The sequence below is a fragment of the Pogona vitticeps genome, chromosome 5, assembly GCF_051106095.1.
Source record: "Pogona vitticeps strain Pit_001003342236 chromosome 5, PviZW2.1, whole genome shotgun sequence".
NCBI classification, from domain to species: domain Eukaryota; kingdom Metazoa; phylum Chordata; class Lepidosauria; order Squamata; family Agamidae; genus Pogona; species Pogona vitticeps.
The window spans coordinates 196,748,252-196,884,711 of record NC_135787.1 but is presented as its reverse complement, the minus strand read 5'-3'; the positions used below and the strand labels follow the sequence as shown (position 1 = coordinate 196,884,711).

Below are 136,460 nucleotides of genomic sequence, written 5' to 3'. Positions count from 1 at the left end.
TCTGCTTTGCATTGGTCTGTCTTTCAAGGCAGTTTGGCAAACACAGCCGCTTCCTTGAGGGTGGCTGGAAGGTCTGATCTGAGGAAACCCTCTGGTAGCTTTTCTGATTCAAGAGGCCTTTCTGGGCCCAGTTCAAATGGTTAGTTGTCACCTATAAAATCTTACAGGGGTTGGGACCCCAGGACACTTTAGGATACTTGTCCGGTCACCAAACTGCCCATACCTGAGGCCCTTTGTCTTTTTTTTTTAAACCAAAACGTTTTCTTGTATTTTGAAGCTTTTTTCTGCCAGTCCTAGGAGAAGCTCTGTAGCTCTGCGGTGGAGTCCCAAAGCCACGCTTGCCGAGGGTCTCAGGTGCCGCCCACAGCAGCCTTTCCAGAAAGGAGGCCCCTGGAAGAAAGACTTCCCTACCTGACACCACCGGGGTGTGTGTGTGTGTGTGTGTGTGCGTGCGTGCGTGCGTGCGTGCGTGCGGGGGGGGCGCCTGGTCCTGGTCAGGGCAGGGTCAAGTAGCAGAGGAATAAGAGGGGCCCTTGTTTTGTACTCCATGGTTTAGGTTTTTCTGTTTCAGTTTTTCTTGTCTGCTTAGCATATTGTGCAGAGAGAGCTTTGGGTACTGGATTGCATAAATATTTTTTAAATAAATAAATGAACAAACAAGCTTTTGGTGGACCTGTCTTCTGCTATGGATCTGTCTCATCTTTTTCAAAAGGCCAGCTACGTATATTTTTTTTACCATCATGGTGTCACGTAGTGAATCAGCCGTGCCTTGCTTAAAGTTACCATCCTTTGAACTTTCTGCCCCTCAGTGCCGTTTGGTGAACTAAATTAGGACAGAAGAAGAAAGAATTGTTCTTTTCATTTTCTTTACAGCGTTTGCTAAACAAGACCTCTGTCATGATGCATGTCATAATGCTCACCTACTTTGGTTTTTTTGTTTTTCTAAACCATGAAAGTTGCAGAGCTTTGAGCCGACTGGTGTGCCTTAATCCCCGGTTTGCTTTGTTTACCCTTTCTTGTACTTTTTTCATTGCTGTGATACTTTTTTTAGAGGTGGGGGTAATGCTCTATGGTCAGAACCAGGGTATATAACAGCATGGATCCTAATTGAGGCAGTGTTTGCTGTTTCACTACAAAGACTGAACTGATGATGTAAATGCACTTTCCATAGAGGCCATATAGCTGATTCTGACTCACTCTGTTTCTCTCTCCCTCTCCCTGTGGATAGATTGTCACATGGTTTGCGGGGCGGGGGGGGAAACACAAAAAACCTCACCCCTTCTCTTGGATGCCTCATTTCACATTGATTTGCACTAGAAGCCACCTCCAGTTTCTTACCCTTTTACCCAGCTTGGAACAATCTTTAGGGGCTTTTCCCTCTGACTTTCAAGATGTTACATGTCGAAGTGGCACTCACAGAAGTGTGGCTGCTTTGGCGACTGTGCTGGAGCAGGGGCTGCTCAGGTGCTCATGACCAGATGCTCTTGAGAAAGACTTCTGTGGCAAAGCCAGTCCAAGGTGGTTCCCAAGGTGGAAAGAACCCAGAGATGCTCTTTCAGGGGTGCGCTTGCAGGAAGGGCAGGCCCTGTCCTCAGAGGAGGGTGACGGATCCAGTCCCTCAGCTGCTTGGCACAAAGCCTCCTCGTTGTTCTCCCAAGGGCCGCCCATTCTTCTGAAGGTCCTCTCCAACCCCAGGCAGGCGAAAGAGAACAGGGCAGGCATTGTCTGTGTTGCTAACACGAGTGGCTCTAGAGGGAAGGTCCCCCAATGTGGTCTTTCTGCCCAGCCTCAAACATGACTTTGCACACCAGGAGCGTGGTGGTGGTGGTGGGGTCAGCTGCGGGAGTGGCGCTGCTTGCTGCACCCAAGGACTGCCTCTCTGTATGGCACTTGCAGGAATAAACCTGTTTGGAATGAACACTTGTAGGTGATTGGGGGTGGGTGGTTTTCAATTTACAGGCACTTTCCTGTCGCTGGATTTGGCCAAGTGGATGACACAGTGCTATCTTCTGTGGGACACACTCTGAGATGTCCGGTGTCAGGGTACAGATGAACCTGGGTGGCCCGTGGGGGGGGGATGGTGGAGAACAGGATGTGCTGTTGTATGCCACCTTCTCGGGAAGGATCCTTCCTTCTCTTTCCCAGGCCAGCAGCTGTGCACGAACAGAAAGTGATGGACATGGAAGGACAGCTGCAAAGAGCTTGTTTTGCTGTCCATTTGGGTGTGAAGGCATCATGTAGTAACTGGGGCTGCCAGAAATACTGTAATTAATTTCAATTAATTTAATGTTTTCTATCCTGCCCCCCCCCCCCCCCCGTTTCAGCTTCTGAAGCTCCCTGGGTCACCCTTTTTCCCTGGAAGTTTTTGGAAGCCTTAGGATGGGGGCGTGGGAGACCTTTTCATTGGTCAAAAATTGCCCCTGGTGAGACAGACATCTTTAACTATTGAGGAACTGGGAAAAGACCAACTGCTGATTGACTCAAGGCACGTAAGCTTTTGCTTCTAGCTTTATTTTGGCAGGTGCAGGGTGGATAAAAATAAATGATTTTTTAAAAATGCTTTAAATCATGATTTAAATAAAAACAATTTTTAGTTTAAATTGTCAAAAATCCAGTTTTTAAAAATGTAAATCATGATTTAAATTGTAATTTAAATGGATTTGATTTAAACAAAATCAGCCTGACAGGAGGAGATTCACAACTGAAATACAGTACTTTTCCCAGATCTGGAAGTTTCCATCTCTACCTTTCTTTCATTGAATGCATAAAGAACCCTGATGATGATGGCATTTCTAGAGAAGTTGTTGCTGTGTATTAGGCTGTTATCAATACAGCAGAAAAACGAACAGGGAATTTTTGGTGACTTAAAAACTGGTATGTTTTAATTTATTTGTCCCAAGTCTTCATACATTGCAGTCCTTCTTTCTCTTTATTACATAGCTTTGTTCACCCTTGGGGGGCAGAGGTGCACAAGCCCAAAAGATCATAGGCATGGACATTGTTGTTGTTTAGTCGTTCAGTCGTGTCCGACTCTTCGTGACCCCATGGACCAGAGCACGCCAGGCCCTCCTATCTTCCACTGCCTCCCGTAGTTGTGTCAAATTCATGTTGGTTGCTTCAATGACACTGTCCAACCATCTCATCCTCTGTCGTCCCCTTCTCTTGCCATCACACTTTCCTAACATCAAGATCTTTTCCAAGGAGTCTTCTCTTCTCATGAGATGGCCAAAGTACTGGAGCCTCAGCTTTAGGATCTGTCCTTCCAGTGAGCACTCAGGGTTGATTTCCTTCAAAATGGATTGGTTTGTTCTCCTTGCAGTCCAGGGGACTCTCAAGAGCCTCCTCCAGCACCACAATTCAAAGGCATCAATTCTTCGGTGGTCAGCTTTCTTTATGGTCCAGCTCTCACTTCCATACTTTGCTACTTAAAAAACCATAGCTTTGACTATGTGGACCTTTGTCAGCAAGATGATGTCTCTACTTTTTAAGATGCTGTCAAGGTTTGTCATCGCTTTCCTCCCAAGAAGCAGGCGTCTTTTAATTTCGTGGCTGCTGTCACCATCTGCAGTGATCATGGAGCCCAAGAAAGTAAAATCTGTTACTGCTTCCATATCTTCCCCTTCTATTTCCCAGGAGGTGATGGGACCAGTGGCCATGATCTTAGTTTTTTTGATTTTGAGCTTCAGACCGTTTTTTGCACTCTCCCCTTTCACCCTCATTACAAGGTTCCTTAATTCCCCCTCACTTTCTGCCATCAGAGTGGTAACTGTGATTAGAGAAGGGAGGAGGAAAGGGAACATTTAGGGCTGAGCAGTCCAAAGCAGTGCCGTGAGTTGCTCCAGTTAGATTTACTGTGAAAGATCCTTTTATAGGTCAGCACCAAATGACGTTTTGCCCATCTCTGTGGCCGGCATCTTCAGAGAACAGACTCTGTCCTCTGAAGATGCCGGCCACAGAGATGGGCAAAACGTTAGGAAGAACAACTTTCGGAACACGGCCAAAGAGCCCGAAAAACCCACAACCACCAAAAGGAGCCATACTTCAAAGACAGCACCCAGCTCTTGCGTGTTGAGCCGCCAGCCTTCTTGGCCCCCCCTTTACCGAGCTGCTGGAGTATGGCTCAATAAGAAGCTGACAGCATAGACCAAGATCCAGGTCTATAGAGCCTGTGTCCTAAGCACACTCCTGTCCTGCAGTGAGTCCTGGACCCTTCATGCACGGCAGGAGAAAAAGCTGAATACCTTCCATATGTGTTGCCTCCGACGCATTTTCGGCATCACCTGGCAGGACAAAGTTCCAAATAGAGTAGTCCTAGATGGAGTTGGAATTTTTAGCATGTATACATTACTGAAACAGCAATGTCTACATTGGCTCGGGCATGTTGTAAGAATGGCTGATGGTCTGATTCCAAAGGATCTCCTGTACGGAGAATGAGTGCAGGGAAATCACCCCAGAGGGAGACTACAGCTGCGATACAAGGATATCTGCAAGTAGGATCTGAAGGCCTTGGAAATGGATCTCAGCAGATGAGAAACCCTGACATCTGAATGCTCAGCCTGGAGGCAGGCGTTACATCCCAATTTGAAGAGACCCTCGCCCAGCATGCTTAGGCAAAGAGGCAGTCCCCAAAGCAGCAAAAATCAGGGAGCTAGATGGGGTACAGATTGTATTTGTCCTCAGTGTGAAAGGGATTGTCACTCTTGAATTGGCCTTCTCAGCCACACTAGACGCTGTTCCAAGTCCTCCATGCAGAGCACGATACCATAGTCTCTCAAGACTGAAGGATGCCTATGGAGCAGCCAAGGCTGCCAGATTGCGGTCCCCTTAAATGCTGCCAGGAGTCTCGCTGCCAAGCACAAGGATGCCAGCAGGTGGCCTTGGTGCAAATTGGCATCTGTACCAGGACAGCCCTTAGCAGGAGACAGTGTTCCTGGCTGGTGAGTTATCAATACCTAGTTGTAGGGTTGGCAGGTATTATTTCTAGATACCGATCTAGTTAAAGTGAATCTGCAGGCCAAACCACGGCATGTGGCTGGATGAGCCTCTGTGACTACAGTTCCTCCAGCAACGTGGAAGAACATTTTTGTCCTCATAACACAGTTTCAGAGGAGTGAAGGGGCAGCAGTGTGTAGTGTTCAAGCAGTGGTCTTGGCTGGCACAGATCACGGGGAGTTCTTCTTCCAGAGTTCCTATCATTTTCTGATCATCTGCTAGCCATGTAACTTGGTTGCTGACTCAATGTAGCAGTGAATAATTCTGTATCCTATTTTAAACAAGAGAAGACTCCTTGGAAAAGCCCCTGATGTTGGGAAAGTGTGAAGGCAAGAGGAGAAAGGGGACGACAGGGGATGAGATGGCTGGACAGGGTCATTGAAGCGACCAACATGACTTTGACCCAATTCCGGGAGGCAGTGGAAGGCAGGAGGGCCTGGCGTGCTCTGGTCCATGGGGTCACGAAGAGTCGGACACGAATAAACGACTAAACAACGATGATTTTAAACAAGTGATAGAGCTGTGTGAATTGGGCCTTTGCCTAGTTTATTAACTAAATGTGGGCTTTTTTCCATGAGCGAGGAATTAGATCCCTCCCCCATGCAATTGAACAAAGACTGCAAGAACGATAAAAGCTGCAACACCGCTATGCGTCAAGGAATGTGGTTTATGTATCTTGAGGTTGCATTTTGCCTCATGTAATTTGTTGCATGTAATTGACTTGGTCAGCATAGCTTGCATGATTATTGAATTTTTTTGAAATTAATTTGATTTAAGAAATCATCAGGATTCATTTCATTAGAAGAAGAGAAGGTTTATAAGGGTGTATAAAATTGGAGCAGCCACCTTATTAATTTTAGACATCATTCAACGTTTGTTGGCTGGCTAGGTAGCTCAGTGATTTAGGTATGGTTGGGCATTCGATTCCCCGTTGTGCCTTCCTGGTGAAGAGCAGCCTGTGTGGCCTGGGGCAAGCTGTGCAGTCTCAGGGGATGGGAAACCTCTTGTGTGTATTCTCTACCTGGAAAATCCTGGCAAGGGTCTCCATAGGTTGGTATTGATCTAGCAGCATACAATTAAAGACGTTTGTTTTTGAAAGCATAACTTTTGATTCTCTGAGTCTTTGTTTTCAAATGTACTTGACTAGAGGTTTGGTGTCTTTGCTGCTAATTTAAAATCAAATATTGCTGGTATATTAAAACTTTGGCAGGAGGGGGGATTTCATTTTGATAATCTAAGGTATCAAAAACCACTCTTCTTTTCCAGCTTCCATTGTATTCCTGGGTTACCAGCTGAGTTTTTCTAATGCTGCAAACCACTAATTTCTGTTTGACGCTCATGTGCAGACCTACCTCATCACAGTCTCAGGAACATCCCATAAAGTCATTCTAGGGGTGTCTGGGTATTTTTCTTACCAAAATTAGATATTGGTGTAATTAGCTTTTCCCTGGAGTTCTGCATACTATATGGAGAAGAATTTGGTCCAAAGTCCATAGGAAACATTTGGGGCCATTAGGCAGGAGTCAGATTTCTGATCTTACTGGTGTGTGGCCTGACACTAAGGCAGAACTGGCTGCAGCAGACTTTCATAGATTTACCCATTCCTAAGAGACTACAGTTGAATCAAAATGAGAATAAGAGTCAAACTCAGAACATGGCCAAAGAGCCCAAAAAACCCACAACAACCATTAGATCCCGGCTGTGAAAGCCTTCGCGAATACAAAGAGTCAAATGAGTTTGAATAAAACAAAATTCTGGTACTCATTTGCAAAGGTGGATTTGTTTTAAATAAAAATCGATTTTTAAAATTTATGTTGTGATTTAAATTGATCTTTTTTAAAAATGATTTTTGTCCACCCTGCTCATATGCCATAGAATCATAGAATCACAGAATTGTACAACTGGATAGATATTTGAGTCCATATCCTCCTCCAGTACCTCCAGAAATCCACAGGGGAAAACAATTCCTGATAGGAAGGATACCAGTCTCTGCTTGAAACCCTCTTAAGAAGGGAAAGTTCATTGCCTTTGCAAATGGTCCTTCATTGTTGTGGCATTCATACTGTCAAGAAATTCTAAAAGCAAACCCAACAAGAAATAAAGATGGGAGGCAGCAAAAAAAGGCCAATGTGGAGATCCCCAAAACAAAGCAAAACAAAAAGACATGTATAGCAAGTGGAAAGATTGCTAGGTCACCAAGGAAGAGTACAGACAAGTAGCAAGGAAATACAGTGGTGCCTCGCTTAACGGGTGCCCCGTTTAACGACGAATCCGCATAGCGACTATTTTTTTGCGATCGTTTTTACGATCACATTGTGATGGTTTTAATGCTAAAAAATCGCTTTGCGATGATTTATTTTATTTATTTATTTATTTATTTATTTATTTTATATCCCGCCTATCTAATCAACCAAGATTACTCTAGGCGGCTTACAACAATAAACAACAACAATACGGTTAAATAAATCATACAATGGAAAAATTACGACAAGATGAGAGAAAACTAAGAAGAAAAAGGAAGGGTGATATGATTTCCCAACAACTGATTGGTGGTTCCAAAATGGCTGCCGGGTTAAAAAAATGGCCACCCGCTGTGCTTTTGCCCGGATTCCTTGCTTACCGGGCAGCGAAAATGGCAGCCATATGGAGGATTTTCGCTTAAAGGTAAGTTTTAAGCCCATAAGAGCGCACTGAAGGGGTTTCAATGCATTCCTATGGGCTTTTTAAATCCACATAGCGACGAAATTGCTTTGCAGTGATTTTTGCTGCACGGACTATCTTCGCTATGCGGGGCACCACTGTACAGTAAGTGCAAAGCAAACGACAAAGAAAAGAAATAGTGGCACAGCTACTCAATGGAGATGAAAAATGATGCTTAATTCCTATTTTAGCTCAATCTTTTTCCATAGGACAGACAGTGAAGTTCCAGACAAGTGGGAAGTGCAAGTGGAGAGGACGGAATTGCAGCTGGAGATTGATAAACAAATATTGTAGTCAAGGAATGTCTTACCACCTTGAACAAGTTCAAATCTCCAGGGCTGGATGAACTGCATCTGAGAGTACTGAAAGAATTGGCTGAATTGGCAACAATAGATAGATTTAGATTTGGCATCCTTCAGTCTGAAGACACGATGGGAACGTGCTCTGAATGGAGGACTTGGAACAGCGTCTAGTGTGGCTGAGAAGGCCAGTTGGAGTGTGACAATCCTTTCCACACTGAAGACAAATCCAGTCTGTCCCCTGTCGAGCTCCCTGATTTTGCTGCTTTCATGACTGCCTCTTTGCCTTGGCCTGCTGGATGAGGGTCTCTTCAAATTGCGAGAGGCCATGATGCACCTCCTGCCTCCAGGCTGAACGCTCAGATGTCAGGGTTTCCCATCTGTTGAGGTCTATTCCTAAGGCCTTCAGATCCCGCTTGCAGATCTCCTTGTATCGCAGCCGTGGTCTCCCTCTGGGGCGCTTTCCCTTCACTAATTCTCCATACAGGAGATATTTTGGAATCCGACCATCAGCCATTCTCACGACGTGCCCAAGCCAATGTAGACGTTCCTGTTTCAGTAATTTGTACATGCTAAAAATTCCAGCTTGTTCTAGGACTACTCAATTTGGAACTTTGTCCTGCAAGGTGATACAAAAAATGTGTCGGAGACAATGCATATGGAATGTGTTCAGCTTCCTCTCCTGCTGTGCACAAAGGGTCCAGGACTCACTGCAGGACAGGAGTGTGGTCAGGACACAGGCTCTATAGACCTGGATCTTGGTATGTGTTGTCAGCTTCTTATTGAGCCATACTCTCTTGGTGAGTCTAGAGAACATGGTAGCCGCTTTGCCAATGCGTTTATCCAGCTCGACATCTAGAGAGAGAGTGTCAGTGATTGTTGAGCCAAGGTACACGAGATAATGAACAACCTCCAGTTCTTGCGTGGGGATGGTAATAGAGGGAGGTGAGTCCACGCCCTGGCCTGTGGCTCTGGCGTGACATGGCCACTGGCTGTGGGCTCTGAACTTCAAGCACCCGCTTCCCTGTGAACGTGGCCACTGCTTTGAAGTGGTTCTGCTGTTGGAGCGGAGGGAGTGGATTCTGTGCCAGTCCCAGACTTCGAACTGGGTTTACAGTTCTAGGGAATGTCATTTCCTCTCCCGGAAAGTGGGCATCCGAATCTGCGGCTGCTTTAGGGTTTCACTGGGAACACAGACTCCACCAGGTTGGGAGCCTTTGCGGCTCTGGACCTCCCCTGCCGGCGCTGCCGCCCTCAGCCAAACGGCCGGTGCTCCCAGCTCACAGGCCATAGTGGGCAAAAGAGAGTGACTGAGAGTCAGGAGGATTGGTCTGGGAAGCCTGTGGGCTTTAACCGGAAGCCTAGTGGGGCTGAGATGCAGTCGAATTTCCCACCCTGTGTTTCAGAAGTGGCCCTTGCAGGCGATCTAAAGCAGCAGTTAGAAGAGGGAGGTGAACTGAGACCACTCGATGATGGGTGCTTATGGCCCCTGGAGCGGTCGCTCCCTGGGTGTTTTTGTTAGGGTTTAAGGGTGGAGCACCTGCCAAAATCTTCCTTTCTTTGTAAATCAGCAATCGTAGGAGGACATGCTGCACCAGAGAAGTGCTGGAGTCATACTGAACATGCAGCAAGAGCAGCAGTTCGAAAAATCTGTCCGTAATCTACAGTTAATCTATAGTTGCATGCATATCGGCAGTCGCCATATGGGTATCACAGCCTCCATCCAGAATATCTTTCCACAGCTTTCTCCAAGTAAATCTGTGGCCCTTTGTGTAATCGATAGAGGGAAGACCAAACACCAGGAAAGCATCTCTGACACTTCCGTAACATAGAGCCCCCCGTAAGGGCAAAAGGATCATTAAAGCGATCATAGAGAACGAGGACTTAGAGGTTAAGGGACCTTCCCGTCCAAGCCACGAGCGTCGGGCGCCACCAGAGTCGACCGATTGTGGGCAGGGCCTCTTCAAGGCTGGGTGAGATGGGGCATCCAGAGTTCAGAACGACTCTGCCTGCTGGGGGCAGAGGACTGGACCGATCCCGGCACCCATTCCTTTTCTCAGCCTGTGCCTGGGAAGGCTGTCTTGTGTAGTGGTTGGGTCTGCCTTGGATGGAGGGATGGAGAGAAGCCTTGCTTTTGGTGGTGGTGGCGGCGGTGGTGGTGCCGCCACGTGCAAGAAGGTTTTTTTTAATTTTTATTTTTTTATATAAGGGATGACAGAAAGGAAAAGGGAATTGGAATTGATGAGGAAGAGGGGAGACAATAACATATTTCCATCCATTCTGTACCTATTGCCATATCAAGATTTTAAGTTATTCTATTTACTCTTTTCTGCCTTCTGGATTGAGTTCTCATTTCAATATATGCTATTCTTCAGTTGCCTGTTGATTCAGTCCACTTGTTAAATAGATCCCATCTTTCTGTTGCCTTTTGCAAACGTGCAAGAAGGTCTGATGGGGCTTGGACCCCCAGCTCCCTCCGAGGAAGAGGACGGCACCCAGGCTGTCCTTGGAGATCACCCTGCTCTGCCCCTCCTGCTTTTCTAAAATGAGGGGAGAGCCTGAGGTTGGGGAGTAGGAGAAGCCCAGCAGCCTCTTCCCCCCATGTTGTTTCCACTGGAGCCCTTGGCCGGCTGGGTGGGTTGGAGTTGGGGGATTGGGGGGGGGGGCTTGCACTGCCTAAGCCTGCTGAGGGTGGGAGGCCTTCCCGCTGCAGGCGTGTGCTGGACTGTGTGCGTCCTGCCTGGACCGGGAGCCTTTGGAGCTCGCTCTCCTCCTCCCGAGTCCATCTCCCCGCCGCTGCCTCCTCCTCTTCCTCCTCCTCCTCCTGCTGCTGCCTCTGCTGCCACGGACTGCTTCTGCTCCCCCCTGCCGTCGTCGGTGGCAGCGGGCAATCCTCCTCTCCTCTCCTTAACCCCTGCCCTCCCTGTGGGTTTGTTCTGGCCACTGGCTGTGGCCAGTGTGTTGCGATGCCGCTTGTGGGAAGGGAAGTCTCCAGGGCTTCTGATGCCAACATGGTGGCTTGTCTCTTCCTCTGCAGGCAGCGGAGATGGCCAGGGCCAAATACTCCAGCGCTTCCCAGAGAAGGACTGGGAGGATAACCCCTTCCCTCAGGGCATCGAACTGGTGAGTCGGCAGCTGGCCTTTTGCGTGTGTGTGTGTGTGTGTGTGTGTGTGTGTGTGTGTGTGCGCGCGCGCGTGCGTGCGTGCGTGCGTGCGTGCGTGCGTGCGTGCGTGTGCTCACGAGACAAGAGGTATGGCGTTTTCTGCTGCTTCTCTTCCTGTTCCCACAGAGAGAGAGCGAGAGAGTTTGGGCCTCCGGCTTGGCCCGTTACACCTGCAAATGTTCTGTTTTGCCTTTCCCTTTCCTCCTGAGATCCCTCCAGGGCCAGGAGAAGCAGGGGAGTCCCTTATCTGACCAGGCCCTCAGGAGGAGCCCCGTGTAGGAGCTCTGGGCTACTGGGATCTCCAGTGCTTTGGAAGTGCCTTGGTAGTTCTGCAGGGGTGGGGGCCCAAAGCCCCCAGAGGGCCCGACGCCAGGGAATGTCCCTGAAGGCCTGCTCAATTCCTCCCCTTTCCTCTCTGACCTCCAGTTCTTTGCACCATGCCCCCCCCCCCAGACCCTCTTGCCGATGGCAGCTCTGGGCTACCCTGCCTGCCTGCCTGCCTGCCTTGTGTTTGCCTGGCTCCCCCTTGGCATCGAGGAAAGGGACAGGCAGGGACTTGGGCAGGGAATCCGGAGTGGGGAGGGGGCTCCTCAGGGGCCTGCTGCAGGTGGGGATGCAGGCCTGCTTGGCTCAAGGGGGGGCCCTTCTCGCCGGTTGCCTTGCAGTTCTGCCAGCCCAGCGGGTGGGAGCTCTTCAGTGAGAGAAGCCCTCCCACCTTCTTCATCGCAGTCCTGACCGACATCAACTCAGAGCGTCATTACTGCGCCTGCTTCACCTTTTGGGAGGCCCTCGAGAGGACCCAGGTAACGGGAGTGGCCTTTCCTGGGACGTCCGCCCTTCCCGGGAGACTAGGTGCTGCATGGAACGAGGCCGGGGACCCCCCCCCCCCGTCCTAGGGGACATGGCTTTGCCCTTCCTCGCCCCCACGGGCCTGCCCCCTTCCTGTCACACGCTGGCTTCTCTCTCACGGATTTTTCTCTTGGCAGCTTCAGAACCGTTTGAAGAAGGAGGAGGAGGAAGGGCAGGAAGAGGAGGAGGAGGAGGATGTCTCGGCTGCCCTCCAGCCTACTCAGTTTTTTGCCCCCAAGAGTCTGGTGCTTGTGTCTCGACTGGACCATGCTGAGGTTTTCCGGGTAAGGGGTGTAGAAGAATTAGGGGAGGATCTCTAGAGAAGCCTCTGCCTGAGCGTCTGGTGTTTCGGTGAGAAGCAGGGAAGTGTCGGGTCCCCCCACTGCTCGGCCTCCTGGGCCCAGCTGCCAGATCTCTAGCATCTTTACAGCGGTGATGCCAAGGGCCTGAAAGGTGCAGGTTGTCCAGAACGGCCCCTTGAGGTTTATGGAACACGAAGGGCGGGGCTGCCCGGGACCCCCCTCCCCTCGGCTGTGCAACTCGGAACCCCTTGGAGGGCAAGCAAGCGCTGGGCAGGAGTGGAAGAAAAGGCAGAGGCTGGAAAAGCATTCTAGGTTTCCCTTTCCTTTCACACAGAAGCGATGGCCAAAGGAAGGGTAGAGCTAGCTTGCACTTGCCAGGGAGGCGGCTGGGGGTTTGGAGAGAAGGGAAGGGAGGTCCTTCTGCGCCCTCGCTTTGCTTTAACAGGGACCCAGAGTGGGTCAGAGTGTCTGGCAGTGAAGAGCGCTTTCCTTGAGAAAGCGAGGCGCCTGGTGATGGCTGGCTCCAAAGGCTCGGCGTTCTGCGGAAGCCGAATCCCTGCCGGACCTTCCTTTCTCTTTTGGAGGGGCAGGGGGGGCGGGGGGACAGCCACCTGCTGCTGCTGCTGCTGCTGCCGTTCCTGAGTGACGAGAGGGCTCCGTAGAATCACAGCCTGCCTTGTTCGTCCGGCAGAACTGCCTGGGACTGATCTACACCATCTACGTGGATGGACTGGGCACCTCCTTGGAGACCGTCATTGGAAACCTCCTGACCTGCACCATCCCCATCACAGGGGGGGCCCAGGTGGGTGCCTCCTTCTCTTCCCACCTCTGTCGTGGATGGGCACAAGCATGGCAGGGGCTCCAGGTGCCCTGTGGGTGCAGGCAGTGGCAAAGGGGCCTTAACCCCTCCCCGCCCTGCCCTGCCCTGCGCTTTGAGGTCTCTCAACTGGCATTGCTCTCAGATGGAGAGGCTGGAGGTGCTGACCAGGAATTGGGAGGCTGCAAAGATAGTTCACTCTTGCAGGCAGGAGAAGAGTGCTGCGGCCTTGCTCATGGGCCTGATCCACCCAGAAAGGGGCGCCACCCCCCTTTTTTCTCTGCTTCTCCTGCCTTTCCCCAAGGCCTTCACCAAAGGGCCGTGAAGTGGGGCGGGGAGGGGAAGGGTCGGCTCTTTCCAGCAGCAGCATGGAATCTCGTCCCAGAGAATGGCCGGGCTGGTGTTCCGCCACCTGGCCCATATCTTCAGCCCTGAGATGTTTGGGTAAGGCATCCTGAGTCCATTCTGAGTGCAGCTAGACAGGCGCCCTGTGGGTGGGGGGCGTTGGAGCATCTGCCCAGCCGCCGGGGAGGCCCTCAGAACACTTTTCCTGCTTTGTGGATCCTCTCGTCTGTCCGCCGGCCCGCCTGCAAGCAGGCAGGTAAGGCCCGCTCTCGCGCATGTTTTGTGGCGTCTCCAAGCCTCCCGATTGTCTTGTGCTCTTTGGCTGCCTGGTGAGCTTGTCGCTCCCCCCGCCCCCTTGCTTGGCCCTGTGCCTGTGCGGCTGCCCTGTGTGCCTCTCTTAATTGACTGTGCTGTTGTTTCTGTCTGTCTCTACCTCAGCCTGACCTGGAGGACGAAGGAGCGGTATGCACCACTTTTCTCTCCTCGGGGCTCCCTCCTTCCGTGGGATGAGGAGGAGGAAGAGGCTTTGTGTGGGGGGCTTGAGAGGCTTCTGTTTGTCCCTGCCCAGAGTGACCGGTGTGCAGCTCTCCATCCCCCTTGGTGGTGTATGTTTGTCTCTGTGTGTGTGTTTGTGTGTGTGCATGTGTGTAAGAGAGAGAGAGAGAGAGAGAGAGAGAATGGAAGGCAGGAAGAAAGGAAGGAAGAAAGGAAGAGAGAGGCAGGGGCATCTTGTGTTTGAGGCTAAAGAGAGGACCCATGGCCCTCCCAGCCCACAGGCAGCCCCAGTTTCTCATCCAGGCTCTCCTGGGGGTGCTGGGGGGGGTCCAGCCGTGTGCCTTGAGGAGGTCCGGGCCTTCCACCTCCTGCGGCCATGCTCAGAAGGACCCCAGTGCCTTGGGGATGCGTTTGTCTGCCTGAGTTGAGTCTTCTTCAAGCAGTGGCAGATTAGCGTGTTGCCAGACCTTGGGGATCAAGGGTCTGTTAGTCAGCCGTTGCCTCAGAAACTTCTCCCCTGGAGCCCTGCAGCTCTGTCCAGAGGAGGGACAAAGGGCGTGTGGCCAGGGCACCCCTCCCAGGGCCGGCCTCCCCTCCCCTTGATCCTCCTGGGCTGAATCCTGGCCGTGGGGCTTGTTGCTTCTCTCTTGCAGAGGACCATCTCCCTGGGGGCCGGGGACAGGCAGGTGATCCAGACACCCATCAACGATTCTCTGCCCATTAGCAACTGCAGTGTGGCACTTCTCTTCCGACAGCTTGGTGAGGCCCCAGCTTTTTGAAGGTCCCTTTCTGGCCTAGCCTCCCCCCCCACGCACGCGCGCGTGCGCGCGCGCGCACACACACACACACACACACACACACACACACACACACACACACACACACACACACACACACACACACACACACACACACACACACACACACACACACACACACACACACACACACACTTACTTCTCTGGCTCTCGAAGGCAAGCCCCAGGGGACGCCTGCCGGGCTGCTCTCAAGGAGTCCCTTGCCCGGTCGGGGGAGAGGGAGGCCCAAGGCTTCTTGCTCCCTGGGCAAAGAGAGGGGGAGGCGGGTGGTGGGTTGGGTGGTGCAGGTGGCCGTCGGCTCCCGGAGGCGGCCAGCCTGGGCCTTCTCATCGCCTCCCGTCTTTCCAGGCATCACCAACGTGCTGTGCCTCTTCTGTGCCGCCCTGACCGAGCACAAGATCCTGTTTCTGTCCAGCAGCTACCAGAGGCTGACGGACGCCTGCCGGGCTCTGCTTGCCCTCATGTTCCCACTGAAGTACAGGTGAGCGGTGTGTGTGTGTGTGTGTGTGGGGGGCTTACCCACTTCTGTCTGGGTGGCCTCTTCCCGAGCAGGAACTCTGCACCAGTCTCTGGCATTTGCTTGCACCAGGGAGAGAGTCCAGAGCAGTGAGATGGAGTACCTACCCGCCGGGGTGGGGGTGGGGGCGGTGGCACAGGGAAGGGATGGGCGGAGGGCCCCCTTCCTTCAGAGACTGTCTCTCTTGCTTCCAGCTTCACTTACGTGCCCATCCTCCCAGCTCAGCTGCTGGAGGTCCTTAGCACCCCTACCCCTTTCATCATTGGGGTCAGCTCTGCCTTCCAGTCGGAAACGCAAGAACTGGTAAGTCCAAGGGTCATTTGGGCATGGTGCATGTATGCGTGCCATGTTGAACCTCTGGGCTTGAAAGGAGGTGCAAGGGCAGGGTATGGGTCCGGGTTGGGAAGGAGCGGCGGGTGGACCTCTTGCTGCCCGATGCTGGTTTCTTCCCTCGCGGATGTTCAAGTAGCGGCCTTGCTCTTTCCAGCTGGATGTGATCATTGCAGACCTGGATGGCGGGACGGTCACCATCCCTGAGTGCATACATATCTCTCTGCTGCCTGAACCGCTCCTTCATCAGACGCGCCAAGCCCTCTCTATGGTAAGTGCTAAACCCCTCGACCCCACAAAACAAGCTTAAATGTCACGGCCGGCAAAGGGAAGCGAGAGCATCAGGAGAGAACCCGTGCAGGTGGCCTGGCGAAGATGGGGATTTGTGGCCACGCGTGCCTTGTGGCTTTGCCCACGTTCGTTGTCCGTGAATTGGGCTTCTTGAACGCCTCGGGTGTTTCTTAATGAGTAGCAGAGGGGCCGGCCAGGCCTGCGTGGCTGCTTCTGCCCCCTTCCAGAAATGTTCCAGTTCAGAGGATACACGAGATATACTGTATTTTTAAAAAATCCAATTTAAATGTTTAGACCCTGATGTTTTTATTTATATTACTATATTTTTAGAAATCATGAATTTTTATCCACCCTGATCAATATTCCGTGATGATTTATTTCTTCCAAGTGCTTTGAGAGCAGGTTTCACTTCACTGTTTATTCACCCTAGGCATACTTTTCAGAGGACTCTGTCATCTTTCTATCTTATCCATGTAGTTCTTTGGTGTATTGTTTCTACTTTCTCTTTATTTTATCATGGCTGGCTAATATGTTCCCCTGTTGTTTTTCCAGCATCTTTAGTCTAGCTTTGACTTCTCATTGATTTCTTGGATCTTCTGAAAGAGATCTCTTGTTTTTTCTCTCTCTTACATTGGCATCCTCTTTGTAGCCAAGTGTTTGAGGAAGTGTGAGAGCTAGCTTACAAATCTGTGATTTGCAGTTGGTGTGAAGAGCTGTTCCTCCTTGGAGGCACAAAAACCATTTATCCTCAGTGCCCTGTGCTGCTCCTTCAGCTGGGCCATTGGAGCTGGTCCTGAAAGGGCAGCGGACATGGCACCCAAGACCCTCTCTAGCTGGCTGAAGCCTTGCATCCTGGCAGACTCTCCCGGCTGCCAGAACGCAGTGGCTGTGGGGTGCCCGTGGGGCGCCTGCATCCCGGAGCTGTTCACGGTGCGTGGCTTTCAGGGTGATCCTCGTGGCCTGCCTCCCCAGCTTCGCGGGGATGGAGCAGGCAGCTAGGAAAGAGCTGTGGCATGGGGAAAAGATTGTCTGCCCCATGGCCATGTGCAGCAATGAACCGGGGGGGAGGGGTCCAGCTAAACAGATGGGGCATGAGAAGACTTCTGTGTGCCGCCATAAGGAGGGGGTTGGGCGTGGGGGGTTAGAAGCCCACTGAGCCTTTCTGGCTTCTCAGGCTGAGGGAGAACTAGACTGGGGATGATTCAAACCGTTCCCTGCTTATGGAAAACTAGATTCCTGGGGAGGAAACTCTGGCTGCTGGCTCATGGAGTGTTCGCTACATGAGAACCTGGCAAAGATGTTTGTGTGTGTGTGTGTGGGGGGGGGACAGGAGCCCCTTTCCAGCTGAGTGGCTTTTGGCCTTGTCTGCCTGCCCACCTGTGCAGGTCCTGGACCCCGAGCTGGAGATTGCAGACCTGGCCTTTCCCCCGTCCACGATCTCGGCTTCTTCCCTCAAGATGCAGGTAAAGGGGGCCAGTCGGAGAGAGAGAGAGACGGGGGGGGTAGGCAGGGCGTGGGGTGGGGGGCTGGTCGGGAGCAGCCTCTCTTGGCTCTTGGCCCTGAGCTGTTCCTGGGGGCTGAAGGGGAGAGAACGGGAGCTGGTAGGGGGCAAAGCTAGGCCATCCCTGGCAGCCCTTGTGGGAGAGGGTCCCAGCCAAGCATTGGGAAACGGGTGGGAAGAAGAGGTGGGGGAGGGAGGGGGGAGGGGTGGTGGTCTTTCTCTCTTGAAAGCTCTGTCCACCTGTCCAGACGCCTTCAGGGAGGGGTAGCAGGGGTAGTTTTGCGTTTGGCCAAGGAGCTCCAGTTTTGCCATGGCCCCCGGGGTCTGTCTGTCTCTCCCCGACTCCAGTTGGTCAGGCCTTCTGCAGCCCTGAGCTGCCGGCACAGCTTAAAAGAAGAGCGTGGGGTTCCTTGAGCAATGCAGCGGCCGCGGTTGGGACCCTTGGAGCCTGCCTGTCACTCGGGGGCCTGGCGTGGCGCGGTCCCCTTGCCTGACTTGCCCTCCCTTTCTCTGCCTCCCTTTGTCGACGGCAGGACAAGGAGATCCGGGCTGTCTTTCTCCGCTTGTTTGCCCAGCTGCTCCAGGGCTACCGCTGGTGCCTGCACACCATCCGCATCCACCCGGAGCCCGTCATTCGCTTCCACAAGGTGTGCCGTGGGAACCGGAGGGTGTGGGCAGGGGGGGGGAGCTGCTGGCCCAGGGGGCAGGCAGACTGGCAGACGCAGGAGGCAGGCAGGCTGGCAGGCAGCGCTTGTCCCTGCTGTGTGGCCAGGAGGCTGACCCTTTGCTTGGGGCTGCTGGCAGCGCTTCAGAGACTGGCACTGCAGCCCCAAAGGGTAAAAGGAAAAACGGTATCAGGAGAGGAATCTGCTGTCCCAGCCAGCAACCCATGTCTGGCCAGAGAGAAGCTGCCCGCCGGAGGCTGGATTTCACCATCCTCCAGTGAGTCAGGACCTCCGACTGGTGCTCTCTTCCCCTCTGCCCCTGCATGGAATCTGGAGTCTTCAGCGAAGTTCCCGTCTCCAGTCCCCAACCACCCACCTGGGGGGGAGGAGAGGAGGGATGGAAGGATGGAGGAGCTAGGCCGGTGAATGTGCGATATTAGGGTTAAAAAAAGGGGGAAGCTGGACTCCAGGAGGCGGCAAATGTAATCCTTTTTCCCCCCAGTATAAAATGCCTCGTGCTATCCGCCTTCTTCAAGGACGTGTTTATCAGTTAGGGTTCTTTTGCTGTGACCATCGCGCCACTGAATCCCTTCTGGTTCCCTGGGGCCCACGGGGGAAGGGGGGCGGGATGATGGCTGGGTGGCCTTGCTGAGGCGGGTCTCGTTGTCCTCCCTCCAGGCAGCCTTCCTTGGGCAGCGGGGGCTGGTCGACGACGACTTCCTCCCCAGGGTGCTGGAGGGGATGGCCTTCGCTGGCTTCGTGACAGAGCGGGGGCCGCCCTACCGGGACATGGACTTGTTTGATGAGGTGAGCGGGGGGGGTGTGACGGCGACGGCCCTGGCCACCGGAGGAGCCCTGGCTGCGTCCTTGCCTCCCTGTCTGCTTCATCCCTGCTTTCCTTCCTTCCTTCCCTCCTGCTTAGCTGGTGGCCAATGAGGCAAAGCGGATGCAAGCGGACGAGGGGAGCAAGGCCCGGGTCCTGCGCCACATCAAGGAGCTAGCGGAGCAGCTGTACAAAAACGTGTGTGTCAACGCGGGCGCTCCACCAAGAGTCTCGGGGGAATGATCCTCCGGGAGATGAAAATCTGGGCAAGATGCCTTTGGAGAGTCTCCTTCCGGTTCTGGCTCCCAAGGGGATTGGGCATAAGCATTGCCTCCCAGCTGGCCATGGGGGCTTAGTTGGGCTGCCCCCCCTGGGGAAAACAAGTCCCTCTCCTCCTCCTCCTCCTCCTCCTCCTCCTGTCCAGCCCCGCAGAGGAGAAGGCCAAGGGACTTTTCTGCCAGGGCTGCCCTGAGTAGGCTTTCAGCCGGCATGTGCCCACCGCAGGAGATCCCTGTCAGTGAGATGGTGCAATAGGGGAGGGAGGGAGGCTGCTATGGTTTGGTCACTCTTGTCACCACTGAGGAACTGCTTCCAGTGGGCAGCCATTCGTGGTCCTGCATCAGTATGGAAGGGGGAGGGATCCCTGTTGCAGGGATCTGCAGGGATCTCTCCCCCCCCCCAAAAAAGCTCTTCAGAAGTCTGGGATCTGCCCTGTGGGTGGAGGAGGGGTGTGTTCTCTGTCACTGCAGAGAACAAGGCTAGACCCGGAGGTTCGAAGGGCCGGAAGGTGGGCTGCTATGGGCTTTCTCGTGGCGGAGGGTTCGGTTGGCGGAGGAACCGGCGGCCTGGTAGGGAAGGCAGCCCCCTCGGCTGGCGAGAGTGAAGCGGAGGTGGAGGAGAGCCTTGCAGGTGGCTGGGGCCGCATCCTGTGCCTCAGAGCCTTTGTCGGGTCGGGGGTGGGGGGGACCCTTGGAGGGGGGGCCCCGTTCTGCTCTTTGATTCTGCCCGTGACTCTGCTGCTCCAGGAGAACCCCTACCCGGCCGTGACCATGCACAAGGTGCAGAAGCCCACGGAAGGCTGCCACCTGCGCCTGCACCAGCGGCCTTTCCCCCGCCTGGACGAGGGCACCGTCCAGTGGATTGTGGACCAGGCAACGGCCAAGCTGCAGACGGCGCCCCCTGCTGTCAAGGTGGAGAAGAAGTGCATGGTGCCCTCTGGGCCCCCCCTAGGTACGTGCCGTGTGCCGTGCACTTCGCCCCAGTGTGGCCCCCATTGTGAGTGACGTACATTGTAGTTTGGCTCCGGAAGGGGGGTCAGAATGGAGGCTGGTGGGCCGGCAACCGTGGTGGAGGAGGGGGCCTCCCAGGGCCCCCCAGAGGAGGTGGCCTGCTTGTGGGGAGGTTTGAGGGTCAGCGTGCCTGCTTTGGGCTCCATCCTTCTGGTCCTGGCCTTCTCTGGGACTTCTTGCCTTGGCCGCCTCTTCCAGAGGCCAAAGGAGCCCAAATCTCTCCTCCCACTCCCCTGCCCCCATAGAGTGAGTGAGTATGTGGGGGGGGGTGTGGGCAGCCTGGCATGGGGCGTCTCTGCAGCAGCTCCCCACAGGAGGAGGAGGAGGAGGAGGAGGAGGAGGAGGAGGGAGAGGGTCTTTCCTGGAGGACCAGTGAAGGCAAGACAGGGTGGGGGTGGGGGTGGGGGTGGGGGGCACCTGCTTTTCTGTCAGCAGTGGCCCGAGACTCTCCCCTTGCCCTACCTCCAGAGACCCTCCTGGAGCGCAGCGGCCTGGTGTTGGCCAACAGTGCCCGTCGGCTGGAGGTGGTCCGGAGCTGCATTGCGTACGTCTTCGAGAGCAAGATGCTGGAGGCCAAAAGGGTGAGAGACCTTGGGATCCTTTGGGCCAGGCGGTCGTGGAGGCCGGGGTTGGGCAGGGGCACATTGCCTCGTGCCTTTTGTGCGTGGAAACAGGCCGAGAAGCTCCGAGGGGTCCAGGCAGAGCGGGCCAGATCCTGGAGCAACCCCTGCCTCTTGGGTTCTGGGGACAGGGGTGCTTTGACCAGCTGTCTCTCCTCCCCCTGCCTCCTCCCCACTGGCATCAGGAGCCCCTCGAAGGTCCTGCATCTGAGGGGCCTCTCCCAGGCAGCCCGCCTCTCCTCTGGCCCTCACAACCTGCCCTGACAGGGTTGGAAAGAAGCCTGCTTCACCGGGATTCCAGCATCTGCATGCCTGAAAACACATACAAATATTTTTTATAAAATCAAAAAATGATCAAAATGACAACATCTCTATGTCTCTCTTTCTAAGAATTTGAATTACTTTTTTACTGTAAAAACCACAAGGCAGTTAAAATGGAAATTAATACAGTGGTGCCTTGCTTTACGATGTTAATTCATTCCAGTGAAATTGCTGTGGAGCGAAAATGTCCTCAAACGAAATTTTAAAAATCCATTGAAACGCATTGAAAACCGTTCAATGCGTTCCAATGGGCTGAATACCTGATCGTCCAGGGAAGAGCCTCCATACGGCGGCCATTTTCGGTGCCTGTAAAGCGAGGAATCCATCCTAGAAAACGGGGGGGGGGGATTTTCTTCAACTGGCGGCCATTTTGAAACCCAATGATCAGCTGTTTGCTGATTGTCGTAAAGCGAAAATCGGTTCCCGAAGTAGGGAACCGATCATCGCACAGCGAAAAAAACCCATTTAAAACATTGTTTTGCAATCGGAAAAGCGATCGCAAAAATGTCAACGTAAAGCGGATTCATCGTAGAGTGGGGTAATCGTCCAGCGGGGCATGACTGTATTAGCTGAAGGAAGTGCTATCCTGCTGCCATTTATGAGATGCTTTTCCAAGCCTTTCAGGCCATGTGAACCACAAAGTCCTCTGAAGGACGTAAAAGTAAAAGGGGGGGGGTGTCACCACCCTTTCTTCCTCCGATGGCCAGTGGAAAGTGGGGAACGTGATCCCTGGGGCCAGCGTGGGTGATGGATGCATCAATGTCAGGGGAGGGGATTGTCGGCACCCTGTGCAACGTGTGGGGTGCCCCCGGTATGCCCCGTGTATGGCCCACATGGGTTTCCCTTGCTTGTCTCTTGCAGCTCCTGCCGGCGGTGCTGCGTGCCATGAAGAGCCGGGCCGCTCGGCAGTGCCTGACCCAGGAGCTGAACCTCCACGTGCAGCAGAACAGAGCCATGCTGGACCACCAGCAGTTTGACTTTGTCGTCCGCATGATGAACTGCTGCTTACAGGTTGGAGGGCGAAGACAGGAGTCTGAGGTGGAGGGTGGGAACTGTCCTTGTACGGCCTCAACCCCCCACCCCTTGGTGGGGGGCTGCAGCCTCCTTTTCTTGTGGGAAACCCAGAGCACAGCTCCGTTCACCCCACCCACCTGCCCTCTTATCTGTCCCCAGGACTGTAGTGCTGCTGATGAGCATGGGGTCGCGGCTGCCCTTCTCCCGCTGGTCACTGCATTCTGCCGTGTAAGTCGTGGGTGGGCTCATGGCCTGAGGTGGAAGGTCAGAGGTAAAAGGTAGGGGATATGTGCACAGGCTGAGCCTCTGCCGTGTAGGTTCTGGTGCCCTTGGGCTTTTCAGGGCAGCCCCGGCTGCAGCCACAGCTTCCCCTCCTTACCACTTCCTCTTCTGCAGAAACTGAGCCCGGGGATCACACAATTTGCCTACAGCTGTGTGCAGGAGCACCTGGTGTGGACCAACCTCCAGTTCTGGGAAGCCATGTTCTATAGCGATGTGCAGAATCACATCCGGGCCCTCTACCTGGAAAGGAGTGAGGAGAGCCATGCAGAGAAGGTGAGGAAAGCGCCTGGTGCTCTGTCGTCGGTTCAGGGCTACCTGGAGCCAGCTGATGCCATCCCCCCCCCCGAGATCTTGGTGTGTGGGCCCCCCTCTCAGTCCACATGCTGCCCCTTCCCTGCCTCCTTGAAGGGAGAGCGCATGCTCGAGGGGATGCCCCAGAGCTCTTGACAGAAAGGCGATCCTTTTCTCTGGTCCAGCTGCCAGGAGGTGAGGGCCTTCCCGAGGAGGAGGAGGAGGGCTCTGCTCTGGAGATCGCTGCCAGGCAGTGTCGCCTCTGGCCCACGCTGAGCCGGGAGAAGCAGCAGGAGCTCATCCAGAAGGAGGAGAGCACGGTCTTCAGCCAGGCCATCCACTACGCCAACCGGATGAGCTACCTGCTCCTGCCCTTGGACACGAGCAAGAACCGGCTTCTGCGAGGCTCTGCCCTTGGCGATGCAGAGAGCGTCAGCAACAGCTTCATCACAAACAGGTAAGGGGCTGGGTCGGCGGGGGGGGGGCAAAGAGAGAAGCAGCCGTGCCAGTGCTGTGGCCCTGGCCAGGCCTGGCGCTCAGCCATGCAGCCGGGGCTGTTCCCAGCCCAAGCTCTTTCTTTGAGGCTCAGCGGTGGCCCAGAGTGAAGAGGCTGGCGCTCAAGGGGGTTGTCTTTCCCTGCTAGCATTGCTGGCAGCGTGGCCGACAGCTATGACACCGAGAGTGGCTTTGAGGATGCTGAAAATTCCGACGTGGCCAACTACGTGGTCCGGTTTGTCAACCGCTTTGTGGACAAAGTCTGCACAGAGAGTGGGGTCACCAACGAACACCTTAAGAGCCTCCACTTCATGATCCCAGGTGGGTGCTCTCCTGCTCTCCCTCCCTTCCCAGGGCATGGAGGGCTGATGTTGGGGGGTGGATATGGGGTGTGCCAGGAGGTTGACTCTCTCTGACCCCTCTTTTCCCGCCCAGACATTGTCCAGATGCATATTGAGACCCTGGACGCTGTGCACCGAGAGAGCAAGAGACTCCCTCCCATACAGAAGGTGAGAGAGAGAGAGAGAGAGAGAGAGAGAGAGAGAGAGAGAGAGAGAGAGAAGTCCTTGTAGTCAGGGTGGGGAGCCTGGAATGGGGTGGGGTGGGAGTGGGGGGCTGCACCTCTCCATGTCAGGTGGCTTCTCGAGAGCTGCCGCCGCCAGCGGGGGCTGAGGTGGCGAAGCATCCCCGGACTGGAGGAGCAAGACTGGCCACTTAACAGCAGGCTCCCTCCCTGATTCCCTCCCCTCCTGCTTCCTGCAGCCGAAGCTGCTCCGACCCAACCTGCTGATGGGCGAAGAGAGCGTGGTGGACGGCCTGCGTGTGTTCCTCATGCCAGACGGCAGGGAGGAAGGAGCAGGCGGGACTGTAGGGGGGCCCCCTCTGCTTCCTGCCGAAGGGGCTGTCTTCCTCACCACCTATCGCATCATCTTCAAGGGCACCCCGACAGACCCGTTAGGTAAGAGGGCAGGCTGGCAGGGACCTCCACCCCTCCCTGAGGAAAGGGGACAAGTGTCCAGAGTGCTCCAGCTGAAGGGTGTGTGTGTGTGTGTGTGTGTGTGTGTGTGTGTGTGTGTGTGTGTGTGTGTGTGTGTGTGTGTGTGTGTGTGTGTGTGTGTGTGTGTGTGTGTGTGTGTGTGTGTGTGTGTGTAAAAAAAAAAACACACCGGTTGAGACCTGAACCACTGCATGCCTGGTGTGAGGATACGGTGGGCAGAGAGGCAGGGTCTTCCCTTTGCACCCTGGCACCATCCACGGCCGTCCATGGAGCCAAATGGATAGGCAGAAGGGAGAAGAGAGAAACGGCGCCCTTTGCTGCCAGAAGCCATAGGGAGGGTCCCAGCCTGGGTGCCCGGAGAGGGGGGCCGGGCTTCCTTCTCCCACCAGGTTTGTACCAGCTGGCTACTGCAGGAGGCGAGAGGCTGGACCGGGGGCTGGCATGGTGCTCAGCGGCGCCCTGGCGTGTGTCCTCCTGCCCCTTTCTGGGCAGGAAGCAGGCTCCTCCCTCCTGCAGAGCCGGCTGGCCCTGCCGGCCCTTCCTTGGGGGCGATGCTTTGTGGCCTGCAAGGCATCGTCTTGGGTCTGCGTCTGTAGCTGAGCAGCCTAGGCCCTCGCTAGCCGGCCCTTTTTCTCCCTTCCTCCCTAGTTGGGGAGCAGGTGGTGGTCCGTTCCTTCCCGATCGCTTCCCTGACCAAAGAGGAGAAGATCACCGTCCAGGCTCAGGTGGATCAGTTCATCCAGGAGGGCTGTGCGACGCTTCAGCTGCGCTCCTGTACATTCCAGGTGAGGTGTTGCAGATGGCGGGGGGGTGGACCCGCCTCTGCCTGGGCGCAGTCGGATGCTCTTTTCTCGGAGAGCAGGAGGAGACCTCTCATGGAGCCAAGCTCTGTGGCTTGGGGAGCAGTGTGGCCGCCGGTGCCGCCAGGCGCTCCCGCGGGTGGCCAGCTGAGCCCGGCCCAACTTCTTTGCCCGGCAGCTGCTGCGCATTGCCTTCGATGAGGAGGTGGCCTCGGAGAGCGCGGAGACCTTCCGGAAGCATCTCAACAAGCTGCGCTACCCCCAGCATGTCGCTGACACGTTTGCCTTCACCATGGGCCAGTTGAACAAGCCTGCCCTGCAGCCCAAGGTCAAGGAGAAGAACCCCTCGCTCAGGTGCGGACCAAGCCCCAGCGACGACTGGACCCTCCTCAGAACTGCGGGCGGGGCAGCTCACGGCTTCCCAGGCGGGGGCGAGGCTGTCGCGGGAGGCCCTGGGGGGTGTGTGTGTGTGTGTGGCTCCAAGCAGCAGGATGGCTGGCTGCAAGGGGGCCAGGGTGGGCCCTTGATGCTCTGAGAGGTCAGTGCCTGAGGCTGGTGCCGGCTGGGGAGGGGCAGGTGGTCCACCTGGAAAGTCACACATACTCAGTAGTCCTCCTTGGCGGAGGAAGATTTCGTTCACTACAAGCAAGAGAAGTGCAAATGGACTTCCAAGAGTAAAAGAAAACGGCAAGACCAAGCATGGGGCTGTTGCTGTTAGCCGTCAAGTCTTGCAAATTCCAGCCTATGGCTTCCTTTAGGGATCCAGTCCGTCTCCTGTTTAGTCTTCCGATTGTCCTACTTCCTTCCACCTTTCCCAGCCTTATCATCTTTTGCAGACCATCCCGTCTTCTCATGATATGCCCAGAGTAGGACAGCCTGGGGGTCAGTTAGCATTTGGCTGTAGGTCTCTTTCCGTCTCGAGAGACTAGGGTCACGTGCTCTGTATGGAGGTCTTGGAACAGCGTCTAGTGTGGCTGAGGAGGCCGATTCGAGAGTGACCATCCCTTCCACCCTGGAGACAAATACAATCTGTCCCCTGTCCAGCTCCCTGATTTGGCTGGTTTTGGGATGGCCTCTGTACCTTGGCCTGCTGGAGGGGCCATGATGCACCGCCTGCCTCCAGGCTGAACGCTCAGAGGTCAGGGTTCCCCATCTGTTGGGGTCTGTTCCTAAGGCCTTCAGATCTCACTTGCAAATCTCCTTGTATCGCAGCTGTGGTCTCCCTCTGTGGCGTTTTCCCTGCACTAATTCTCCATACAGGAGATCTTTGGGAATCCGACTGTCAGGCATTCTCACGACATTCTAGCATGTGGCTCGTTCGATATAAATCCCCTGTTCTCGCACAAGGTTCCTCTCTGAGGGCCATTGCACCACGTGTCAGGTCAGAAGCCCTCTTTTGTGCACCCTGCTTTTTTGCCTCAGCTAAAAAAGACTGAGGGCTGGCCAAATTTGGGGGGGGGGGTATGTGTGTCTCTAGGGCATTAAGGTGGTCAGCTCTGAGAATGGCGGGTCCTCTGGCTAACCTTTCCCCTTAAGGACCCTCTCCAAGAACCTGGTGAAGAATGCCAAGAGGACCATCGGCCGGCAGTACGTGACCCGCAAGAAGTACACGCCACCTTCCTGGGAGCATCGTGGCAGCCAGCAGCATTTCCCGGAAGACAACGAGGATGAAATCTCAGGTACAGCCGCCCACCCGTCTGGTGGGCGTGGGCCCCATGGGGAGAGTCAGCGCCGCTGACTGATGGCGGAACTCCTAGCGGCAGGTGGCAGGACCCGCCAGGTGCTTTGCCCAGCTGTGTGCTTTGGCTTCCGCAGTGTCCGAAGACGTGGACAGAAGCACCTTAACCCCATCCACCCCTCTCCGGCCCTCGGACAAAATGACTATGAGCCACGTGGTGGAGCGGGCCTGCTGCCGGGACTACCAGCGCCTGGGGCTGGGCACGCTGAGCAACAGCCTCACGCGCTCCAAAAACGAGCCCTTCCGCATCTCCACTGTGAACCGGATGTATGCCATCTGCCGGAGGTGAGGGTGTGGCCCGGGGGGTGGCAGGGGCCCCACAAGGAGCAGCCGCTCAGCTGCCTCTTTGGCGGGTTCACATGTGGGGTTTGCAGCAGGAGGGCAGGACAGCTGCCACTCTCTCCCCCTCCCCCAGATGCTGAGGGTCCTAGCGCCCCCAAGTTGGACTTGGTCGCGAGGAGGGGGGCAGTTTTCTGTCCCTTGCCCCTCCCTCCAGAGACTCGTTCTGCCTTCTTTGCTGAAGGGGGGCACTCTCTGCAGGTCCCCCACGCCACCCACACAGAAGCTGAGGGGCTGTGGCCTTTGGTCTCTCTCTCTCTCTCTCTCTCTCCCCCCACCCCCCTCCGTAGTTACCCTGGGTTGCTGATTGTCCCACAGAGCATCCAGGACAACACCATCCAGCGGATCTCACGCTGCTACCGCCAGAACCGCTTCCCGGTGGTCTGCTGGCGGAACTCGCGCACCAAGGCAGTCCTGCTGCGCTCGGGAGGGCTGCACGGGAAGGGCGTGGCTGGCCTGTTCAAGTCCCCAAATGCTCCCGCCCCAGGTATGGTGACTGAGACCTGTGGCCGCCACTCCCCCTGCGGCCACCCCACCCCACAGCCCTCCTCCCATCTCCCTGGCCCACCACTGAGCTCTCCTTACCACCCTCCCCCCCCCACCTGCCACCCTGCTGCAGGTCCGTCCCAGGCAGATTCTGCCAGCCTGGAGCAGGAGAAGTACCTGCAGGCCATCATCAATTCCATGCCCCACTATGCGGACACGGGTGGCCGGAACACCCTCAGTGGCTTCACCTCAGCCCACATGAGCGCCTCAGGTAGGGCAGGGGGGAAAGGCTTCTGTCGTTTGGGGTGGGGCTGGGATGGGGGCGGTGGCCACTGTTTTGGCGGCCTAGCAGTCCTCAGAGCCCGGGTGGGCTTGGATGGGCACCAGGGCGTCTCGGTCAGAGTCGGAACATATGTGGATGTCCTGGAGGGCCAGCCGCCAGGTGAGTGAGTGTCATGGACTGGGGTCACGTCTCTCCATGCTCCCGACGCGCAGCGCAGCTCCCCCTCCTCCATCTCCATCTGCCTGCCCAACTCATCCGCCCTCGTTTGTTGTCTGTCGGAGTCATCTTGGGAAGAGCAGCCCGGCCCCGGGAACAGGACCTCTCCCCTCCACCTGGAACATGCCTGCCGGCCAGCCGGCCAACCCTCCCCTCTGCCTCCGGGGACATCCGGGAGTGCTCTCCTCGTAGCCTGCCCCCCCAGGAGAGAAGCTGCGGGAGGGGGGAGAGGCAGATGCACTGCTGCTCAGATCTCGGGCAGCGCTACTCCTGACGAGGTGTCATGGGGGGGGGAGAGGCCCCTTGGGGGCCTTGCAGGGCTGGGCCTGGAACGTCCCCCTTCTGTTGGTGTCCAGATTTCTCCGAGAAACGGCAGCCCAAACTGGGATCGCTCATGAAGCAGGTGATGGGAGGGAAGGACGAAGGGCCCGGGACGGTTAGCCGTGGAGGTGAGATGCTGGCAGCTGCTGCCCCCCACCCCCTGTAGAGTAGTTGCTTCACTTCTGCTTCCTGGAGGCAGGACTGGGGGTCTTGAGAACAGCACGGTGGGGGGAGGGAGGGAGGGTTGCCTTCCCAGGGCCTGGCTGCCCCACAGCGTTGCCCACAGCTCCCTGTCTGGTCTCCATCCACCCGGTCCCTCTTCCCTGCCGGAGCGCAGGCACCCCCTGCCCGGGGCCCATCCGATGTCTTCTCTCTCTCTCTCTCTCGTTGTGTCCCCGGGCACCCCGTCGGTGCTGCCTCTCCCTCCTCCTTTCTCTCTGCCCCAGGTCACCGAGCCAGGGTCATTACCCTTTCCAGCCCCAAGAGCCTGGCCGCAAAGGGACGCGAGTCCCCGCAAGGTACCCCCCCCTTGTAGGGCACTAACCCTGGGGGGCGTGACCTTTCCCCCTCCTAACTCTACCCCCCCCCACCCCAGATGCCCCAGGTGGGCAGTGTGGCTAACCCACGATTCTACCCCCCCCCGCCATCTCTGCCATCTTACAGCATGCTTCCTTGCTTGGCATCCCCTGGCCTGCTCTGGGAGAAGATGCTGCTGGCCGGTGGTTCCTGCATGTATGCTTGTGTGTGTGTGTGTGTGTGTGTGTGTGTGTGCTTTGCCATCCTTCCGCTGTGACCTCCCTCGCCTGAGGGTGCTGAGGTCCTGAATTGGTCTGCAGCCTGTCCAGAGGGAGAGCTGACCCCTGAAAGGAGTGCAGTGTGTGTGTGTGTGTGGGGGGGGGTGAGGCAGCTCTGGCCAGCACAGCCCCTGCCCCCCAGTCTCCTGACCTCTGCTCCCTCGCAGGCAAGTGGGGCAGCATCCGAGCCAGTGGCCGCTTGAGCAGCTATGCGCTCAACATGGAGATTGGCTCCCGCCTGGCTGGCAAGGAGCTGCTGAGCGCCCCACCAAACGGATCGCCCTCCGAGGCCAGCTTCCTGCGCCAGCACCGGGCCTCGCTCTACATCATCGGGGACAAGTCCCAGCTCAGGGTACGGGTCTGCAGGAGACCGAAGGGCGGCGGGGGCGGGGGCGGCGGGGGGTTGTGGCCCTGCTGGGCTTGGCCAAGGCCTGCGTGCCACGGGGCTCTATGGGAGGGAGACCCCGGGGTCCCCCTCACAAGGCCGAGGGCACTCAGCAAGGGGACCTTCTTCTTCCTTCTCCTGGCCAGGGTGTGAAGCCGGACCCGCTGCAGCACTGGGAGGTGGTGCCCATCGAGGTCTTTGAGGCCCGGCAGGTCAAGACCAGCTTCAAGAAGCTGATGAAGGCTTGTGTGCCCGGCAGCCCCTCCGTCGAGCCTGGCGGGACCTTCCTGCGCTCGCTGGAGGAGTCTGAGTGGCTCGTACAGGTCAGTGGCTTTCCGTGTGTGTGTGTGGGGGGGGGTGGCCAGCCAGGGGCTGTAGGCGAGGGAAGCGTGGTCTTCCTTGCTTGCCCCAGCTCCAAGGGGCCCCTGAGCTCTTTCTTGATCGCTGCAGGCAGCTGTTGGAGTGGGGCAGGATCCCTCCCCCCCGGCTTTTTGGCAGCACTGCAAGGGTGGTGGGCACTGATCTGTTGCCACCTTTGCCCTAAAGTGCCCTGGGCGTCAGTCTGCCTAACCTCTTCCTGCCAGGGAGCCCTAGAGCTGCCCCTGCTGAGGACCACAAAGGGACAAGGAGGGCATACGGAGTGCCAGCTGCTTGGTAGGGAGAGCAAGACGGCCTGTTTTTACCCAGTGGGCAAACAGGCTGAAAGAAAGCAGTGGGGAAATAGCAGGGCCGGGAGGGCGAGCAAAGCCAGGAGCCTGCTGCTGGCTGTCCCAGATGTTGAGCCTTGGGGGGGGGAGTGTTCTAGCCACTGCCAAAACGGTGTGGGAAAGAGCCATATCCAGGAGGCGCGTGGAGTCTCAGTGAGGAGGTGGCAGAGGGGGTCTTTTGTGGTGGGCGGGGGCAGTGACTGGACTTGGATCCTCCGAAGCAGAAGGAAAGCCAGGCTCGCCACGAGGCGGCGGCTTCAGCCACGATGCCCAAGGGAACCGTGTCCCTTTCCGAAGCCTTGGTGTCAGCAGGTGTGGTGGTGGGGAGGGGCCTGCTTCCCTTTGGAGCCAGAAGAGGGAGGGGGGAGGCCAGGCAAGGAGGCGGCTCTCCTGCAGCCGGACATCTGGACCAGGGGAAGGGTGGGTGCGGGGCACCGGAAGGTCCCTCTCCCGCCACCCCCTTGAGGGCTTCTGAGGACCGGCGAGCGACTCTCAAGGTGGCTCCTGGTGGGTCACCCGGCGGTTCTGGCGAGAAGGCTCAGGAGGCGTTTGGGTCGGATCTGGGAGCCCAGAGGGGCGCAGGCGAGAGATCCAAAAGAGGCCTGGTGCTGCTGGAGAGATAAGAGCGCGAGAGAGGGGAAGGAAGAGGATCGATCGGGGAGCCTGGGGGGGGGGGAGGCAAGAGCCCAGGCAAGGGGGGGGGGTGGCCTCGCAGGCCAGCGTTCTCCTCTGAGCTTGGAGGCAGAGGGAAAGGATCCTCCTGATCTCGCAGTTTAAGGGAGAAGGAACCGGGGGGGGGGGGGTCTGATTAAATGACATTAACTTGGTGACATAAGGAACTAGTGTGTGTGTGTGTGGGGGGGGGTTAGATTAGCAAGGTCCCAGCACGCTGCTCCACCCTCACTTCAGCTCAGCCTGCAAAAATGGGAAATCTGGTGCATCAGAGGAAAGCCTGTGGATTTCTTCCCATGGCAGAGATGCCTCTCCACGGGTGAAGAAGAGCTTTCTTGCTCGCGTGAAACTCGGATAGTTTGTAGCACTTTAAAAAAAGAAAAAAAACATGTCGGTATTTCTATGTACACACAGGCTTCATTCTTTTTCTGGGTAGACTGTGCTTTATACAGTTTCTGTTGTCATGTTTTCTGTAGGATTACCTGGGAAGTAATGGGTCTGTTTGGTGAGCAGGGGCCGGGGAAGCCCTCGGGTCCAGGGGGGTTTGCCCGAGACCGCAGGGGGAGCGGGAGCAAGAGCCCGGCCTCTCCTCTACCGACAGGGATGGGTGGAGAACGAAAGGGGGGGGCCTCTCCCTGTGGTGAGCAAAACGAAGGGAAGGGAGGGGCCCCCAGGGGAGGGTCACAGGATTCCCCCCCCCCATGAAGGAAAACACGGAAGGTAAAGAAATACAAAACTATAGGCCGATTTCATTGTTGAATGTGGACTACAAAATATATGCGACTATTTTGGCAACTAGATTGAAAAGAATTTTAATCCACTTGATACATCAAGATCAATCTGGGTTCCTACCAAAAAGGCAGATGAAGAATAATATAAGGATAGTTCTAAATTCCTTGGAATATTACGAAGCACACCCGGAGAAACAGATGGCCATGATATTCTTGGTTGCAGAGAAAGCCTTTGATAATCTTGATTGGAATTTTCTGATATATACGTTGGAAACACTGCAGGTTGGAGAAAGATTTATGAAATTAATTATAGCAATATATACTGAACAAAAGGCAAAAGTGAGAATTAACAGCGAGTTATCAAAAGAAATCCAAATGCAGAAAGGTACTAGACAGGGGTGTCCACTGTCCCCACTCCTATTTATTTTGACTCTAGAAATACTAAATGAACAAATTAGAGATAAAAAGGAATTGAAAGGATTAAAAGTAAAAGGCCAAGTCTATAAACTGCAGGCTTTTGTGGATGATTTAGTCATTATACTGGAAGAACCATTGTATTCAATAGAAGCCTTGATGGCAACGTTAAAAAAATGTGGTGACATGGCAGGTATGAGAATAAATCAAAAGAAGACCAAAATACTTACTAAAAACATGAGAGAACAAGAACGACAGGAGTTAATAGAGAAGACGAACTTCCAAGAGGAAAAGAAAATTCGATATCTAGGAATACAAATTACAAAGAAGACAAGCACATTGTTTAAAGATAACTACATGAAACTAATGAAGGAGATACAGAACAACTTGGAAAAATGAGACAAACAACAATTATCGCTGCTGGGGAGAATTGCGACGATCAAAATGAGCATCCTGCCAAAAATCTTATTTTTATTTCAGTCAATTCCTATTATACTAAAACAGTCCTTTTTTAAAGAATTTCATAGGATAATCCTGAGATTTATATGGCAAGGAAAAAAAACAAGAATTAAAATTAAGACAATGCAAGATGATAAGCAGAGGGGTAGCTTTGGTCTTCCAGATTGGGTTCTGTATTATAGATCTTGTATTTTAGATTGGATAAAAGAATGGATGACTCTAGAAAACGATAGATTACTTAGCTTGAAAGGACATGATTTGCAACTAGGCTAGCATGCTTATTTATGGTATAAAAAGGATAAAGAACAAACGAATTTCAATTCACATATGATAAGAAGAGCTTTACTGGGAATGTGGAGAAAAATTGCACAACAAATTTATTATAAAATACCGGTATGGGTGTCACCGATAGAGGCCTTTACTCAACCCAGTTTTATGACAAAAGCAAACTCTTTAAGATATCAAGATCTATTAAAAAAGGATGGTGAACTAAAATCTAAAGAAGAGCTAGAGTCACAGAACATATATATTGATTGGTGGCCTAGAGCACAGTTAGAATCTAGATACTGTACTGTATACAAAAGATAAAATAGAATGCTTCTACTCAGAGCAAATGATTTTTGATAAACTTTTATTAGGTTCAAAAGAACAAATTGTTAAGAAAATATATAATTATATGTTGGAAATTAAGATGCAAGATGAAATGGTTAAGGAATGTATGATTAAGTGGGCACAAAATATAGGGCATAATGATATTGATCAATGGCTGAAAATATGGCAAAATAACATAAAGCTTACAAGATCGGTGATCTTTAAAGAGAATATCTATAAGATGTTTTATAGGTGGCACATGACCCCAGAAAAATTGTCAAAGATGTACACAGATGTATCAAATAAGTGTTGGAAATGTGAAACACAAGTGGGAAGCTATTACCATATGTGGTGGTCATGTGGAGTAGCGAAACAATATTGGAAAAGAGTGCATGCTATGTAGGAACAAATATTGCTCTGTAAGGTGCCATTAACCCCAGAATTGTTCCTATTGAGTATGATACCTGAAAATATAGATAAGTCAAAGGATTATATAGTTATATACATAGTTACGGCAGCCAGAATTCTATAAGCTAAAAATTGGAAAAGACCAACGGTACCGAAACAAGAAGATCTTATTGAAAAGATACGGGAAATAGCCGAAATGGACATTTTATCAGAAGTCATGAAGGACTATCCCTTGCAAAAGGCAACAGAAAGATGGGATCTATTTAACAAGTGGACTGAATCAACAGGCAGCTTGTGAATCGCATATACTGAAATGAGAACTCAATCTAGAAGGCAGAAAAGATTAAAGAGAATAACTTAAAATCTTGATAAGGCAATAGGTACAGAATGGATGGAAGTATGTTATTGTCTCCCCTCTTCCTCATCAATTCCAATTCCCTTTTCCTTTCTGTCATCCCTTATATTAAAAAATATAAAAATATACATATATATATAAAAGATTGGCAGAGGCGGCATGCCCGGGATGTCTTGGTTCGGCCAACTGACAGGGGCTTCTGGAGCAGCCCCCCCCCCCGTTGAGCACAAGGTGCCCCCCCCAGCTGAGCTGCCAGGCAGTGGGCACAGGGCCATCCTTGGAGCAGCCAAGCCGGTGGGCCGAGAAGGACGGTGGCCAGGGGTTCAAGTAGCCACCGCCTCCCATTGGGGAAACGGGGTGGGCGAAAGCGAGGGTGCTGGAGGCCCCCTTCCGCTCCCCCCCCCCCCCGCTGACCCTGTACCGCCGCCTCTTTCCTCCCGGCAGATCCACAAGATTCTGCAGATTTCGGTGCTTGTGGTGGAGCTCCTCGACACGGGCTCTTCCGTCCTCGTGAGCCTGGAGGACGGCTGGGACATCACCACCCAGGTAGGCTGGCCCCCACTGCTGGTCTTTCGCTGCCCCGGGGGGGAGGCACCTTCAGCTGCCGGGCGCAGAGGGGAGGCTGTCCTTCTCCCTCCCCTTCCTCTTCCTTCTCTTCCTGCGCAGGTCGTCTCCCTGGTGCAGCTGCTCTCGGACCCCTACTACCGCACCCTGGAGGGCTTCCGGCTCCTGGTGGAGAAGGAGTGGCTGTCCTTTGGCCATCGATTTAGCCATCGCGGGGCCCAGACGCTGGCCAGCCAGAGCAGCGGCTTCACACCCATCTTCCTGCAGTTCTTGGACTGCGTCCATCAGGTGAGAGCCAAGCTGAGCCCTGGCCCAGAGAGGCGGGGTTGGGGGGGGCGCGTGGGGATCAGGGCCCCTCGCTTGGGCCATCCTTCACACCTGGCGGCCTCTCCCTCTTGATCGGCAGATCCACCTGCAGTTCCCGATGGAGTTTGAGTTCAGCCAGTACTACCTGAAGTTTCTCAGCTACCACTACGTCTCCAATCGCTTCCGCACTTTCCTGCTGGATTCGGACTATGAACGGCTCGAGCTGGGTAAGGCTGACCAAGGGAGAGGGGAGGGGAGGGGCCTGGGAGGGTGAGGGAGGCCCAGCCGCAGCATGTGCTTTTGTTCCCAGGTCTCCTGTATGAGGAGAAAGGGGAGCGGAAGGGGCCCCAGCCTTTCCGGTCCATTTGGGACTACATGGACCGTCTGAACAAGAAGACGCCAGCCTTCTTCAACTACATGTACGCCCCCGAGGATGGTGAGGTATGCGCTGGCTCAGGCGGTGGCGGGGTGCGGGCCCCCGCCCTGCGCTCTCCGGGCTCCTCCTGCCACAGTGGGGACCCGTGTCTGGCCTCGCCGTCGAGGGGCTCCCGCAGGTGCCTCTCCTGTGGAAGAACCGGGAGGGTGGCTGCCGCGCCCTCATTCCCGGCTTCTCTGGCCTTGCCTTCCTCAGGTGCTGCGCCCCTACAGCAACATCTCCAACCTAAAGGTGTGGGACTACTACACGGAGGAGACGCTGTCGGAGGGCCCCTCCTATGACTGGGAGCTGGTCCAGGGCCAGTCGGAGCCTCTGGAAGCTGCCGGCCAGCCGGACACCGGCACCCCTCAGAGCCGGCGCAGGATCGTCTGGCCCTGCTATGACAGCTGCAGCCGCACAGAGCCGGACGCCATCTCTCGGCTGCTAGAGGTCAGTGGGGGCTCCCCCCTGCCATCATCTCCTCTGCCGCCGCCTCCCCTCCCCCCGCCCCGAAGAGTCAGCAGCACGAGTGAGGTTTCTCTCAGCAGCTACAAGGGAAATGGAGCTTTTAAACATGCAGCAGGCTTTGGGAACGCGGGTTGGGCTTCTGTGGCCGGACTGATTAGGGCTTGTCTATGGGATAGATTTCAGACCCCCTCTTCTTTGAGTTGTGCTCAAAGTGTTTTGGAAGTGGTGTATGTGTGTGTGTCTCTGTGAGTGAGTGAGAGAGAGAGAGAGAGAGAACACCCTGTCAGGTGGGACAAAGGGAGAAGCCCCTGTTTGTCTTCAGAGATGTTGCCAGGCCCTTACACGGTGAGGAGTCTAGGTCTGTGGACCTCCTTCCCCCCCCCCCAAGTGACTCTCTCCCCACTAATCAGCCCCAGGCGCTGCCCCTCTTTTACACCCCCTCCCACAAACAGTTAACCTCTTAGAACACAAATCATTTTTCAAAAATCAAGGAAACACTGAAAAGAGGTGGTGGGGAGGCAGGAAGGAATCACAGGGGCCGTGACTTTTATTCCTTCAAAGGTCCACGGACTGTGGAGGTGAGCGTGGAAATGGGTCAGCCGTCTCCTTTCCCCCTCTCCCCACGGGCACAGGACCCAAGGAGATTTTTGCAGGCAGACTTTCTCTGCAGAAGGAGCAAAGTCTCTTCATTGACACCCAGCAGGATTTGAGCTTTGCCTGTGGCTGCCTGAACCACTGCTGGCTGGGGGTGGGGTGGGGGTGTGGGGTGCAAGAGTGGCAGTCTGGTCGGGCCTCTTGACCGTGGCTTTCCTCCGGCAGGAGCTGCAGAACTTGGAGATGGAGCTCGGGCAGGTTGCAGGGCGCTGGAAGGAGGCCTGGGACAAGCTCAAGGCCTTCCAGCGATCGGAGGCCCAGGCAGACCCCAGCAGCAGCAGCCAAGTAAGCAAGCAAGCCAAGGGCAGCCTCGGCGGCCAGAGGGTTGGGGGCTGCTTCGTGGGCAGTGCCAAGGGTTGCCAGATTGCCCACACGGGCGGTTTCTCCCTTGCAGGCGGTGGCCAGCTCCCTTCTGATGGCCTCCAACCTCGCCCACCAGCGGCGCTCGCTCGGGGTCTACCTGCAGGACAGCGGGGGTGGGGAGCTCCACCATCAACCTGAGCCTCGACAGCGACACCAGCAGCACCTCCACCCCTTCCAGCGGGAAGCAAGGTGGCCGCAAGAGCACCAGCACTCTCTACAGCCAGTTCCAGCCGGCAGAGAGCGAAAACCGGTGCGGGAGCCTCTCCTTGGGGCTGAGTGCGCTGGGCTGGGGGGGCGGGCAGAAGGGGAGGGGGCTTGGGAGGAAAGGGCCTCTCGTGCCTCCTGATGAGGTCCTTTCTGCCTCCTACAGATCTTACGAGGGATCCCTCTATAAGAAAGGAGCATTTATGAAGCCTTGGAAACAGCGTTGGTTTGTGCTGGATAAAACCAAGCATCAGGTAGCACCAGGCGGGCTAGGATGAAGGTGGCGGCGTCCCTGGTGGGATGAAGGGGGTGGTGGTGGTGGCTGGGGGGGGGGGGGAGAGGCTGGCTGGCTGGCAGGGTGTTGACTCGGGGCCCTTCTTCCAGCTGCGCTACTACGACAGCCGGCTGGACACGGAGTGCAAAGGCGTCATTGACCTGGCTGAGGTGGAAGCCATCACTCCGGGCACCCCGACCATGGGAGCCCCCAAGACCGTGGACGAGAAGGCCTTCTTTGACGTGAGTGGCCTCTCGGGGGGCTGCGAGGAAGGCGGCGGTCCCAAGAGGGCGGCCTCTGCCTGCCTGCCTGCCTGCCTGCCTGCGGAAACGGGGGCATGGGCTGCTGAGGAATGGCCCTGGGGCTTCCTGACTGAGAAGGCGTCGGCTCTCCTCCTTGTTCCCTCGCAGGTGAAGACCACCAAGCGTGTTTACAACTTCTGTGCCCTGGATGTGCCCCTGGCTCAGCAATGGATCGACCGCATTCAGAGCTGCCTGTCAGATGCCTAAGGGCGGCCCCCTCTGGACGGCAGCGGCCCTTCGGGGCGTCCGCGAGTGAAGCAAAGTTGTGCTTGGGCCAGGACAGAAGACAGAAGAAGGGCAGGCTGGAGGGGACATCTGTTTTGGGGGGAGTGGGGGAAAGAGGAGGAGGAGGAGGAGCCCCCTCTTCCTGACCCCTGCCTGCCTGGTTTCCCTGTGTGTGCCATGACCCTCGTGGGGCCAGAGGGTCCACGGCTCCTCGGTTACGATGTGCAGAGAAGAGTTGCCGTGGCCGCCGGTCAGGCTGGCTGGCGGGAGCCCCAGGCAGCGCTGGGTCTGGCACACACACACACACACACACACCAGCCCTGGCCAGGCCGTTCCGGTGGCTTGGGCCTCCCCCCCCTTCATCCTTCCCACCTCCGCAGGTGTTTGTGCTGGCCAGGGGAACTCTCTGCCTCGTCAGGGATGGCGGCAGCACTTTCTGGAGGGAGGGGCAGGCGGCAGCACCAGGAGCAGTATTAGAGCTCTCAGGTGCCCTTGAGGGGGGTTGTGGGCTCCTTGCTGCCATTCTTGGCCTCCATGTTCAGGACACGGGAGGGGGGTTCGGGGAGTTGGGTGCAGCACTCGTGGGCTCCTCTCTTTCTGCAGTCTGGTGGGCAGATGCTTCTGAGAGTAAGCGCAGTAGACTCTCTGGGTTCAGCAGCTGAGAGGGCAGCGCAAGGCTGGGTGGCGGCTTGGACAGTCGCCCTCCCCTGGTTCATCCTGTGGCCTCAAGGGTGGCGGTGGTGGAGGTGATGTGCTTGGGAGATTGTCTCCTGGATGCAGCTAATGACCTTGTGACTCTTTTTTCCTGACCCGCCCCCTCCTCTGCCATCAATAATGTGTTGTTCCCCCCCCCAAAGAAAATAATGTATTTTGGTTCCCTCACTGGTCATACCGTGGCCTCTTCCAGTGGAGCTCTGCCCTGCCCTGGAGCCTCCCAGTTTTTAAAGGTGTACGGAGCGTTATTTCATGCCCTTGGAGGTTGTACATAGTCTGGAGCCCCCAACAATTTAATGGCTCCCCCTCTCCCCCACACCCCCCCTTCCCTTCTCTTTTTTATTTGTAATATAAAGGCTGTGGCTGATGTGAATTGGAGGGTTTTGTAACTTCCTTGAGCAGTTGTAGATTATTGCTGTTTCTGTACATTGTGTTAAACCTACAGAATCCTTGTATTGTATTGTGACTAGAGGGAAAAATATATGAAGAAGAAAAAGACTAATGGAATTTAATTAAAAAAAGGAAAAGAAAATACAGTATGGATTAGCCTGGATGTCACTCACAGCCTCTTGGAGACGCAGAGCGCTCCCTGCTGGCCCACGTTCTGTTGTGCCAAAGACAGGCTTGCATCCCAGTCCCTATGGCCACATTATCCTTCCCTGGAGAGAGAGAGAAGGCAAGTGTCAGAGGAGCCCTCTTCCCACACCTAGGGCCAAGTAGAGGAGAACTAGCATACTTCACAGGATTTGGAGACTCTGCTTCTGTTAATGCAGCCTAAAATAACATTTGCCTTTTTTGCAGTGTCATCGCCCTGTTGGCTCATAGTCAGCTTGTGATCTACAACAACACCAAGATCCTTTTCATTTGTAATGCTGCTGAGCCAAGTATTCTCCTCTTGTAACTGTGCATTTGGTTTTTTTCCTCCAGGAAAGAACTTTGCACTTATCCCTCTTCAAATTTCATTCTCTTGTTTTCAGCCTAGTGCTAGAGCCCGTCAAGATATTTTTGAATTTTGTTTCTGTTTTTTAGGGTATTACCTGTTCCATCACATTTTGTTTCATCTACAAATCTGATCAACCTTCTCTGAATCATATTATCAAAATCATTAACATTTTTTAATTTCTTTATTGATAACATTTATGCCACATAATTTTCTTTGTCTTCTTAATACAAACTATAATCCTATTTTTGCACTTTCCTATTTTAACTGTTCTCAGTAGGGTTTTTTAAAAAAATTCTTTCAAATAATGGCTAATTTTTGCCAGATGATGTTATTCTTCCATCAATTCTCCTTCCTCTGTCATGTGAACTAGACCCACAGCAGTGTAAACTGTTTCTGCATTTATTTATTTATTTATTTATTTATTTATTTATTTATTTATTTATTTATTTATTTATTTATTTATTTATTTATTTATTTATTTATTTGACTTATATCCCGCCCATCTGATAAGTCTATATCACTCTGAGCGGCTCAGAGCTGCAGGCCAGGTGGCCAAACTAGAAACATCTTACGTAATGAAACAACAAATACGTTTCTGTTGTTTTGTTGTATTGAATGTTTTTGTATAATTTTGTAGCAGCAACTGTTGTAATAGTGGACAAGGAATATGAAAATTTAGATTTATATTTGGCAGTTGAGAAAGGGGCACCGCATTCTCAAAGTCACCTTTTGAGAGTGCGCTCTTTCCCATGTAGCTAAAAACATGATTTGAAGCGACCCAGACCCTGAAGTGGCCCATTTTCTGTGCCTTTCTTCATTTCCGGGCAGAATTGTGCTACTCTCGTGGCTGAGCAGCTCTTGCTTCATTTCATGGAGAAATTAGTCGTTGTCGTTTAGTCGTTTCCGACTCTTCATGACCCCTTGGACCAGAGCACACCAGGCCCTCCTATCTTCCGCTGCCTCCCGGAGTTGGGTCAAATTCATGTTGGTAGCTTCGATGACCCTGTCCAACCATCTCATCCTCTGTCATCCTCTTCACCTCCTGCCTTCACACTTTCCTAACATCAAGGTCTTTTCCAAGGAGTCTTCTCTTCTCATGAGATGGCCAAAGTATTGGAGCCTCAGCTTCAGGATCTGTCCTTCCAGTGAGCACTCAGGCTTGATTTCCTTTAGAATTGATAGGTTTGAGTAAATTAGAGGCTTTGTTAATGAGATTGGGCATAATGTATGGAAACGGGGCATCTGTTTCTAGGTAGGTTTATTGTCAAAAGTGGGTTAGGTAGCACAACAAATAGCACTTGTGAACACTGCTGCACAGGCTAGATCACCTGCAAGGAGTGGGAACATACACGCATGTGCAGTGCTGCCTCGCAAGCCGAGTGCTTCATTTAACAATGAAATCGCATAACGAAGTTTTTGCGATTGCAAAACGATGTTTCCTATGGGTTTTTTCGCTTTGCGATGATCAGTTACCTGCTTTGCTAACCGATTATCGCAGAAAAATTGGCCACCAGCTGTTTGCTGGGATGCATTCCTCGCTGCACGGGCAGCAAAAATGGCTGCGCTATGGAGGATCTTCGTTAGACTGTGAGTTTCAAGCCCGTAGGAACGCATTAATCGGATTTTAATGTGTTTCTATGGGCTTTTTAAAATCGCTTTACGATGTTTTCGTTCTACAGCGATTTTGCTGGAACAAATTAACATCGTAATGCAAGGCACCACTGTGTGTGTATGCACACAATTTTTCTGCAGAGAAGAAATGGGCTCAGTTGCATCTGTTGAATTTCAGAGAGGAAGCCCCAGGACTTTCCTCCAAGAAAACAGCTCCCTTGTGACATTTACATGACCCCACCCAAGGGACCATAGGAGAGGTGACTATAGCCCAGTGGCTGTGGTATCATGCTGCGAAGAACTACCTCCCTCCGTTGCTGGGCAGTGTAAAACCTGTGTGTCTTCTGAAAGGCCAAGGAACAAGTGACATATTTCAGGCAATCACCTGAAAGACTGTTTTCCCTCCACAGGTAGGGGTTGACCGAAGTGCTCTATCCCATGTACAGTGGGGTCCTGACTTAAGAACGGCTTGAGTTAAGAACATTTTGACTTAAGAACCACTCTCATAGGAAAATATTGACTTGACTTACATACTTAGATTTAAGAACTGAAAAAAACCACGTGGGAGGCAGGGAAAGTGCAAAATGTGAACTTTCAGTTAACTGTTGGCCAGTGAAAAGGGTGCCTGTCTGCTTCCTCACTCCTCCCAGCATTTAGAGAGTGGATTGGGAGACAGTCTTCAGACTGCCTGGACTGTATTTTCCCTGCCTTCCCTGAACCTTTCTTGACCTAAGAAAAAAAGAAGCAAAATATCCCCCTCTAGTGGTCGAAGGTGGAATAGCAGCCTCCCATTAGTTTCTATGGACGGAAAAGAGCAGATACGGATCAAATGGTTTTCAATGCATTCCTATGGGAAATGCAGATTTGATCTGAGAACTTTTTGACTTGAGAACTGCCTTCCAATATGGATTAAGTTCTCAAGTCAAGACCCCACTGTATTAGACCATTAAAGAATGGCCTAATGAAAGGCAAGCAGTTGTTTTTCATCTTTGTGTCAGTGGTGGCATTAAGCAAAGAAAGTCAGTAGGTCAGTAAATTCATAAGAGGAACCCATGTGGCAACAATAATAATACATAAATAATATCGCTTAATAAGAAGCTGGTGGCATAGACCAAGATCCAGCTCTATAGAGCCTGTGTCCTGAGCACACTTCTGTCCTGTATACATTATGGAAACAGATGTCTAAGTTGGCTTGGGCATGGTGTGAGAATGGCTGAAGGTTGGATTCTAGAAGATCTCCTGTATGGAGAATGAGTGCAGGGAAATCGCCCCAGAGGGAGACCACAGCTGCGATACAAGATCTGCAAGAGGGATCTGAAGGCCTTAGGAATGGACCTCAACAGATGGGAAACGACCTCTGAGCGTTCAGCCTGGAGGCAGGCAGTGCATCATGGCCTCTCCCAATTTGAAGAGACCCTCGTCAGCAGGCCAAGGTGAAGAGGCAGTCCCAAAACCAGCAAAATCGGGGAGCTGGACAGGGGAAGGATTGTCTTCGGTGTGGAAGGGATGGTCACTCTCGAATTGGCCTTCTCAGCCACACTAGACACTGTAGGGTTTAGTTGTCCTCAAACTGAAGGCCAAGCCAGGCACGAGCTTCCACGATTTGTGTCTTCTGCTACCCATTCTGAATCTCTTCCTGGCCCTGCACAGTACTCGCTGCTCCCCAGACTCCGGAAAGGTTGGGCTTCTCGTTGATCCCAACTCCCAGACATTCTGGGTGGTGGATAGTGACAAAGGGTGCTTGCCACTTTCTTGCTCAGTGATGTATGCAACATTCAGTCCTTTTGCTGGCTATTCATCCCGGGGGGGGGGGGGAACCAAACAGGAGGAGGAGTACACCCAGTCACCACCCAGGTCCCCCAGTCCTGCCAGTTAGCAATCTGTACCAGAACTGTTCCCACTGTAACCCAAGTGGCAACTGATGGGGTGGCTGGATAACAGCAGAGACACACTGAAAGGGGCAGATTCCTTCCTTTGTCCAGGCATGACTGCTGTTTGCAAGGGTGACACTTCAGCCATTTGAGATCTGCAATGACCCTCCTAGTCTCATTTCCTCAAAACAGGATCAAGAAAGTGGGCTCAGAAGACCAAGCAGTCATAAGATCGAATCCACGCGACGCAGTGAGCGCCCGTCACTTGTCCCAGCTCCCGCCAACCTAGTGGTTCAAAAGCATGCAAATGCAAGTAGATAAATAGGGTCCACCTCGGTGGGAAGGTAACGGCGTTCCGTGTCTAAGTCGCACTGGCCATGTGACCATGAAAGATTGTCATCGGACAAACACTGGCTCTATGGCTTGGAAACGGGGATGAGCACCGCCCCCTAGAGCTGAACACGACTAGACAAAAATTGTCAAGGGGAACCTTTACCTTTACCTGCAGAGGAAGCTCTGCTGGGCCTCTGGAAGAAGAAGCAATGGTTCCCCACCTGCTCTGGAGATAAAGGTGGCTTACAAAGGTAATAATCCAATCCTGTAAGAGGGGTGTGTGCACGTGCGTATGTGTGTGCAGAAGGCCCTCTTGCCAGCACCTCTCCCCATCAGCCACATTGTGGACACAAGGGGCAGGCAGCCCTCCTTCCCCAAACCTTCAGTTGTATTGCCCGGGGATCTGAAGGCCTTAGGAATGCATTTTCTCAACAGATGGGAAACCTTAACCTTCTGAGCGCTCAGCCTGGAGGCAGGCGTTGCATCACGGCCTCTCCCAATTTGAAGAGACCCTTGTCCAGCAGGCTGAGGCCAAGAGGCCGTGTGGAAACCAGCCAAATCAGGGAGCTGGACAGGGGACAGATTGTATTTGCCTTCCATGTGGAAGAAGGGATTGCCACTCTCGAATTGGCCTTCTCAGCCATACTATATGCTGTTCCAAGTCCTCTATTCAGAGCACATGACCAGAGTCTCTTGAGAGGGAAGGAGGCCTACAGTATTGTGGGGGGGGGCTTGACTCTGGAAAGGGGCTGCACAGAGGGGCCCAGGCTCCTGGTTGACTCCATTCAGAGAAGGAGATTGCCAGTCCCTGGGACTTCCACCTGGGCAAGTGACCACAGTCCAGCATTTGGAAGGGACCTGGGGCTTCCGCTGGGCCCCAAGGCACCATTGACTGCTTCCCAGGACCACCATCCCCCCCCCCCCCGCGTGCGCACACTGCAAAGACCAGACAGGTGTCTCACCTCCTGGACGGGGAGCCCCACAACCACTTCGCAAGGGAGGTGCCCACTTTGTTGCTAAGCGCCAGTCATTTCACCACTACTAACAGCAGGCAGGTTTGAACGCTTTTAGTAACTGTAAACACAGAACACAGCCTGCAGCCAGTGACACCCCCCCCCCACACACCTCCCCACCCTACCCCCACGGAAAGAGCCCCAGGCATTTCTCTGTGTTACCAGAGTCCCTCCTGAGGAGTGGTCGTCCCCCCACCCTCCTTCTGAAACAGGCTCCTACCCTCCTGCAGCCTTCAGGGTGCCCAGGGTGGGTGGGTGGGTGGATGGGAGTCCCCTCCCTGCCAGCCGTGGTGCCACAGAGAGGCTTCCACAGAGCAAGCAACCGCCCTGCTGCAATACAAGTGGCTACCTGGGCGCGGCAGAAGTACGTGGCCCAAGGTCCTCCCAGTGGCCCAGCGGTAGCCCTGTGTGGCCCCCATGTGAAGGAGGGCCCTCGCTGGCCATCTCCCCCCACCCCTCCCTTGGGGAAAAGGACCCTCCCTCTCCTGTTTGCTTCCTCTGAACCTCAAGGCCCTGAGACTCTCCGCTGGTCTCAGCTTTTTAAAAGCGGCCCATAGCTCCCGTCTTTTCTCCCGTCTCCGCTGCCGACAGACGTTTCGTGAAGGGAGTGAGAGGAACAAAACTCCTTCTTCCATAAAGGGAGGGCCCAGAGGATCTGATGGGAGAGGCCAGTTGGACAGATAGGCCAAGAAGGCGGCCTGGGGACGGCGCGGGGACCGCCTTGCCTTTCCAGCTCCCTATTCAGGCTGAATTTAATACACAGAACAAGAGACGGAACAGCCAGAAACGTCAAGGAAGGTATTTCAAAAAACAACAGAAGGGGTGCAAGTAGGTGTGCCGGGGAAACAGCCGGGCCAGGCACTGAAGGTCCCCGTTCTCCTGCCTCCTGCTTCCAACCCAGAAGACACTCCAGGAACGTCCTTCTTCCGAAGCACCGGGTTCGGCAGCCCAGCTTGGCGGCTGCATCCATCGCAGGCGGCTTCTGGCTCCTGCAGAATGGCAGCCGCGGCCCAAGGGAACCGCCGGCGTTCTCCTCCTCATCGCCGCTCCAGGCCAAAGGCTGAGATGCCAGCCCGGCTCCATCTCCAGCTGCCCTCCTTGGGCAAGGCTCCGTTCCGGGGCTCACGAAGGTGATGTCCAGCTGGCCAGGAGGGGAGGGGGCAGCAGGCGCTGCTTCCCCCTCACAAACCGCAGGAGTCCCAGCTGATGCCCTTGCCTCCACCACCTCCTAGGCCAGCATCAGATACAAAGTGCAAAGTGTTGCCATTCTGCATCCATTAAAAACTTTACAAAATAAAACACCTATCAAACAGAGAGTCCCTCTCAACTTGAAAAATATATGAGGCCTCCCAGAGACCATCTGACCAACCAGACCCACCCCCTTCCTCCCCCTTTTGTGATGGCGGCTCCCCCCCTCCCCCTAGGATGCCAGCTACTGGCCTGGCTCCAGAGGAGTGGCAGGCCATGGAGAGGCTCCTGGCGGCACCCTTTTCCCTGAAACAGCACCCGGGGGGGGGGGGCGCAGCATGGACACCGGCAGCAAGAAAGGCCTGCCGCTGACCCTGCAGGCCGCCTTGCTACGGCTCCTGCCCTTCCCACCTCACCAGCCAATGTCTGTGATAAGGCATTATTGCTATGCAAAGGGTGACGAGGTCCCCAGGCCGCTCGGCTTTGCTCAGTCGCCCCCGCGCAGGCAGGTACTGCCTAGTTCCTCAAAGAGCCACCGAGACCAGGAGGCCAGAGCACGTGGGGCCACAGGAGCGCCTCCAGACCGCAAGGGGACTCGGGAAGGGGCAGAGGTTGCAACCGAAGGCAGGCCGGAGGCTTCCACCAGAATGGGCGAAGGCAGAACAACGGTGACACCCCATGGGTGACAACGGACCGATGTGACACGATAACAGCGGAGGAACCTTCTGGTGGGGAATTGGGGGGGCAACCTTGGTGCTTGGCACCTTGCCAGCTGTCTCATCAATGCAGCATCGATTGGAAGTAAAAACAACACGGTCACGAGGGAAGCCTGCCTCCCAGGGTGGCAGTCCAGGCTGGGTCAGGGCACACCGGTGGTCCCCTCCCTCCTCAAGCAGGGCCGTTCAGAAGGGCTTCGGCCCCCGGGAGGAGCTCCTCTTTCCTGCAGAGACAGACAGAGAGAGAGAGAGAGAGAGGTGAAAGGCCTTACTCCCCCCCTCCCCCATGCATGCCTCCATTTCTCTCTGCTCTGCCAAGGGCCATTTACCGGGTCAGCCCCTTCTGGCAAAGTCAGGGGACAGAGAGATTTGTTTGTGGCCTTGAAGCTTCAAGGGGCCGGTGGGCGAGTCCTCCTCCCAGTTTGCAGGCAAGCCTGAACACACCCTCCAAGGGACGAGGTCCTGACTATAGCCACTGCTCAGTTCCCCAGGGCAGCCTCCCCCCTGCCTCTTGATTCGTATGGAAATTCTGCTCTCCTGTTCATTCCCAGGCGGGCGCCCCACAGATTCAGAGAAGGGAAGCACTGGAGGAACAGCCCATCAGCAGCACCAGGAGGAGGAGGAGGAGGAGGTCTGTGGAGGCGCAGCTCCCCACCTGTCCCTCTTGGCTTCGGAGACAGCCGTGGCTACAGCAGCCCCTGGGAGCTCTCCACGCAGCTGGGCAGTCCGGCTCTCCAAGGCCTTCTTCACCGGTTCACTCTCCAGAGCACTGGTCCTCTTGTCGTCGCCAGCCACGGGGTCGCTGCTGCCAAGGGAGAAGCCCCAGGTCAGCGGCCAGCGGAGGGACAGGCGCTGCCAGAGTTCCCAGCAAAATGCAAGGCCCCACTGTGTTCTCCCAGGCCCTCAACACCTATCATCACTCTCCTCCCTGCCCCTTGGTGCCACGTTGGCACCCAACATGATCCTGCTACCCCACAGATGGCTGGTTGGCAGGAAGCACCAAGGGAGGAGGAGATGGGGTGGGGGTGTCCCCCCCCCCAGGCAGGGGTTTGCTCAGGTTCTGGGCAGGTCAGTGGCCAAAGGAGAAACAGGAAGGGTGACAAGCAGGAAGTGGTCTGGATGGTGAGGCTGAAGCTGACAGCACAGAAGGCAAGAGGGGAGACCCGCCAACGTGTGTGTGTGTGTGTGTGTGTGTGTGTGTGTGCGTGCGTGCGTGCGTGCGCGTGTGTTGGACAAAGACAGGCTATGCAGGTGTTCTGGGTCTCCAAGGCTCAGACCAAGGTGGCAGAACCCAAGGGAATGGGCCGACGAGGGGGAAGCGGCTGCCTGGCCAGTCTCCACGCTGCAGCAATCTGCGCTACGGTCAAAGGGCACCCCTGGACCTTGGAAGAACGGGTCGATAGCCCTGCTCTCCCCCCAAAAATATTTTACTTACAACTTGCAAACTGAAAGAAGAGACTAACGTTTCTGACAGGTACCATCAGGCAGTTAGAAAAAAAATTGAAAAATGTTTTGGGAACGCAGGAAACTCAAGAACCGAGGGAGGTGGGAGGGACCTCAATTATGCCAGAACTGCCTCCCAAGCACAACACACACACACACCAGCAGCCAGAAAGGGGCTCTCTGAGCAATAAGAGAATACATTTGTCAAAAGAGAGAGAGAGAGAGCTATATTTATACACATGCACACAAAATGAATAAAATAAGAAACTTGGGGGGGGGGAACCTCTGGGGTGCAACCTGCCCCCCCTCCTGCACAACCCAAGGTGCGCTCATCGCCTCCTTGGCCCCTTTGTAGACTCACAGCCCCTGAGACAGAACTGCTCCTAAATGTCTCCTCTCAAGTGGTGACGAAACAGGTGAGTGACAGGAATGTGAAAAGCCCCTCCCCTGGGGAAAGCCCCCCCCCTCTCCTGCAAGACAAAGGCTGCAAAGGTGCCCACGTGCTTTGGGACTCCTGCTGCTGGAGTCCGGGCTCCACGGGCAGGCCACGGAATCACCTCTTTGCCCCAATGCCAGCGTGCCACCCCCGGGGAGGGAGAGCCATTCCAGCCACAGGGACTCCCACTGTTCCAAGAAGGCAGGAGTCAAGAGCAGGGACTACACGGAAGGCTGGGGAGACCTCCTCCCAGGGAATTCCCCAGGAGGCGGCAAAAGGCGGCCGGAACCGCCCACCAGGGAAGCACGTCTTTCCTGATAACTATATGCAGGAAGTTGCTAGAGAGAAAGGCAGGAAGGTGGGGGGGGGGAGGCGTTCCTTCCCCCTCTCATCTACCCCCCTGAACACACAATCAATCGCCAAGAAACCATGGCCAGGGACAACCCTTAGCCCCCCTCCCCTTTCAGGTGGCGGCAGAAATCATGGCTCTGGTCACAGGACAACAGTTCAAAGCAGGCTTGTCCAACCTGCGGCCCAGGTCAGCTCATAATGTGGCCCAGTGCAATTTTTCATTTTTAAAGAAATCCCATAGTTTCAAGTTACACTGCTGGCGCTTGCGGCCGGAATGTGGCCGGGGCATGTCACAACAGTAGAGGGGGGGAGGCGGAGCTTGTCACTGCACTGTTTGGCTGCACTCGGGTGAAGCTCCTGAGGAATGCCGAAAACCGACCAGCTTGGCACCCTTAGGAGACCAAAAGGGTGGAGGAAGAGCTAGGAGAAGTTCTTCTGGACCGAACGTGGGCATCGGAGGAAGAATTGAGGGGCGGCGGCCTGTCTTTTTTCCCTCTGAAGAGATCCACGAGGCACAAGCTGGAACGGAAGCACCATTTTGGTGACAAAAAGCAGTGAGTACTCCGGAATTTCCGAGGAAAGAGGAGAGCTGATGATTGTAGTTAAAAATGGACAATAATAAATAAAACTTGGAGCCTTTTAAGCTAACGAACTGATAAAAGAGATAAGACCGAAAGAAAGCTTAGAAGCGGCGAATCTTTTGAAGCACGGTCCTATTTTAATGAACTAGCCTAAAAGCGAAACTAACTCTGGCCGGACCGTGCCAAGGTCAGAAAAATAAGACTGTGCCTGGGAATTGCTGATGAACTAAATAATTGTGGACTGATCCTGTTTGACTGTGGCAAAGTACTTGACAGAACTTTTAATAACAGATCGAGTACCGAAGCTTTGAGACGACATGTTATCTTTGTGGGGGGAAAATTCCCCCCCCGCCACATACTTTGTTAAGTGGATTTACAATGTACAATCGACTCTGCTAGATAGACTGTGTATGGGGAGCAGACGACACCTACTGTTGGATGCGGAAAAAGCATTTGATAATCTTGACTGGAATTTTATGATGCACACATTGAAAACACTGCAGGTTGGAGAAAGATTTATGAAACTAATTAAAGCAATATATACGGAGCAAAAGGCAAAAGTAAAAATCAATGGCGAACTATCAAAAGAAATCCAAATACAGAAAGGTACTAGACAGGGGTGTCCACTCTCCCCACTCCTGTTTATTTTGACTCTGGAAATACTAAACGAACAAATTAGAAACAAAAAAGAATTGAAAGGATTAAAAGTGAAAGGTCAAGTCTACAAACTCCAGGCCTTTGCGGATGATTTAGTTATCATATTGGAAGAACCATTGGATTCAATAGAGGACCTGATGACAACGTTAAGAATTTTTGGTGACATGGCAGGAATGAGAATAAACCAAAAGAAGACTAAATTACTTACCAAAAACATGAGAGAACATGAAAGATAAGAGCTAATAGAGAAGACGAACTTTCATGAGGAGAAGAAAATTCGATATTTAGGAATACAAATTACAAAAAAGACAAGTACATTATTCAAAGATAACTACATGAAACTAATGAAGGAGATACAGAACAATTTGGAGAAATGGGACAAATTACAACTATCGTTGTTGGGAAGAATTGCAGCAATTAAAATGACTATTTTACCAAAAATCCTATTCTTATTTCAGTCAATCCCTATAATATTAAAACAGTCATTTTTCAAAGAATTTAATAAGATAATCATGAGATTTATATGGCAAGGTAAAAAACCAAGAATTAAAATTAAGGCAATGCAAGATGCTAAGCAGAGGGGTGGCTTTGGTCTTCCTGACTGGGTTCTGTATTATAGAGCTTGTATTCTAGATTGGATAAAAGAATGGATAACTCTAGAAAATGATAGATTACTTAGCTTGGAGGGACATGATTTGCAATTAGGCTGGCATGCCTATTTATGGTATAAAAAGGACAAAGAACAAAATTTTTTTAATTCACATATGATAAGAAGAGCTTTACTGGGAATGTGGAGAAAAATTGTACAACAAATTTATTACAAAATACCTGTATGGGTGTCACCGTTAGAGGCCTTTATCCAACCCAGTCTTATGACAAAAACAAACTTTTTAAAATATCAAGATCTATTAAAAAAGGATGGTGAACTAAAGTCTAAAGAAGAGCTAGAGTCACAGAATATATATATAGAGTGGTGGCCTAGAGCACAGCTAGAATCTAGATATACAAAAGATAAAATAGAAGGCTTCTACTTAGAGCAAACGATTTTTGACAAACTTTTATTAGGTTCAAAAGAACAAACTGTTAAGAAAATGTATAATTATATGTTGGAAATTAAGATGCAAGATGAAATGGTTAAGGAATGTATGATTAAGTGGGCACAAAATATAGGGCATAACATTGATATTGATCAATGGCTGAAAATATGGCAAAATAATATAAAGCTTACAAGATCGGTGAACTTTAAAGAGAATATATAAAAGATGTTTTATAGATGGCACATGACCCCAGAAAAATTGTCAAAGATGTATACAGATGTATCAAATAAGTGTTGGAAATGTGAATCACAAGTGGGAAGCTATTATCATATGTGGTGGTCATGTGGAGTAGCGAAACAATATTGGAAAAGAGTACATGTAATGTTGGAACAAATATTGCTCTGTAAAGTGCCATTAACCCCAGAACTGTTTTTATTGAGTATGATCCCTGAAAATATAGATAAGTCAAAGAATTATATAGTTATATACATAGTTACGGCAGCTAGAATTTTATATGCTAAAAATTGGAAAAGATCAACGGTACCGAAACAAGAAGATCTTATTGAAAAGATACGGGAAATAGCCGAAATGGACATTTTATCAGAAGTTATGAAGGACTATCCCTTGCAAAAGGCAACAGAAAGATGGGATCTATTTAACAAGTGGACAGAATCAACAGGCAGCTTGTGAACAGTACATATTTAAAGGAGAACTGAATCTAGAAGGCAGAAAAGAGTAAATAGAATAATTTAAAATCTTGATATGGCAATAGGTACAGAATGGATGAAAGTATGTTATTGTCCCCCCTCTTCCTCATCAATCCCAATTCCCTTTTCCTTTTTGTTATCCCTTATAAAAAATAAAAATGCAAAAAAAAAAAAAAAAACAACAGTAGAGGGGGAAAGAGGGAAGGAAGGAAGGAGTGGGAGGGGAGGGGAGAGGGGGGCTGCGTGACTGCACTGCGCCATCCCCGTCAATAGGTGGACCCCCTCCTGGCCCCATAAAGCCGCCGGAGTCGAAGCTGGCAGCCTCTGCTGTCTGAAATCGCAGCTGCCGGTAAGCGCGCTTGGAGTGGGGCTGCAGAGGACGGCTAGGGCTGCCCCCCCATGTGGCCCAAACCAAATGTATGTGCGGCCCAAACCAAATTTTCATCTTCTAATGTGGCCGAGGGAAGGTGAAAGGTTGGACACCCCTGGTTTAAAGCATCAGATGAAATAAGAGACCGCCCCTGATGTCTCAAAACAACAGCTTCATTGCCCCAGAAACAGACAGCCGCTCCCCTCAGGCGCCAGACCCACGAGCCAGGTCACTCTTGCAGGATGACTCAAAGCCGCTGCCTGCATCATAGGATCCCCTGCTTTCCTCCCCCCCCCCAATGGGAAGGGCATTTCCTGACAACCTCCCAGAGGCCCGAAGGTGCCCCTCCTGGGCCTTGCGTCTCCAGGTGAGCCCTGATCTCTCTCTCTCTCTCTCTCTCTCTCTCTCTCACACACACACACACACACAGCTAGCGGTGTCAATCTCAAGGGTTCCGTCAAGCCCCTGGAACCACCTACCCAAAGCCAAACGCCCACGCTTGCGCCAAAAGCAGGGGTCCTCTCCTCCAGGGACAGACTCTTGAGTGTGAAGCCAAATTACTAGGCAGGGAGCCTGGCCTCCCCCAACAGGGTGGCCCTGCCCAAGGTCTCGGTCCAGGGATCCTTTGGGGCCCCATCCGGGTTAAGGTGACCACAAACAGACCAAGAAGACGGGACGACTGAAATCCACCCAAGTGCAAATCCTGCTAGTGCTCTTGACAGCAACTGGCAACGTGGGCTTTCAGAGAACACCCCCCCCCCCGGGCTTCCCCATAGGATATTGCCCCCTCTCAATCACACTCATCATCCACAACAGAGACCCAACACGGGGGCCACGACCTGCACCAGACCCAGAATGCCCCTCCTGTCGAGTAGCAGGTGACACACAAGGCAGGCACCAGACGTGGCTTCAACATCGGCCTTGGTGGCATAGACCCATTTCCGCTGCCCACCCGACAGGAAACCTGCTAGCCGAGGCCATCTGCAGCCTGGCGGCTCCGTGCCTCAGCTAAGGGGCCACTGCCACGTGACCTGCACAGCATTTTCTACAAGTGGGACAGTTTCTTCTTCCTGCCTGACCTCGCGAGGTGGCGATCCTCGGGGGGCTCTGTGTGGGGGTCCAGAGCAACCCTCTCCCCACAGAGCCACCGGAGGCCTGGCGCTACCTTGAGCCCCTGCACTGTGTCCACCTGCCCGCCCACCCACCCGCCCGCCCAGAGACCCAGCTGAGGTTCAGGCTGGCTTCTGATGGCCCCTCCAATTCCTCCCCTCAACCCCGTCCCGCCCTGCCCAAGCCAGCGCCTTCGTACCTGGTGAACACGGCCTTCTCGTGCTTGGTGTCCACCGTCAAGCTGACAGTCTCCTGGCTCGAATCGGCACTGAGGGCTTCCGTGACCGCCGTTGCTTTGTCCTCCTCCTCCTCACTATCCGAGCCACCAGAGGAGCTGCTGTCGGAGGCCACCAGGGGCGCCTTCCGTGCCACACAGACGTTCCAGACGCAAGGGGAGGTGGCGCTGGCTGCGTGGAGAGAAAGCACACATTACCCACCAAGCACGCTCCCCAGGCTGGTTGGCTGGCTGGCTGGGCTCCTGCCACCACCGGGCATGCAGCAGGCAGGCCAACATGCCCGAGGCGCTCAGGCAGAGGCCCCTGACCCCCGACCTGGAAGGCTGCTGGAGAACAAGCCGGGTCTTCCCGGCAAGGCAGCGGAGCCTCCATTTCACAAGCAGCCTCTCATCGGCCACCGGCTTCCTCTTTGCTGGACACCTCCAGCAGGCCTCCCAAATGGCACTTCGTTTTTCTTTTTAAAGGCACCTTTCCCCTGCTCATCTTGCCAATTTTTCAAGTGTCTGCTTCCTGAAGATGACCCAACCCCCTGGCCATAATGCTGGCTTCAGCTGACAGCCAAGCCATGAGACACTGTGCTCTCCCCCACCTTATGTATAAGGTGGGGGAGAGCACTTATGTATAAGGTGGGGGAGAGCACACTGTGCCTCGTGGTGCAGTGGTTAAAATGCTGTACTGCAGCTAAAACTGTGCTCACGACCTGGGGTTCAAATCCCAGGTAGCCGGCTCAAGGTTGACCCAGCCTTCTATCCTTCCGAGGTCGGTAAAATGAGTACCCAGCTTGCTTGGGGGGGGGGGGCAATGTGTAGTCTGTATAATTAAATTATAAACCGCCCGGAGAGTGCTTGTAGCGCTATGGGGCGGTATATAAGTCCAATAAATAAATAAATAAATAAATAAAACGGGGTGGCATTCTTATCATCCCCATGGAGACCCCCACCCTAGTTTCCCCCAAACATTCACCCACAGGAACAGGAGAATCCGGCCTCTAGACAGGGCACAGTGGTTGATAGATAGCGGGCAAGGATGAGGTTCTGATATAACATATACAAAGTACTGGCTTTACAATTTAAGACAACACATGCTATTTGATTCACGTGTGCTTGGCATTCATAATCAGCATTTTACACAAGCCGCCTAGAGTGGTCCATCGGTCCAGATAGGCGGGGTACATATCTTGTACCTGTAATTGAAATATGATTTCACGTATCTGTACCTTATACGCATTTTGTATAGCCAATGCATTTTTGTATCCTCATTTCATCTCAAAGTAACTGTCTCTTCCCGTTTGGCGCTCACAGAAACATTCCCAAGGCCAACTCAGAATAACATTCACAGCGCTTCAGGTGGCTGTAACATGTTTCAAAATACACAATGGTTCACACATTCACAAACGTGGCAGCCACTAACCCTGGGATGCAATCTGGATATTTTTTTCTCACGTCTACCATGGCCAGTGGGATGGCCCAGTGGGCACACATGGGGTTCAGGAGGCCAATGAGGGGATGCTGTGCTTTGTTGTCCTTTGTAAGAAGCTTATAAAATGCTTTACCAATGTATGATGAGGACCTCCGATCCGCCTTTAGGACAGGGTCAAGTTCTATGTTTAATAAATTGGCTTACATAGACTGAATATGCACTGTCTTTTATCTGTTTTTTCTGCCGGAGAATTGAAACCTAAAATTGGATGGTAACATGGTGGGCGGGAAGGGGACGCAGGAAACGTCCGGCTGCTTGTCCTGGGACCCAACTGCCTTCCGCCAGCCTGGCCCTAAAAAGGAACATGCCCAGAAATCTCGGATGTGGCAGGTGGGACAGCAAGTGGCCTGTCGCTTCCCTCTCCTCGCCGTCACATGGACAGGGTCCGAAGGGGGCCCCCCTCCTCTGGTCACTTACCGTTCTTCTCTTGACTTGGCCTGGCCTTTCCTTCCAAGTCACTCCCCTCGGTGTCCACGGGCGAACTGCAACGGGGACCGGCTTCCGAGCTGGAAGGGAAAAGAGGCTGAAGAGGCTCTCCCCCCCCCATCCAAGGGGCCCTTCTCTGCACGAGGCTGCAGAGTTTGGTTGCCCACAGGAGTGCACAAAGGAGTGCACACTGGACCAGGCCACCTGAGCTGAGACGCGGCACTCTCATCCACACAAAGTTGCACAGCCGCCTAGAGTGGTCTTAATCGACTAGATAGGTGGGATATAAATAAAATAAAATAAATAAATAAATAAATAAATTTTAATGAACGCCACAGGAAGGGTCTGCTACACTCATGCACACCCCCGCCAGAGCCCCCATCCGTGGCCGGAAGCAATCCTTAGTCCTAATATGTTGTAATACGCAATCTGTAACATGTCCTTTCTCTTCAATGAACAAACTTGGAAGGAACCTCATGTGTTCCCTATAGTCAATCACCCTTATAAATGTAGCTTTGTTTCACCCTCAAACACACACACACCCTCCCTCGGACGGTGCTATACTACATGCAAGGCATAACCTTTGAGTTTGCCTATCGTTTGGCGTTACATGGAATGCTGTTGCATATGTTGCTCAATTGTATATGGTATGTATTATAATTTTTAGATGTTTTGTTTATTTCTTAGGGATCCCCGTGTACCTTTTCCAAAGAGGCTTAGTAAAGTATATATTTGAAACAATGTATCTCGGTGTCTGGCAACCTCCTTTATGAATTTCACAACATAATAAAGAGTAGACAACCCAGCAAGAGGCGGGCTGGAGGGAAATGTCTTCCTCCTGCTAGGCTGGAGGAGGGAGTCTCCACGGGGAACACCCTTTGGGCACAGTGCCAGGTGGGAGCAAGAAAGAAAAGAACCCCCATCCCACCCCCAGAGCAACCTGGCCCTGCTTCCACATGCTCTCCCCCCCCCCCCAGCTGCTCTCATCTCTCCCAACACAGGCACTCCAGGACAAAAGTGGGAGGCAGGTTACTGGCCAACGTCCTCGGCAGTAACTCCCAGGACACCGACAGCAACTGAAAAAACCAGAAAGATCCCAAACCGCAGCTGCTGGTCTCGCCGCAGCTTTTTCAGTACAAGGGAAGCCTGGGAGAAGCGGGGGGGGGGGAGGAGATATGCCCCAGAGGGAAAGTAAAGGAAGAGACTGCAGTGGGGAAGGAAAGGGAAGGTCAGAGCCAGAAGCCGCTTGTCAACGAGAGGCCCCTTCCAGGCAACGGGTGCCTGCCATCCTCCCGACCACAGGGGCGCACACACACAGGACCTGGAGGGCCCCGGCTCTCCCACGCCTTCCTTCTCCAAAGAAGCAGCCGAGGGGACCCAGCTGGGCCTTGCCACAGCCGTTTGGCCCCATCGCCACAGGCCTCCCGCAGTCTCTATAGAGCTCCTGTTTACATGTCTCCACGCGATCCGGAAAGGCCCCGCGGCGACTTCTGTCACGACCCAGGCGCCGGGATCTCTGCTGACAACAGAGCGACCTCTGTGAGCTGCCTGTCCTCTAGTGCCAGCAGTGAAGCCCTCGCAGACTGCTCTAAGCGGCTTCCTCCAAACAACGGGAGACGAGAGGGAAAAACAACGCCCGGGGAGAGGGCGCTCTCCCTCTTCCAATGGCCAGGACCCACACAGACAGGCTCATCAGCCCACCATCAACCGGGCCCACTTCTGAGGCTGGGCTCCGGGGGTGGGTGGGTGGTGGGGGCGGGGGCGGTAAAAGGACGCCCACCCCGGGAGCCTCCCGAGCACAAAAGAGTCCTGACGGAGGACCACCCGAGGGGCAGGTGGGCCAGAGCCAAGGGGGCAGGTCGCGCCCCCTCTCGGCTGTGCCCCAGGCGCCCGTCACGGCTCAGGGGCCCACCCCACTGACCAGCAGAAGGGCTGGAAGTCGGTGAACTTGGCCCAGCCTCTCTCTTCCGGAGCCTTCAGGTCGTCGGCGGCCGAATCCCACACGCTGGACCCGACGTCCATGGCCACGCAGGAGGCAGGGGGCGAGGAGCTCACGGGTTCAAACGCGGCTGTCCAACCAGATCCTGCCAAGAGGAAAAGGACCCCGTGGCTCTCTCACTCGACGGCAGCCGGGGGGGGGGGGGGGGGGGGAGGCAGCCCCTTGGCTTCAATGGCAACCCCAAACTCCGCCCCACCCAGAGGAAGGCCCCACTTTGCGACTACAAAGGGTGGAGGGAAGGCTTCAAACCTCCACCACCACCAAGCTAGGCTTTTGGGCCCAGCATCTTCCTCTCAGTTTTGCCTTTGCCTGCTTCTTTTTAAATTATTTTTATTTTTTTGTGGCGGCCTGCCCCTCGGAAGGACAAGGGCCTCTTGACCTTTGCCCTCCTGATGGGAGTCTCCTCATGCTTTTGGGAACCGAATCCTCAAAGATGATGGTGGGGGGGTGGGGGGGGAGGGGGGCCCACCAAGGCAAGGCAGCAGCCATCCTGTCTTGAGGTGCAGGTACAGGGACAGCCGGAAAGCCAAGCCCGGAGACTTCAGAGCCAGGCCAAGCTCTTCCCAGAAGATGGAAGAGGAGAAGGGGCTCCTCGTAAAGGGGGTGCACTGCATGGGAGGGGGAGGGGGGAGTCGGCAGTGATGGAAATCAATACCCGGAGGGCAGAAGCCTCTCCTCCATTTGCAACCGGCAGACAAGCTGAGCTCAACTTAACAGGACCATCCACCCTCCAGGGAAAAGGGGGGCCCGCCCCACCCCGCCCCGAGCAGGGCACCCGCAGGCCCCAGGCCCCCCGTTCGTGGGGAGCCACGGGTGGCCAAGCTGGCAGAGTCCCCATTACCTTCGGGAGAGGAGCCGGTGCCCTCACTCTCCGGCAGGCCGCCCCTGTCCTCAGCAAGGAGAGCAGGAGGAGGCCCAGCAGCCGGTCTGGCTTCCTCTTCCCCAGAGTCCGCGCTGCCATCGGGGTCTCCGTTTTCTACGCTGCTCCTGGCCGAACCCTCCAAAGTGGGAGAGACCCCGAACCTGAAGAACAGAATCATGAAGAGGACACACGCTGAGGAGGGGCCCTTGCACCTTCCCTCCTGGCCAGACATTTTCCGGGGGGGGGGGGAGGGAACTCTGCTAAGTGTCACGAGTGGCCAATGCCCTTCTTAACCCTGAGGCTGCCGAGACAGGATGGCTTCTCCAGGCGGGGGCAAGCGAATCCCCTACATCTGCCCGGCTTCCCGCACCAGCTGTGGGGCACGGGGAACAAGGCAGTAACCTCTCCCCACACGAGCCTCCAGAGGAGGAGACCCAGACAGGAGCTGTTCTGCAAACCTCGCCCAGCAGCACAGACTCCAAGGACAGCCAGCCACCCTGCTGGGCAACATGGCACCGGGGGGGGGGGGGGGAGAGAGAGAGAGCGGTGGCAGCTCTGCACCTCAGGACATTTGTGAAAGGGTGGCAGGTGCCCCCAGGCCCACTTGCTCTCCTGGTGAAGATGGCCAGGAAGCTCAGGAGCCTCGTGGTGCAGTGGTTCAACTGCAGTCCTGCAGCCAAGACTCTTCAATCCCAGGGAGCTGGGAGGAGGTCCATTTGCCCTTCCATCCTTCTGAGATCAGCAAATTGCGGACCCAGATCACAGGGGCCAGAATGTGTAGCCTGCCCTTTGAATTGCAAACCATCCAGAGAGTGCTTTAAGTGCGACAAGGAGGTCTAGAAGAAGCACCTGTTGCTTTTTTGCTTGGCTTTAAGCCCGACGGCAGAAACCAGTTCCCTGGCCGAATGAACTGCCTTGCCGGCGGAAGGGTAGTTGGTGCGCCTAAGCCCACCTACCCGCAGTCCTGGCCCCACTGTAGCCCTCCTGCGGCCACTCCCGCCTGGCAGGATGTACCACCCACTTCTTTCTTGTACCCTTGAAGGAGAGGCAACGCGAGGCGCCCTACAGCTGACGGATGGGCAAAAGGAGGCGCCTGGCCCACGGCCGCCTTACCGTGTCCTGGACTTGGCTTGCACTGCGTAGCTGACTTCTTTCTCTTCCCAGATGTCTTCTTCCTCCTCCTCCTCCTCCTCCCCATTGTCGTCAAACTGCTGGATTCGTTCACTGCAGCAGGCTTCAAACAGGGATGCGTTGGGCTATGAGAAAAGTCAACACAGGGATTAGGGTTGACGTCAGGGGATCCGACGAGAAGGATCAGCCACGACAGCTCGGTGTGGACAGGCACTTCCTGGGCCACCTGCCTGGGCCAGCAGAGGCACTTCTTCAGCCCAGGCAGGTAAAGAAACCTGATGGCTGTCCTCAAGCACTGACGGGTGCACGCACCTGCAGGATGGCTCCTGGGCTCCCAAGGGGAGAGAGGGGACACCAACCTCCCAGGGCCATCCGACACACCCTCCTCCCTCCTTTGATCCAAGGGAGAACATTCCTGACTCCCTCTGTAGCAATTCTTCTCTAGCCCACAGGGTTGAGAGCCAGGCCTCCCGGCTGGAAAAGGAGGAAGATCTCCCATGGGTGTGGCACTCCAAGGCTGCCACACCCAGAAGAACATGTGGGCAATCATCACTGCCCTCACACTTCTTAAGGCGCCTGGTGGACCTCGTTCAGCTCCTCTGCCTGCCAGAGCTGGCTTCCAAAGTTGTCACGTCACCTGCTGCTTCTGTAGGAATTCTCTCTGTATCCTGGCCCACTGCGGGAGACGGTGCTGCTTCCTGTCCTCAACACAGCCCTGCGCGACTCTGGGGGCTTCACTGGCAACCTCACGGACAGGCGGCCATCAGGAGAACCCCCCGCCCCCGCCCCGGGAAGTCAGTCACCCCAGCCTTGGCAGTGGCAGCAGTCCCCGGGGTGTGTGTGTGCAGAATGCCCTCCTTCTTGGTGTCAAGAGATACCTGCTTGGGGCCTCAGGATTTAGGGACAATGCACCCCCAGTACCTAAGAGAGCCCGGTGCTGCTCCCATCTTGTTTGGGGCGTTGAGAGAAGAATGGGCAAGGACTCCCACGGGGTGCCTCTTCCAGTGATCTGCAGCTACTTACGCTGTCATCATCCGCGTCCACCGTGAAGCTGATCTCTGCAATCCTATCGAAAGGCGCGCTGGAAGACACAAGCGGCAGGCCCTTGAAGGCTAGGAGAAGCGGGCTTGGGGGGGCTGCTCAGGGAAGCCTCCCCTCCCCGTGACCTGTAGCAGAAGCAGCAGCAGCAGGCGTCTCCCTCCCTCGACCCAGATGTGAAAAGGCTTTCCTTACACCTATGTCCTTCTCAAGGGGTCACACGAGTCCCCCTTGCTCCCCACACTCAGCTCCCCCCCCCCGGGAGACCTACGACAGACTGACCGCACGCGATTGGCTCACGGCCCCCACATCAGCCGTGCCACTCCTGTGGGTCCAAGTCCCCGCTGCCTGCCATGGGCCACCTCCCTGGGCAAGCAGGGCCAGAAGCAACACCTGCAGGCCGCCCCCCTGGACGCAGGCCTTCCCCAGCAACCGGGGCTTCAGAGAGACCCGAGGCTGGGCTGCCTCCGGAGCACCTCCCCCCCCCCCAAGAGGGAGCAGGAAGGGCTCACTTGATGTTGTCATCATGGTCAGCAAACTCTTCATCATTGAAGCCAAACTGATCCACAAAGTTGGCCGTCATCTGCTGGATCTGATACTCTGAGAAGGCCTAGGAGGAGAGGAAGCGAGGCTGTACCACGGTCCTAGCCCTGCCAGGGGTCGCCGGCCAAGCCCCCCCCCACTCCGGCCCCCCCACAGAGAGCTCAGCCCCAAAAGTCAGTCCTCTTCACACATATGCCCTCCCATTCCATTTTTAAATGGATAAAAAACAGAAGAAATGTACAAGTAACAAAACTAAAACACAAACTCAGTAGTATCGCCGTGCCACAGACAGTGAACATTTCCCACCGGTGCCACCTTCACCCTTGCCCCGCTGTTTCATGCCACCTCAAAGCACTAGTGTCTACACAGCCCTCCTGGACCGGGAGCTGCTCCTTCCGTCGTCTCCCAGGGGGCCCAGGAATCTGGCAAGGGAGCTGTCCTCCAGGGCCCCTTCCAGGGGAGAGCAGGGAGGCAGAACACCCCAAGGGGCTTCTTCCTTTTGCAGAAGGTCTCTCCCTTCCGCCGGCACAGAATAAGACACACCAAGGACCAGCACGTCTCCCTCACCTCAGAACGGCAGACAAACACCCGCTGAGACCCTCTCCCCTCGCTGGCCAAAGAAAGAAAGAAAGAGCAGCTGCCCAATCCAAAGGGCCAAACGGGGCTGGCCCTCGGTCAGAAGAGTCTCAACCCATCCCCTTCATCCCCCCCTGCCCTCAGAAAAACCAATCCCCTGGAGACCGCCCATGCCGGAAGGGCTCTCGGCCTTGGAGCGCCCTGGGTGGGGTTACCTGCTGGAGAGAGAGCTCGTTGGGGAAGGCAGCCTCGGGGTCCTCGTCCTCGCTGGAGGAGTGCAGGTGGTGGGTGCTCACCTGGGAGAGGAGAGGAGAAGGGAAGAGAAGAGAGGCGGTGGGCATCAGCAGCCAGGAGAGCCGCCGCCGCCACCTGCCCCGGGAAGGGAGCCTGCCTCTCTGCGGCTCAGAGCACCCACCCACCCAGAAGAGCGGTTCCAAAGACGGCCGCCAAGGGCGGGGGGGGGGGGGGAACCGGCCATCACCCTGGGCAGCCTCACCAAGTCTACGGTGTTCCTTCGGTTGGCCTCGGTCAGGGTCTCCTCCACAAAGCTCTCCCACCGCCCCTGGCAATCCTCAGGGAGCCCTGTGGAAAAGCAGACCGAGAGCTCAGCGCCAAGACTGCCAAGGCAGGAAGCATCCCTGAGAGGAGTCCACCTGGTGCCTACCTCCCCCGCCCCCCCCCACTTGCACGGCTACTCCTGAAGTGGACTACAACCCCACCTGACCCCATGGGAGGCAGGAACCTCCTTCAGCCTGAGGAGGATGTGATGAGTAGGCTTTGCGGAGGTGGCCGGCTGGCAAGTGAAGGGAAGGACAGAGCCTAGCTGGCTTTTGGCGACAGCCCTGCTCAGGTCCTGCATCCCTTGCACCCTTTTGCAATCCTGTTCTACTGTGGGGAGACATCGCCTAGATAGACACAGCTATCGGGAAGAAATGGTCAAATCTCTGGGCAAGTTGACCACTCAAACCAGCTGCAATCTAGACTGGACTGGAAGTTGTGTCAAGGTTTGATACCTCATCTGTTTATCTGTTTAAAAGAGTGTTAGAACAGTTATGGGGTGGGTGGATTTAAACTGCCCTAAAAGCACAGTAGTTTTAAACTTGTAGCAAAACCAGTCCAACAAGTAAGGTCACTGAAAGAATAATACCGTATTTTTTGCTCCATAAGACGCACCTCCCCCCCCCCAAATGTGGGGGGAAGTCTGTGCGTTTTATGGAATGAAGGCGGTGATTTTGCCCGCACTGGCCCCGTGAGCCTTCCCGGACCTTTGCGCCGCTCCAACCACCCCCCACGGGGCCAGCGCGGGCGAAATCGCCACCTTCTGGGACTCTTTTGAGGCTTGGGAAGCTTCAGAAGAGTCCCAGAAGGTGTCGATTTCGCCCCCTCTGACCCCCGGGGGGGCAGGGCGAGTCTCTAAAGGGTCCTAGGGTGTGTTCCATAAGACGGACCTCTCCATAAGGCTCACTAATTTTTAGGAGAAGAAAACAGATTTTTTTGCAGTTTTCTTCTCCTAAAAATTTGGTGCGTCTTATGGAGCAAAAAATATGGTAGTTCTTTGGCAACTACCTATTTCGCTTTGCAATATAATGTATACAAGAGAGATATGGAAACTGTAAACACTGACATCTGATGGATAACTGCTAGAAACACGAAGGTTTTTATTCAGAACAAACAACATTTGATAAGTTGTTTTTAGGTTCAAAAGATAAAATAGTTAAGAAAATATATAATTATCTGTTAGAAATCAAAATGCAAGATGAAATGGTTAAAGAATGTATGATTAAGTGGCCACAAAACATAGGGCATAATATTGATATTGATCAATGGTTGAAAATATGGCAAAATAATATAAAGCTTACAAGATCGGTTAATTTTAAAGAGAATATATAAAAGATGTTTTACAGGTGGCATGACTCCAGAAAAATTGTCAAAGATGCATACAGATGTATCAAATGTGTGTTGGAAATGTGAAGCACATGTGGGAAGCTATTACCATATGTGGTGGTCATGTAAAGCAGCGAAACAGTATTGGAAAAGAGTACTGTACATGCTGTGCTGCAACAAATATTGCTTTGTAAGGTTCCACTAACCCCAGATCTGTTTTTATTGCGTATGATACCTGATAACATAGATAAGGAAAAGAAGTATATAGTTATATACATAGTCACTGCAGCTAGAATCCTTTATGCCAAAAATTGGAAAAATCCGACAGTACCGAAACAAGAAGATCTTATAGAGATGATACGGGAAACAGCGGAAATGGACATTTTATCAGAAGTGATGAAGGACTGTCCTCTACAAAAGGCAACTGAAAGATGGGACTTATTCTACAAATGGTTTGAGTCATTAGACATCACTTGAAGAACATGCATTAGAATGAGAACTTAAATCTGGAAGGCAAAAAATAGCAAAAAGAGCAATTTGGAATGTTGATATGGCAATATGTATAGAGTGGATATTAGTCGTATGTCATTGTTTCTCCCCTTCCCTTTAACCTCAATCCCTTTTTCGTTCCTGTTACCCTTTGTTAAAAATAAAATATTAAAAAAAAGATAACTGATGGAAACACACATATTTAGTTGCTTAGAAGCAGAGGAGTGATGTAAGCACATTTATATCTTTTCTTATAGGCAGATCTTGGTATTATCAGGCAGGTAAACAACCATCACTAACAAGTGGGGGGATAGCCCCTGGCATATTTGGGGCTTGGTTCAGTGCCATCAGTGTGCGAAGCTGTCACTCCACTTTCTTTCCTTTCTGTTTGCCTCATGAAAACTGTGAAACTGTTCCAGTCCCATACCAGCGCCTAGTCTCTTGATAGGCATGCCTCTTAAAATCCCTCCAATTAAGTTCAGCCAATGCTCTGCCATTGTTTGGAGATGGAACTGGCTTTCACTGTGCTTATCCATGCCCCTCCCTGCTGACTGGCAGCAACATGACAAGGACACTGCTACTCCACGGCTTCTCCTCCGATAGCTGAGGGCACAGAACAGCAGTGCTTCCGCTCCTGGCTGCAGGGCCATTCGTTCGTTTGTTTGATTTATATCCCGCCTATCTAGTCGGTTAGGACCACTCTAGAATGCCTCTGTGGAGGACTGCGTCTCCACCCCTTGGCCATCACCCTGAGGAGTGTCCCGAGTGCTTCTTAAATTTGAAATGAAGATGCTGGGACTGGTCATTAATGGGTCTGGAGCAAGGCGTCACTAGGGCAAAGGTAACACACCGTTTCACTATGCCCAAGTCTGACACAGCCACATCGATCTGGACTACAGCCTAGATGGCATTATGGGCTTACCAACTCAAGCAAAATCCCCAAAGGTGGAGACACTGAGGATAGGGAGCCAGTTTCCAGTCCAGAAGCCAAGTAATCTCTCTGTACTCAGCTTCCCGTCAGCTACAGCGCCAGACTGAAGGCGCCACTCAGGGTCTGCAACGCTCTGTACAGCCCAGGCCCAAGTTCGCCGAAAGGGTGCCTTCTTCCATATCAACTGCCCGAGTCCCTGTGATCTGTGGGGGGAGGCCCTTCTGGACTGGGGTCAAGCAACATTCATGTAATCCTGGTACAATGAGCAATCTTCTCTGCTAGGCTGCCCACCAAGGAGTGATGCCACCACCATGACTGCGCAGGCTTTGGACACGAAGTGCACTTGCCACCAGCTGGCAGCCGATTTGCTCGCTGACACATTTTTCTGACTGCTAACTTGCTCAGTCACACCTCTTGATTTTCATAGAATGCTTTAACTAATTAGTGTTTTATTGCTGCGGCTGCTGCAGTGGACTTTATTTTCATTTAATCAGACATACCATGATACCACTCGTCAACTCCGAAGATTCTCAGCAAAGTTCTCAAACCAAGTAAAATAAAGCACACACTGCAAGCCGTCCCTTCAAACCCTCGGAGCCATTGGTTTGAAAGGCCCCTGAAATGCCTGCCTCCCCAGGGAGGGCAATGTTGTTGCTCTGGAAGCCTCACTTTGGGGGGTGGGAGAGAGGAAGAGCATCCTGGGGACAGTGGGTCAACCCTGGAAAGGCTCTTCCTTCCTCCTCCCTCCAACCCCACAAGGACCCACAGAAAGGCACTGCAGGACATGGTCCACATCCAGGCATGATCATAAACAAAGGAGTACTGCTGCAGGCCGCTGGTCCTCAGCTGCCGATGACTTTTTAAAGGTCCACTCTGAGCGGTGACCAGGGTCAGGACAGAAGCTAGTAAAGGGGCTCCAAACCTGGGTGAGGTACATTCTGTCTGTCCAGCTCAAGGCATTAGTTCTAGCTTGGAGGTGGCAGAAAGAGAACAGACCCAGAGCTGCCTGGCCCAAAAGGCCACCGGAGGGCTTCCGACAGTCGCATTCCACCCAGCCACGTCCTACCTTTAATGAACTCACAGATGTGGGTCTGCATGGGGCCCTTCTCCATATTCTGCACGACACTGTTGGCGATTCGCGTCAGGTGGCCCATGTTGCCTCGCCTCATTCCACCTTCTGCTCTGAAAAAGGACAGCCCAGGTCACTTGTCGTATCTGCGACCCTCTGAGTGACCCGCTGTGCATTCGCATCTATGGCTTTTGTGCCTCGCTCAGAACAATCCAGCAAAAAGCGCCTTTCCTTTTTTGGAGCTCATGCCTTTGGGGCGTGTCCCTCCCTGTTCCGCTGAGTTCCCTTCAGTCTGCAAAAGCCCCTCAAATTTGACGCTTCTACAGACAAAGTGCTGAATCGGGGAAGGAAGGCAGGCTGTGCAAATACACAGAAAAACCATTCCAAGAGCTGCAGCTACGGCAAGGCGCCTGTTCCCTTCCTCCCCGTGGTCTCTGGGCATCTCTCTCCCATGGGAGACTAGCCAATCTTATACCCTAGCAGGAGTGTGCCTGGCCCAGAAAAGGGTGCTGGATGTGGCAATGAAAAGAGGCCTTTCCTGTAGCAAGACTGCCAGCCGTGCAGCCCTTAACAGCAGGATCGGACTGGAGCCGAATGCAAGCCCAAGACCGAGGGACTTTTCATGAAGCCAGATAGGTGGTTGTGCACAGAAGAATGACTTTTTAGAACTTCTGCAGGGCGCAGCCCTTCAAACTAGAAGCAAACACCTCTGAGCGGAACTCGCCATTTGGAACATCCCTGGGAAAAAAGCAGGCTCCCTACTGCTTGCCCTGCAGAGAGGCTCCGCTTCATGCTTGTACAGGCCCACAACTCTCTCCCATCTAAGCAGAGCAGGGCATGCTCCGCAGGTGAAGAGGGGTTGGGGAAGAAAGCAGGTACCTTAGTTAAGGGGAAAGGCATTTAGGAGCCTCCTGGTGCAACAGTTAAACTGCAGTACTGCAGCCAAGCTTCTTTCTGCTCAAGACCTGAGTTTGACCCCGATGGGCTCAGGTAGTTGGCTTGAGGTTGACTCAGCCTTCCATCCTTCTGAGGTCAGTAAAATGAGTACCTAGCTTATTGCGGGGGGGGGGCAAGCTGTTGTTTGCCTAATTATGTTGTAAACCGCCCATAGTCCTCCAGCATTATGGGGTGGTATATATGTTGAAGTTAAAACAACAAGCAACTTGGAAAAGAATAAGGGATCCAGACAGAAGACAATTCTACCCTCAAGAAGAACCGCCCCAGGGCAACCTGTCTGGAGGACAGGGATTTGGGGGCTGTGTCCCCTTTTGCTTATAGGAAAAGTGCCTTACTGTATTCTGTCGTTTGTCTCCCAGGCGTCCAGAATTCTCTGCACCAGGCAGCACTTTTGGAACAGCTGGAGAGGAAAAAGAGGAGCACATCAAGGCTCGACAAACGACACTGGATAGGCAGCCCCCGTTGCAGCCACAGAGACAAAGGTGGAAGGCCTCAGCCCCAACATAGAACCCCCCCCCCCGCAACACACACACACCTGCAGTCCCCAGGCCTAAAATCCAACAGGCTACGCACAGGCAGGAACCCAGTAGTAATACGAAGCTATTTTGAGCCTTTCCAAAGCTGCCAGTAATCAACAACCGCTTCTCTTCCATGAGAGAACCTCTGACGCCTGGAGAGCATCTCGCTCACTCCACCGGTCCTCACAGACAAAAACAAAGGTAGTCAAGGCAAACTTTGACACCACTATGTCACTGTGCCGCAGTTACCTTCCTGCCTGGCAACCAACACATTCTTAATGACTATATGATGCTGTACAAACTCTTCACGTATCTCACATACACTGAAAATTCTATTAGGTTAAGTCAAATTCAGATAAAACCTGATAGCACATAACTCGTACACACAAACGCAGAACTTTACATTGTTCCCTGTTAACATTCATTTCACTTGCTTCTGCCTAGTGCTCCCATCTGTTGAAGTCACTCCATTATTTTTTTCCCTCTTTCTTTCTCTCTTTTCCTGTTGCTGCTGCAGCATCACACTGTCAACTCATGTTTAGCTACTATTAGACACCTAGATTCAGTCTTGGGCAATCCTGAATCCTCCTCCTTCATTGTTCATTTAAGAGCCTTCTTAAATGAACAATGCAAAGAAATAGAGGAAAATAACAGAAAAGGAAAAACCAGAGATCTGTTCAGGAAAATTGGAGCCTTTGGTGCAACAATGGACATGATAAAGGACAAAAATGGAAGGGACCTCACAGAAGCAGAAGACATCAAGAAGAGGTGGCAAGAATACACAGAGGAATTTTATCAGAAAGATTTGGATATCCCGGACAACCCAGGCAATGTAGTTGCTGACCTAGAGCCAGACATCCTGGAGAGTGAAGTCAAGTGGGCCTTAGAAAGCCTGGCTAACAACAAGGCCAGTGGAGGTGATGGCATTCCAGCTGAACTATTTAAAATCTTAAAAGATGATGCTGTTAAGGTGCTACATTCAATACGCCAGCAAGTTTGGAAAACTCAACAATGGCCAGAGGTCTGGAAAAGATCAGTCTACATCCCAATACCAAAGAAGGGAAGTGCCAAAGAATGCTCCAACTACCGCACAATTGCACTCATTTCACACGCTAGCAAGGTTATGCTCAAAATCCTACAAGGTAGGCTTCAGCAATATGTGGACCGAGAACTCCCAGAAGTACAAGCGGGATTCCGAAGGGGCAGAGGAACTCGAGACCAAATTGCTAACATGCGCTGGATTATGGAGAAAGCCAGAGAGTTCCAGAAAAACATCTACTTCTGCTTCATTGATTATGCAAAAGCCTTTGACTGTGTGGACCACAGCAAACTATGGCAAGTCCTTAAAGAAATGGGCGTGCCTGACCACCTTATCCATCTCCTGAGAAACCTATATGTGGGACAGGAAGCAACAGTTAGAACTGGATAAGGAACAACTGATTGGTTCAAAATTGGGAAAGGAGTACGACAAGGCTGTATATTGTCTCCCTGCTTATTTAACTTATATGCAGAGTACATCATGCGGAAGGCTGGACTGAAGGAATCCCAAGCTGGAATTAAGATTGCCGGAAGAAATATCAACAACCTCCGATATGCAGATGATACCACTCTGATGGCAGAAAGCGAGGAGGAACTAAAGAACCTTGTAATGAGGGTGAAAGAGGAGAGTGCAAAAAACGGTCTTAAACTCAACAACAAAAAAACTAAGATCATGGCCACTGGTCCCATCTCATCCTGGAAAATAGAAGGGGAAGATATGGAGGCAGTGACAGATTTTACCTTCTTGGGCTCCACAATCACTGCAGATGGAGACAGCAGCCCCGAAATTAAAAGGCGCCTTCTTCTTGGGAGGAAAGTGATGACAAACCTTGACAGCATCTTAAAAAGCAGAGATATCACCTTGCCAACAAAAGTCCAAATAGTCAAAGCTATGGTTTTTCCTGTAGTGATGTATGGAAGTGAGAGCTGGACCATAAAGAAAGCTGACCGCCGAAGAATTGATGCCTTTGAATTGTGGTGCTGGAGGAGACTCTTGAGAGTCCCCTGGACTGCAAGGAGAACAAACCTATCAGTTCTAAAGGAAATCAACCCTGAGTGCTCACTAGAGGGACAGATCCTGAAGCTGAGGCTCCAATACTTTGGCCATCTCATGAGAAGAGAAGACTCCTTGGAAAAGACTTTGATGTTGGGAAAGTGTGAAGGCAAGAGGAGAAGGGGACAACCGAGGATGAGATGGTTGGACAGTGTCATCAAAGCAACCAACATGAATTTGACACAACTCCGGGAGGCGGTGGAAGATAGGAGGGCCTGGCGTGCTCTGGTCCATGGGATCACGAAGAGTCGGACACGACTAAACGACAACAATCCTGAATCCTGACTCTGCCTTATGAAGCACCACTCCCCTCACTCCGTTCAGTGCCACCTGCAAACCTGAGGAGCGTCCCATCCACACCCTCATCCAAATCATTCTAGAATGAGGATGGATGTGGGTATTGATATGCAGCATCCCCAAAAGCAGCATAATCGTGACAGAAGCCAGCTTGGGAGACACTCTGGGGTCAGCGTATGGCAGCAGACCGAGATCCGGAACCCAGGCCCAAGGCGTCCTTTGCTGGGAACTGCTGGGATTGCCGAGAGAGCGAGGGTGATAATGGCAGGTATCAACAGCCTCATACCAGTCCTTGTCTGGACGGACGCCTGGTGAGAGATGGGCCTGGTGACAAGGCACTGGGTTGTCGGCCGGTCTGGGTGGGCCAGGTGGCGGAAGTGGGCGATCCCTCTTCCCCAGCAGGCCTCTTGAGAGAAGAACTGACGGCAGGAGCAGGAGCCTTTCTCTCGACGATTCAGGTTTTGGGGCGGAGGCCTTCGGAACAACCAACTCCTCAGCGGAGGGCTTCGTGGCCGAGGCAGCAGGCACAGTCTCAAGGGCCAGAGCCCAGGCTGCCTCCTGAGGGGGATCCGTGGTTGAAAGGAGAGAGGCTTCCCAAAGGCAGACCTTCCTTCCTTCCTTCCTTCATTCCTTCCTTCCTTCTTTCAGGCGGCCCTGTCAGAGTGAAGCTGGGGCGATGCAGGCAGGGGCGGGGTTCCTGCTGTTCCCCCAGGGGCGCAGAAGAGGCTGAGGGCATAGCCATCGTCAGATAGGGGCCGTTTAAGGCTGCGGCCGTGCTATTTTTCGAAGAGGCCCTTTGAGGCCATAAAGGGCCGAGGAGTCCCCATGAGGGGAAAAGCTACACAGCTGGCGATAAAATGAAAGTCTAAAAGTCTACTGGACTTTTCCAGAGAGAATTAACTCATGGAGCGGCAAAGAGTCCATGACAGCAGGTCAGCAAGACAGAAGGCGGCCCGGAGGGTTCCTTGGATATCTCCGGAATGGTGGCAAAAAAAGGAAACTGAGGGAGGACCGTGAGAGGCGCAAAGAGGCCTCTTAACAATCTCCTTATTTTGAAGGTCTAGGAACATTGCAAAGATTCGCGCAAGCAGAGAACGCTACCTATTAGCATGCAGTCATGGAGACCATGAATAGCACTTCTGAAATCTTTGAAAGTCTGTCCTACAGAGGAGGGGCAGGATCTCTTCTCGATCATCCCAGAGTGCAGGACACACAACCATGGGCTCAAGTTAAAGGAAACCAGATTTTGGTTGAATATCAGGAAAAATGCTCCAACCTTGGGAGGCATTCAAGAAAAACTTAGATCGCCACCTGGCAGATCTGCTTTGATTTGTATTCCTGCCTTGAGCAGGGGGTTGATGGCCTCGGAGGCCCCTTCCAACGTCACTTTTCTATGATTCTATGAAGAACAACGTTCTCTTCTTGCAGGTCAGCAGACTCGTCACTTGCATCTTTTATTTCTACAGGTTGGTCTGAACTGGGTTGTATTTCTTCAAATAAATTTAAATGTGCTCTGATTTTCTGCAATGTAACTTTTGGGGTTTTAATTATTAATAATGTACCACCTGCAAAGAGATTTATTTTATCCTCCTCTCTGGTATCTACGCCTTTAACTGAATTCTGTGAATATATTTGTTGGATGTCGTTGGATTTATTTGTCTAAACTGGGTGCCAGGTCTGTTTAATCAATGTTTTTAATGCATCCCATTAAATTTTCAGGGAGAAAAACGAAATACCTAAGTAATATTGAGAGTTACGTCCTAAAATAACACATTTATCATTATTTGACAAAGACTGCCAGCTGGATCCTTTGCTGGCAGATCACCTGTGGACTGGGACAGGTCGAAGGCTAGATGAGAGACGGCCTGCAGATGTGATCTTGAGACTGGCTTCTCGGCTGAGCTACTTTGGGCCACTAGAGGAAGCTGCCCGGGTCTGCTGGGACCAGGGAAGGTGCCAAGCGGCACAGAAGCTTGAGAACCAGTAGTGGGCCTGACGCTGACAGAAGAAGCACCAGGGGCAAGCAGTACGACAAAGGAAAACCTATCCTCCCAGGAGGTAGTGAGCGCTCTGATGCTGGAGCCATTCAGACAACCATCTCTCAGACCTGATTTGAATTCTTGCCTTGAGCAGGGGCGGGTGGGGTTTTTGGCCTTGATGGCCTCATGGGCCCCTTCCCACTCAGTCATTCTACGATTCTGGTTAAGTCAGAGGCCGTGCAAGAGCCTTCTCTCTGGGGTCCTGTGGAGCAACCCATTCCACCTCCCCTAACTTCCAAATAGAGACACAGAGAGAGACCCTTACATGTGTCACCATGATGTTCTCAGGGCTGTCACTGTTTGGCGTATCAGAGTTTTCAGACACTGCGTTCCCATTTGTTCCATCCTTATTTTCAGCGTCGCTCACGGACGCTTTGCTTTCACTCACGGAGTGCGCCAGGATGGCTGCAATACACAGTTCCACCTGGAAGTGCAAGAAGTTGTTCCAAGTGTATTTGAAAAACAGGTCCTGCAAGAGAAGTAAGAAAAACAACCAAGTTTGCTTAGGAAAGTATGTGATCTCTCAGGGGTATAAGAATACTTCTACTCCACATGGATTTCTTTTTGGAACAACCAGTAGGAACGGGGGTGGGGGTGGGGGCGGGGGGGTGGGAGAGGGGCCGCCACTGCCACCATTCCTCCGTGAGGCCTGTGAAGCTGCCTCCCAGCAAGCCGCAGGCAAGTGGGCTCCCCCTCCCTCCCTCCCTCCCTGCCCTCCGCCCTCTCTTGCCCACTACTCACCAGCAGCACATCCATGGTGTTCAGCCGGCAGAGTTCCTGATTGATCCTGGGCGTGTTGGTGTGCAGCAGGGCAGCGATCAGGCGGGCACCATGGAGGCGGGCATTCCCAAGAGGCTCCTCTAGGACCCCAATGGTGGTCAGAATGGGGGCTGCCTGCCAGCAACAAGGAAGGGAGACAGCTTTTCGGCATGGACTAATCCCAGCCTTGAGCAAAACACCAGCTTTTCAAGTCTGGCATCAACCTTGTCCCTCGTCTCGTGCTGGTCCAAGTCATGCCAGCAACAAAGACGGAACAGGGAAAGAAGCCCTGTTGCTAGAGCAGATGCAGCTGCCACGGGTGTCCGCAGGCTCCCCATGGACGCAACAGCTCCGTGCAACTCAGAAGCTTAACAGGCAAAAACAAAAGACAAAACACTGTGGCACCTTAAAGTTTGTTTTATACAGCAATGTGACAGTAAAATGCAACAGTTTTTAAGGTGCCACAACATTCTTGTCTTTTTGATTTTTTGTTTGTTTTTGCCTGATATGCGAGCACAGACCAACCTGACGACCTCTTCTAAAGCTTCACATCTTCTCCCAATGAAACCACGCCAGGCACTTGAGCGTCCTTCTCTCCACCCTGTGGTCTCCTTGTGATCAAACTGCAGAGTTCCACCAGCACAACTCAAGCACTGGCAAAACGACTCCCAATCCTGGCCCAGGGGCCTAATATGCCCCTCCCCAGTTCCCTTAACTGGCTTAACTAGATTCAGAACGAACACACACACACACACACACACACACACACACACACACACACACACACACACACACACACACACACACACACACACACACACACACACACACACACACACACACACACAAAAAAAGTGTGTGTCCTGGTGCTTGGACCCTGAGGAGAGGAGAGTGAAGGACCCGTGAGCAACAAAGAGAAGCAAAGGGAGTCTCTCCCAGGGAGGAAGGACCCGTCTCTTCCTTTACCTTGGGAGGGTGGAGCAGCAGTTGGTGGAAATCGTACAGCCGCGGCTCAATGCCTTGCAGGATACTGCTATTGACAGTGTATGACCGTTCAAATCCCTGAGAGAAGGAGTCCGTCAGCCCCTCCATGCTGTGGGCAGAGAGGCAAACCACGTTCAAGACACAAAGCAAACACAACCGAGCTCGACCAGGCTGGGCCAAGAACCAGGGCCTGGGCCTGGGCCTGCCCCCCCCCCCCCCGTTCAAAGCCCTTGCTATGCTCTTCCGTTCACTGCTCAGCACCACGAATCCCCCGAGAAGCAGCCACCCAGCCACTGAAGTCACATTTCCAGTCGTCCTCCCCCCCCCCCAGGTTAAGAATCCTGTAAGAGAATGCACTCACAGGCACCAGCACGCTCCAGAATCTCCTTGTCCCCCCTCTCCCCCCAAAAAAAAACCCCAACTTCAACGCACCAAAACCATCCTCTCGTTCTTTTGTTGTATGAAGCCTACAAGAAAAAGAGTGTGTGATATGGACACACTCTTATCCGCCCAGTTAGACTGATCACCACTCAGACCTGTCATTCTACCCAGGGCGACTAAGGAGTCTTCCAGGAACAAGGCACCTCTCAGTATCCCAAGTCTGGGTGAACATAAAACAGCTTCTTTCACTACCTTCCCCAGGCGTGAATTTCTCATTGTTGAAACTTAAGTCTTCATGGCTGAAAACCAAATACAGTGGTGCCTTGCTTAGCGAGCGCTCCGTTTAGCGACGAAATCACTTTGAAACGAACTTTTCGCGATTGCTTTTGCGATCGGTTTATGATGTTCCCTATGGGGTTTTTTCGCTTTGCTATGACCGATCATTGCAAAGCGACCATTTTCGCACAGTTGGTTGGCGGTTTCAAAATGGCTGCCGGGAAAAAACTTGGCTGCCCGCTGTTTTCTGGGATGGATTCCTCGCTTAACAGGCAGCGAAAATGGCCGTGCTATGGAGGATCTTCGCTGAACGGTGAGTTTGAAGCCCCTAGGAACGCATTAATTGCGTTTTTATGCGCTTCTATGGGCTTTTTTATTTCGCATTGTGACAGCGATTTCGCTGGAACGAATTAAAGTTGCAATGCAAGACACCACTGTACAATGATTTGATTTGGCCTTACGTTTTGTTTCACTCACTTTACATTCCTGAAGTCCTACAAAATACTCGTGGCTTCCCGTGACACAGTCAGAAAACTGGAGCCGGGCAAGAGGAATTTGTGTCCCACAGAGGGCCACGGTTCTGCTACGACTGGACAGCCTTTGAGCACAATTCTTTCTATTTTCATGAGCGATGAATGTAATGCCCTGACCGCTGCTGTTGCACGTTTCTTATCTGCAATTCTGAAATTGTCCCCGGCTTCTCGCTCCTAATTTGTGAAATTCGTGTAATTTTACTTTCCCTGTTTTGCTTGTGCTGTTGTAGTTTGTAAATGCCATTAAAGGTTTCAGAACAGACACATATGTGGGGACTCCAGGTTCAGAGGAAGTCTACCTCAGATTACAACAGCCACAGAAAGCCTCCCCCTGTCATGCTGTGCCCAGAGGAACCGAAGAGGGGGCCAGACAGAACCTGCCCCCCGTCATGCTCCCCCATGGCTCTGCCTTGGCTCCAGGGCTTTTCTTACATCCCTCCTCAGTGGATCTAGACAGCAGATCTGACCAAAGTCATGTTGGGACACTTGCTGTGTGTGGCACGTCCCTTTTGTATGGGGTGGGGGTAGGATGAACTGACAACGGGCCGTCCCCTCCATTCATTTCGACTAACGGGGGGGTTAAGAACCTATCTTTTCCCCATCTCCGTCTAGGGGAAGGGGCCCCCCAGCCTGAGCCTTGTTCCAAGGACAAACTGAGAGAACACAGAACCAAAACCAGTCCAGAAGGAGGGGGGGGGGCGGGCACCTGCCTTCACGTCTCCCTGAGATCTGACTCGTAAGCTGTCTCCAGCATCGCGCAGCACCCTTTCCCCAGCGAGAAGGAGGACATCCTTCTCCCCCCCCCTCCACAAAAGGAACACGTCACAGTAAGTTCCTCTTCCAAACAGAGGGAGAAAGAAGAGGTCCTCAGGATGATGGCACTTACGAAAGCTGACAGTCCCAGGTGGATCCCGGACACTCGGGTTCCAAGACCCCAAAGAAACTCCCCAGAAGGGCGAGAGGTCACACAGTGGAGGGACACCTGTGGCAGGTCCCCCAAAGAGGTGCCCCAAGGAGGCCTCGGCTGAGAAAAAAGGGACTCCCGCCAGTCATGCCTTAGACCTTAAAAAGAAGACTGAGCTTCCAATGGGGTGGCTCCAAACAGGTCCAAAAGGGAAGCAGAAAGGGGTTCCTTTTCTTTAAGCGACGGACAAGAAGCAAGCGAGGAGACCGTCCTGCTGAGAACGAAGGCACTGCTGGGCTGCCCTCTCTGCCAGACAGAGGAAGAGGAGCTCCTGAACAAAGAGGGTTCTTCCGCTCCCGCCCATCGAGCTGAGTGGAAGAGAGACAACCCACCCACGGGGAGGACCTCGTTCGGCCCCTCTAGGAAAACGTGGAAAAGCCAGCCCCTGAGCAGCAGCAGCAGCAGCAGCGTCGCGTGCCCCCAACCAAGACCCACTCAGCCTTGTCCTAGGCCAACCGATAGGCACAGATCACACGACTGACGGCGTAGCCCTGGGCGAGGGAATGCTGACAGAGACAGCCACGCGGCATGCAGGCCCCACCCCGGACCTGGCAGAGGACTCACCAGACACGCCTCGGCTCGAGTAGCGTCAGCAAAGTCTGGGTTCCGTTCACGATGCAGCTCTCCGTCCGCTCCCCGTCAAACATGTTCTTCAGAAGCTGCTCCACGCACTCCTGCCTGCCGAGACAAAGTGGCCCTTCAGCCGCCCCCTCCCCGGGGCAGGGAGGCATCCACACAAGAGGAGCCCCCGCCCTGCCCCCGGTGGCTCGGCCGGACGCAGCCCTGGGGCCTCTGCTCCGTGGGGTGCTGTCCCCAGTCCTCCCTTTCCGCCACACCTGGAAGCGGCTGGGGGACCCGGACAGCCAACCGGACAGGACCAGCGGGGCAAACAAGACCAGACCCTTCCCCCAAGGGGCTTGCCATGGCACTTCTGGCTCTCCTGCCTCCCTTTCCACCTTGCTAGGCCGGTGAGACTGAGCCCACGGCTGGCCTGAGGCGATGTAGGCAGGTTCACAGTGGGCTGGGGGATCTGAACCTGTCTTTCTGCATCGACTCCCTCTACCTGCCTTTGACCACCATACGACACTGCCTTTGACACGACATCCAAAAAAGAAAAAAAAATGGGGCCAACAGAGACCTAAACCGCTACAGGACCCAAGTCGGGGACACTCCCTGTGAAGGATCTGACTTTCTTGGGCAGGAAGGAGGAGGAGGAGGAGGAGGAGAAGGTGGTGCTCCTCTTCCCGTCTGCTACTTACGACTCCAGGGCTGCAAGGAGAGGATCGGGCTCAGCGGCCTCCTGGAGCTGGCTGCTCTGGTCTCGGCTGAGCCGGATGAGATCGCACAAGGTCTGGGAGGCGTTGGACTGCCGCTGTGCAGGAAAAGAGAGGGCACCTCTGGGTCAAAGGCTCGTCTTGGGGGTCGTGGACCCACCCCGGCAGACCTCCTCACCTTTAACCCTGCACATTTAAAACTAGTGCACCGGCTGCACTCACTCTTGAGAGGTCTGGCCACAGCAGCACATGCCTTAGTTACATCCCGGCTGGATTACTGTAACACACTCTACATGGGGTTACCTCTGGAAAGTGTAAGGGTCTAAAATGTAGCAGCCAGATGGCTGGCTGGGCCTGGAACACAGGGATCGCATCACCCCCACTGTTACTGCAGCCCCACAGGCTGCCAACCCGTTTCCGGGCACAATGCAAAGTGCTGGTTTTAACCTCTAACGCCCTAAATGGCTTTGAGTCCGAAAGCTATCTCAAGGACCGCCTCTCCCTTTATGAGCCTGCTCATGGTTCATAGTTTTAAATATTGTCTTTTAATGATGTTAACCATCGTTGTATCTGGAAGCTGAGTGACGGCAACGGGACTTCTTTCTTGTTAGGTTGAAACGTTTTGCTACTCATCCAAGTCGGTTCTTCAGTCTGAGGAGAGTTGGTAGGAGACCCCGGATAGATTCTCCTGGTGGGTTTCATTTCCCCCTGGTCTGAAAGGGCTGGTTAGGTGGACAAAGGAGGGTGTGTGAGAGTGAAAATCCCACCTCTGCCCTCCTTCTCCACCCATCTTCCTGGGTCATTAAGAGTCATTAACAGGGATCTTCCTTTCTGGTGTGTTTGGTCCGGATCTTTCTGAGGAGGGATGAAAGGGCAGCATGATAAACAGGAGCCTAGTCAGACCAGGGGGAAGTGAAACTAAAGGGGAGGATCTATCAGGAAATCTCCTATTGACTCCCCTCAGACTGAAGAAGCTACTCGGACAAGGAGCGAAACGTTTCAACCGAATAAGAAAGAAGTCCAGTTGCCATGACTCAACTTCCAGATAACCTCACCTGGATAACTGAGACTCTTCACAGATATATTGCTACGCCACTGTACATTCATTGTTTCCAACTTTAAATAATGTCTTTCATTATTGTAAGCCACTTTTGAGTTCTTTTCAAGGAGAAAGATGAAGTAAAACTAACTAACTAAATACCAACTTTAGTTTTTAAATATTGTCTTTTTAATTACTACATAAGCCTGCTCAGGTCCTTTAAAAAAAACAGGGTAAAAATAATTTATAAATAAATAAATAAATCTGATCAAAGTGTCGGGAAGCAGGATTCCTTCCTCCCTCCTGGCCCGCAACATGATGGGCACAGACACACAGCTGCACCTCCCAAAGTGGTTCCTCCCTAGAGAAACCGGAAGGAAGAGGCACACAAGGCCACTCACCGGGGGTGTGTGTGTGTGTGTGTGTGTGTGTGTGTTCTTCCACACTCACCTCCTCATCCTGGTTGGGGCAGATCAGCGCCACAAGCCTCTGGATGACCTTCTCCTCGTTCAGCCACTGAAGGGGAAGGGGCAGAAAAGGAAATGAGGGAGCCTCCCAGCAGCTCAGGCCCCGCAGCCAGGACCCCAGTCTATCCCTCCTTTGGGGGATCCCTTATCACTCCCTGTGGCCCCTGGCCAGCGATAATCAGCCCCTTGAAAGAGAATGCCCTCCAGGAAGGGTGGTCAGTTCTGCGCACACGCACACACACACAGAGGCAGGCTGCAAGCAGGAGGTGGCGATCCCGAGGGGCAAGCAAAGAGACCTGCAGCCCAAGCCGCTTCTGACCATTCACCCTAAACAGCAGGAAGGCTTCTTAGCTGAAACGCAGGTGTGAGCCAGGAAAACAGAATCACCCAAGAAGAACTTTCTCTCCTTCCCCTCCGGGGGGGGGGGGGGGGAAGGGAGGGACCTGAGTATTGTGACTGCTGGCCGGCAAGTTCTTCACACAGCCCCCCAAAGGGGGTCATTGCAAGGACGTCGAGCAACACGGGGGTCGGGATGCAGCCCTCCCTGCGTTCAGAAGGTAAGACATGTCCCTCTTCCAGCTGAGGTCCTGGCCCTGATACTGGAGGGCCAACCCTCTACCAAACAGAGCTCACAGGCCAGAATCTCCCCAGGGGCGCTGCACATTTTGCTATCCTAGGAGAAGCTGTCCCCGTTGGCCCCACTGAGCACCCTCCGCGGGGCCAAGGGTCTCAAGGCGAGCCTCACGTGTAGCACTTCCTGGCGCAACTGGGCTGGTTCCACGCAGCTGATGAGGCGGAGGAGAAGGTCCATCATGGCTGAGGTGTCGATGTGCTTCAGCACCAAGTCGATAAACTGGGTTTTCGTCCTCAAAAATGAAATTACCTTCAAAAAAAGAAGACACATCCTGAACTTTTACAACGCTTCCCTTATTTTCACAATCTATAAGGTGTTCCTTCATTCACAAGAATCCCCTGGGAGCTGCACAGGCTGTCAAACTTACTAGAGCAAAATATAAAATGTACTCAACCCCAAATCAAAAAGGAAGCTTCCACCTTTCAACTCTAAACAAAAAGGAGCTGTTCCCCCTCTGGGGCTGAAAAGGTGACATGGCCAGCCTTAAAAACATCTTCTTTGGAAGGGCGCCCTGAAGAGATACAAGTAAGGCAGGAATGGCCTTCTCTCACACAGACGATGGCCCGCCAGTTCGCCTAAGGCGAGCACACCGAAGGTCCCTAAGCCTTCCCAGGACTTGAGGGCAGGCAGGGGGGAAAAGGGGGCTCACAGACACCCCAAGGACGGAGCCCCCGAGTCTCACCTGCTCCGTCTTCCTGGCAATGAGGTTGCCGATGGTCTTGCTAACGAAGCTGGCCAGCAAAGGGTTCAAGGGAGGCTCCTGCTCCAGGAAGCCGTAGAGGAGGTTCAGCAGGCCTTCGTCTCCTCCCAGCCGGTCATTGATTTGTGGCAAGTCCGACGTCAGCAGCTCACAGGCTGTGTTGGGATACCTGCCCAAAGGGAGCCGCCGCTCAGGAGCAGAACAAAGGCCACCCTTGACCCTGCGGTGGCCCAAAAGGACCCGAAGAGTCCAAAGAAGTGCAGGGCTCCTGGCTGGCTGGGAGCCAGCAAGGGAAACAGACACTGCTGGGCCCTTTTTCGCCTTCTAGCTCCGAGACAGACTTTAAAATTAGGGTAGGGGTGTTGAACTCCCAACTACCAGCACTCCTCCCCCTTGGCTACTACGTGAGCTGAATCGGGTGGGAGCGGCAGCCAAAGAACCCCTGGAGGCCTGCCGTTCATCCACCTGGCCTTCACATATGCAGACAGGAAGGCCAGGCCACCCAGCGTGGGCCTCCTGGTTTTTGCACCCCAGGCCCGCCGAAACTGCTGCTTGGACCTCCTGCCCAGCACAGCAAAAGGCCTCCCAGCGCCATTAGGCATCCTGTTTTCCAAGCATTCGGCGCTTCAGGTGCCAATAAGCCTTTTGCCTGGCCCTTGGCAGAAGGTTGTGCTTCCATTCAGGACTAGAAACTCCCTCCCCCCGCCCCCGAGTTCCGATGCCTTTATTGGTGCCCGATAGGAAGTCCTGACTGGCCAGTGTTCTAGCCTTGTCATCGTCCCCCCCCCCCCCGCTGCCCCCAGTCAAGAATGAGGTGGACACCTGACCTCACTGGGGCTGTCCCAACACCACGCCCTGGTCCTGCCCCCCCTTCCAAAAACCGTGCCGCATCCTGGGCATCTCAGGAGATGACTGAGGTCTCCAATATGACCCTGTGCAAAGCCTGAGGGCCTGCTAGGAAGACCAACGTTTGCAAACCCCCCCCCCCTTTGCCCCCCTCCCAATCCTGCCCAGGGACACCCTCCCCCAACACTAGGTCACACCCTTCCCCTGGAAAGGAGGCATTGCTTGGCTTTGTTCCTGCCAACGGCTCAGAGGCAGAGGAGCGAAGACTCAAAGACCCGCACAGCCCATCAGCCTCACAGGAACCGAGCCTTCAGGTTTGGGTTGCCTGGTCTTGTTTTGCGGTCGTCTGACATCCTTTTCACTGGGTGATACGAGCTCATCTTTATTACCCACGACCAGGGTGGCTGGCTGTCCTCAGGTACCCCAGGCAGCAGGCTTGTTCCAGATGACGAAAGAACAGAGCAGACAAGGCTTCCACCCGACTAGTCCACTGGCTTGGGAAAGCAGCAGCACCAGGAGCTCTGGGCCCTGGTGCCCAGGCAGGATCAGCCTGCCCCAGGAACTGCTTCTTATGGGAACAAGCCCAGCCACTCTCTAGCCATGTGAGGGCACAGTTCCTGCTCCGCCAGCCTTGTACCCCTCTCTTAGCAGCACCCCCCTGCCAGTCTTCCAGAGAAGGACACATTCTCCCCACTCCCTCCACGGCTAGACTGGGGCAGCCTGATGCCCCATAGTGGCGTGGCCAGCGAGGGCCTTCTGCAAGTTTCTGGACTGCAGCCAACCCTAACCCTAACCTCTAGGTTAGCCAGGGCCCATGGGAGGCGGCAGCCACCCCGGCACCACGCACTACGTGGGGCAGATCGCATTCCGCCTGGGCCCCCAAACCCCGGGCGATGCTCCTTTGTCCTCGCCTTCAGGTTCCTGGGAAGAAAGGGCCGCTCTTCTGCACCCACGGGCTCCACTCATGCCTTCGGCAGTCTGGAGCCGCATCTCCGCGCCTTGACCGCTGGACCACAATCCAGAAGGCTCCCCCGGCCTCTCCCTGTGGCTGCCCAGGCCAGCAGGGGCCATGACACCAGGCTCTGACCTTCCCAGTGCTCTCTCCCAGTCGGGGCACAGGGATGTAGGGTCCTCTCCCCACCCACCCACCCACCGGCCCACTTTCCTCCCCTAAGCCTAGAGCGAGGAGCCCTCCCTCCTCCCCGCCACATACCTGAAGCGGACCTTCTCCTCCATGTCCAGCGGAGGCTCGTGGGTGATGAGGTTGACCAGCTCCTCCAAGCAGGGCGGCTGGCACAGGAAGTCCACCAGCTTGCGGTTCTGGGCCTTGCACTCCTGGAGAAGGTCATCCTCCTCCATCAGCTCCTGCAACGCCACGCCCTCCTTGTCCAGCAGCTTGTCCACATGTGACGTGGTGTTCAAATCAAACTTCCAGAACATGATGGGGGTGTGTGCACAGGCCTGAAAGGAGAAGAGAGCAGTCAGAGGCCACAAAGCCTTCCGTTTTCATGGAGCACTCAAGGGCTGACCCTTCCAGGGGGAAGCCTGGCCCGTCTTTGGCAGGGCCCTACTCAGGTCCTGGGCTCCCAAGCGGAAGATCCACCTGCAGGCAGTTTGTTCAGTCAGAGCGAGCCAGTGAGCAGGCGCGCAGGGGAATCGGCCAGGTGGTAGACTCTAGGCAGCAGCCCCCCTTCAGGGCTTCCCTATCCCTATTGAGCTGAAACCAGCCCCACCCCCAGCATCTCCATTTTGGTGGCACGCGCCATCCCAGCAAGTGGCCATGCTTTGCACCCTTCCTGCCTCAGGACATGGCCAGTCCGTGACCCCTGCAGTGGACATCCAAGCCTTGGGCCTGGGCACACCTGAGGAGCCTGCTTCTGGAAGGCACCGCACAAACCACGGAAGAAGAAAAGAACCGCGCTGACCTCTTGTACAAGCCTTGTTTCAAGAGCGAGACCTTCGCCACAAGCAGAGACACATTTGGCTTCCTGCTTCTGCAGAGTCGTGGACTTCCATTTATCAAGGCTTCCTTTTCGTCCTTTCCTAAGGAATAATCCCAAAGGAAACGTTAGTAGCACAAACATTGCATACAAAACTGCGCCCCCCCCCCACAAGAACCCAGAGCAGAGCTGATGACGTTCAGTTGTCTGAAGAAAATAGTTTGGAATTCCTGCCAGAAGAAGACCGACAGACACCCCCCCCAATAATCGGGAGCCCGCCTGACCCGGCGACACAAGAAGGTCAGAACTGTTGCAGATCAAGTCTTGCAAACAAGTTGTGAGCAAAGCCGTGGGCTTTCTGCCCATAAAGTGCACAGTCTTGCAGAGGCCGCTCATTCGAGGTGAGTGGCTTCCAGGCGTACACCTCTTGAGCAAAGGAAAAACCTCATTATAAAAAGCCAAAACTTTCCTCAAGACGGGTTTGTCAAAGAAAAGGAAACCACCAACTGCCCAGGACTTGATCTTGGATAAGCATGCTGACCTGGCCTATATTACAGAGACCCAGTTGGACAAAGCGGGGGGGGGGGGAAGAGGATCTATCCCAGGTGTGCCCACCTGGGTTTCCTGCACTCCATCAGCTACCAAGCCCAGCCCCAGGTGGGGTGGGGGCAACAGGGGGAGCTGCAGACGGGATTCCATCACCCTCATCAGGCGCTTTGCCCCACCGTTTGCTGGGTCTGAGTGCATCTCAAACCTGAAAGAGGATGTCCAGGACAGGATCGGGGGGGGGGGACACCTATCGTACTGCACAACAGCCTCCCTTCCTCACCCGGCCAAACTGGACTTGGGGTGGGGGACCCCCAAGGAGCCGCCCTTGGTCTGGGGGACTTCTAACATCCACGCTGAGGTCAGTTTATCTGGAGTGGCTCTTGACTTCGCATCCCCCATGACGGCCGTGGGTTATCCGGCCGCACTCCCACAGCACAGCATTCTCTAGATCTGTTTTTTTAGTGCTGGGCAAGAGGAGGGTGATCTGGGTGCAGAGGGACTCTCTGCAATTCCATTCCCGTGGAAAGTTTGCTACCGGGGGGCAGCGGGGTGTTAGACTAACTGGAATTCCGTCTCCACAGGGATTGGAGGGAAGGGCTAATGGGTCCAAATGGTCTCTTAGGGAGGTTCCTGTCACCTTGGCAGGTGATCCTATTGAAGCTCTGGTTCGAAGGGGGAAATGCGCAGGGCAGTGAACACGAGTGATGTTTAGATGTGCCCGCCCCACAGAGTAGAGCCCAATGGGTCCCTTGGTTTGCCAAGGACCTGTAAAGAAAATCATCTCACACTTAACATCAAAAAAACTAAAGAACTCATAATTGATTTTAGAAGGAAGAGAAATGTACATTTACCACTGTACATAAACGGTGAGGAAGTGGAGAGAGTTGGTAGTATTAAATTTCTGGGTACTTATATTTCAGAGGACCTCTCATGGACTATAAATGCCAACATGCTAATGAAGAAGGCACAGAAGAGGCTGTATTTCCTGAGAATGCTCGGCAAGTTAAATTTATCTCAGCATTTATTTATCTCAACACAAGGGAATTATGTAAGAATACTGTTTGTGGACTTTAGCTCTGCTTTTAATACCATTATACCCCACAGATTAATAGTCAAACTTAAAGATCTAGATTTTCCAGATTCTATCTGTCTGTGGATTTTGGATTTTTTAACAAATCGTCCACAAAGGGTTAAACTGAATGACTACATCTCTACTGACAAGATACTCAGCACTGGCTCTCCACAAGGTTGTGTCCTCAGTCCACTACTGTTCTCCATTTATTCATCGGATTGCACCAATAACCATCCCAGTAATAGGATTATTAAATTTGCAGATGACACTACACTAGTAGGACTTATTTCCGGGGATGATGAGTCTGCGTATCGGGATGAGGTATTACAGCTATCCCGTTGGTGCAAAAAAAACAATCTTCTATTTAACATCCAAAAAACCAAGGAATTTATAGTGGACTATAGGAAAAAAAGAGCAGACATTCAGCCACTGTATATAGATGGAGTTTGTGTGGAACAGGTGGTTGAATGTAAGTTTCTTGGGACCATCGTAACAAATGACCTGACTTGGAGTGCAAACACTGCTGCGTTAATTAGGAAGGCGCAACAACGGTTGTATTTTCTAAGGATTCTTAGAAAACAACAATTGACTGAGAGTTTGTTAACCACCTTTTATCGGAGTTTGAGTGAGAGCATATTATCCTACTGTCTTTGTGTATGGTTCATGAGCTGCACAGTGGCAGAGAAAAAGGCAATTCAAAGGGTGATTAAGACGGCCCAAAACATCATTGGCTGTTCACTCCTCTCTTTGGAAGAATTGTAACAGAACAGATGTAAGAGGAAGATATCTAACATACTGAAAGACTCCTCTCATCCGGGACATCAGCTCTTTAAATTATTACCATCAAGAAGGAGATTCAGGGTATTGAAAGCAAGGACAAGTAGATTCACGAACAGCTTCTACCCAAGTACAGTATTGAGTTTAAATACAATTAAGACTCGGACCACACGTTTTCTAAATAGTTTTTATCCCAGAGCTATAATTGCAATTAATCATGAGCTTAAAGACCACCAGTAGTGAATAATTAGTTGGACTGTGTTACTTGGCCTGCGGTGTAGATGTTTGTGTTTTTAGTGGGGGACTTTTAGTGGGTGGGGAGTGTTTGGGGAATTTTATGTGTATGCATGTGTCTGGTCTCTGGGTGTCTGTGAATTTCGTTGTATGGGTATACTGTGTATATATTTACAATGACAATATATTATTATTATTATTATTATTATTATTATTATTATTATTATTATTATTATTATTATTATTATTATTATTATTATTATTATTATTAAAAGAGTGGGAGAGAAACTAGAGTCACAATAGTGGGGAATTCAAAACCAATCTGACCAAACGCGAGTGAGAGCCCATTGGAAGACCCATCCCAGTGAGGTGACCCCAGATACCCTGAAGGCTGGTGGCAGAGAAGGCAGCTTCTTGTGCCGCCACTGCTGCCATTCAGCCGGGCCTTTTCGAGAAGCCAGGAGCCTATGACATCCTGGCCCGCAAGCAGAGAAGGGTGGACACTCAAGAGCCTGCTGTGAAGAACTGGTGACAGACTCCCAAAGGAAAACTGTCTGGATCCACTCTGACTTACGCTGGGAACTGGAAAGGGGCAGGGTGTCCCTGTTAGTATCTGGGTCATCTTTCCGGGATGGGGCTGTTCTCCAGTGGCTCTTCTTGGACCCTCCTGGACCCTCAGAGGGTTATGCCGGAAGATTCCTGTTGGACACTCTGGCGTCTGACATCCGCCAAGAGTCTGTCTTTCTCCCACGCTTTTTAGCGCCAACATAAAACTGCTGGGATACGTTATCCAGAGGTTTGGGCTTCAGTGATGGCACCTGGCAGATATCCTTTGATCTGTATACTTAAATTGAGAAGGAGGTTGTACTCGATATCCCGATGGGCCCCTTCCAACTTCATTATTCTATGATTTTATAGTTTGGAAACTTCAGCTGGTTCAAAAGACTGCAGTCAGGCGGCTGTCTGGAGCCGTTACAGGGATGGTAACCTTCTCTTGCAAGAACAGCCTCACTGGCTGCGGATCCATTTCTGGGCCAAATTCAAAGGGCTGGTTATGACCTACAGAGCCCCATAGATGGCTTGAAGGACCAAATCTCCCCATCTAACCCTTCCCATCTCAGAGATCTTCAGGAGAGGGTCTTTCCTCAGTTCTGTTGCACCCACAGTGAGTGAGGACTTGAGAGAGGGCATTTTTGACGCCTACTCCCGGTCTCCAAGGTTCACTCCCATGTTCACTCTTTACCGTTCTTCCACAGGCAGGTGGAAGACTTCCTGTTTAAACTGATTTTGTTCTGTAAATGCCCTAAATACCTCCCTAGCTGCTTTATACCACCACGGGTTCCTTCACTAGGAGAACAGTTGGATAGATATACAGTAATTTAAGCAAATAAGTAAGATTTGTCTGGCTTAATGACAAAGAAACAAGGAAGACAGAGGCACCTAAGGTCCTAGCTCCGGGAGGAAGGTGGCATAGAAACCAAGCCAGCCGTCTGGCCAACAAACACCCTTTGTCTCCTTTCCATCCAAATGCCCTTGAATGAAGAGGCCAAGTTGCCTGGTCTTTCCTGACAACCAAAGCCATACACTTCATCTTCCAGGTGCGTAAGAGGGATGGTAGGAATTTATACCTCTTTCCCTCTTGTGCTTTAGAAAGAAGTCGCCAACCGCACAGAGACCATAGAAGGACATTGGGCAAGAAGGAAGCCTTTGCTTCCGGTCCTTCCTTCCCACAGGACAGGATTTCCACACCTTCTTTCTGTTCTGAATCTTGTTGAAAATGAAGCGCACAACACCTCTAGAAAACACCGCCCCCTGCCGAGGGTTGTCTGGGGAAGCCCACCACAAGGAGGCTGCGCGCATCATCCAGTCCAGGATGACAGTCGGACTTTGGCGGAAGCTGGAACCAGCCCCAGCTGGGACCCTCGCATCAGGCTGTTCTTGGTGACGGGTGCCCCCCCTTTTCTGATCAGCATTTCTGCAAAGAGTAGAGGCACGCTGGGGATGGGGGCTCTTTCTCTCTTTCTTTCTCTTTTTTGGCCTCTTCCTCAACAACTCATTCATTCTTGAAGAGACCGATAGGATTTATGTAGCAGCCTCTGGCATCGCTGCTAGAAAAAGCCCTTTGGCCTGGCAGTCAGCCCCAGCATGCCAGTCATATTATGCCCTTTTGGGAGATATGTTTGGCTTTTGGCATTGTTCTTCCTTCCTCCTTTGATCGTCTCCAGCCCCTGGCCGCTCCGCAACAGCATCTAATTCCTTCCTCCTCGGGTAAAGGTCTCTGCCTGTGATTCTTCTAATCAAGCCACTGGTCATGTCACGCCTGCCGGCCCCAGCCTCGGTGTCTTGGAGCAGATTTAGCCAGCACAAGCCCCTTGTGCTTGGCCAGGCTAGTGGCCACCCCCAGACTCCCCTTGCTGGCCCATGGCTTCTGTTTCCTAGGAATTTCCAAAGAAGCACAGACACAACTTGGTTTCCTGGCTGTTCGATGCAGTGGCCGTAAGATTTGTCTCACAGGCCACAAACTGCTGCCCTTCAGGACAGAGTGTGTTTAGTCGTTTAGTCGTGTCCGACTCTTCGTGACCCCATGGACCAGAGCATGCCAGGCCCTCCTGTCTTCTACTGCCTCCCGGAGTTGTGTCAGGTTCATGTTGGTTGCTTCGCAGACACTGTCCAGCCATCTCATCCTCGGTCGTCCCCTTCTCCTCTTGCCATTACACCTTCCTAACATCAAGGTTTTTTCCAAGGACTCTTTTCTTCTCATGAGATGGCCAAAGTACTGGAGCCTCAGCTTCAGGATCTGTCCTTCCAGTGAGCACTCAGGGTTGATTTCATTTAGAATTGATAGGTTTGTTCTCTTTGCAGTCCAGGGGATTCTCAAGAGCCTCCTCCAGCACCACAATTCAAAGGCATCAATTCTTCGGCGGTCTGCTTTCTTTATGGTCCAGCTCTCACTTCCATACATCACGACAGGAAAAACCATAGCTTTGACTATTCGGACTTTTGTTGGCAAGGTGATGTCTCTGCTTTTCAAGATGCTGTCAAGATTTGTCATCGCTTTCCTCCCAAGAAGAAGGCGTCTTTTAATTTCAGGGCTGCTGTCTCCATCTGCAGTGATCATGGAGCCCAGGAAGATAAAATTTGACACTGCCTCCATATCTTCCCCTTCTATTTCCCAGGAGGTGATGGGACCAGTGGCCATGATCTTAGTTTTTTTGATGTTGAGTTTCAGACCGTTTTTTGCACTCTCCTCTTTCACTCTCATTACAAGGTTCTTTAATTCCTCCTCACTTTCTGCCATCAGAGTGGTATCATCTGCATATCGGAGGTTGTTGATATTTCTTCCGGCAATCTTAATTCCGGCTTGGGTTTCTTCCAGTCCAGCCTTCCGCATGATGTATTCTGCATATAAGTTAAACAAGCTGGGGGACAATATACAGCCTTGCCGTACTCCTTTCCCAATTTTGAACCACTCAGTTGTTCCATGACCAGTTCTAACTGTTGCTTCCTGTCCCACATATAGGTTTCTCAGGAGACAGATAAAGTGGTCAGGCACTCCCATTTCTTTAAGAACTTGCCATAGTTTGTTGTGGTCCACACAGTCAAAGGCTTTCGCATAGTCAATGAAGCAGAAGTAGATATTTTTCTGGAACTCTCTGGCTTTCTCCATAATCCAGCGCAAGTTAGCAATTTGGTCTCGAGTTCCTCTGCCTCTTCGGAATCCAGCTTGTACTTCTGGGAGTTCTCGGTCCACATACTGCTGAAGCCTACCTTGCAGGATTTTGAGCATAACCTTGTTAGCGTGCGAAATGAGTGCAATTGTACAGTAGTTGGAGCATTCTTTGGCACTGCCTTTCTTTGGGATTGGGATGTAGACTGATCTTTTCCAATCCTCTGGCCACTGTTGGGTTTTCCAAACTTGCTGGCATATTGAATGTAGCACCTTAACAGCATCATCTTTCAAGATTTTAAATAGTTCAACTGGGATGCCATCACCTCCACTGGCCTTGTTGTTAGCCAGGCTTTCTAAGGCCCACTTGACTTCACTCTCCAGGATGTCTGGCTCAAGGTCAGCAACTACATTGTCTGGGTTGTCCAGGATATCCAAATCTTTCTGATATAATTCCTCTGTGTATTCTTGCCACCTCTTCTTGACGTCTTCTGCTTCTGTTAGGTCCCTCCCATTTTTGTCTTTTATCATGTTCCTCTAATATCTCCAATTTTCCTGAACAGCTCTCTGGTCTTTCCTTTTCTGTTATCTTCCTCTATTTCTTTGCATTGTTCATTTAAGAAGGCCCTCTTGTCTCTCCTTGCTATTCTTTGGAAGTCTGCATTCAATTTTCTGTAACTTTCCCTATCTCCCTTGCATTTTGTTTCCCTTCTCCTCTCTGCTATTTGTAAGGCCTCGTTGGACAGCCACTTTGCTTTCTTGCATTTCCTTTTCTTTGGGATGGTTTTCGTTGCTGCCTCCTGGACAATGTTACGAGCCTCTATCCAAAGTTCTTCAGGCACTCTGTGCACCAAATCTAGTTCCTTAAATCTGTTCTTTACTTCCACTGTGTATTCATGAGGGATTTGGTTTAGATTATACCTGAGTGGCCCAGTGGTTTTTCCTACTCTCTTCAGTCTAAGCTTGAATTTTGCTATGAGAAGCTGATGATCAGAACCGCAGTCAGCTCCAGGTCTTGTTTTTGCTGACTGTATAGAGCTTCTCCATCTTTGGCTGCAGAGAATATAATCAATCTGATTTCGATATTGCCCATCTGGTGATTTCCATGTATAGAGTCGCCTCTTGTGTTGTTGGAAAAGAGTGTTTGTGATGACCAGCTTATTCTCTTGACAAAACTCTATTAGCCTTTGTCCTGCTTCGTTCTGAACTCCAAGGCCAAACTTCCCTGTTGTTCCTTTTATCTCTTGGCTCCCTACTTTAGCATTCCAGTCCCCTAGAATGAGAAGAACATCTTTCTTTGGGGTCAGTTCTAGAAGGTGTTGTAAATCTTCATAGAATTGTTCAATTTCAGTCTCCTCAGCAATGCTGGTTGGTGCATAAACTTGGATTATTGTGATGTTGAATGGTCTGCCTTGGATTCGTATTGACATCATTCTATCATTTTTGAGATTGTATCCCATTACAGCTTTTCCCACTCTTTTGTTGACTATGAGGGCTACTCCATTCCTTCTACGGGATTCTTGCCCACAGTAGTAGATATGATAATCATCTGAGCTGAATTCGCCCATTCCTGTCCATTTTAGTTCACTGATGCCCAGGATGTCGATGTTTATTCTTGCCATCTCCTGTTTGACCACCTCCAGCTTCCCAACGTTCATAGATCTTACATTCCAGGTTCCTATGCAGTATTTTTCTTTACAGCATTGGACTTTCCTTTCACTTCCAGGCACGTCCACAGCTGAGCGTCCTTTCGGCTTTGGCCCAACCACTTCATTAGCTCTGGAGCTACTTGTACTTGTCCTCCACTCTTCCTCAGTAGCATGTTGGACGCCTTCCGACCTGAGGGGCCCATCTTCCAGCGTCACATCTTTTAGCCTTTTGTTTCTGATCATGGGGTGTTCTTGGCAAAGATACTGGAGTGGCTTGCCATTTCCTACTCCAGGTGGATTGCGTTTAGTCGGAACTCTCCACTATGTCCTGTCCGTCTTGGGTGTCCCTGCACGGCATAGCCCATAGCTTCTCTGAGTTACTCAAGCCCCTTCGCCACGACAAGGCAGCAATCCATGAAGGGGTCAGGACAGAGAAATACCACACAAAAAGAGCTTCCCTTTGGCAGCCTGGCTGCAGCCCTATCAGCATGGCTGAGCTTTATGCCACAGCTAATAGCCCTGGGATGTTCTGGAAAGCAAGACCCCAACCACCAATTAAGATCTAGCCCGAGACCAGGCACCCCATGCGGGACTGGCACTAACTGAGGATTGGCCAAGCAAACAGTTTACACAATGACAATCTGCAGCAACACATCCAGGGTCCAACAGCAAAACCCTTATGACATCCCCATCCTAATCAACCGCATCCTCCCTGAAGAACCTGCCCTGACATTTTGCTGCCACTCCAAAATGATTGCTTCTCCATTTCTTAGGGAGGGAAATCAAATTTGCACCAAGTGCATGGGACAGACTCTCACAGATGCTGCTTTAGGACAACACATGAGTATAATTCGGCACCTAGGAGCCGAGTTGCACGGGCCCCAAAACCCTGCAAAGGTTCAAGGAAACCCAAAAGCCAACCCTCAGCCCCTCCTGAAGGAGGCAAGACCGGTGTTTCTTCTGTGTCCCTCGGCCGCCTGCCCGCCCACCCCCGTCTGCCACCCCCACTGGGCGCATGAGGTCACGGAGGGAGGGAAGTTACAGAACCTGAAGTCAGGCAGGAACTTAGGGCAGGAGGAACGAAAGATGACAAAGTCAGGGGCTGAAGGACATGTGAAGGGAGATAGAAGACGGCAAGAAAACCAAGCAGTAGACTAGAGAAAAACATATGCCTGCCTTTTAGTGAAAAAGCTGTTAGAAAATGAGAGGAAGCAGAAAGAAAGGTCACCTAAGCAGCTCATTCTGATATTCCTGACTCCTGTAGCACTAGCCCTGATGTTTCCCCGTTTCCGTTCCTATTTCAAACGGACGAAATAGAGTAGTAAAGGTTTACTAAAATCCTGCAATGTCTGGCCAGAAGAAATCCACCCACTTTTTCGCCATCCCCTCCTCCCTGCTGAGTTGACAGAAGTTCCCTGGAAGATTAAGGACCATAAACGGCGAGGTTCTTCTTTAGAGAGATTCCTGGTCCTTCAACAATTGAACCTCAAGAGCTTCATCAGCTACTTCCTCATGGCATCCAGAGGAAGGCTGGATGGAGGACCTCCCAGGAATCCCTGACAGCCTGGCAGCCCTTGGCTGCTACTTGAGGTGAAGACCAAGGGCCTTCCGAGAAGGCACGCACAGCCCTTGGCCCTGGAGGGAAGCCACCCCTCAGAAAACATGTCTGAAGCAGCCATCATGAAAGTGTTCCTACGGAGATGCTCCTGTGTGTCCAGTAAAACCTCTCACACAAAAGGCCGGCCGGCAAGTCCCTGAAATGGGAAACTGACTTCGCCAGGAAGCTCTCTTGTCAAAATTCTGTGGCCTTGAAATCCCACTGAGCCAGGTGGAGATATCTGCTTGCTTGCACGCTTGCACGGGGACATGCAGGACTCCTTTCTCTGGCCACTCCCTCACTGCAGCAGCCCCAAAAAACTGCAAGGGAAGGCCTCTGACGCCGCTGCTGCTGCTGCTGCGGCCACCTTTTCACTCTACTCCCCCTCCATGCAGGAAGACACAACTCAGGTACCCCTCACCAGCACATGAAAGCCCAGGGCCACCAGCCAAAGGAGAGGAAAGCCAGCCCCTTGCTTCTAGGGACAGCAGGGTGAGTGCCTTCACAAGTCCCTCAGGAGGGCAACGGCCCCTCCACATTGAAATCAGATTCGCTCCTTCGCTCCTGAAATTTGAGGTCATTTCAGCCGGTTGCCACCAGCTCCCCTTCCGTCACCCGTGGCCCTCAAACCTTTCAGTGCCAGGCTTTAAAAAGGCAGCTTCTTCCACCAGCTTTGGTTTGGCTTCAGAGGCCCTGTAGGAACAGGCTGTCCACTCCCCCCCCCCCCCCCCGCCCGGCCGCCCACCGTTTGCCTAACAGCACAGTGATGTGATGTTTGGCTGAAACCCATCACTCCATCTCAAGGCCAAAACATCAGCAGAGGATAAGGGGCAGCCTGGGGGTGTGTGTGTGTCTGGGGGATCCTTGAGCTCGTCTGTCCCACAGGATGAAGGCAGAAAGAGCACAGGGACCAGGAGAACAAGAGGGACTGAAGGGCGTCTTGTCAGGGGAAACTGAAACCCCCACAAGGGTGCTCTCTGGTGGCCCCGTTCACTAAGAGCAAAGCTCCCCAAGAGAGCGAATGGGCCCCTGATTGACCCGCCCCCCCCACTACATTCTCCTTAGCCATGCTGCTCCGGAGCTGGTCACCATTCGGCCTCATTCCTCTTCCCCACAGAAGGCACTTGTGTGCTTCTGCTGGTTCTTCAGGTAAGTCCAAGGAAGAGCAGGATGGAGCAGAAGCCGACCTTCTCTACTGGACGGCTTGGCCAAAAAGGAAGCAGCAACTCAATCCAGGGGAAGTCCAAAAACACTTAACACAGCCTAACCTTTGCTTCGGACCCGTCGACCGAAATTATTGCACAAGGCTTTAGAGAGAAAATCAGGAGCACAAGTTCTGCTGGAGGAAAATCCACAGCAGGAAATCCTGCACCCTTTGCAGAGGGGGGCTGAGGTGAAGGGTTCCTAACCGTCTTAGATTTGCACTTCCCGAAAGAGGCTTTTAAAAAAACCACTCCCCACCACAAAGCCCAAATCCCTCCTCCTCAAAGCCTTTGAGGCGCGTGCAGCAGGGAATAGGCAGGGTAGCCTTATGGACTAGAAACCTGTTCTGAACAGGAAGGAAACATCTCACAGCGGAGGGAGCCCAAAAGGGGAGAGTCAACTCAGGGGTTGGAATAAGAGATGGCTGAAAAATGGGCTAGAAGTAATGTGATAAATAAAGTCAGATTATGTTAAGAAATTAGTCATCACATGAACTGCACGCTCTCAAGTCTGTTCTGACTTGTGGCAACCTTTCCCATGGCTTGTTTTTTAAAGAAAGGCATAACATAACTGTACTCAGAAAAAGCAACCCAGCTCTTCCCTCTGGGGGGGGGGGGCTCTGGGACTACTGGGCAGCTTGGCCAGGCCAGGCCAGGCGACAGGTCACCCCATGCCCCCCCCCCGCAGCCCCTCTCCCAAAAGGCGCCCTGGGGACTCCCCCAAAATCTCCCAAGGTGCCCATTCAGACCCAGGCAGAGGCACCAGCCCGGGGGGGGGGGTCGCTTGAAGAGGTGGAGCGATCTCCTTATAAAGGGGGGGGCAGGTAAGCACCGAGGCCCTCCAAATCCGCCACGGGAGGGGCCGGGGTCGCCCGTCTCGCCGCCGCCCCCCCCCTCGCGGAACTCCTCCTCCTCTCTCCCTCACGGGACTCCCTCCGGGACGGGGGCGCCGGGCAGAAGGCCATCCTCCCCCCCCCCGGCCGGCCTGCCTGCCTGTCTGCCGGCCCCTCCCCTCCCGCGGAAGGCAGGCAGGCAGGCAGGCGAGGGAGAAGGCGCTCCCCCCCCCCCCGGCCCGGCCCGGCCCGGCCCGAAAGGCGCCTCCGCGACGGTTGAGAACCACCAGCCCCCACGTCCGCCCGCCCGCCCGCCCCGCGGCAGGCCGCCCGAGGAACTCCCGGCCACTGGGGGCGGGCCTTTCCGAAGGGTCAGGGGGCCTGTCGGCAGCGGCCTCCCTCCCTCGTCCCTCAGGGCGGGCGAAGGGAAGGCAGGCAGGCAGGCAGGCAGGCAGGCAGACTGGCAGACTCCAACCCTTCCCTTCCTCCCTTCTATCCCGGCCCGCCGGACGGAATGCCACTCACTGGCGGCGGCGGCTCCTTCTTCTTCTTCTTCTTCTTCTTCTTTATCGGCGGCTCCGGCTCCAAAATGGCGGCGCCGAGAGGGAGGGGAAGAGGGAGGCGCCGGGGCGGGCCTGCGCATGCGCCAAGAGAGGGGGCCGGGGACGGAGGGCCGCGGGGCCGACCAAGAGGTGCGGCTGCCTGAGGCGGCGGCGGCGGCGGCGGCGGCGGGAGAAGCGCCCTTCAGGGCAGCCTCCTCAGGCGCCGCCTCGACCGCCGGCTCCGGGCCCCGCGGCCAAGAGGGTCCCCGGCCTCTCCCTGGCGGGACGAGCCGCAGCCAGAAGGGCTTCGCTCTGCAGCCGCTGCGCGGGATCCCGGGAAGGGGGGGCAGGAGGGGGGAGGAGGGGAGGAGAGACAGAAAGCCCCCTCGGCCCGCACCCCCCGCCCCCTACCCACGCCCCCCCCCCCCGGGCCAGGTAGGGGCCCCTTCGGGCTCCTCCGCGGAGCCTGCCTGCCTTTAGCCCGGGCGGTCCAGTCCTGCCCCTTCTCTGCCCCCCCCGCCGCCGCCGCCGGGGCCCCCGGACCTTTAGCGGACCCCCTTTGGAAGAAGAGGTCCCGGCTGGCAGGACAAGCCCCCCCGAACGCCCGCCTCCTCCTCCTCCGCCGCCGCCTTTCCCGGAAAGGGCTCCAGGCGCCTTCTACTTCGGGTGGGAACGACACCGCAGCCCAGGGGCAAAGAAAGGTCCCGGGAGTCCCTGGCCAGACCCGTCGGGGAGAGAAGGAGGGCGCCGTGGCCCCCCGGGCGTGGCTGGGGGTGGGGACCCCCCCATGGATCCCTCTCCTGAGCCTCCGCCCGGAGAGCCTCTTGCGGCGGGGCCGGGGGGGGGGGGGGAGGCCTCGGGAGATAATCTCAGGCAGGGGCAGGAGAGGCGCCCTGACAAGGCCCCCCCCCCCCCGCCAAGCCTTCCTGACCTCCTAAAGTGGGAGGGGGGAGGAAGAGGGACCCTGAAGAAACTCCCAGGCGGAGGAAAAGCGGCCCCGTTTATTTGGGTTGGACAGGAGGAGGGGGGAGGGTGTGTTTGTGTTTAGTCGTTTAGTCGTGTCCGACTCTTCGTGACCCCATGGACCAGAGCACGCCAGGCCCTCCTGTCTTCTACTGCCTCCCGGAGTTGTGTCAGGTTCATGTTGGTTGCTTCGCAGACACTGTCCAACCATCTCATCCTCGGTCGTCCCCTTCTCCTCTTGCCATCACACTTTCCCAACATCAGGGTCTTTTCCAAGGACTCTTTTCTTCTCATGAGATGGCCAAAGTACTGGAGCCTCAGCTTCAGGATCTGTCCTTCAAGTGAGCATTCAGGGTTGATTTCCTTTAGAACTGATAGGTTTGTTCTCCTTGCAGTCCAGGGGATTCTCAAGAGCCTCCTCCAGCACCACAATTCAAAGGCATCAATTCTTCGGCGGTCTGCTTTCTTTATGGTCCAGCTCTCACTTCCATACATCACGACAGGAAAAACCATAGCTTTGACTATTCGGACTTTTGTTGGCAAGGTGATGTCTCTGCTTTTCAAGATGCTGTCAAGATTTGTCATCGCTTTCCTCCCAAGAAGAAGGCGTCTTTTAATTTCAGGGCTGCTGTCTCCATCTGCAGTGATCATGGAGCCCAGGAAGATAAAATTTGACACTGCCTCCATATCTTCCCCTTCTATTTCCCAGGAGGTGATGGGACCAGTGGCCATGATCTTAGTTTTTTTGATGTTGAGTTTCAGACCGTTTTTTGCACTCTCCTCTTTCACTCTCATTACAAGGTTCTTTAATTCCTCCTCACTTTCTGCCATCAGAGTGGTATCATCTGCATATCGGAGGTTGTTGATATTTCTTCCGGCAATCTTAATTCCGGCTTGGGTTTCTTCCAGTCCAGCCTTCCGCATGATGTATTCTGCATATAAGTTAAATAAGCTGGGGGACAATATACAGCCTTGCCGTACTCCTTTCCCAATTTTGAACCACTCAGTTGTTCCATGACCAGTTCTAACTGTTGCTTCCTGTCCCACATATAGGTTTCTCAGGAGACAGATAAAGTGGTCAGGCACTCCCATTTCTTTAAGAACTTGCCATAGTTTGCTGTGGTCCACACAGTCAAAGGCTTTCGCATAGTCAATGAAGCAGAAGTAGATATTTTTCTGGAACTCTCTGGCTTTCTCCATAATCCAGCGCAAGTTAGCAATTTGGTCTCGAGTTCCTCTGCCTCTTCGGAATCCAGCTTGTACTTCTGGGAGTTCTCGGTCCACATACTGCTGAAGCCTACCTTGGAGGATTTTGAGCATAACCTTGCTAGCGTGCGAAATGAGTGCAATTGTACGGTAGTTGGAGCATTCTTTGGCACTGCCTTTCTTTGGGATTGGGATGTAGACTGATCTTTTCCAATCCTCTGGCCACTGTTGAGTTTTCCAAACTTGCTGGCATATTGAATGTAGCACCTTAACAGCATCATCTTTCAAGATTTTAAATAGTTCAACTGGAATGCCATCACCTCCACTGGCCTTGTTGTTAGCCAGGCTTTCTAAGGCCCACTTGACTTCGCTCTCCAGGATGTCTGGCTCAAGGTCAGCAACTACATTGTCTGGGTTGTCCAGGATATCCAAATCTTTCTGATATAATTCCTCTGTGTATTCTTGCCACCTCTTCTTGACGTCTTCTGCTTCTGTTAGGTCCCTCCCATTTTTGTCTTTTATCATGTTCATCTTTGCGCAAAATGTTCCTCTAATATGTCCAATTTTCCTGAACAGATCTCTGGTCTTTCCTTTTCTGTTATCTTCCTCTATTTCTTTGCATTGTTCATTTAAGAAGGCCCTCTTGTCTCTCCTTGCTATTCTTTGGAAGTCTGAATTCAAGTTTCTGTAACTTTCCCTATCTCCCTTGCATTTTGCTTCCCTTCTCCTCTCTGCTATTTCTAAGGCCTCGTTGGACAGCCACTTTGCTTTCTTGCATTTCCTTTTCTTTGGGATGGTTTTCGTTGCTGCCTCCTGGACAATGTTACGAGCCTCTATCCAAAGCTCTTCAGGCACTCTGTCCACCAAATCTAGTTCCTTAAATCTGTTCTTTACTTCCACTGTGTATTCATAAGGGATTTGGTTTAGATCATACCTGAGTGGCCCAGTGGTTTTTCCTAATCTCTTCAGTCTAAGCTTGAATTTTGCTATGAGAAGCTGATGATCAGAGCCGCAGTCAGCTCCAGGTCTTGTTTTTGCTGACTGTATAGAGCTTCTCCATCTTTGGCTGCAGAGAATATAATCAATCTGATTTCGATATTGCCCATCTGGTGATTTCCATGTATAGAGTCGCCTCTTGTGTTGTTGGAAAAGAGTGTTTGTGATGACCAGCTGATTCTCTTGACAAAACTCTATTAGCCTTTGTCCTGCTTCGTTCTGAACTCCAAGGCCAAACTTCCCTGTTGTTCCTTTTATCTCTTGGGTCCCTACTTTAGCATTCCAGTCCCCTAGAATGAGAAGAACATCTTTCTTTGGGGTCAGTTCTAGAAGGTGTTGTAAATCTTCATAGAATTGTTCAATTTCAGTCTCCTCAGCAATGCTGGTTGGTGCATAAACTTGGATTATTGTGATGTTGAATGGTCTGCCTTGGATTCGTATTGACATCATTCTATCATTTTTGAGATTGTATCCCATTACAGCTTTTCCCACTCTTTTGTTGACTATGAGGGCTACTCCATTCCTTCTACGGGATTCTTGTCCACAGTAGTAGATATGATAATCATCTGAGCTGAATTCGCCCATTCCTGTCCATTTTAGTTCACTGATGCCCAGGATGTCGATGTTTATTCTTGCCATCTCCTGTTTGACCACCTCCAGCTTCCCAAGGTTCATAGATCTTACATTCCAGGTTCCTATGCAGTATTTTTCTTTGCAGCATTGGATTTTCCTTTCACTTCCAGGCACGTCCACAGCTGAGCGTCCTTTCGGCTTTGGCCCAACCACTTCATTAGCTCTGGAGCTACTTGTACTTGTCCTCCGCTCTTCCTCAGTAGCATGTTGGACGCCTTCCGACCAGAGGGGCCCATCTTCCAGCATCATATCTTTTAGCCTTTTGTTTCTGATCATGGGGCGTTCTTGGCAAAGATACTGGAGTGGCATTGCCATTTCCTACTCCAGGTGGATTGTGTTTAGTTGGAACTCTCCACTATGTCCTGTCCGTCTTGGGTGTCCCTGCACGGCATAGCCCATAGTTTCTCTGAGTTACTCAAGCCCCTTTGCCACGACAAGGCAGCAATCCATGAAGGAGTAGCCCCCCCCGAACGATCAGACCCATCATCCCACCCCCACCCCCGGGGTCTCAGCACACACCCCCGGCCATCGTCTTCCAGGCTGGCAGGAGTTGCTGACCTGTCACCAAGGGCAGCCCCACCTGGAGCAAGGATGCAGGAGTCGGTCGGAGCCCAGGATGCTCGAAAGAGGAGAGCCGGGCGGGGGCTGTGGGGGGGGTGGATTGCAACCACCCGCCCCCGCCCTGGAGGGGGGGGTCTCAGAGCAGGGGAGCCCCTCTGAGGAAACGGGGGGGGGCGGGACGGCGGGAAGAGTCTTGTTTTCGGCTTGGAGGGCGCTTGCAGGAGCGAGGCCGGGCTTGAAGCGCAGGTGCCTGCCTTGCAAAGGGGCTTGTGCCGCTGCAGCCGAGCAAAGGGGGGTGGGGGTGGGGGTGGGGGTGGGGGTGGGGGTGGTGGTGGGGGTGGGCCCCAACCCCCCAACCCCCTCTCCTTCCCGAGCCGCCCCCCGGGCCCCCCTGCCCGAAGCCTGGGCAATGTGGGGAGCCTCGCTCGCGTCTTGCCCAGGAATTCGCCGCCTCCTTTCTTGCAAGCGCGGGTCTCGCCCTGGCCGGAGGGGGGGGGAGGGAGGGAGGGGGGGGGAGGGAGGGAGGGAGGGAGGGGGGCGGGGAGCGAAGGGGTGCCCGGGAGGGGAAGACGCGCACTCTCCTCCTCCTCCTCAGACCCCTGCCCTGGGGACCTTAGTTGCAGCCTAGACATGCACCTTGGTGCTTCAGGAAGCGTCGTCGTCCGACGCACGGCCTCCCTTGCAGGGCTGTGGGGAGGACGGGTGCTTTGCGCACGCGCAGAGCCGCGCTCTCTCGGTCTGCCCGCCTCCCCGCGGCTTCTCCCCTCCGCGGCCGCTAGGGGCGCCCGCCGCTCAGCCAGGTGGTTCTCTCTCTCTCTCTCTCTCTCTTCCGGAAGGGGCGGGGCGCCCCGGAGGCGGAAGCGGAAGTGGCGAGCCGGGGCTCCGTTGCCACCGGGATGGAGTCCCTGGGCCGGAGGCCCTCCTCGCCGGCGGTCTCGGCGCTGCAGCTGCTGCCCTGGGGGCGCCTCTCGGCCTGGCTGGAGTGCGTCTGCGCCGTCACCTTCGACCTCGAGCTGGGCCAGGCCCTGGAGGTGGGCGGGGGGCGGGGGGACCCTCTTTCCCGGGGTGGGGGGGCAGGGGAGGGCGGTTCGTGCCTTCGGGCGAGCCCTTCTCCCCAAGGTCCGTCCGGTCCCTCCGACTCCCCCGCTGGTCGCGCCCTGAGGTCGCCTCTCTGTCTCTCTCTCTCTCTCCCCCTCGCAGCTCGTCTACCCGCCGGACTACCCGCTGACCGAGAAGGAGGTGAGGGGACAGAGGGGGGAGGGGGCAGAAGGAGGGCGGGCGGTGGCGGAGAGCTTGTTTCTCCCTCCCCTCTCCCGAACGCGGAGTGGGGGCCGCGCGGGACACCCCCCCCTGACGGCCTCCTTGGCGGGGCTGTTGTGTCTTGCAGAAGAGCAGCATCTGCTACCTCTCCTTCCCGGACTCTTACTCAGGTAGGAAGGCTCGGGAGGGGCAGCGGGATCGGGGCCTCCTCCCTCCCTCCCCCCCCCTCTAGCCTTGCCCGGCGGCAGAGGGGATCGAGGGTGAGCACCGGGGCTCTTCTAGATGGTGACCCCCCCCCCGCGTGTCCAACAGGAGGCTCCTGAAGGGACCGGACCTGACTTCCTGGCCAAGGGCGGGCAGGGCTTTTGCAAAGCCAACGGCTCCTCATTGGGCACTCCAGACCATCCGAGAGGTCTTTGCCTTGCCCCCAAAGCGCTGTGTAACAATACGGGGCCCCTGGAAAAAAGGGGGTCTCTCCCAGCTGCAGAGAGGAGGATAGCTGAACCCCAAGGAAGGAGGGCAGCACCAGCAGCGGTGGTGGAGGGGGTGAGTGGGTGATGCCCTAGCTGTAGTTCCTCAGAAGGTCCCAGCCTTTGGCCCTCCCGGCTGCAGCCCCACTGCCCTGCCAGTCCCAGCTTGTCTATGGGGTGGGCAGAGACTCACGAAGCAGCTCAAGGCTGGGAGGCGGGTAGGCAGTGGGAGAAAGTGGTTCAAGGACTGTCCGTTCGCAGGCTCGTGCTTGCGCTGTTGCCCAGAGCAGTCGCTTTCCGTTGCTGTGCCACCGGGAGGGGATGTTTGCACCCAGGGAATCTGTCTGCCTGCCTCTCTTGCGCCTGAGTTGCCAGTTGCTTTGCGCCTTCTGCTTGCTCTCCCCACCTTCCCCTCCTCGTCTTCACGCCCTGCCTTTCTCTGTCCCAGGCAGCCTAGGAGACACTCAGTTCAGCTTCCGCTTCCGACAGTCGGGGGGACAGAGGCGCGCTTTGTTTGGGGATGACTTTGAATACAACAAGGAAGCCCCGGTAGCATTACAGGTCAGTTTCACAGCATCCTCTGAATCAAGGGCAAAGTCTAGCTTAGCCAGCGAGCCAGCCGGGAAGCTGGCTGGAGTCTGAATTTTTGTCTGTCATCGCAGAAGCTGTGGTCTCTGGGAATAATCCTTCTGAAAACCAGGTGGAAGCGTTTCTTAAAAGTGTTCTTTGGGGTCCAACTAGTCTAGAGGTCCCGTCCTGGGAAAGAGACAGAAAGGAGGATGGGGGACAATTCCTTTCACGCCAGGGATGGTGAGGTGGAGAGCCCCCACAGTTCTCCTGTTGTTTTCTGAGACTCCTTGGTGGCCCAAATCCCAAACACCCAAAGTCTTCCCTGGGTGAAAGCATCTGCCCATTATGGGATGGTGCCCAGGCCAAGCTGTGTGTGTGTTGCCTCTGTTTGCTCAACTCCTCAGCTATGGCTGTGGTGCCATGATGGCATCCAGCACCCATGCTGAAAGTGGCGAGTGTGTGTTTGTGTGTGTGGGACTCCCACAGATGCATCTCCTTCTCCCATCCAGCGAGAGCCTGCTCATTTTTTCGGCTACGTGTACTTCCGGCAAGTTAAGGACAGCTCGGTGAAAAGGGGCTACTTCCAGAAGGTGAGTGGCAGGAGGCAACTGCAAGGCAGAGCTGTACTGTAACCTCTGATCTCCTCTCCTCTCTCTCTCTTTCTGCATTGCTGGAGCTCTTCCTTTGAAAGGAGGTCACCAAGGGGGTTCTGGGTGTGGGTGTGTCGCTGCCTGGCTGCATCAAGCAAAGTGAACGGCGAGTGTCCCGAGGGCTGTGGGATGCTGCTACGTCATAGGTTGTGCTCCTCGGTTATCTCCTCTGGCTGTGTGGGTGCCCACCAGAGAAGGAGGCTTATGGCATTATGGCACGGCCCTGAGAGAGAAACTGGATGTTGCATTAGCCTCGGCTTTGGGGCTTCTGGTCCTGGTTGGGAACTCTTATCTCTCTTTCAGTCCTTAGTCTTGGTGTCTCGCCTCCCCTACGTGAATCTCTTCCAGTGTCTCCTGCAGCTCATTGCCCCCGAATACTTTGACAAGCTGGACCCGTGCCTGGAGGCAGGTGAGAAACCATTTCTCTGCACCGTGGAGGCGTGACGTGGTTGCTTCTGAGAGAAACGTGCAATGCAGGCCTCTGAATGGAGGCCAGCTCAGCGGTGCCATCTGTGGGGCTGGCAAAGCAGCAAATTCTTTTGAAGGAGAGATGGTCAAAGAGGTTGGGAAACAGGGAAGAGCCATGAGGGCACCAAGGGGAGAAGGAGGGCGGGGGAGGCTCTGCGACGCAGAGAAGGTCGTTTGGCTGGTCTGTGTAGCTCTGGGAGCAGCCCGGGTGGGAGTGAGGGGCTGGAGCTTGAGCCGCGGGGGGGGGGAGCCCCAGGTGTAGCAAAAAGAATGCCCCCACTGGCTGCCTCTTGGCCTCCTTCAGTCTGCAGTGAGATGGACCAGTGGCCCCCTCCTGTGCCCGGCCAGACGCTGAATCTTCCAGTGATGGGTGTTGTCCTTCAGGTAGGTACCTGCTAGGGAGGCCTTCTCTCCCAAGGGCGCAGAGGGGAAGGGGACACGTCTGGGAAAAGCCACCCGTGATGGTGTGTGTTGCTGCTTGTGGTGCAGGCTAGGATCCCTTCCCGGGTGGACAAGCCAGGCTGCAGCCCCGTCAAGCCAGTGAATCAGGAGGTAGGAGCCTCTCTTTCCCCCTGAAGTTCTTTTGTCTAACAGAGAGCACAGAGGACGTGTGGGGTGTGGGGGGGGGGCGAGGCCAGAGGGCTCTGCCACCACTGCCGCCTCCTGGGGTGATGCTGCAGGGGAACCTGTGGAGATCCTGTGAGGGACCTCAGTTGGGCATTCCTGGCTCTTCTTACATCTGCTGTGGCTGCAGAGCCAAGCTGTGGCAGGTGGAACGCAGGGACTGGGTTCCTGCGTCAATACTTGGACTTCCCTCCTGTCAAGACTTGACTTTTGCTTTTACTTAGTTTTTTGTCTATTTTCCCATGTTGATCAACACTAATATGTCAATTTAATTTATTCTTTTAACTGTTTTACAAATGATTTTATTGTGACCCGCCCTGAGTAGACATCGTCTAGAAGGGCGGGATAAAAGTCTAAATAAATAAATGAATAAATGAATAAATAAATAAATAATCCCTACCCCCCAATGCTTGGAAGCACCGCCAGGGGCACCGTGCTCTGCTGAAGTGTTTTTCAAGAGGGCTTGGGCTTCCTGTGAGGAAAAAATGGCAGAAAAAGGAGGGCCCGACTCCTGCTTGCTTTCTGCAGCACCAGCCTGCATCCGTTTAAGGTCCCCAGCCATAGCCGGTAGAGGTGATTCTCCTAGAGCAGACAGACGCCTGGCCTGTGTGGGGCTTCCTTTGCTGCATGGGGCTGGTCACCTGACCTTCTAGCTGTTGGTCCCTCTTCGGGAGTGTAGTTTGAGCAACAGTGGGCTTGCAAGCTTGTGGCCAGCATACCTCCCAGCGGTCGCCTGGAACACCTGGCGTCCCACAATCGCTGGCATGTTTCTTGAGGGCGTTTTGGGAGGGCGGCCCCCACGGGTCCTCCTGCTTTGGGCTGGGAGGCGTCGTTTGAGGCCCTTGCTGGGCTCTGGGGTGGGAGGCACTGAGCGGTTCTAGCCAAGCGGTGGCACCTTTCTTTCTCCTTTCTTTAGAACCTCTTGCCAGCTCCGCTTGTGCTCCCCAGCGTCTACGAACTAGACCTCTTCAGGTGAGCTCTCTGCCTTTGCCAGGGCGGGGGGGGAGGGGGGAGTTGTTGCTGCCCCCGGTGAGTGAATTCTCAGGCAGCAGTGTTGGTAGTAAAGTGAAAGCCAGTGGTTGGGTTGAGAAAGGCCAGACGGAAATGAAAAGGGGAAAACGTTTACGGGCGGAGGAGTTTAAAACAGGACACGGAAAAGAAAGAAATGTTGAAGAATAGCTGAGAAGTGGTTTCGTCCTTCAAGGCTTTCGGGGTCACTGAGCCTGTGCAGGTCCAGATTTGGGGCAGAGTCTCCATCCTTCCGTTACGCTTTGGAATCATTTTTATAGCCCCGGTTTGAAAAAAGAAAGGAAATGGAAAAGCCTGCATCCCGAGATCTCAGCCACCTCAGAGGTTTAGAGGGGCAGGAGGCACTGGTTGTGCCATAAATCTGACTCTGTGACTTTTCCAAGCGTGTTTTGAGGGGGGGGGGAGGAGAGCAGTCTTGTCTTGCACTTTTCCCGATGCATTCCTGGGGAGGCACTTTCCCCGAAGCCCATGAGAGCAGTCCAACAGGCTGTCCTGCAAGGGGGAAGAATGCAGACTCCTGGAGGGAGCCAGGGCAGGAGGCCAAGGCCCGGAGGGAGGGGAACGAGGAGGAGGTCTCTTTTCCCAGCCATACTTGACCGTGGTTGCCAGGAACCCTGGCCAGCGGGGTGGGGGGTGGGGAAGGCTTCCTGGAACTGCAGCCCAAGAAAGCCTGGGTTGCCCAAGGCTGGGAAGTCCTGCTCTCAAGGATCAGGCTGTTCTCTTGTGCGCTGTCTGAGGGGTCAAGGTCTGGGTCCATCCTGCCTCCCAGGGCCAGGGATGTTGGGGGTGCTCAGCCGTGGCAAGGAGGCAAAGGAACGGGCTGCCTCCGTTGGGGGCCTCTTTCTGTGAACTCTTCTTCTTAGCTGGGGAGTTGGTTTGTCCTGTGAGTCTTCTCGCCTGTTTGGTGGAAGCTTTGCAAGACCCAGCCGGGGTGCAGGGGGGGGGGATGGACGGCGTGTTGATTGCCTTGGGCCACTGTTGGGGAGGCACCATGGGTCCCCTGCGGAGAGAAAAGTGGCATGCAAACCACACTCCCGGAACGAAGGCATGCACATGGTCTGGGAGGGGGGACTGGACAGGAGGTGGGGAGCCTCCTGTCGGCTGGGGCTGCTCCTTCCGATCCTCAGCCGCCCTCCCACTTGCCCGCCTCTCCCTTGGGCCTCTTGACAGATGCTTCCAGCCGGTGCTGATCCACATCCAGATGCTGTGGGAGCTGGTGCTGCTGGGGGAGCCCCTTGTCGTGGTGGCTCCTTCGCCTGCGGTCTCCTCGGAGATGGTTCTTGCCCTGACCAGGTATCAGGCTTGCTTGACAGCCATCTGGCCCGGGGGGGGGGGCGCACAGGACGCACGCCTTGCCCCAGCCCGCAGCCCTGTGAGTGCTTTTGGAGAGGGAGCCTTCCTGATAGCCAAGCAGGGCCCTGGAGGGGGGGCACTCTTGTCCTCTCCAAGGAGGCACAGCGGGACAAACCACTCCTCCTAAGGGGGGGGGGGTTTGCCTGCTTGTCCCTGCAGCTGCCTGGCTCCCCTGAAGTACTGCTGCGACTACCGCCCCTACTTCACCATTCACGACAGTGAGTTCAAGGAGTATACCACGCGGACCCAGGCCCCGTAAGTATCCTTCGGGTGGTTTAGCTCGGGCTGAGGGCGGAAGGAAAAAAGGGGCTGCCTCCTGCTGAAAAAGGCCTCTTTGCTCTCCCCACCTGCTGCTGCGGCTCCTTCAGGCCCAACGTCATCCTTGGTGTCACAAATCCCTTCTTCATCAAGATGCTCCAGCATTGGCCCCACGTTCTCCGTCTCGGGGAGCTCAAGATGGCTGGTGAGCGGTGCTCCGGATCCCCTCCCTGCAGCCCGTGGATGTCCTGGGGAGGGCCAGGCAGGCTACCTGGGAGAAGGGGTGGCCACGGGTGGGAGGATTCAAGGCCTCACCTGCGAGTCCTGCCACTTTCCCGTGGAGAGGTGGCTCCTGCGGATACACTGGAGAAAGCAGAGGCTCTCTCTACAGGCTGGGAAGGGCTCGGCTCCCCCTCTGCCACTGATAGCATAGGCAGCGCCATCTGCTTCCCCTTGCAGAGGGGGCTCCCGAATGAGCCAGGTCTCTGGGCCAGGTGAGAGAGAAGCCACAGCCAGCCTGTTCCTTTTCTACACAGGGGACTTGCCCAAACAGGTGAAGCTGAAGAAAGTCACCAGACTTCGAACACTGGATGCCAAGCCAGGTAAGGACCAGCTGGAGTTCTTATCTTCAGGTAGTGGCTGGTTTCTCCCTGCAGCTGGGAGGCTGGTCCCCCATTTCAGACAGAAACTAGTTGGATGAAAAGCTGCCCCGGGTTGTGGAGCTGCTTTCTCATAACTGTGTGCAGAAAGCCCTGCACGGGGGCCAGACTCGGGGACCTCCTCTGTGCCTGTCCTTCCAATCTGGCTGGAGGATCCCTTGATGCACCAGCCTGTCCTGAAGCTGGCCTGGATGCCTTGACAACCTGGGCAGGCAGCCTTCTGTCCTTCCTCCACAGCCACTTGATTCTGTTGTGTTGCTCCAGGCCTTTACACGTCATACAGAGGGTTCTTGAGCAAGGACAAGGCTCTGATCAAGAGGCTTCTAAAGGTAAATGTTCCCTTGCCCCCTTCCCTTGTGGTGTGAAAGAGGTGGCCCTGGGGTTCAGTGCTAGTCCTGTGGATCAGAAGCCCTCGGCCCCCCCACAGTCTCCGTCTGCCTGGCCTTAGGGCAGGTTCCAGTCCGACTGACACTTTTGCACCCAGATTGCCCAGCGGTCTGGCCTTTGGGCCCCTGAGCATGCTTGTTTGTCCCTTTTCTGCACCCCTCCCCAGGCATAGCAGCCGTGGGGCCTCCAAGAGTGAGTGGCCTTTTGCACCTGGGAGTGACCTGGCCGTGAGCGGAGGCAGGCAGGGCCTCAGTCTTCCACTGTGGGTCTGGGGCCTTTCCTAGGCTGGTCCTGGGATCGGCTCCCCCCCCCCCCCCGTGCGCCGTCTGGCCTTGCCAGCCACCCAGAAGGAAACCAGGGCTGCCCGCTGCCGGTAGCCATCCAGCCATCCGGGACTGGAGCTCCCTTCAGCACTGGCCCTGCCTGACACAAGGGATACAGAGCTGCCGGCCAAGAGAGAGGAGGAAAAGGGCACGGCCCCCACCCCCAGCTCGGGTCAGAACCCCTCCCTCCAGCTACAGCAGTTTCATCTTAGCGTGTGAGAAGCCAGCTTTGCGTCCATCCAGCCTCTCCACCCCCATCCGGAGAAATGGACTTGTGGGTTGCAGAAAAGGGGCAGACAAACGGACTGGGGCAGATCTGACGCATTTGCCGCAGCGGAATCCCTGCCCCCCCCCCCCCAGGGAGGCAGTGTCTTCTCCGCCTTTCCTCGGTGCCTTCAGTCACGTTCCAAGGGCAAAGACAGCTCACTGGGGAGCCTCTGCTGGCCAGACAAGGCCCACCGCTCGAGCTCCCCCCCCCCAGCAGCGGGCGGGCGGGGGGCCTTGAGCCATTGGGGAAGGTGGTTCAGACGGAGTGCCCTTCCACAGAGAGACCCAGAATTGGCGAAGGGCGGTGCAGTTCTCCCCTGAGCAGGGGAAGCCCTGGTGCCTGAGAGGAGGGACGCCCTCCTTCCTAAGGAAGTCCAGGCGGCACCTCCTGTTCTGCACTCTGAGGTGTGGGGGAGGAGGAGGAGGAGGAGGAGGGCCTGGAGATGCAGTTCGCGTCCCCTGCCTTTGGGTCTGCTTGAGCCAAACCCCCTCCCCGCCCCCCCCGAGGGGTCATGCTTTTCCTGCAGTGAACACCCCCCCCCCCAAAGGACCGCTCTTGCCACCTAGTCCCCATCCGGGCTACTATGCAAGACGGGGAAGGTTGTGTGTGTGTGTGTGTGTGAGAGAGAGAGAGAGAGAGAGAGAGAGAGGGAAAGTCTTTGACCTGAGGCGGGTGGGGGGGACTGACTAGTTCTCTCAAGTCCTTCCCCCACAGCCCAAAGCCAGGCCTTCGCTGGCATGCGCTCAGAGGCCTCCCTCGGCCAGCAGAGGTGCTCTGACGCCAGAGGGGGGGTGCACTCACCCCTGCGGTCTGTGCGGCGCCGTGCATCCCACCCCCCCCGCTCTGTCTGTCCCGCAGGGCATCCACAAGAAGCGCTCCTCCGAGGCCCAGAGTGCCCTCCTGAGGCGCCACCTCCTGGAGCTCACGCAGAGTTTCATCATCCCCCTGGTGAGTTGTGGGGCCGGGCGTCGGGCTGCCTGCGGGGAGCGTCCCATCCTGCCCCTTCCCCCAAGGTGGCTGCTCTCCTCCGAGCAGCTTAGCGGGAGGAGGTCCTTTTGGGCCTCGGGCAGGATGGCGAAGGGACGGAGCCCCTCTTCCCCTGGGGACAGCGGGGCTCCTCTCCTTGGGCCGGCGAGGTCCCTGGTCCAGGTGGCCTCACCTCCCCCCTCCCCAAACACGGGCGCACAGGTGGGGTGGGGGCCTTGTGCCTACATCCACAAAGCTTTCCACCCCCTGACCTTCCTCCTCCTCTTCCTCCTCACAGGAGCACTACATGGCCAGCCTCATGCCTCTCCAGAGGGCAATCACCCCGTGGAAGGTAGGTGGCTGCCCAGGCTGAATGCAGGCTCCAGGTCCCGGGGAGACCCTGGGGGGGGGCGGTCCTTCTGCATGGAGAGCAAAGGCAAGGAAAGGAAGCTGCTTTCTGCACTCTGTTCCCCCGGTGGATTGGGTCTTCTGGCCCAGGTGACCCTCAGAGGAAGAGAGAGGCCTTCGTACTGTAGGGTTGGGCTGAACCTGTTGCTGCCCTGCCCTCTGCACACCTGGCATCCCCCCCCCAGTTCTCTGCATCTGCATTGTGTGCCTATGTTCCCCCCCCCTTTGAGACAGAACCCTCCCCAGATCCGCCCTTTCCACCAAGAGGACTTTCTCAAGACCCTGGAACACGCTGGGCCTCAACTCACCTGCGTGCTGAAGGGGGACTGGATGGGCCTCTACAGGTAGACCAGAAGACGAAAAGGGTAGGAGGGAGGGAGGGAGGGAGGGAGGGGTGTCTAGCCATGGGAGCACGTGCCACAGGGGGTGGGTGGTGTGCTTAAATGCTCCCCCCCCCGAACGTGGGTAGCTCTGGATCAGGAAGAGGCACAAGCTGGGGCCTCAACACCCTCCCCTCCCCAAAGGAGGAGGAGGAGGAGTTGGTGGAAAGAGAGGGCAGGAGGAGCAGCCGAGAGGCTCAGTCTCCACCTCGGTCTAGCCTCCCAGCCCCAAAAGGGTTGCCCAAAGGAGGACATGGCAGAGAACTTAGAACAAGAGGAGGAGGAGGAGGAGGAGGCGGCAGGGGCTGTCTCTGCTTGAACCAGAGGGAGTCAGAAGTGCCGCCCCCCCCCCCAGGGGTGGAACGGCCTCGGTCTCTGCAGGCCCTTCAGCGGCTCTCCCTGGACGCCACAGGCCCCTCCTTCCCACCTCCCCACACAGACAGAGGTTTGGCCCCACAGAGGTCTGCTCCACCTCTGGCTGAGACCCACCCACCCAGGCCAAGCCGCCTTTCCTTTTCCTCCTCCTCCTCCTCCTCCTCCTACAGTTTCTGGCTGGAGGCCCAGCTGAGCTCCCAGGCCCAGAGGGATGGTTTAGTGGCAGTAGCAAGTGGGGCAGTTCTTGGCCTTTTTTTTGTTAACCCTCACCATAATATTTGTTGAATATATGTTATTAATGTGTTTGATTACGTTATTTCATTCCTGCGATGGTTGTGAGACGCCAACAGCGGCGGTATAGAAATCCAATCACAATGGCCTATCTTTTGCTAGAGTCTGCCCGGGTGCTCCTGCTTCCCTCTCCAGGTGCCTCACCACCTTCCCTTCTCTCTTTCCCGGGTCTGCCTGGCAGGCGGTTCTTCCGGTCCCCCAACTTTGATGGCTGGTATCGCCAGAGGCGTAGGGAGATGATGCACAAACTGGAGGCACTGCATTTGGAGGCCATCTGTGAGGCGGTATGTGGGAGGCCGGAGGGAAGGGGTAGCCCGTAGAGGAACCCCCCCCTCCACACACACACACACACACACACACACACACACACACACACACACACACACACACACACTCAGTTGGGGGAAGAGGGGCGGCCTTGTGCCTGCAGCTCTGACCAGCCAGACACAGCATCCCACTCAACCTCATCCTCCGTCAAGCAGCCCCACCCCACCCCACCGGCTGCTCCCTTAAGCTGGGAAAGCTGCTGGTGCCTGAACTGCCCCCTGATCTCTCGGGAATGCCTCTGAGCCTGTCCCTGGCCAGCACAGTTGCTCTGCCTCCACCTTCCCTTGCCAGGGAGTCCTACACGGAGAGGGGATGGCCAAGGGTCCCAATCGCTGGGCTGGGCTGGGCTGATGTTGCCTGGTTTGGGTGCCACCACCTTAAAACCTCTTCGGGGGGGGCAAGGGCACCCCATCTCCACTGTGGAGGGCTGGCCCCAGCAGTGAGCAGGCCACAGCCAGTTTCCTCCTGCCCTATTCCAGTTGAGGGAGAGGAGTCGAGGGTCACGTCCTCTCCATCTGGTGCCCTTTTTTCCAGAACATCAAGGCCTGGATGAAGGAGAAATCCGAGGTGGAAATTGTGGACTTGGTGTTGAAGCTCCGTGAGAAGCTGGTGAGCTAGCTGTGCGGTTGCTGCGCCCACCCGTTGGCCTCAGGGCGGTCCATTTGATGCTGCCCTCTAGATGGTGCCCTGCCAGGCCCTCTCCCGAAACGGAACGGGTGCCAGGCCCTACCCAGCACCTACCCAGGGGTGGGGGCGCAAAGAGCTTGAGCGCCTTCCTTCTGATGGCCTTTTCGTGGCAAGTGGGGGGGTGTCTTTGGCCAGCCACTGGGGTGCCAGAGGGGGGGGAGGGTCCTTTTCCAGGCGGTTGGATCCACCCTGCGTTGCCCTGGTGGCCCATTAATGTCCCCGCGTGTGCAAAACTAATCAAGAGTTTGCTTCTTGTTGATCTCACGGGTTCAGTGTCCCTAACCTGAGAACTTGAGCCGAGAGGTTTTCTTTTCGGGAAGGCCCTGAACACTCAGCATTCCCTGGAAAATTCCGTTTGGTGGTTTGTGCAGCTGGGATTCTGCAGACGATCGACCGTGGGCCGCCCCCAGCCGGCAGCCCCTCCTGCCTCTCCCACCGTTTGCCATTCTTGCTTCCCGGCGGGTTTCCCTCTTGCAGGCGAGGGCCAAGGGCCACCACCTGCCGGTGAAAGACGAGACGCTGCTGCGTGTGGGCCAGGACATCACCACCATGATTGGCTCGCTGCCCGAGGATCTCCAGGCGGTCCTGTGTCACCAGTAAGAGGCCCTGGACTTGGCCCCCGAGGCAGGCCGCCGGTGGTCGCTCTGGCCCGCTGGGTTGCGGGTGCCTCTCTCTCTCTGTGCGTCTCTCCGTATCTTGGAGGGGGCGAGTCTCAGGCGGCCCCTCCCTGTCCAGTCTCTCTGGAATGCGGGGCGAGGGTCTTCGGCTCCCCTGAAAGGCACCTTTCCTGGGCCCATACATGGAGAGGGGGGGGGACCAACCCTCCCTTGGTTGTCTTGTGTGTGTGTGTGTGTGCACGCGCACGTGCGTGCAGCTGCTGTGCAGTGACTATTTTATGTTCCCGAGAGAAAACCATTAAATGTTGATTTTCAAAAAGGCTTCACTGCCAGCTTCTGCCTTGGAGTGTATTCGGTGCCTGCGTAGTCAAAGTGTGCCAGAAGGAAGGGAGACTTTTTGTGTCCAGAGAGCTCCAAAAGGCGGCTTCTGAAAGGCAGCCCCCCCCCCCCAGAGCGTTGCGGTCGGCCCTCCCATTCCGCTGGGCGTGGTGGGCAGTTCCTCCCGCGGGAGGTCCGAGCCGGGCTGGTGGTCCAATGGGAAGGGCCGCCCTCCCAGCCTCGCTGGCCACTGGCCACCCTCTCCCATCCATGGGGCCTCTGCTGGGGCTGTGGGGAGAAGGCAGTGACTGTCTTTCACGGCTGGGCTTTCTTGGGGAGGGGAAACGACCAGACACCCTCCCCCAAGCCTGGAACTTTTGGGTTGAAATGCAATCCGTTAGCAATTGCGACAGGGGCTTTATGGATGAGCCGGTGCCTTTTCCTTTGCCCCAGCAGAGGCTTGCCCAATTCAGGTACCAGTAATTAGACAGACAATGGAATTCAGAGCAGTAAAGAAAATTATATTGTAGCCATATTGTAGCAGTAGCAATACATACAGAGTTGTCCTTTCTTCAGTCCTTTGGTCATACATGTTACAGCCTTCAGTGTCAGTCCATTTGCCATAGCATAAATCCAGAGTCTGTAGTAATCTCCCCTCCATCGGTCTTCTGTGAAATTGTTTCCACCCCCTTTTCATTCTGTCCTGCCTCAGTGCCTCCCTCTTGGTCTTTCAGCATTCCTCATGTTGAATTTCCCTTTGATTTCTCAAAAGGGAAATCTTGTTTTCCCCCTTTTGTTCTCTTCTAATTCTTTACATTGGCTGATATAATAGTTCTCTTTTCCTCTGCATAACACTTGCTTCTTGCTTGTCTTTAACAATTTATCATCCATCTAGTTTTTTTCCTTTTTACCCTGTTTCCCTGAAAATAAGACCTAACCTGAAAATAAGCCCTAGTATGATTTTTCAGGATGCTCGTTGTATAAGCCCTACCCCAAAATAAGCCCTACTTAAGTGAAACCACACCCTCTACCATTATGCAGCAGCCAGAGGAAGACATTACTGTATTTGAGTAAATGTAGATGGTTGTACATGAAAAAATTAAAACATCCCATGAAAATAAGCCCTAATGCATTTTTGGAGCAAAATTTAATATAAGACCCTGTCTTGTTTTTGGGGCAACATGTTACTATAAAAGTTGGCTTCCCCCCCCCCCCTTCTTCCCTAATATCTTGTTTCAATCTACAGTGATTCTGGTTCTCGGTAAATTGAGTTTAGAAATGCAAATCTATTCCTTAGGTGGATTTCAAATTCTTCAGAAATATTGTTCAAATTATATTTTGGCACTACAGTTCTTCTAGTGCTCTTCTTCCACTTTATTCTAATGTTTGTTATGAATAGTTCATTAACTAGTATCACAATATGCTCCTAGTCTTGTTTTGACAGAGAGGATATAGCTTCTCCATTGCCTGCTTCCAGTAACAAAGTCTATTTGATTTTTTTGCTGGCTATCCGGTGATGTCCACGTGTACAGTTGTCTGTTCAGTTGCTTGAAACATGTATTTGCAGTGAACAGATTGCTGGCTTTACACAACTTTCTGAGTCATTCGACTGCTTCATTTCCAATCCCTCAGCCAAGATTTCAAACCAAATTTGCTTTGCTTCTCACTTTTAAATTCAGTTGCCTATCATTATATGCGTGTATATTTGGTATGTGATCGGTTTCCTTCTGGATGCTTGCATAAGGTTATGTTGATAGGTTTTCCCAGAGGTCTGATGCATATTTTTTGGTCAGACTCTTCATTATAGCCCCTAACTGCCCGTGCTACATCTTGCCTCAGTATTAGAGCTATTCTATTTCTTCTGAGCTTGTCATTTCTTGAGTAAAACACTTTGTAGTTGTCTGACTGAAATTGTCCTATTCCAATCCACTTTAGTTCACTGACACCAAGCACTGCCATGTTTAAACCTTACATTTTTTTTATTTTTCAATTTCCAGTTTCATACTTCTCATGTTGTGTGTTCCAATTGTACGTGTTGTGCAGCATCAGACTTCCCTTTCATATCTGTAATCAGCGACTGGATGTCACTTCATCTTTAATTTAGTTGCATCATTAGGAACAGCACTATTCATATTTGCTCTTTCTCAGTAACTGATTGAATGCCTTCTGAACTGGGAGTCTCTTCTTCCAGCCCTATCTCTTGTTACATTTTGGATGGACTCTTTAGGGTTTCACAGTAAGAAAGATCATATATGGCTTACCATTGCCTTCTTCTGCACAGTACTAACAAGAGTTAGCCTGAGTGTCACTGCTGTTTGTGAAAAATCCTCCATCAGCATCACCTACAGCTCCCACTGCTGCCCAGTAGCCACCCCCCACTGACCACTGGAACCATCTGTTCCCTCCTGCTGATGCAGCTTTTATTCCTGAAGAGGGTGGATGCCTCTTAGCCTGGTGCCTCAGCTGTTACTATTCCATCCCACTATAGATATCCCTGCTAGGAGTCCAGGCTTGTAATGGGAGCCTGGCCGCCTCACCGGCATTGCTCTCGGCTTCTCTGACGCATTGAGACCACACACACACACACACACACTGTCATTGAGATGTGCATCCAAGAAGAGGCCTTCAAGGATGACAATGTAGGAATGCTTTTCAGCTCTCAGGCCAGGGTGACCAGTTTCCCGCTCTGCCTTCCTCTTCCATGGGATGTCCGTACAGGTGAAAATTACTGTCTCCCAGTTTGTGATGGATAATTTATTTTGAGAAATGGTTTTATTGGTTTGCAGTTACAACAAAGGAAGACTCTGACCTCAAGTGGAAGATTGTGCTGGAACGATTTGCATTGCCCCTTGCCCTCAAGAGTCTGGAGACATTTCCAAAGAGGTGGTGACACTGAAACGGCGTTTCTAAAGACCAGCAAACATACCAGTAACAGTAAATTTTAAGAGTTGTTTTTTTATTTGACTGTTGTTGTGAAATTGGCTCCAGCTTATTAGACACTTTAGAAAATTTGTCAGGTTGACACAAAGGGGGAAAAGGAGCCTCGGGTCCACTCGTTGGGGCCTGTTCTGCTGGTGGGTCGTCCTGAGACTTCACTTCATCATCTGTCAGTCTCAGCGGATGGATGTGCAGGATGAGCCGCCACCGCCACTAGCTTTTAGTCTGGAAAGCTGAATCATGCCTTCCTGATGTGCAGGGCACGGGTGTCAAAGTGGAGCGGGGGGGAGGGGGCAGCCTCCAGCCAGTTTCCTCCTCCTGCAAGGGCCAGGCTGTTTTATTTTTATTTCTGATATTTGCAAAGAACACTTCATGGGTTGACCGTCCGCTGAGCGCTGAGTCTCACTTGGCCCATCTGGTGATATTTCCGGGGATGACTGGGAGCTGGTGGGAATAGCCGGCCGGAGAGCTGCCGCCTCCCTCCTGCCTTCTCTGGACACCCGTCGGACGCTGCTCTCCCCGGCCGGCCGGCCTGCGCGGTGCAGCTGGAGCCTCTCATCCCTCGGTGGACGTGGCCAAGGAGTCGTCGTAGAAGGCTTTGAGATCCGGGGGGCAGCGCAAGGGCAGCTCCTCCCCGGTCACCTCCCCACGGAAGTTCTGGCGCAGCCAGCCGTAGACCAGGCTATGCAGGAGGCCCTGGAGGGAGACCGTGAGCGCCTGGGGGGGGGGGCAACAAGAGAGGCGGCATGTGTGTGTGTGTGTGTGTGTAATGGTAATGGCTGGGAAGGAGCTGGTCTTGCTCTCGGACACACACCAGACTCCCACAGCTGCTGCTCCTGCTCCCCCCCCCCCGCCGCCCAGAGAGTTGTGTCTGCAGCCACTAACCTGGGAGGGGTCCCCTGAGGGCCTTCTGCTGCAGGAAGTGCCGGTCCCTGCACACCCACCCACGCCCCCCCCAGAACTAGTGGCTGCTTCTGTATTGTACCTCCTCCCCCCTTGGTAGCACATTTGACTTTCAAGTAGGTTCCTTCCAGCTGCAAGATAGCACCTGCAGCACAAACACACACACACTCATTTTTTTTGCCCCTCCCTCGGCCAAAGCGGGGCCCGGCCACCTCATCACTCACCACAGCCACGTAGAGCGGGAAGAGCGTCGCTGTCGGGAGGCCCGTGAAGGAGAGAAGAGCGAGGAGGAAGGCTGCGGGCCAAGGAGAGAAGAGCGCCTGCAGTCACCCCTTATGGGTTGCCCGGGGGGGGACTGTGGTGTGTGTGTGTCTTGCCAGCGGCCCCCGCAGAACTGGCGGGGAGCCCTGCTGGCCCCTCTTCGGAGCGAGCATGTTAGGGTTTCTGCTCAAGGGTTCCTCTCCCCCCTGGTGCCGAGACACCCCCCCCCAGCAGCCCCACAGACCACCCGGGCACCCACCTGGCATCCAGCACACCAGAAAGACCAGCTGGAAGTAGCCGGTGGCATGGCTCCTGCGGGCACAGCTCTCCGTCCCCCACGCGGGCAGGGGTCTGCGCCTCTGCTTCCTGCACCAGCCCTTCACCTTGCAGTACAGGACCTGGGGGAGGGAGGGGTGGGGAGGGTGGCACAGTGGGGTCAGACCCCCCACGCCACCAAATACCCTTAGGGCAGCCGAGCATCGTCCCATTAAGGAAGCAGCACAAAAGCAGGCTCTTGCCACTGTGGGTGGATGGGCAGGGGGAGGGAGGGACAAGGTTCCCCCCCCCAAAAAAGGGGTCTTGGAGGACCTCTTTGGGATGCCCGTGAGGGACGCTGGGCAGATGAGGGAGGGGGAGGCCACCTAAGGGGGTGCTACGGAGCGACTGAGCACCCCCAACGGACTCTTGGCCCCATCTCTCCTTCAACCAAGCCCCCCCCCCGGAAGAAGTCCAGGAAAGGGGGGGCCCTCCAACTCGAACCGGACTGTTTTCGAGGGCCCACCAGCCTCTTTACTGAACTTTCAGATGAAACGGAGTTTGTCTTCTGTGGTGTTGTGAAGAAACTCTTTGTGGCCGCCTCCGGGCTCCGGTGCCCTGTGCCTGCGTCTCCTTTTCATTCTGAGGGGAATCGGGGCCAGAACTGCCTCCCCCAGGGAGGCCCCGAACCCGTTCCAGGTGCCTGCTTCGCTGTGAGGAAGGGCCCTGCCCAACAGCGACCACAGCATCCCAAGTGTGGCACAGGCCCCCAGGGTGTGCCCGGTGTGTGCCCAATGCGCGCCTGCTACTTACCGTGCAAGAGGCCACCACGAAGGCCACCAAGGCCAGGAAGAAGATCTTGCCTTCCCTGCCGGGGTCTCTCCTGTCCTGAGAGGAGGAGGAGAAGGAAGAGGGAAGGCCTCGGAGCAGGCAGGAAAGCTGACCCTCCTCTGGGCCAGGCCCAGCAGCCCCTTGGCTGACCTTCCCGCTGGGCTGAGGTGGCTCTTGCTCTGGCCTGGGGACCAGTCTCCCTTCTCCCCCCCACCCCCGGAAGTCTCTGGGTGGGAAGGCAGGGAACCCACCTGGGAAAGCACACGCCGTCTCCCCCCCCCCCAGGGAGCTTCAGTGGCCACAGTCAGCACCAGTGGGGGGGTGAGAGTTTGGGGGGGAAACACCCACCTGTGCGGTCCATAAAATGCCAGCTGTGTTCCCCCCCCCCTGCACTGCCACTCCATGGTCCAGAATTGAGGGACTCCCCACCGTCAGAGAGGGTGTGGAAAAGGCTGTGCCCCCCCCAGGGCAAAAAATGCAAACGACGGGCCTTCTACACAGGAAGATGTTGCCTGGGAGTCAGGTAGGGGTGTGTGTGGAGATTCACCTTGGAGCAGACATCTGGGGAGCGATGGATGAGGATCAGGCAGCTGATGGGGGAAGCAAAGAAGGCATGAGATCGCCCCCCCACCGCCGAGCTGCCCAGCCTGTCCTGAGCCCCTCTACCAGCAACAGCCACCTGGAAAGGAGCCCCCCCCCCAGTACCTGGAGCAGTAGAGGCGGTAAGAGGCCCACGAGTGGTTGTGGGGCTGAAGGGGGATCCAGGGCCACGGAGCGTTCTCTTGGAGGGGGACGCCTCTCCTCACCAGGAAGCTCAGGAAGACCAAGAACGGCAGCAGCCTGGTCGGGGGGGGGGGGAGAAAGGCAGGGCAGGGGTGCAGCAGCCTCTGAGGGGTCGGGGTGGGGTGGGGTGGGGGATGGGGTAGATCCCTTCCCTTCAGGGAAGCCACGGAGGGCAGGGTGCAGATGGATGAATGGCGGGCTGGAGGATCCACGGCTGGCAACACTGGATGGCCCCCCTCTCGCGTCCTGAGCCACCAGCCAAGAACCGAGGGGAGCCCCCTCCACCTCCCCCCGCCTGCCAGCCAGCTGGAAGAGCTGGTGTGCAGGAGCCCCATACCCACCAGGCCAAGATGTAGGGCAGCGAGGGGTAGAGTTTTGCCCGACAAGTCCACCTGCAGAGGCGGCTGCTGCTGTTGCTGCTCTCCTTTGGGTGGTGTGGAGGAAGGAGGTTAAGGTGAGAGGATGCCTGGTGCCTAGATGTGGGGAGGGGGAAACACTTGCCCGCTCCTGCCCCCCCTCACCTACCCTTCACAGCAGAGACCAAACAGCCCCAAGCACCCCCAGGAACTGACCACCTCCCCCGGCCACCCATGGCTGCATTCCACATCTGGATGGGCCAGCTGCCACCTCGGTGAACCGCCCTGCCCTGCCCTGCCCACATGCCCCGAGAAGGGGGTCTCTGTGCCTGAAAGACAGTGACCAGGAGGAAGGCCTCCCGGGGCAGCAGAGCCCTGGCGTTTGCTGAAAGACCGAAGCGGCATCACATCCAGGACCTCTCGTCCCAGCCACCTTTCTTGAGCTGCTGCTGCTGCCCCCCGCCCTGTTTCCCTGGGCAGCCCTCCATCCTGGTCCTTCTCCATATCTTCCCTCTTGGCTGGGGGGGAGAGTGGTGGGCCAGGTCTGGGCCCCCTCCAGCTGCAAAATCCTGGGAAGAAAGGACCCTTGCTTTGGGGCCCAGCCGAGCCGAGACATCAGTATTCAGTGGGGACCAGGAAAGAGGTCTGGAAATCCTGGGGGGGGGGGGTCCCATCCACCCTGCCCTGAATGCCACCTACCCTAAGAGAGAGAGAGAGGCCCATTTGGCCGGCAGGGTCTCTCCCCCCCTCCCCTGCTACCTCTAGGACAGCGACAGGGCCCGCTCTCCAGCCTCCAACAGCTCGGTTCACCTCATAGGCATAGACGATGACCATCAGGAAGGAAATGGCATAGAACATCTGGGGGGGGAGGAGAGATGGGGGGCAGTGCCCAGGCAGCAGAGGTCCACCCAGCCCTCCTCCCCCCCCCTCAGGGGTTAGGCCACCTTGTCCCCATCAGCTTCAGGCAGAAGCCTGCCATGGGTGGTGGTGGTAGAGAAATGCGTTCCCCCCTCCCCTCTCACAGAGGTAACCAGCTCCAGCCAGCAGGAGGATGCTGTGCACAGGCATGCTTGGTTTTTTTGGGGGGGAGGGGGAACACCAGGGAGCAGGACCTCTGGGCACCCGTACCCGCCTGTCCACCAACCCAAGAGGCTGGGCAGTGGTGACCTGCTTACCATGCCAAGCCTGAGCAGAGAAGGGCACCAGGCTCGTGCCGAGATGAAAACCTGGGCTGGCAGGAAGTGGGCAGCTGCCGCGGAGATCAGGGGCAGAGCCGCCAGGAAGTCCGACAGCGAGAGAAGGAACAGGGGGCGCAACTGCGGGCGAAACCATGGAGCTCTTGGCCCTGCCAGGCAGAAGCCCTGGCAAGACCCTGCCCGAAAGCGGCAGCAGCAGCAGCAGCAGCACGCGGCCCGTCTCCTGCACCTCCTCCTCCCCCCCCATGGCTTCGGCTGCATGAAGGTGAAGTGGGACAGGCCGCCGAGGGAGAGTCCAGGTCTCAGAAAGCCCCCACCTGCCTGTCTGCCTGCCTTCCCCCCCCCCCCCCGCCACACACTGCAGTGATGCTTCTCCCGCTGGTTGAAACCTTTGAATCTGCTGGTGGTGGTTCCTCCTCCTGGAACCATCCACTAAGTGGCCACTTGGAGCCTCTGGCCAATGGCCCCTTTCATCCTTCCTCATCTTGGCTGGTCTCCTGTGGCCTCTGCCCCCCCAGCCCACCCACCCCCCAGGCCTGCCATGTGTTGACGCCACCCCCACCGCCCGCCAACCCATGCAGGGGAGGGGGTCGCGCTCAGCCAGCTGACCTGGTCGTGGCAGCATCGCCTCCGCCGGACGGCCGCCCCCAGGATGGACCCGCTGCCCAGCAGGCTGCAAGAGGAAGACATGGCCGCCAGTGAAGGGGGCCCTCCTCGCAAAGTGCCTCGTCCTCCTCCCCACCACGCCATGCCGGACCGCCGTCCCGGCCTGGGTGTCCTGGTCGCAGTTGCCCCAAAGGTAGTGGACCTTGATGGCCAGTTGTGGAGCCGCCCTGGTCCCCTCCGCCAGGAGGTCTCCTCCTTGTTCAGTCAGGCTGTGTGTAAGTAGCCCACCCCGCCCGCCTCGCCCAGGTTTTTCCACTCCTGACTGAGCCAGAGGCGCAAGGAGGCCATGTAGGGGGCCACCCCCCCCACCGTCCTATGAGCCACTGACGGAGGAGCATCTGGCCTTAGGAGGAGCTGGGAAGGGAAAAGGGGAAGCGGGGGGGGGCTTGGGGCCCTTGCCCTCCCTTGGAGCCTCAGCCCTTCCACCCCTTCCTCTCCTGGTTTCGAGGGAGAGAGCCCCGGTCCAGCTCAGCCCCCCCCCCCTCCCGGAAGAGTGGGCACCGTGAACAGCCTGCCCAGTGAGGCTGAAGACTGTGCCAGCCCAGAAGGGAGGAGGGTGTCCCTGGCGCCTGCCAAGAACTGGGGACTCTCAGGAGAAAGAGGCAGCCGGCAGGGCCACCAAGGCAGCAGCCCCCCCCCCCCGGAAGGCTCCTGGAGGTGGAGCTTTCCTTCACAGGCTCCTCCCCCTTTCTCACCTGAGGGAAAGGACCGCCAGGTGGATGCCAGCCAAAGCCAAGACCTAGAGGAGGGCGGAGAAGAGGAAAGGCAGGGTGGGCGAGCTGGAGGCCTCTGCCCTGCCCTGCCGCCATGGGGCTCTCTGACCCCTCGGGGCCCCTCCCTCTTCAGCCCCGGGAGTGTTTGCTTCCCACCCACCTGCTGCCAAGGGGGCCTAAGGAGAGAAGGGCCCGGGGTGCCCGCCTGACTGGGGGTGTCCTCCCAAGGCTCCTGGGCCTTCCCAAAGGGTGGCTGGCCACCGGCAGCTGCGGGGAGGAGCCCAGCCATGATCACGCCGTCGCTCTTCGCACCCATGGCACAGAGAAGTGGGGTGGCCAGGGCTGGGGGGCCTCCTGACCTCTGCCCTCAACACAGACCCAGCCTGAGGGGGAACCAAGGTTGACCCCTTCATGGGGGAGGGGGCCCCCCAGGGGAGATTCAAGGGGATTTGGAAAGGCAGCCTGGCCAGGAGGGCAGCAGAGGCCCCAGGAGGAGGGCCGGACCAGAGGGGGGGGGCACGCACTCTGTCAAACCCCTTTGCACCGGGGCTGGTGCACCAGGCCTGGCTGTGTGGTTGCCACGAATGCTAGCTGTGTGGGTGTCAGCAACACAGCAGCCCCCCCGCCCCCCCAGGCATCCCTCCAGGGACAGAGCGGGGGAGGGAAGGGGTCCCCACCAGGCTCAGGCCGAGGGAAGGAGCAGAGCCTGCCCAGCCTGGGGACCTGCAAGCCCTCGGTGGGGCAGGAGGGTACCTGGCTGTCCGTCAGGGCTGCTTCTTCACTCCCGCCTCCCACGGCCATCAGCAGCCACTGCTTGGGGGTGGGCTGGGGTCTTCCAAGGCCTGGCGCGCCCCCCCCCCCACTCCTTCCTGGAGTCTCTCTCTCTCTCTCTCAGCTGCAGAAAGCCCAAGGGAAGAAGGGACCCTCCCGTCCAGCCTCGGGCTCCTCAGCTGACCAGCTTGTTTGCACAAGGTGAGGAAAGTGCAGGCCTTGAGCACCATGGGAGGAGGAGGAGGAGGAGATGATGGGAGCTGGCAGCTCCCTCCCTCCCAGTATCTGCATGGGGCGGGGGGGGGGGAAGGCAGCATTCGGTCACAGGCCCCAGGACAGCACTGGCACCTCTATGCAGGGCCCTGAGGATGGCCAAGCCAGAGGGAAGGGGCTGCGGGGTGGGGCCCTTCCTCAGCCCAAGAAGCCCCCCACCCCCACCCGAGATTGTTCCCATGAGGGAGCAGAGAGGCAGGAGGAGCAGGGGAGAATCTTCAGCATCTGGAGTCAAGCCTCCTCCCACCATGCTTTAAAGGCACGCGTCGCCAAGAGCAGATCGGGCCGAGGCAGCCTCGTGCATGCACAGGGAGACACCCAGAAGGACAGCTTCCCCATCCTTGGGAGAAGAGAAGAGACCCGGTTCAGAGACGCATGCCCCCCCCCACCCCATCCTGCAGCTTCAGGGGATGCTTCCCGTTTGAGAAAGCTAACGGTGGCCCCTCGGCGCCCTTCTTCTCAGGGCTCAGCATCTTGCCGTTTGGCGCTGGTGCCAGGAGTGCCGAAGCACCTGCATGCCTTTTTGTCAGCGTCCATCCACCCCATCCCCCCCACTCCCCCCCCCCGGTCTGCTTCCCGCCTTCCTCCAAGGAAAGGCCCAGCCCAGCCCCTCCTGCCAGCCTGCTTGGGCTCATCCTGGCTGGCCACGCCGCCTCTGCCCCTCAACGTGGCTTCCCAGAGGCTCTTCCAAGAGATGCAAGGTGTATTTCTATACTGCCTGTTTACACCTGCTTCGGACTCCACCTCAGGCAAACATGGCTCTGTCTTCTCCTGGTGTCCACGATCCCTAGTGCCCCACCTTGCACGATAATACCCTCTTGAGGAGACGGGTCTGTGGCTAGGCTGTTTGCTCAGCCTCCACCCTCTTCAGGGAGACTGTCTCTGGACATCCCACAGCATCACAGTGGCTTCCTGACTAAAAGGCACGTTGATCTCAGCTGGTCCCCAAAAGGGCTGTGAGGAGCGACGAAGCAGCACCCAGGTGGAGGCAAGTCTCTGCAGGAGACGGCCAAGTGAACGGCTGGCTGGTGGCAGGGAGGGAAAGCTTTCGGGTGGGAGCAGCTTCTCTGCTCCAGTGCCATCTCCAGGCCTAGGACTACCGGGCAAGGCCCTGCTGCCCGTAAAATGGCTGCAGGAACAAGAAGGGGCTGTGCCCTGCGGGAGGAGAGGGTGCCCCCTTCAGAGGGTGCCTCCTGGAGTACTGACTTACTCGCATGCCTCCGTAGCCCGACCAGATATGCTTTCTGGATTGGACCCATGCAGGGGAGGAGGGTGGCGGAGGAAGAAAACCAGGAAATACATGTTACAGGAGGGCCCGTGGGCATCATCTGTCATCTCTGCTTTGATCTGGATTCCTGTCTTGGGCTGGGGGTTGGACGTCATGGCCTTAAGAGGCAGGCGCCTTCCAAATCCTTCAGTCTAGGAGTCAATGGATTTTGTGCTGCAAATAGTTAAACTTGGGAAGGAAAGGCGGACATTTTAATTGCACCTCTCCTGCGAGTCAGGGCTACAGAATCATGACAACCACAATGACTGCAGAAGATCTATACCATTTTAATGCTGACAGTGAAGAAACTGAAACAGTCTGGAGGCTGCAGCCATCAGAAGGCAGCCGAGACCAGGAAACTGTAGTTGTAATTTTTATGATTTTATATATTTTTATACTGTCTTGTTTTATTTTGTAAGCCGCCCCGAGTAGACATGGTCTAGAGGGGCGGGGTAAAAATCAAATAAATAAATAAAATAAATAAATAAGGGCAGCAATGAAAGAATCAGAAAAGATCATCAAAGATGCTGGAGACTAAGACCACGGCTACCCACATTACAGTGGTGCCCCGCTTGATGATTACCTCATTAGACGAGGAAATCGCTTAACGATAAAGTTTTTGTAATTGCTTTTGCAATCGCAAAATGATGTTTTAATAGGGAAAATTGCTTCACGACGATTGGTTCCCTGCTTCGGGAACTGATTTTTCGCTTAACAACAATCAAAACAGCTGATCGTCAGGCTTTCAAAATGGCTGCCTGCTGTGTGAAATGGCTCCCCGCTGTGTTTTAGGATGGATTCCTCGCTTTATAGGCATCGGAAAATGGCCGCCCCATGGAGGATCTTCGCTGGACACTGAGGTATTTCACCCATTGGAATGCATTGAAGCAGTTTTTAATGCATTTCAATGGGATTTTTACTTTCGCTTGATGATTTCGTTCTACAGCAATTTTGCTGGAACGGAGTATCCTCGTCAAGCGAGGGACCACTGTATTGTATTTCTCATCGCTATGTATGGGTGTGAAAGCTGGACAATTGAGAAAGCGGGCAGAGAAAATATTGATCTGTTTGAAATGTGGTGCCGGAGGAGAGCTTTGTGGATCCCTCGGGTGACCAGAAAGACCAACAAGGGGGTCCTAGATCAAATTCAGCCTGAACCGTCTCTGGAGGCAACAATATTGAAACAGAGGCTGTCCTACTTTGGTCACCTCACAAGAAGGCAAAGGATTCTCTGGAAAAGACAATAAGGCTGGGAAAGGTGGAAGGCAGCAAAAAGAGAGGAAGAGCAAATACGAGACGGACCGACTCCCTCAAGGCAACCACAGGCTCTTGATTCTACAAGAGCTAAGCAATGCAGTTGAGGACAGGGCATTTCAGAGATCGCTGGAAGCCATTCGGCGGCATAGATTGAACAACAACAACAACAACATCCTGGAAAGCCAGAATAATCAAAGCCTCTCCCAAGCTTCAATCTCTTGTTTCCTGGCCTAAAACCAAGCAGCAGAGTTTCAGGCAAGTTTCTGAGCAAACTTACCCCAGGGCATTTTATTGATATTAAGTTAACTGGGATGCCTGTGGATTTGACTCAGATGACAGACTGAAGTCTTTTGTCATATTTACGTCAAGAATGTTTGACTTAATAATGTAGTTTATCATCAGAGGCTCTTCCAAATGAATCAAGTGGCTTCAAAGTATGAGGATTTTGCCTATTCCACTGTGACACCATCAGAGCGTCCATTAAGAAGACACCGCTTGCCATCTTTTGTCACCCGAGTACCTTGGGAGTCTGGCCGAATTACCACTGCCAAGGGCTTGTTTGCGAATGGGGGAAAGGCAGTGACTCCTTGGCCAAGCCAGCCTCTTTGAATACCCATTGCCCGAGTGGAAGCCCTCTCCCCCCATTGTCCGAGGCCAGGGAGGCCCTTCCTGTCTCTGAACAACCCTGACGCGTTGGGGGCGGGGGGGGGCTGAACCGGGCTTTGCTGGGAGGGAGAAACCTGAGCTTGCCAGATGAGAAATACGGAGTGGGGGGCAGGGGCTAGCCAGAGGTGGTGGAGATGATGATGACCAACAGCTCAGTGCTGGCAAGGGCTCACCTCTCGCTGCTTTCCCAACCCCACTTGACCAGATGGCAGCCTCCCAGGGCAAGGAACCTATCTGGAAAACCCTGGTGAGCTCCTGCCCTCCGAGTGCCCTGCCCGCGCCAACCCAGCTATGGCACCATGCAGCAGGGCACACATACCCCCCCCCCCCCCGTGTCCCTTGGGTCTGGTCTTGGTTCTCAGAAAAGGATTTGGCTGATGGTTGTTTATTTGCAAAGCACAGGCCAATGGGGCTGTGTAGGAAAGGAAAAGGAAAAGCAGCCACAGAATTTCCCCCTTTTGTATCTGGCCACCAAACCCCCCAATACTTGGTGAACAAACAATCCATCTCCCCCAGTCGAAGTCCCTTCTTGGGCAGTGGAAGCACCACCCCCACCACCCCGGGTGATCCTGGCGGGACCGTCCCTGCCAGTGGAGGCACCTGACGGGACCACAGGCACGCCAGGCTGAGGAGGACTGTTCGGGGCCCTGCCTCGGTCCCAAAGTCCCTGCGCTGGCCCTGAAGGTGGCTTCACCTTTTCCCCGTGTGCCACCAGCCGTGGCCGCTGCCACCTGAATGGCTGAGGACTGCCTGCTTCTCCTCGGGACTAAAATGCAAAATAGTTAAGATGGCTGTCAAGGTCTGTTGCCTGCCCAGGGAGTCCGTCAAGGTCAGGAAGCGGAAGATGATGTTCTTCAGGTACTCCAGGTTGGCCCCCTCCCTGTTCTGGTCCCTCACCGTCTTCTGGATCTGGCCCTGGAGGGCAGAGACCTCCTCCTGGTGCTTCTCCCCCTCCTCCAGCAGCTGCTCCTGCAGGCGGCGAATCTCCACCTCCAGCCGGTGCTTCTGCTTCTTCAGGGCCGAGAGCTCCACGTGTTTCCGGGCCAGCTGCTCGGTGTACAGGAGGAAGGTGGGCTCGCTGGGGGCGGTGAGGCGCAGCACCTGGGCCAAGCTCTCCAGGGAGTTCTCCTCGCCTGCTGCTTCCTCCTCGCCCCCGCTGCCCCCACCCGGTGCACCAGCCGGCAGCGTCTTGGGCCCCTTTAGCCCGCAGGGCAGAGCCAGGGCCCGCAGCTGCTCCAGCTCCTGGTCCTTCTCCGCAAGGACCGCCAGGGCCCGGGCCCGCTGCTTGTGCATCTCCTCTTCCAGCCGGAGGACCTTTTCCCGGTAGTCCAGCTCGCCCCTCTCCAGCGCCTGCCGGTGGAGATGCTGGAGGTGGGCCACTTCTTGCTTCTTGGCCTCCATCTCCTCCTGGTGGCGCTCGGCCAGCTCCTCGCAGGAGAGCCGAAGGGCGATGTACTTCTCCCTCAGCTCTGCCAGCTGCTCCTTGGCATCCCCCACCTCCCTGGCCAGGCTGCCGTCCTTGGCCGACTTGTTCTTAAGGACCACCTGAGCCCTCAGCTTGTACCTTTCAAACTCTTCCTTCAGTTGCTTCAGCTCCTGGCGGTAGTAGGCCGCGGTGGCCTTCTCGCCATCAGCTGCCTCGGGACCCCCTGTTTCACCAAAGTCCCCCTTCTCCTCCACAGCTGCTGCTTCCTCCTCCTCCTCCCCTACGACTGCCTGATGGCTGGGCTTCGTGGCTGCCCTCAAGAGCTTCCTCAGTTTCTCCAGCTTGTCTTTCAAAACGTTGACATCCAGGTTGCTCTCCTCAATGGCCACGTCCACGGAAGCGGACCGGCCAGAGGCTGCCATGGCCAGCGTCTTGTTCTCGAGGTCCAGCTGGGCGATGCGATCTCTCAGCTTCTGAATGGTCAGCTGGTCTTTCTGCTTTGCCTTTTCGTAGGTGCCCAGGAGTTCAGACATCTCAGAAATCTGGGCCTCCAGACTGGATACTCGTTGCTCTTCCATTTGGACACGCTCCTCCGCCTGAGAAGTCTGGAAAAAGGGAACACACCGGCAATGCTTCTACAAAGCGTAAGGAGATTCCCCGAGCCTCTCTGGGGCAGGGGCAGGGGCAGGGAGCCCCGTTGAGCTCAGAAGCCCAGCCAGGTGGACAAACAGGAAACCGACGGGCTCGGGTGGGTCTCTGACCCCATTGGGGCTCCCTCTCCCCTTGAGGGGGTCTGGGTCTCTATCCCAGCAACAGCCGCCTTTTGCCTGTAAGCAGCCCGGGAAAGGTCGAAGAGAAGCAAGGTGAGCTATGGAGCAAGTCTTGTCAAAGGCCAGCGGCTCAAAGAGCACTGCTTTAGAAAAGCCACCCAGGGCAATGTGCCAGCTCTGAGGGGAACAGCTGGTCTCAGAACAGAGGCTGGCAAGCATTTTGCCTGTTCACATCCCTATCTAAGGGGGGAGGGCAGGCTTGGCGATGCCCCTGAGCTGTTCAAGAGGATGGCAACCAAGTCACATGGACTGGCATCAACATGTCAAGACAGAAGATAAACAGATACAATGGATTGACATGGATTGACCCAAGGTGGGGCCGCCATGAAAGAGACCCATTCCCCACGGGGACTGTCAGGAAAGGAAGCTAAGATAACACAGGTCTCACCAGACTTCTGCAGTTGGCCTGTGATACCCCTCAAGGGACCCACCTCCAGGGGAAAGCCAACGGGTCTTAAGAAGGGGTGCTACAACGAATGGTCCCTGGGCCTCTACCAGAGCAAACTTGCATATGCTCCTGGATCTGGAACTCTGGCCTGTTGGTTTTCCAGCTTTTCTGGACTCGAACCCCTAGGAGCCGGCAAGGCTAATGGCGAGGGGTTTTGGCAGCAGGCCTTCAAAACAGCTGGAGGAGAAAAAGGTGAGGGCTCTGGCCCCAGACGCTTTCTTCATGGGCAAGAGAGTGTGTGTGTGTGTGTGTGTGTGTGTGTGTGTGTGTGTGTGTGTGTGTGTGTGTGTGTGTGTGTGTGTGTGTGTGTGTGTGTGTGTGTGTGTGTGTGTGTTTGTTTGTTTGTTTGTTTGTTTGTTTGTTTGTTAAAGGTCCAGGCCCCCACTTCTCCCGCTGTCCACCCTCACCGAAACACCTCCTCCAGCCAAATGCGATAGGCCTCCTCCGCTCACCTTTCTCATCTCCTGGAGCAGCTGGGCCTGGAAGTGACCGCGAAGGCTGTCCATCTCTGCCCGCAGCTCCAGCAGCTGGGGGTCAGGCCTGCTGCTCTCAACTCGAACGAGCTGCAGTTCCTTCCTGAGCTCTTCCACCTCTTGGAGCAGCTGCTTGGCCTGGCGTTCCGAGCCCTCCGCACGATCGGCCACAGAGGCTTTCCCGGCCAGCACCTCCCGGGTCTCCTCCAGGCTCTGCTCCGCCTCCTCCCGCAGGGTGCGCTCGCTCTGCAGCAACCTCTGCAGCTCATGCAGCATGAGGGCATGGTCACTCTGCTCCTGGGCCCGGTCATGCTGCTGGGTGATCAGGCGGGCCTTGGTCTCCGCCAGCTGGGCCTGGGCCTCCAGGGCCTCGGCCGCCAGGCGGCTCCTCTCCTCCTCCGACCTCCGGCCGGCCTCCTCCATCTCCTGCTTCATCTTTCGCTTGTCGGCCTGATAGGAGGCTTCCATGCGGGACTTCTCCTGGGTGACGGTGGCCAAGGCACTGGTCAGTGTGGCCAGCTGGGTCTTCAGCTGGAGCACGCGCCTTTCGGCCTCGTCGGCACCGGCCACGGCCACCTCGCCGCTGCTGCAGCTCACCCCGCTTTCGGAGCCGTTGGCCTCTTCCAGCTGTACAGGAGAGGCTGGCGCCAGGGCTCCCTGCTCCTCCTCCGCTCCTGACCCTGCCTGGTCACCCTTGATGCTGGTCAGGCTGGCCACGGTCCCTGCGCTGTCTTCGCTGTGAACGGAGCTCCTGTCCTCACTGGGGTCTGGGCTGGAAGCAGTCGGCCCCAGGGGAGGGGCCCCTCGGCCATTCAGGCTGGCCTCGGCCTCATGCGACACCGAAAGCACCTTCAGGCTGGCTTCCAGGGCCTCCTTCTCCTTGAGGAGGCTCTTGTAGGCCCGGACCACGTCTTTCAGGCGGGACTGGTACTGGAGCAGCTGCTTCTTCTGCGCCTCCAGGGTCTCCAGCAGATCCTTTTTGCTCGGGCCACCTCCAAAGTTCATGCCAAACTTCTCCATGGTGTAGGAGCTCCCAGGAGCTACAACAGGAAGACAAGGCAGACGCCTGAGGCACAGTGGCTCTCAACTGGAGGCAAGGCTGGGAAAGAGTGGGCAGCTCACACGGGGCTCGCCCACCTCCACCGGCCCCGGCCTAGAGCCCCTGCAGGCCGGCCCCCTCCCGCTTCGGGCTCCAGTCCAAGCAGGCGAGATTCAGGGCCCAGCTTGGTAACCAAAGGCTGGCAAAGCACCCCCTCCCCTCAACTTCACATGTATGCACACGTGTGTGTGTGTGTGTGTGTGTGTGTGTGTGTGCGTGCGTGCGTGCGTGCGTGCGTGCGTGCGTGTCTGGCCGAAGGATTGCTGTGAGGCCAGTCCCTGTCGGTGGGAGCAGGGAGCCAAAAAGGGCTCAGGCGTTCTCCACCGGGGGGGGGGGGAAGTTGGGACTTCAACCCCCAGGACCCCCCAGGGCAGAAGAGCGAGCCAAGGGCGGGAGGGCAGAGGCGGGTTCCCTTAACCGGGGGAGGGAAAGAGCCTGACAGTCAAGGAGGGACCTTTTTTGCGCGCGCCCCCCCCCAATATCCTCCAAAAGGCTTCGTCCCAGTAGGGTGGGGGGAGGTGGGGAAAGGGGATCTGCCAGGCGCTCTTCGCATGCTCAGGGGCCAAGCCCGCGGTGGAGGGGGGGTTCTTGGGGGGGGCGGGGGCGGCCCAGGCAGAGGGGGCTTCGGCCCCTTCCAAGCAGAGTCGCCGGCGCGGGGAATTCTGGGAGGTGGAGTCCCACCGAGGGGCCCAAACTGGCCCCCCCGTTGTGGCCGGAGGGGCGGGGCTGTTCCGACCCCCGCCCCGCCCACCGGCCCTGCAGAGTAGGCCTCCGCTCCTGCCCGGCGGGTGTGTGTGTGTGTGTGTGTGTGTGGGATCAGATTGTCCTGCAGGAGTCCCGGAGGACCCCCGTGCCGGGAAGGACAGACGGAGGGGAGGAGAGGCACACGCCCACACACACGCCCACAGGCCCCCCCACACACACACGCCCGCCCGCCTGCCCCCCCCCCCGCCGGCGCTCGGCAGGCTCACCTGGCGCCCCGCTGGCCCCCCGACAGGCGCGCAGGCGCACAAGGGTGCCGTTGGTGGACGGCCTCCCTGTCTGCGCATGCCCGGAAACGGGCGCCGTCGCGCTTGAGATCGCGTTCCCCAGAGCTACTACCTTGAGAAGACTCGCACGCGACGTGCACTTCCGGGGTGGCGTCGGGCAGCGGCCGTGGAGAGCGAGTTTGGGCCGTGGGCGCCCTCCCCCCCCCACCGCCTCGCCCTCCCTCCCACAGCCAGCCTTTCCTCCCCCTCCCACGCCCCACTGACTCTCTCTCTCTCACACAATACACACACACTCACACTCACACACAGGGTGGGCAAGGCTGGGCAAGCTTCGTTCCCTAGATTTCCAGTGGCTCATTTATTTGAGCTTAAAACTCTTTAGCTCTGTGCTTTCGTCCTTGCACGCCAGCCCTGCCAGGTCGTCCTCGTTCAGTCGCGTCCGACTCTTCTTCGTGACCCCTTTATGGACCAGAGCACATGCCGGGCCCTCCTGTCTTCCACTCCCTCCCGGAGAGTTGGGTCAGATTCACCGGGCCTTCTCGGTGGTGGCTCCTCGCCTCTGGAACAATCTCCCTCCGGCGATTTGCGCGGCCCCCACGCTGGGCACCTTTAAAACCCAATTAAAAACATGGCTGTTTATTCAGGCCTTCCCTCCAGCCAACTCTTGATTTTTTCTTACTTTTCCTTTTTATTTTTACTGCTCTTCTTGTTTGATTATTATGTATTTGTCTATGTTTTATTATTTGATTTTAATATTTGGAAGCCGCCTAGAGTGGTCCGATGGGCCAGATAGGCGGGGTATAAATTAAATAAATAAATAAATAAATAAATAAATAAATAAATAAATAAATAAATAAATAAATAAATAAATGTTGGCAGCTTCAATAACCCTGTCCAGCCTTCTCATCCTCGGTCGTCCCCTTCTCCTGTTGCTGTCGCACCTTCCTAACATCAGGGTCTTTTCCAGGGAGTCTTCTCATGAGATGGCCAAAGTACTGGAGCCTCAGCTTCAGGATCTGTCCTTCCAGTGAGCACTCAGGGTTGATTTCCTTTAGAAAGGATAGGTTGGTTCTCCTTGCAGTCCAGGGGACTCTCAAGAGCCTCCTCCAGCACCACAATTCAAAGGCATCAATTCTTCGGCGGTCCGCTTTCTTTATGGTCCAGCTCTCACTTCCATACATCACGACAGGAACAACCATAGCTTTGACTATTCGGACTTTTGTTGGCAAGGTGATGTCTCTGCTTTTCAAGATGCTGTCCAGATTTGTCATCGCTTTCCTCCCAAGAAGAAGGCGCCTTTTAATTTCAGGGCTGCTGTCTCCATCTGCAGTGATCATGGAGCCCAAGAAAGTAAAATCTGTCACTGCCTCCATGTCTTCCCCTTAGGTGTCCCTGCACAGCATAGCCCATAGCTTCTCTGAATTACTCAAGCCCCTTCACCATGACAAGGAGAAGGAGGGGGTTACTTCTACCATCTTAGACCGTGACCGGATGACAGCATGGGAGACGAGGAAGACAGGAAGAGCCTAGAAGATAGAAAAATGAACTTTTGCCATGTGCAGCGTTCCTTCTTTTTCCTTTTTTTGGGACCAGAGATTTTTCTAGCTCTTTTTCCCTGCTGCCCTGTGCTAGGGAAAAGGGAGATGAAGAAAGAGAAGGTGGGGGCAGGGGGGCTTTATGCCTTTTACCTACCCTAAGGAAAGCTTTTAGAGATTTTTTTTTAAGATATTTTGAAATAAAAAGGGAATTAGTTGCCTTAGTTGTAATTGTAACAAGCCTTGCAAATGTATTATTGCTATGCTTATGCATCAAACAGATTTTATTCTGTAAATCCATATTTTTTTCCAATAAAAAAGATCAATTATAAAATATTTTGGTCTCTTGAACAGCAAACCCTGCTGCAGCCATTCCCAGAGAGGGAGGTAAGGCCCCAGAACGCTACACAGTCCTACTTTACTTGAGCTTTAGTAGATTTTAGGACTACAAAGCTCATGTGCATCTTCTTGCTGAACTGAATTAAGCGTAAGCAAGTATCATTTTAGGACAGACTTGTGAGAAGGGGTTCGTTGTCTGCCCTGGCTGAGGTCACCAGGACTCTACCCAGCTGTTTAGGGATACTCAGGCTCCCAATTGCTGCTCTCTGTCCACCGACCAAGCTCTCCTTCGCAGGAAGCTGGGTCCTGACAGGCGCCCGGCTACTTCCCATTACAAGAGGCTCGGACAGGCGGCAGGCTCTCGACCCCATGAAGGCCAAAAGAAAGGAGAGGAGGGGAAACGGCCAGTCACGAAGGCTTCACCACAAAGTCCGCTTGGCTGCTGTGCAGCGCTGGACTCTGAACGGAAGAGATTTCTGTCAAGCGTCCCGCTTGTCCCCCAATGGTTTGGAAGTCCTGGAGGATGATGGAGGAATGAGGAAAGGGCTTTGTCTTGGGAAAGAGAGGGAATGCCGTCTTTCTGGTCTGAATGCGGCCTCCCTTCGCTCTCTAGGGCTCTCCCGTTGCTTTTGATTCCAAACCTGGCTGCTCAGAAACCCAAAGGGAAATTAGTTTTCCCCACCGCCCTCCCCATGCAAATGTTTTCTCCAGGGGCCTCTGCCCGGGTTCACTTTAAGGAAAGCAACGGCCGTATTTTCTCATGCCTTGGCCTCTGCCTACAAAGGAGGAGGTTTGAGTGTCTGTGATGCCCAAACGCCCGGGAGCAGCAAGACATTAAGACCGACCCCTTCGCAAACTCTGTTTCCAGCCATTCCCAACCAGAGCAAAGGTGGGGGATCCTGCACCCCCACCCCACCCCCCTGCTCCTCTTCCCTTCTTCCCCGTGAATCCTGCACTGTGGATTCCTGCGCTAAAGGCAGCTGGAAGAGGCACCAATAGAGCTTGCCGGTCCCCAAACCCTTCTGAGAGGAGTGCCTCGACCCGGCATTCTTCGGCAGGTAAGTAGCATAATAAATAAATAAATAAATAAATAAATAAATAAATAAATAAATAAATAAATAAATAAATAAATAAATAAATAAATAAATAAATAAATAAATAACATGAGGGGCACAGAGAGAGAGACTTAAGCCCCAGGAGGGGCTCTGCTTTGCAGTGTGTGTGGGGGGGTGGCCGACATGTTCCTCTGCTGCAGCAGAAACTAACAACAAACAAACAAACGAACAAAAAACCACCTTGTGGCACTGTAGTGACTAATTAACAAAACCTGGATATTTTAACCTGGCCACCCACTGACATTGTTCTAGATCCAATTTATAAGTGGGTGGAAGGAAGGAAGGAAGGAAGACAGACAGACAGACAGACAGACAGACAGACTGACTGACTGACTGACTGACTGACTGACTGACTGACTGACTGACTGACTGACTGATTGATTGATTGATTGATTCACACAGGTTTTCAGCCAGCCCTGAGAGCAAGTGAGACACTGAAAAGGTCTCAGTGCTGAACCATCCACTCCGACTGGCATCACGGTGATCATATGCATGGTCCTTGCCTACAGATTCAAAGGCCAAATCCTGCTGCAAGACCAAACTCAGACAAAAATCTTCCTTGCTGGATAGCTCAGGGGTTCCAGCTGGGCGTTTGAATCCCCCGCTGAGCCTCCTGGACAGGGGCTAGACCTGATGATCTGTAGGGTCCCTTCCAGTTCTGCAGTTCTAAGATGATGATGATGATGATGATGATGATGATTGTTCATCCAATGTTGCACAACATGGATGCATGTGGCCACTAAAGTTCACAATGATGGTTATTTAGACCGCTTTGAAAGTGGTACGAATCAAATTCATAGACGAGGCGAAGGAAGAGATGTCTACTGCTAAACATAGCTATTTATTATGACAGCTAAATGGAGTTTCCATTTTCAGGGGCAGTAGTGCACGTTGATCATCATCATCACGTTGTCTAATAAATAAATAAAAATAAATCACCTTAGAGCTGCAGAGCTGGAAGCGATCCTCTGAATCACTGAGCCCATTCCCTGTCAGGGAGGCACAGTGTGTTGTGTGTTTAGTCGTTTAGTCATGTCCGACTCTTCGTGACCCCATGGACCAGAGCACGCCAGGCCCTCCTGTCTTCTACTGCCTCCCGAAGTTGGGTCAAATTCATCCTTGTTGCTTCAATGACGCTGTCCGTCCATCTCGTCCTCGGTCGTCCCCTTCTCCTCATGCCTTCACACTTTCCCAACATTAAGGTCTTTTCCAGGGAGTCTTCTCTTCTCATGAGATGGCCAAAGGATTGGAGCCTCAGCTTCAGGATCTGTCCTTCCAGGGAGCACTCAGGGTTGATTTCCTTTAGAATTGATAGGTTTGTTCCCCTTGCAGTCCGGGGGATCTCAAGAGTCTCCTCCAGCACCACAATTCAAAGGCATCAATTCTTTGGCGGTCAGCCTTCTTTATGGTCCAGCTCTCACTTCCATACATCACGACAGGAAAAACCATAGCTTTGACTATGTGGACTTTCGTTTTTCAGGTAGGACACCCCAAATAACCAAAAATAGCAAACAAAGCCCTTAGGGACTCTCACCCTTGCCCCCAAGAGTCACACTTGGGTAAAATATATGATATTTATTCAAAAAGAGTAAAAAGTCATAAAATAAAAGAAATACAAAAAGATACAAATTGTACTGGTTAAATGCAAAGCATTTAACTATTAAATAAGCTCCTGTAAGACTTTCCCATAAAACAATAAAATACTTACTAATAGCTTTACTACTTAATTGCTAGTCTCCAATTAGTTAACAAAGAAGGCTGTAAACCTGTCGCCCATCTCCTTCTCCAGCTTATGCACACACACCAACCACTTATTTAACCCCCCCCTTTCTATAAAGTCTCTTCTTTCCCCATGATGGCATCCCATTGGCGCGCACAGTCCTTTGTCCGCAACTCCATGCCCAACTGGTAACTTTCCACAGCTCCTTCTCTCGGCCCAGGCTGGTATCCTGGTACACCATTAGTGAGAAATGTTTGGGTTATCAGTCCTGAGAAATAACCTTGGTTCCTCTTCAGAGGAACAAACAGTCCCTAGGCACGATGAAACACCTGCAAGTCCTGGGAAATAAGTACTGTACTACAAAACCCATATCCTCACGGGTGCATTTAGATTAAAGGGGTTTTCCCAGGCTCCCCACCTGCCCCACTCTGGAAATGACAAATTCAGAAGAAATGGAGTGACTGATACCGATGCAAGGTTTAGCGCAGGTAGCGAGGGGCTATAATAGGAAGTTTGACCAAATCTGGCGGCGGACGAAATTGGCAATTATAGGCCCGTCACCAGTGTTTCCTTCCACAGCAAAGTGGTTGAGAGAGTGGTGGCAGATCAGCTTCAGGCGCTCTTAGATGAAACCAATGCTCTGGACCCATTTCAGTCGGGCTTCAGGCCGCGCTATGGTACAGAGACGGCACTGGTCGCACTGCTGGGTGACCTGTTGAGGGAGGCCGATGGGGGCAATGTGTCTCTGTTGGTCCTCCTCGACATCTCAGCTGCCTTTGATACCGTCGCCCACGGTATCCTCCTGGGGAGGCTCTCCGAGTTGGGAGTCGGTGGCCTTGCAGTTGCCTGGCTCCGCTCCTTCTTGGAGGACCGCCCCCAGAGAGTTCAGCTTGGGGAGAGTGTCTCGGCCCCGTGGAGTCTCAACTGTGGGGTTCCACAGGGATCGATCATCTCCCCAATGCTGTTTAACATCTATATGAGGCCGCCGGGTGGGGTCATCAGGGCGTGTGGGGCTTCGTGTCACCAGTACGCTGATGACACACAGCTCTACATCTCCTTTACTCCAACTTCAGTGGATGCTGTCCGGTCCCTTCAGCGCTGCCTGGAATGGATGCAGTCAAATGGATTGAGGCTGAACCCGGACAAGACTGAGGTCTTGAGGGTGGGTGGCCCTCCCGTCAGTGGCATAGGTGACTCCCTCCCTTTTGGAGGGACGACCCTTGCTGCAAAGAGTGAGGTCCGCAGCTTGGGGATACATCTGGACCCGGCACTCACCATGGAAACCCAGGTGGCGTCCGTGGTCCATTCCGCCTATTTTCATCTATGGCGGATTGCCCAGCTGCAGCCATATCTTGATCGGGGGGCCCTCACTACTCTAGTCCACGCCGCTCGTAATCTCAAGACTAGACCATTGTAATGCATTCTACGTGGGGCTGCCTTTGAGGCTGATGCGGAAGCTTCAGATCGTCCAGAATGCAGCAGCTAGGCTTATTAGTGGGGTGAGAAAATTTCAGCACATCTCCCCCACTCTGGCTGCACTGCACTGGTTACCTATTTGTTTCCGCATCGACTTCAAAGTGTTAATGATCACATATAAAGCCCTAAACGGTTTGGGACCTCAATATTTGGCAGATCACCTCCTCCCACCCAGATCTACCCGACTCACCCGACATAGCCAGCAGGGACGGCTGAGGGGACTGACGCCGAGGGAGGCCCGGAAGGAGAAAACAAGAAACCTGGTCTTCTCGGCGGTCGCCCCTCGGCTGTGGAACATACTCCCCACTGAAATTCGGCTGGCACCCTCGCTGGGTGTTTTCAAAGCTCAACTAAAAACCTGGTTATTCAAACAGGCCTTTCCCCCAGTCAACTAAGTAATTTTTTCTTTTTCTTTTCCCCCCTCTTGTTTCTTGACTTTTGGCATCTTGTATTATATATGTTATATTGTATGCTATTTTAATGTGTTTTAACTTAAGTAAGCCTCCCCGAGTAGACATTGTCTAGAGGGGCGGGGTAAAAATTGAATAAATAGTTAGGCATCCTTCAGTCT

The 136,460-nt window shown here is 54.4% G+C and overlaps 5 protein-coding genes across 14 annotated transcripts in view; 2 read left to right on the top strand and 3 right to left on the bottom strand.

The window, feature by feature from the left end:
- Positions 1–38,937, top strand: part of SBF1 (SET binding factor 1) — a 47,624-nt gene extending 8,687 nt beyond the window's left edge. Inside the window, 42 exon segments of the mRNA XM_073002325.2 lie at positions 11,029–11,114; positions 11,821–11,958; positions 12,142–12,288; positions 12,998–13,108; positions 14,617–14,722; positions 15,130–15,262; positions 15,493–15,601; positions 15,786–15,899; positions 17,305–17,382; positions 17,954–18,067; positions 18,764–18,892; positions 19,008–19,106; positions 19,934–20,138; positions 20,666–20,778; positions 22,000–22,149; positions 22,312–22,380; positions 22,549–22,707; positions 22,911–23,182; positions 23,369–23,541; positions 23,656–23,729; positions 23,983–24,178; positions 24,866–25,002; positions 25,196–25,371; positions 26,554–26,696; positions 26,833–27,040; positions 27,385–27,581; positions 27,714–27,851; positions 28,436–28,528; positions 28,847–28,918; positions 29,362–29,546; positions 29,726–29,902; positions 34,361–34,462; positions 34,583–34,768; positions 34,887–35,013; positions 35,097–35,227; positions 35,418–35,651; positions 36,489–36,608; positions 36,718–36,795; positions 36,797–36,936; positions 37,057–37,144; positions 37,275–37,406; positions 37,575–38,937. Coding sequence (XP_072858426.2) covers positions 11,029–11,114; positions 11,821–11,958; positions 12,142–12,288; positions 12,998–13,108; positions 14,617–14,722; positions 15,130–15,262; positions 15,493–15,601; positions 15,786–15,899; positions 17,305–17,382; positions 17,954–18,067; positions 18,764–18,892; positions 19,008–19,106; positions 19,934–20,138; positions 20,666–20,778; positions 22,000–22,149; positions 22,312–22,380; positions 22,549–22,707; positions 22,911–23,182; positions 23,369–23,541; positions 23,656–23,729; positions 23,983–24,178; positions 24,866–25,002; positions 25,196–25,371; positions 26,554–26,696; positions 26,833–27,040; positions 27,385–27,581; positions 27,714–27,851; positions 28,436–28,528; positions 28,847–28,918; positions 29,362–29,546; positions 29,726–29,902; positions 34,361–34,462; positions 34,583–34,768; positions 34,887–35,013; positions 35,097–35,227; positions 35,418–35,651; positions 36,489–36,608; positions 36,718–36,795; positions 36,797–36,936; positions 37,057–37,144; positions 37,275–37,406; positions 37,575–37,673 — 5,738 coding nt within the window. The 3' untranslated portion in view covers positions 37,674–38,937.
- Positions 38,938–44,960: 6,023 nt separating this feature from the next.
- On the bottom strand, positions 44,961–98,435 carry PPP6R2 (protein phosphatase 6 regulatory subunit 2). 5 transcript variants are annotated; one of them, XM_078376787.1, is made up of 24 exons: positions 94,241–94,554; positions 82,121–82,238; positions 81,409–81,656; positions 79,332–79,518; positions 78,761–78,898; positions 77,999–78,064; positions 76,495–76,607; positions 75,800–75,913; positions 73,064–73,190; positions 72,080–72,232; positions 71,604–71,807; positions 66,728–66,792; positions 65,433–65,548; positions 61,559–61,644; positions 61,278–61,358; positions 60,456–60,553; positions 59,929–59,986; positions 58,888–59,030; positions 57,754–57,935; positions 56,835–56,997; positions 54,905–54,993; positions 52,972–53,179; positions 46,736–46,882; positions 44,961–46,304 (listed from the first exon to the last, which is right to left on the bottom strand). In XM_078376787.1, the coding sequence occupies exons 3-24, from the start codon at positions 81,633–81,635 to the stop codon at positions 46,253–46,255; spliced, it is 2,817 nt and encodes a 938-aa protein (XP_078232913.1). In that variant the 5' UTR covers positions 81,636–81,656; positions 82,121–82,238; positions 94,241–94,554; the 3' UTR covers positions 44,961–46,252. The 5 variants fall into 5 exon arrangements, 4 of the variants coding, with proteins under 4 accessions (XP_078232913.1, XP_078232914.1, XP_072858434.2 ...); XM_078376788.1 differs by having other exon boundaries at positions 46,736–46,885; positions 65,448–65,548; positions 94,241–94,552; XM_073002333.2 differs by having other exon boundaries at positions 46,736–46,885; positions 94,241–94,550.
- Positions 98,436–99,186: 751 nt separating this feature from the next.
- DENND6B (DENN domain containing 6B) lies at positions 99,187–114,263 on the top strand. Of its 5 annotated transcripts, XM_073002336.2 has the most exons (21): positions 99,190–99,647; positions 99,817–99,855; positions 100,004–100,046; positions 100,795–100,907; positions 101,426–101,506; positions 101,870–101,975; positions 102,339–102,418; positions 102,524–102,586; positions 103,575–103,630; positions 104,858–104,980; positions 105,200–105,295; positions 105,409–105,503; positions 105,835–105,900; positions 106,222–106,286; positions 107,794–107,883; positions 108,200–108,253; positions 108,544–108,653; positions 109,537–109,639; positions 110,217–110,291; positions 110,847–110,965; positions 114,091–114,263. In XM_073002336.2, exons 1-21 carry the CDS (start codon positions 99,513–99,515, stop codon positions 114,110–114,112), a joined length of 1,734 nt encoding a protein of 577 aa, XP_072858437.2. In that variant the 5' UTR covers positions 99,190–99,512; the 3' UTR covers positions 114,113–114,263. The 5 variants fall into 5 exon arrangements, 4 of the variants coding, with proteins under 4 accessions (XP_072858438.2, XP_072858436.2, XP_072858439.2 ...); XM_073002335.2 differs by lacking the exon at positions 110,847–110,965 and having other exon boundaries at positions 99,188–99,647; XM_073002338.2 differs by lacking the exons at positions 110,847–110,965; positions 114,091–114,263 and adding an exon at positions 110,643–110,822 and having other exon boundaries at positions 99,189–99,647.
- Positions 114,240–121,612, bottom strand: LOC110084416 (uncharacterized). Of its 2 annotated transcripts, none has more exons than XM_073002341.2 (12): positions 120,959–121,612; positions 120,188–120,231; positions 119,436–119,499; positions 118,806–118,946; positions 118,330–118,488; positions 117,616–117,698; positions 117,197–117,331; positions 117,039–117,081; positions 116,474–116,548; positions 115,665–115,803; positions 115,369–115,439; positions 114,240–114,937 (listed from the first exon to the last, which is right to left on the bottom strand). In XM_073002341.2, exons 1-12 carry the CDS (start codon positions 121,004–121,006, stop codon positions 114,797–114,799), a joined length of 1,143 nt encoding a protein of 380 aa, XP_072858442.2. In that variant the 5' UTR covers positions 121,007–121,612; the 3' UTR covers positions 114,240–114,796. The 2 variants fall into 2 exon arrangements, with proteins under 2 accessions (XP_072858442.2, XP_072858441.2); XM_073002340.2 differs by having other exon boundaries at positions 114,240–114,958; positions 120,959–121,607.
- Positions 121,613–122,783: 1,171 nt separating this feature from the next.
- On the bottom strand, positions 122,784–129,783 carry GCC1 (GRIP and coiled-coil domain containing 1). Its single transcript, XM_073002342.2, has 3 exons — positions 129,687–129,783; positions 127,596–128,656; positions 122,784–126,470 (listed from the first exon to the last, which is right to left on the bottom strand). The coding sequence occupies exons 2-3, from the start codon at positions 128,634–128,636 to the stop codon at positions 125,130–125,132; spliced, it is 2,382 nt and encodes a 793-aa protein (XP_072858443.2). The 5' UTR covers positions 128,637–128,656; positions 129,687–129,783; the 3' UTR covers positions 122,784–125,129.
- Positions 129,784–136,460: the final 6,677 nt, after the last annotated feature.

Bases quoted from the DNA above. Each gene is read 5' to 3' on its own strand.
- PPP6R2 (XM_073002333.2), bottom strand. From the start codon at position 81,635: ATGTTCTGGAAGTTTGATTTGAACACCACGTCACATGTGGACAAGCTG. The intron at 73,191-75,799 runs GTGAGTCCTCTG...CTCTGCCCACAG, and splicing joins CTCGAGCCGAGGCGTGTCTG to CATGGAGGGGCTGACGGACT. The intron at 59,031-59,928 runs GTAAGTAGCTGC...CTTTTCTCATAG, and splicing joins TGGACGCGGATGATGACAGC to CCCAACGCATCCCTGTTTGA.
- DENND6B (XM_073002335.2), top strand. From the start codon at position 99,513: ATGGAGTCCCTGGGCCGGAGGCCCTCCTCGCCGGCGGTCTCGGCGCTG. The intron at 102,587-103,574 runs GTAGGAGCCTCT...TCCTTTCTTTAG, and splicing joins TCAAGCCAGTGAATCAGGAG to AACCTCTTGCCAGCTCCGCT. The intron at 105,901-106,221 runs GTAAGGACCAGC...GTGTTGCTCCAG, and splicing joins AACACTGGATGCCAAGCCAG to GCCTTTACACGTCATACAGA.
- LOC110084416 (XM_073002340.2), bottom strand. From the start codon at position 121,006: ATGGCCGTGGGAGGCGGGAGTGAAGAAGCAGCCCTGACGGACAGCCAG. The intron at 120,232-120,958 runs GTACCCTCCTGC...GCCCTCCTCTAG, and splicing joins CAGCCCTGACGGACAGCCAG to GTCTTGGCTTTGGCTGGCAT. The intron at 115,440-115,664 runs GTGGGTGCCCGG...CTTGGCCCGCAG, and splicing joins TCTGGTGTGCTGGATGCCAG to CCTTCCTCCTCGCTCTTCTC.
- GCC1 (XM_073002342.2), bottom strand. From the start codon at position 128,636: ATGGAGAAGTTTGGCATGAACTTTGGAGGTGGCCCGAGCAAAAAGGAT. The intron at 126,471-127,595 runs GTGAGCGGAGGA...CCCTTTTTCCAG, and splicing joins TGCTCCAGGAGATGAGAAAG to ACTTCTCAGGCGGAGGAGCG.